Source organism: Urocitellus parryii, chromosome 5, assembly GCF_045843805.1.
Source record: "Urocitellus parryii isolate mUroPar1 chromosome 5, mUroPar1.hap1, whole genome shotgun sequence".
Classification (NCBI taxonomy): Eukaryota; Metazoa; Chordata; class Mammalia; order Rodentia; family Sciuridae; genus Urocitellus; species Urocitellus parryii.
Window position 1 is genome coordinate 67908314 of NC_135535.1, and position 142513 is coordinate 68050826.

At 46.2% G+C, this 142513-nt stretch overlaps 2 protein-coding genes across 7 annotated transcripts; one reads left to right on the forward strand and one right to left on the reverse strand.

Annotated features, from left to right (window-relative positions):
* Positions 1–42740: 42740 nt before the first annotated feature.
* Col2a1 (collagen type II alpha 1 chain) lies at positions 42741–72869 on the forward strand. Of its 2 annotated transcripts, XM_026400655.2 has the most exons (54): positions 42741–42825; positions 46899–47105; positions 48524–48540; positions 48817–48849; positions 48947–48979; positions 49083–49136; positions 49282–49383; positions 50404–50481; positions 51108–51152; positions 51263–51316; positions 51688–51741; positions 52483–52536; positions 52858–52911; positions 53028–53081; positions 53382–53426; positions 53946–53999; positions 56632–56676; positions 57102–57155; positions 58640–58738; positions 59027–59071; positions 59157–59255; positions 59424–59477; positions 59820–59927; positions 60284–60337; positions 60419–60517; positions 60654–60707; positions 61089–61187; positions 61596–61649; positions 62012–62065; positions 62408–62461; positions 62685–62738; positions 62959–63003; positions 63186–63284; positions 63530–63637; positions 63967–64020; positions 64291–64344; positions 64725–64778; positions 65183–65236; positions 65576–65683; positions 66208–66261; positions 66657–66710; positions 67631–67792; positions 67920–68027; positions 68227–68334; positions 68605–68658; positions 68829–68936; positions 69159–69212; positions 69368–69475; positions 69713–69766; positions 70215–70322; positions 70672–70960; positions 71412–71599; positions 71926–72168; positions 72723–72869. In XM_026400655.2, the coding sequence occupies exons 1-54, from the start codon at positions 42741–42743 to the stop codon at positions 72867–72869; spliced, it is 4464 nt and encodes a 1487-aa protein (XP_026256440.1). The 2 variants fall into 2 exon arrangements, with proteins under 2 accessions (XP_026256440.1, XP_026256441.1); XM_026400656.2 differs by lacking the exon at positions 46899–47105.
* A 5315-nt stretch (positions 72870–78184) lies between these two features.
* On the reverse strand, positions 78185–83218 carry Tmem106c (transmembrane protein 106C). 5 transcript variants are annotated; one of them, XM_026400665.2, is made up of 9 exons: positions 83134–83155; positions 82731–82897; positions 82356–82570; positions 81426–81489; positions 80786–80945; positions 80555–80695; positions 79648–79697; positions 79158–79211; positions 78185–78372 (listed from the first exon to the last, which is right to left on the reverse strand). In XM_026400665.2, the coding sequence occupies exons 3-9, from the start codon at positions 82540–82542 to the stop codon at positions 78276–78278; spliced, it is 753 nt and encodes a 250-aa protein (XP_026256450.1). In that variant the 5' UTR covers positions 82543–82570; positions 82731–82897; positions 83134–83155; the 3' UTR covers positions 78185–78275. The 5 variants fall into 5 exon arrangements, with proteins under 5 accessions (XP_026256450.1, XP_026256449.1, XP_077654759.1 ...); XM_026400664.2 differs by having other exon boundaries at positions 83059–83138; XM_077798633.1 differs by lacking the exon at positions 82731–82897 and having other exon boundaries at positions 83138–83218.
* Positions 83219–142513: the final 59295 nt, after the last annotated feature.

The window sequence follows — 142513 nt, forward strand, 5'->3', positions numbered from 1 at the left end:
TTGCCAAAGAGATTTTACAGTCAGTCCTTTCTAGATTGAGACTCCGGGGCTGTTTGGTCCTATAATGGCACTTACCTGGAACTTACAGGGCATCTGGTAGGCTGGGTGTTTTCCTAAGCATGTATTTAAGCACTGAGCTTGGGGATCCCTGAAATATGGAATTAAGAGATATTTGACCAAGGAAATAAAAGCACCTATACTCAGGGTCTCACAGTCTGTACAGCATAGTTTGGCTGATTTGGGAGGACAATAATTGGGCATACAAGTGATGCACCTTATGGAAAGGTCAGTCTCAAGACAGTGCAGCATGAATCTGGGAGTGGATGGTGGGGCAGAGGTGGAGATAAGTCAGGGATGATGTTGCCTTTATCTGCCCATCTATGTGTGACTCTCCCTAGTTTTTTAAAAGCTGTTTTATTTAAAAATAAATTCTGTGGATTTTGCCTCCTTGCTTTTGACTGGAAACTCCCTGGTAAGGACTTGATGTTTGTCTCTCTAAGACTCTGTCTCTGTGACTGTTTTTTCTGTCTCTGTCAATGTCTGTCTCCTGATCTGAGCTGGACTAGTGATTGGATCCTCAGTGTGGTCTGGATTTCTGAGTCCACCCCTTAACCAGGAGTCTGAATACTGTTCATTCATTCATTTCATTCCACATACCTGGAAGTGAAGCCCGGAACGCAAATAACATGCAAATCTGTGACTTTCTGGCACTTTTAAAAACCAAACCTGTCTGGAGCCTGCCAGAGAACCCTCCTGAGGCCAGCCATGCCAATCAGGACTTCCAGCCCCTGGCTGACTGCGTCCCTTGTCTCCTTTCTCCTCTCCTGCACCCCATTCCCCTCAACATATCACCAAAGTGCTTCCCACTGCCCTATCTGTAAAATTCACGCTCACAAGAGTGAAACAAATACCAACTTCTCAAATAACTACTGTGGTGGAGAAACGTTCTGTGTTGGGCTAAGGGAGTTTTTCTCCCTGGGATGTTTTTGATTTCTTTCTAACTTATTTTTAGGCATGATAAAGATTTTTTAGCCTTCTGACAGTGGTTGGAGTGAGGAGGGAAACCTTCAGGCCACCCTTTTGTTCTAATTTCTAAATGTAGTTGAAGGTAGCTGAAGATCACCTGGGTCTGCTCTGTCACCTAACAGAGAAAAGACTCTCTCAAAGCAGGGACATGCACCCAAGTGTGTCTTCTAGTTCTCCTCCACTACTCGGTGAGAGCTTGCTCCAATCTTGAACCTGCAGAAAGGTCCAAAGGAAAGGGGGGTACCTGTTTCTTAAGAAATATTCTCCTGACACTCTTCCTAAACACCAGGAAAAATGTTTTACTTCCTTGCCTACAGCTGCCCATTTCCCATCAGCCCATCACCAGCCAATGATCTATATCAATGATTGCCTGTCAGGCCCTTAACAGCCCACCACCTCTCCAGCAGTCACCCACTCCTCCTGATTGCTTCTCTGTCCTGTCCTCTGCTGTTGGTCTAACAAGCCCAGCTGCTTTTGTCTAACTAGGGTCAGTTTACTTACTGATTCCTTGGGATTCTGGTGGAAAATCAACCCACACTCCAATTTTCACACTTATCTAGCTCCCTTACATACGTTTTTTTCTCCATAATACTTATTAGCATCTGAGTGCATTATTTACTGTTTTGTTTCATCTGTCTCTTGTTAAAATGTCTTCATCCAAATACCTAGAACAGTGAAGGAGAGAGTAATTAAAGGAGCGAATGAATGATTAAAATGTGTGTTCATCCAAATACCTAAAACAGTGAAGGAGAGAGTAATTAAAGGAGTGAATGAATTACCATTATTTTTTTAGCATCTCTGAGCTGTGCTTCACTTTTTTGAAGTGAATAGCTTTCATCCTATTCCAAATTCTCACTTCCTCATGTCTGGTTTTTATAGTGCTTCCTATCTCAGGGTCTCTGGCTTCAAGTTCATGTTCCACTTTGCAGTTGTAGAGCCATCTTTCCCCAAGAGTATTCATAAGAACACTGAACATTTATTGAGGCCCTGTCCCCAGTCTTACAGTCTTATATACTAAACATATCGTATGCGTTATTTCTTTGATCCTCACTTAGTCTGCGATGTAGGTATCGGTATTCCAGTTTCACAGATAAGAAAATAATAGCAGTAAAGAGATTGGACAACCTGCCCCAAATCTCACTGATCAGTAGTTACAGAACAGGGTCTCCAAGTCAAAAGCACATGACTCCAAGCCCTTAAAAAGTACTAAGATCTGCTGCTTCCACATGACCACTATTTCATCCCCACAGAAAATGCCTGACAGATTTCATGGGGCTCTCCTAGAGTGAAACAAAATAAGAGACTCTTCCATGAAGCCCACTTGGCTATCTTCTCTTTTCTGTCATCAGTAGAATTGGAGTTCTTATTAATCTTTTCACCTTAGTTTGGAGGGCCAAACTAAGGAATAGTAGGGTCACTCTGCCTTTGGATTGATCTCTTGACTTCCCTAGACAGGAGGTAAAAGGAATTCTCTTTACCCCTCCCATGGCAACTTTCCCCAGCTGTCCTCTATCTTTCACCTCCCCCTTTCACCCTCAGCTCTTAGCAAAACTCTTTTCTTTCAAGGTCTCAGTCCTAACCTAGAAAGAAGAAGCCTGAGGATTGAGGGTGGTTAGGTAGGGAAACATCAAGCAGACCCTGCCCATCCTCACAAGGGGGCTCAAAATCAGGCTTGCAGGTGAGGTGTGTGCAGATAGGAGCCTCCACCACACTTGAGGACATTTCTAGTGGTCCATTCTCTCTTTTCACCTCTGTGTTTCACACTCAGTCTCCTTGGTGTGGTGTGGAGTTTCCTCTGCCATTCCTACTGGTTCGAGAATCTCAGGAATGCAAAGCCCAGTGCCCTCCCTCTGTGCTCCACCTCCTGCCCCGCTACAATGAACCCCTCTGCCCTGTAGAGGCGGAACTTAGCTCAGGCAAGGGGCTGAGGGGGAAAGAAAGACTGGGCACGCTCAGCCCTTCCTCCCACCCTCTTGCTTATTCCTTGCCTGAAATCAGCCTGCCACTTTCATCTTCCTCTCAAACAGATGGCCTTTCCCACCCTCACCCTCACTGGAGGCCTCTCTTGATGGTAATTACTCCTAATTGTTTTCCCTTGGCTCAGAAGCCTGTCCTAGCCTGCCTTGGGCCAACAGCTCTCCTGTGTCTGCTTAGCAAATGGGCTTAACTCAGAGTGAAAAAAGACACAAGTCTCTTTGGGCCTCAAACCCCTGGCTTTCTAGATCTAATTCAGAGGGAAGGCTCCCATTTGGACTCTCCCAAAGGATAATTGCTGCAGAGAATAGTGATCAAAGTTGAGGAGCAAGTCCCCCTGAGGACCTCTGAGATCTCAGCCACAGAGATCTCTGGGGTCTGGCTGGGGAAGGGACAGGACTTCTCAATGGAGCCTTCAAGCTCCATTACTCTGACCTTGGTGGTGAAGAGCTGCCTCTCATCAGCCTACCAGAGGACTATCCCTCACCCCTGCCCATCCCCAGTCCCACATGCCACTCTACTCCCCAGCTGATGAGGCAAGGAGGCCTTTGCTCAGAGCTTGAGACCATCACAACCTCCCCCACTTCTCTCTCATGCATACACACTCATGTACACACACAGGGTACCTTTGTGTTGCTGTCTCCTGGTACCCGCAGCTTCTGGATCAATGCCAGGGTGACTAGTGGTAGGCTGGGGATGGAGAGTAAGGTTGTAGGACCGTGGATAGTGCAGAATGAGGAGAGCCTGTAGGTGAGACACCTTTCTCCTTCCAAGGGCTGCTGATCCTGATTCATTCAACCCCAAGGAAAGGGCCCTCAAGAGTCTTATCTACCCCTTGAAAAAGGATTTGGGGATGTCAGCCAGAGATAAGAGGACATAAAAAATGTTTCATTCATTCATTCCATCGATAAATATTTACTGAATGCCTACTGTATGCCAGGCCCCTGTATTAGATACAAGAAACTACTTCCATGACCTGGTTCAAGCATGTAACAACCTTTTTATAGCCACAGCCTAAAGTGTCATGCCCAGTTCCATGGCCCCTGGCCCCTGGCTCCTGGCAGCCTGAGTTGCATCTTAGCTCATCTCCTACTCACTTGACCCCAACTCATTGCTGCTTCAGTCAGCTCCAGAGCAACTTTTGTGGAGGCACAGCAAGAGGGGGACCTGGGAAGTAGACATGAGGATATAGAAAATGCCAGTTTCACCCACCCCAGACCCCCCAGGGGAGTCTCAAAGACAAGCCCTAAAGGATGTGGCCTAGAAATTTCTCTTAGATTCAGGGACAGCATGGTTGCAGCTTCCTGACCTAGGGTTTTCCCATGTTTGGGTCAAGCTATCAGATTAAATTTTTATCAGAAAGTCCACATGGGTGTAAGAGTCTTCCCTTATTTACCTACCCACTACTCTACCTTTCTACCCATCTATCTACCAATTTCATTCATTTACTCACTATTTCCTTTCTTTTTTCCTTCGGTTTTTATTTTATTTTTTTCTTCAACCTGGGATTGAACCCAGGTATGCTTAACTACTGAGCCATATTTTAAATTTTGAGACAGGGTTTTGCTAAGTTGCTTAGGGCCTCACTAAATTGCTGAGGCTAGTTTTAAACTTGTGAGCCTCCTGCCTCAGCCTCGAGGGCCACGCTTTTTAGAATCTACTCTGTGCCAAACACTGCGGAGTGGATAAGATATGGTTTCTGTTGCCTGTGGTCTCCCAGGGAACCTCACTGAGCCTCAGATATTTCCTCAGAACCCAGATCTCCCTTCTCCCTCATGCAGGGGACCATACTCCAACCCAGGAGGCCTCCAGGTGGGTAACTAGGAGTCCTGAACCATAGGCCACTGGTAATTGGGGCCAGCCAGGAGAATGGAGGCCAGGATGGTGGTTGGAGGAAGGAGGAAGGTGTCCAGCCAGGCCACTGAGCCCATCACTGTGGTTTGGCTCTGCTGGTGAAAAAATACCAAGCTTGGACAACTGTCTCCCTGTATCCTGAGTTCTGGGTTGCTCCCAGACAGGAGTTACTCCATTAAACAAACCACAGCCAAGGGCAGCAGAGGCCCAGACCAAGAAAGGATTGGAAGGAGGAGTGGGAACATAGGGCCCAGGACAGGATTTGAGCCAGACTGTCCATCACAGGCACAATGGTGCAAGTATAGCCTGTTGGCTGGCTGGAGGTGTGAACGTGCACAGCAGAGGCAGCAGGTGAGGCAGGGGAGAGTTGCATCCAGACTCAATAGCACAGAGAAGGCAGACAAATATGGTGTGAACCTGATAAGGACACAAGCAAATAGGAGCTGCTTGCTGGACTGTCTTAGAATATTAGCTGAAGATTCTTCCCCCAAAGTGCCAGCTGGAGGTTGGCAATAGAGTTGAGAAGAGAAGGTAACGATGGGACACCAGACAGGTGGTGTATATGTGTATGCACTGGGTGCTCATGCTATTCTATACATGGGTTAGGGTCTGTGTGATGTCTTTCTTTTGCATCTATTACTTCATTCTAAAATCAGAAGGACTCTAAGAGGTCTGGGCTTCTCGGAGCTGCTCCTCCCCTTTCCACATGTGGCTGAGGGTGAGTTAATAGGACCAGCACACACAGGCTCACCCAGCCTTGGAGACAGAGGCCCATTCATTCCAGGAGCACTGGGCCCCTCTCTCAAGCTGGCCCGCAGTCCTGGTCCTGAACCACTAACCTGCACAAGTGAGCGACGTGCGCTCTTGCACAGGCAGCCTTGCTCTTGAGCACAAGCACACAAAGTCACACTCAAGTTCTTTTAACCCTTCACCACCACAGGCAGGGTGGCTCTTGGCTTGGGCTCTGGCTTTGCCTTTATTAGTCCCTTTTACCCAACTGTGTACCCACCAGAGCGAATCCTTAAACAACCTCTTCAGGACCCCAAGCAGCTCACCTTCGGTTTACAAAGCTTCCAGAGGTCTGGGAAGAGAACTAAACACAATCTCAGCCAAAGAATAGCATGGAGACATTACCTTCCAATGGAGAAAGACAGATTGACTCACTCTTTCTTTCTTTCTTTCTTTCTTTCTTTTCTTTTCTTTTCTTTTCTTTTCTTTTTTTCTTTTTCTTTTTTTTTTGTATCAGGATTGAACCCAGGGATGCTTAACTACTGAGCCATATCCCCAGCCCTTTTAATTTTTTATTTTGAGACAGGGCTTTGCTAAGTTGCTTAGGGCCTCACTAAGTTGCTGAGGCTGACTTTGAACTCGTGATCCTCCTGTCTCAGCCTCCTGAGCCCCTAGGATTATAGGCATACACCACAGTGCTCAGTGAGAGACAACTCTTATTGTCTGGTTTGAGTCACAGCTATGACACTGCATGCCATGAGACCACATGCAAGCTGTTTAACCCCTCTAGTTTGCACCTGTGAACTGTGAGACGAGAGAAGAGCTTGAGTGGGGGGGCTCCTGAGGGCCAATAGGTAAACTGAAATGATGTGCAACACATGTGGAATTCCACAATTTGCTGGAAGTGTTTTTATAAATTTTAGCCAGCATCTCACAGGTCCCGGGAGCCTCTCAGAACTTAAGAACCAGTGAACTTCCTGAATATTCTTAGGACTCTATGTGACTTAAATTATTTCTAAGTGATGCAAATGTGGCCATTATAGTCCACTCAGTTATCTAAGGCTAGTATCAACCGCACTCTGACCCTACCGACTGGAGTTCTCCCTCATGACCCCCATTCCTATAATCCCAGGCTGTGGAACCACACTCCCCCATCACTTCCACCAAGAGCCTATTAGGCTCAGACTGACACTCTCCCATCTAATGGACCCTTTTGTTGGATGGGGTAAAGCCCAGCAGGGGCCAATAGGAGATGGATATTAGAAACAATGACAATGATACTAATGTCAATTGTGTGTTTACTACATGCCAGGCTTGTGCCACTAACCAATAAAGTCATCCAGATGAGGAAGCTGGCTTGGGGTGATTGTCAGGCTCACTCATCCAGTAAGTGGTAGAAATTAATATTGACACAGGTCTGTGACTCCAACATCTTCACTCTTGGAAGAGAAGGAATGAGAGGACATTGAGGAGATGACCCCATTCCTGGTGATGTTGCAGATGAGTTGGGCACTGTGCTGCAGAATTTGGGGCCCATCACTGTATGAGGAGTCCCCTTTCGGGAGAAGAAGGTGGCGCCCACAGTCTGCCTGAGCCAGTCCCTAGGGGTTGAAGGCAGTGAAGAGGCGGGGCCATAGGCCCTGGCTTTTCCTAGTGCTTGCCAAGGCCTGGCTCAAAGCCCTCTTTGTTCACTGCTCAGGCTTCTATGAGGAGCTTTCCATTCCCTGGGTCCTCAGGCACCTTGGGCTGCACCACAAGTATATGAGGGTCTCTAGTCCCTCCACCCTCAGCTAGAGAACAGCCAGCCTCCATCATGCTACAGGTTTTCTGAAAGTGTAGGTGGCTCAGGGACAAAAAGCAGGATTGCTACGATTACTGGGTGGGAGGAGGGCTGTGCCAGGGAGAATTAGAAAGGTTCTGCAGGACTGGAGATGTGGCTCAAGCGGTAGCGCTCTAGCCTGGCATGCGTGCGGCCCGGTTCGATCCTCAGCACCACATACAAACAAAGATGTTGTGTCCGCCAAAAAAACTAAAAAATAAATACAATTCTAAAAAAAAAAAAAAAGAAAGGATCTGCAAACTCTTGTTCCCTCCAAAATCAAGCACAATTTACTTCCTTCAGAGACAGAGAATTAAAGTGTTATCAACTTTTATTTTTATATTACTTTAAAGAGTTTGTAGTGGGCATGATGGTACCTACTGGTAAATTCCAGCTACGAAGGTGGCTGAGGCAGGAGGATCTCAAACTCAAGACCCTGTTTCAAAAAATAAAAAGGGCTGGGCATGTAGCTCTGTGGTATAGTGCCCCTGGGTGCAATCCCTAGTACAGGGGAAAAAATAAGTTTTGAAAATTATTATTCATTTTAAATTATTAGCAAATATTAAATATTAATTGCTATTTTTAAATTTTATTTTGTTTTTTTTATTATTAGTTGTTCAAAACATTACAAAGCTCTTGACATATCATATATCATACATTTGATTCAAGGGGGTTATGAACTCCCATTTTTACCCTGTATACAGATTGCAGAATCACATCGGTTACACATCCACGTTTTTACATACTGCCATACTAGTGTCTGTTGTATTCTGCTGCCCTTTCCTATCCTCTACTATCTCCCCTCCCCTCCCCTCCCCTCCCATCTTCTCTCTCTACCCCATCTACTGTAATTCATTTCTCTCTCTTGTTTTTTTCCCTTTCCCCTCTCATCCTCTTATATGTAATTTTGTATAACAATGAGGGTCTCCTTCTATTTCCATGCAATTTCCCTTCTCTCTCCCTTTCCTTCCCACCTCTTGTGCATGTTTAATGGTAATCTTCTTCTCATGCTCTTCCTCCCTGCTCTGTTCTTAGTTGCCCTCCTTGGCATTTGTTTTTTAGGGATTGGCTAGCTTCACTTAGCATAATCTGCTCTAATGCCATCCATTTCCCTGCAAATGCCATGATTTTGTCATTTTTTAGTGCTGAGTAATACTCCTTTGTGTATAAATGCCACATTTTTTTTTTTATCCATTATTCTATTGAAGGGCATCTAGGTTGGTTCCACAGTCTAGCTATTGTGAATTGTGCTGCTATGAACCTCGATGTAGCTGTATCCCTATAGTACGCTCTTTTAAGGCCTTTGGGGAATAGTCCGAGAAGGGGAATAGCTGGGTCAAATGGTGGTTCCATTCCCAGATTTCAAAGGAATTTCCATACTGCTTTCCAAATTGGCTGCACCAATTTGCATTCCCACCAGCAATGTACAAGTGTACCCTTTTCCCCACATCCTCACCAGCACTTGTTGTTTGACTTCATAATGACTGCCATTCTTACTGGAGTGAGATGGTATCTTAGGGTGGTTTTAATTTGCACTTCTCTGACAATATTAATTGCTATTTTATTTGTCTATTTAATTGTTAATTATTATTAATTTTTTAAATTAGGATATCCCCAGTCCCTTTCTGATCCCCTTCCCCTCTCCTCTATTCCCTATAATTCCCCCATTCTCCCATTCCAACCTCTGCAGCATCAGAAAGAGTGAGGATGACTGGAAAATATGCCAACTGATGGACACCTCTGAATCTAACTCCAACACTACTCATCTCAGACTGGAACCTAAAAGGAACCAGAATGTGCAGGATGGAGCCCGTAGCCCCAAGGAGCTCTGAAGGATGAAGCCCAACTCCATCAGTGGGAAGGAAGTTGGGAAACTTCCAACTCCTTTGTTGGTTCTCCTGCTGGACACACCCCAAAACTCCATTCTTTTCTTATTCTTTTGTGCGTTGGCCCTTCTGGATTTGGGCTTTTTTTTTTTTTTTTTTTTTTTTTTTTTTTTTTTTTGCTACTGGGAATTGAACCCAGGGGCACCTAACCAACATCCCCAGCCCTTTTATATATCTTTGAGAGACAGGGTCTCTCCAAGTTGCTTAGGACCTTGCTAAATTGCTGAGGCTGGCTTTGAATTCGGCAGTCCTCCTGCCTCACCTTTCCAAGCTGCTAGGATTACAGGCGTGTACCCCGCCCATCTGAATTTGGGCTCTTCCTCCCTCCTGAGGGTAGGGATGGTAGTCATTGTTGAAGTTCCCAAGCCTGTGGGAAATTTATAACCCTTTGGGAGCCTTGCTTTCCTTGTCCCCTTCCCTGCTTTTGCAGGAGTGAGCATAGGGCTGCTTCCAGATAGGTGTGGTTCTGTCTGCTTACCTGGCCCCTCTCACCAAGTGCCTCTGAGGTGTCCTGGTGTCTGTTCCTGCTCCAGCACAACCTGTCTTCATTCCCTGGCATCCTGGCCCAGTTTTATGCACAATTCCAGAGACTCCCTTTCAGTGCAGAGTAGTGTAACTGAGGACCCTGGGGGCTTGTGATGGCAGGAAATTTGGGACTGGATGATCCAAAGGCAGGCTAGAAACTACTTAAGACACCAGGAAGGTAGGGGTGCTACGTGAAAAAATTGCTCTCTTTCAATATTTGATATTTTTAGCATCAAAATAATCATTGTTGCAAAAGTCAGAACTTTGGACTTCTTTACACTTTTCTCATTGCAATTGTTTTTATTTTGAATACCAATCTTTTAAAAGCTTGACACTTGTAAAGATTTAAATCACACACCAAGGACTCTTCATTGTCCCTAAATAAGAAAAGAAGCAGCTTGGAAAAGGGATTAAACCCAGGGTTGCTTAGCTACTGAGTCATATCCCCAACCTTTTAAAATTCTTTTATTTTGAGACAGTCTGGCTAAATTGCTTAGGGTCTCACTAAGTGCTGAAGCTGGCTTTGAACTCTTGATCTTCCCGCTTCAACCTCCCAAACTGCTGGGATTACCAGCATGGGCCACCATCCTTGGCTCTGTTACCTCCATTTTATCCTCTGAGATGGGCATAATAATATCCAGATTTCTTCTATCTACATGATATTATTATCAGGTTATTTTAGCAAATTGCAATGATGGCAAATGGGATGGCAGATGTCCAAGCACAATAAAAACAGCCTACCAACATTAGTCACCGTAAGAGCAAAAAAAAGAGGGCAAATCCTGGAGTGACCCTGGAAACATCTTGTCAACCTTTCAGCCTCCAGTCAGACCCAAAGATACCCAGGGCAAAAGGGCCTAGATGTCCTCACTCCAATTCTGGGCTCAGATCTTGGTGAAGGTGATATTCCCGTTGTTGAGAGGAACAGCTTTTGGTCACGTGACCAGTGATGCTTTAAATGTAATTCAAGGCAAGTTTCTACAAAGATTCCCGTAGCTTTACAAACATTAAGTAGGCCCGCAAGGGGAGTGGGGCCGCTTTAAGGAGCCCCTGCAATGTTGCAGGGCTGCTTGGTCAGTGTGGCGTTGATAAGAACTGTCACACACGACCACTGATCACCATCTTCTCTCTGGCGGAGGCAATATGAAGTCCAATGTGCTCCTCTTTGGGCACACCATGGTCGCAGCCTGTGAGTTGAAAATTGGCTCTCCTTGGATACCTCTCAGGCACTGCATTTTTTTTTTCAGTGACTCTCCCCAGCCCCACAGATGAATTTATCTTCTCTGCGTGCGCCGTTTGGCTGTTCCTGTTTCAGGGAACTGTGAGTTCAATAAGCTCCACTGTTCCTCCAGGCTGGCCAAACAGCGTGGCTCTGTGCTCCTGGCCAGCCCATGGGGCCTGGAGTCCTGCCAGGAATTCCAGAGAGTTAGAATGTTAGGGCTGGATAGGACATCAGCCCTCACCTGGCCCTGCCCCAACCACCCTGCACATGGGGAAACTGAGGTCTAGAGAGGGGGAGACTTAAGGAGCATGGAATATCAGGCTTTCTTTTGTTAGGTTCAGCATTGCCTTGTGTGGGCATCAGGTGTCTCCACAAGTGGTCTCCTGTGGTGTTGGCCTCAGCCTTGGAGAACTCGGACCCTCTCAGGCAGCTCACTCCATTGCTGGAGTAATAGGAATGTTCTTCCTAATGTTGTGCCCAATCAGTCTCCTGCCTTCCTTTATTGCTTATTTCTTTGTGCAGTTGCAATGAGAGATAGGATACAACCTCTTAGAGAATCAAGGCGCCCTCAAAGGGAGTGGCACAGATTGTTCTGAATCATTCCAGGAGAGCCTCTGCCCACCAGACTGGAGAGAAGGCCCCATACCCTCGGTCTCAGACTCTGAACATAGAGACCTGAATTCCAATCCAGCTCTATTGCTTAAGAGCTACCTGGTGTTAAGCACAGACTTTGTTTAAGTGATATTCCCACATCTGAAAAAACAGGGATACTGGTAGCTTCCACCTCCAAAGGTCAGGTAAGGGTGCAGTGAGATAAGCTGAAAAGTGATGAACTGGTTTATGGTCCACGTGTAGTCGATGTTGCCCTAAATAATGCTGTTGTAAGAGCTTAGGCTCTGGATTCATATTGCTCTGCTTTGAACCCCAGTTCCCTCTCCTTACACAATTTATTTAACTACCCTGGGACTCTTATTTATTTCATTTATTTATTTATTTTTGGTATTGGGCATTGAACTCAGAGGCACTAAATCACTGAGCCACATCCCCAGTCCTATTTTATATTTTATTTAGAGACAGGGTCTCACTGAGTTGCTTAGTGCCTTATAGTTGCTGAGGCTTGCTTTGAACTTTCGATTCTCCTGTCTCAGCCTCCCAAGCCTGTGGGATTACAGGTGTGCGACACCACGCCCGGCTGGACCTCTTATTCTCTGCCAATTTGAATAATTCAGTTTGAAGTTATAAAAAAATCCAACTCAATTGACTTAAACAATAATGGACTTTATTCACAAATCTGAAAATCTGAAGGTCTTCTGGGTGCAGAAGTGGTTTGATCAAACTTCAGCTTGTTCTCTGCAAATCTTTTGGCTCTGTCTTCTGATATGTTAATTCATCTCAATATGACTCACCTATAATCTGAAAATGGCCACAAAGCAGTTCCAGGTCTTACAGCTACATATATCACAGTCTTGCACAAAAAGACAAGATTTTCTCATATCATTACACCAGGTTTGTCCTATACTTCATATGGGAACACCTGAAGGAATTTCTGGACTATGAGCAATGGAATTAGCCTGATTGGCCCAGATCAACCAGGGCCTACCTGGGATCTGGGACTAAGGCTGACTTTATCCAGCTTGCTGCCCAATGAAGGTTGGAGTGTGACAGATGGAAACCACAGAATTATTTGCAGAAGACATTCATAAGGGCTACATGAGCTAAGGCATTCTACGTTTAGAGCAGTGCCTCATACACAGTGAGTGCTAACCATTTTTATTAACCAGTATTGCTACTGGTGTCCTGGGCACACACCATAAACTAGTTTTAACGTTTGCTGGAGGCCATTTTGAGTATATATATTTGTGCATATTTATGGGGTACAGTAGAATTACAATATGTACACAACATATAATGATCAAATCAGGATAATTAGCATTCCAGTTCCTCAAACATTTATAATTTGCATATAATGAGAAACTTTGGGTTCTTTTCTAGTTATTTTGAAATACATCAAATTGATACTACTATCAAAAATTCTACTGTGCTATATAGAACACAAAAACTAATTCTTTTAATTTAATTGTATCTTGGTACCTATTAGTTAATCTCTCTGTACCCTCCTTGCACTCCCTTCCTCATCTCTGGTGACCACTATTCTACTCTCTTTTCTACAAGATTGACATTTTTAGCTTCCACAAATGAGTGACAACATGGAGCATTTGTCTTTCTGAGTGAAAGGAAAGCAAAGAACTGGGAAGTGCAAGAAATGAAAGACAGGGACCAGGCAGAGATACACATGAGTTTATTTGTCAGAGCTGATGAATAAAGGCACATCTCTCCATAGACAGAGAGAGGCAAAACAGGCTTGGGGTTCGAGACTTTTATCCAGTAGACTCAGGGATTAGAGCTGGCGGGTCCTAATGCAGGTGGTTAAGGGTGGGGTTGGTATGAGGGAGTGGTGAGCCTTTCTCAGAAGGGCCCTTGGGTGAAAAAGATAAATTTTTCTTAAAATGGCAGCTGTCACTTAAAATGGCGGTCCAGATGCTAAGCAAGAACTTTACATTCCCCCCTTTTTTGTTTGTTATTGGGCCCCTTAAGAGACAGGGGAGTAGATCAATCTTCTGTAGCTTCTTCCTGCTGGGAAGGGGTGGCATCTGACCCTTGTTAGGTGTGTGTGGTGTATGAGGCAATGGTGATGGTCAGGAGGTGCTGGGCGATGCTGACTCCAGACAGCCCAATTTTGGTGAGGGGTTGGAAATCCTGTAACAGAAGCTGGTTCACAGTTTGGTTAGAGATCCTTTGAATCTGGTCTTGAATAAATCTAATGACGCAGGGGGCAAGCATTAGCAAAAGGCCTATGACAAGGAGAGAGGTTAGGAAGGGAAGTGCCCACTGGAGAAGGGGGTTACTTAGCTGCCCTCCTTCAGTTCCAATGGCAGTGGGAAGCTTTGAGGCCTGAAGGAGATGAAAGATAAAGGGGGCATTAGTAGTTGAATTTTCCTTGGTGGTAAGGAATCCTTGCTCCTTCCAAATAGCAGAGTGGGAAAGAAGTATGTGGAAAGCATATTTAGAGTCAGTGTAGACATTGAGAGAGGCTCCTTTGCCAAAGTAAAGGCTCTTATGAGAGCAACAAGTTCAGCCTGCTGATTGGATATAATTTTGGGGAAGTGAGCTACTTCCACAACCAAGGATGGAAAGACTATAGCATACCCTTCTCCACGAACTCCCTCCTGAAGTTAGGAGGAGCCATCTGTGAACCATGTGTATGTTGCCTGGAGCAAAGGGCCTTTCTGTATGTGGGAGAGATGTAAAAGAAACTCCTCTAGAGTTTTAGTGCATGAATGGGTAAGAGAAGAAGAGGTAGAAGAGTCCTGAGGAACAGGAAGGAGAGTAGCAGGATTCAAAGGTGAGCATGTGTGGAAATCTGGGATCTTCCATCAGGGGAAACCTGTAGAGATAAAAGGCAACAGGTGGGTAAGGAATGTAAACCCTTGTAAGTGAGGAGTTTCTTTATGTGATGGGGAGCCAGGGTGATGAGTGGGGTCCCAAAGGTGAGTTTCCTTGACTCCTTAATGAGTAGAGAGGCTATGGCCAATGTTCGTGGTCAGGGGGACCATCCCTGAACAGTAGGGTCAAGACCCTTTGATAGATAAGCCACAGGGGCAAAGGTTAGCCCCAGCATGTGTCTGAGGATCCCTAGAGCAAATCCCTGCTTTTCAGCTGCATAAAGGTGAAATGGGTGTGTGAGATCGGGAGATGGAGAGAGAGAAAGTTTTGAAGTCATGGAATGTAGCCAAGGGAAAAGTAAAATTAACACTTTTTTTTCTTTTTCCTTCGGCCTCTTATCGAGCCTGCTGAGTCTGTCCTTTGAACTCCAACGTTAGCTTCAGTGTGGCCTTGGCCAGGGAGATTGCTGCCTAGGGCTTTACAATGTAGGAGAGTTCTGGGTCCTTTGTTTGTCTAGAAGTAGGATCTCTGGAGGAATCCAGAGCTTTACTAGAAGCTGGGCAAGGGAGCAAGAAGAGCAAAGGGAAGGCTTAGAATGGAGAAAGGAGAAAACCTGCACAAACGGGATTTTCTTCCATTTTCCTGAGCCCTCGCAAAAGTTATATTGGAAGATTGAATTGGTCGATGGGCCTTTAGATCGGGAGCCAAATGGAGTGGGGCTAAATGGGTGAGGAGGCAGCCAAGAGGTGAGTCAGATGGGATTTGGAAGTTCCTCATGGCAAGTTGGAGTCTGGGACTGAGAGAAGGGAGTCACCCACTACTTCCCTAGTCCCAGGCAGCCCAGAGTCTTGGTTGCCTGGCCAGGGCTTTCGTGAGCTCTGCTGAGGAGCTGAGAACCAAGACCTGAGAGTGAACTCACCAAGGGGAAAGGATTGGGAGTTCCCCATGGAGAGTAGGAGTGAACTTGCCAAGGGGAAGGGATAGGTGGGGATCTTGGTGCTGGGCCAAGATCTAAGTTCTAGAGAGGAGACTTGTACCCAAATGAGGCCAGAGTGTGGATGAAGAAGAAGAGCACTGGGTAATGGAGGAAGGTGTGTGGTCATTATCCTGGGCCCTCAGGCCCAGGATCCCAAAGCAGCTCAAATCCCCAGAGGGGAGAGCAAAGCTGATGGGAGAACTTGATCGAGTCACTGGCATCAATGAAAGACAAGTGGCGCAGGACTAATCACACACACACCTGGGATAAGAAGTGGGTTTATTGTCAGGAGAGATAGCAGCAGCAGCAAGCAGGGACAGCTGGTATTGTGATTGGGCCAGAAAATGGAGGGGGTTTTGAGACGGATGTGAATGGGCTCGTAATGTGAGGTAATGGAAGGACGTGAAACATCCCAGACAGTAGGGGTCCACCTTAGAAGGGAGTGATGGGAAGGCACTGGCAGACAGAATAGGGGATGGTTCTAAGGTCAGGGTGAGGATCAGGGGAGCGGCAAGTGAGTCTGGATGGAAGCATTTATGAGGGGAAAAGGAAAGCATAGCCTCCAACTATGTCCCTTCCCATAAGGGGGTACAGGGCACTGTGGAATGACCAAAAAAGGAGTGGGTAAAAATTAGAGAGCCAAAAGTGCAAACAAGGCTAGGTGTCTGTAAGAATTGGTAGTAGGCCCCCAGAACTCCTTGAGAGCTGAACATGTAGCCCTGGTGTCTAGGAGGAAGGAGACAGACACCTGAAATATGCAGGGTTACCCTGGGTTCCCGTGGAGTGATGGTAGTGGTCAGGTGATGGGGACCTGGGCCCCATCAGTCCTCTGCAGCCAGTCCCAAGAGTTGGAAAGGGGAACCAGTAGGACTGGATGGCTGGGGGACACTATGGGCTCAGGGACACTCAACGGCCCAGTGTCCCTCCTGATGGCATTTAGGACAAGGGCCTGGAAGCTTGCAAGGCTTGGGACATGTAGGAGCCCAGTGACTCATCTGACCATATTTAAAACAGGGTCCAGGTGGTCCTGGGACCCTTCCATAGGCCAGGGACAGCTGCTGAGCCTGCATGGATGGCTTGAGCAAGCATCTGATATTTCTGCTTCTGGGACTTCTCATCCCTCCCATTATACACCTTAAAAGCCACTCCCAGAACCTCAGCTTGGGGAGTTAAGGGTCCCACCTTGAGACACCTTAGTTTGGCCTTAATAACAAAGAAACCCTGGGAGTTTTGGGTCATTAGTAGTTGTCTCAGGGTCCATATTAGTATATTGTCATAAAGCCTTGGTCAGGTGATCTAGAAATGCTGAAGGGTTTTCATTTTTATCTTGGATGACTTCCTGGAGTTTCCATAATTGATAGCCTTATGGGCTGCCTTTTTAAGTCCTGCCATGAGACAAGTAATGAATTGGTTTCTACTAGTTACTCCTCCAGGTGAGTTATAATCCCAGTTGGGGTTCCAATCAGGGACCACTTCAGTGCCAATTGGATAGGCAGAAGAGGACTGTTGTACCTCATCAGCATAATTTCTATCTTGCTCCCAAACTTGCCTGCACTCCTTGGGCAGGAGGGTGTTAGACAAGATCATATGGACATCAAGGAGGGTCAAATCATATGATTGGGTCAGATATTGAAACTCTTTGATATATGTGGTGGGGCTTGAAGTATAGGACCCAAGCCACTTTTCTATCTGTGAGAGATCTGATGAAGAGAAAGGCACATGAACCCAGATTATACCATCTACCCCAGCCACCTCACATAGAGGACACAGAGATGCAGGTTGGGCAGTGGCAACTTCTGAGCATGTAGCAGGAGGAGAGAAGGGTGGAGGGGCCAAGGGGACAGTTGCTGTGACGGCTTCATCAGAAAGAGAATTGTGGTGTGGCGGGGACTCATCTACTGGGTCAAAGGAGAAAAGGAGTCCTGGGAAGATTTTCTGTTCCTCTGAAAGAAGGCATAGGGGAGGTAAGAGCTGAGAGGATATGTTTGGGAGAGCAAGAGTTGCAGAGAGAGGGCTTAGAACATAGATGTATGGTATCTCTTTCCATTTTCCCAAACACTTACAATAGTTGAAAAGATCCCTGCCATCTAGAGTGCCATTAAGCGGCCATTTAGAGCCCAAAGAATATTGAGAGCAGATCTGATTGCCGGGGTGAGAGAGAGACATCTTAGGTTAGCCAGGAAGCAGCCTAGAGAATTTACCCTCAGTAGTTTTTCTCAAAACCCAGGACCCAGATAAAAGACCACCTATAGACCTGGTTGACAGTAGGGATCAGCTGTAGCTGTGAAAGCTGTGGCTGGGGGTGCTCCCGACCACATGGTAACCCTAGGCGTGCCGGATGATCAACAGTCACTTCCCAGGACCCATAGATTGTTTAAGTCGACCGGAGACAGGGGTCTTACCTGAAATGTCCAGTGGTGGGTGCAGAGAGGGTGTTTGGCAGAATGGAGGGCCTGGTCCCACAGTGGAATCTGGATTCGAGGCTCAGTGACCCTCAAAGATGGAAGCGGGTACACCCGGAACCCTATCCTGGGTTTTGGCACCAATGAAAGGAAAGTGAGAAACTGCAAGATGGGCAAGCAAGAAATGGAAGACGGAGACCAGGTAGAGATACACACGAGAGTTTATTTGACAGAGGCACATCTCTCCATAGACAGAGAGAGGCAAAACAGGCTTGGGGTTCTGGGACTTTTATGGGGCAGGCTCAGGTATTAGAGCCAGGCGGGTCCTAATGCAGGTGGTTAAGGGTGGGTGGGGTTGGTATGAGGGAGCGGTGAGCCTTTCTCAGAAAGAAATTTTTTAAAAAATGGAGGCTGTCGCTTAAGATGGCTGTCCAGATGCGAAGCAAGGACCTTACCCTGTGCTTCACTTATTTCAGTTAACATAATTCCTCTAGTTCCATCCACATTACTGTAAATGACCAGATGTTGTTCTTTTTCTGGTTGATTAATACTCCATTATGTGTACATACCACATTTTCTTCATCCCTTCATCCTCTTCTGGTCACCTTTCTATTTCATAGAAGCCCATTGTTGCAACTCCCTCCCTATTTCTTTCTCTTTTGGCCATCTGCACAGCCTCAGGCCATTGGAAACCCTTTAGGTCTGTGGCTCTACCAGCCCACTCTTTTTTTTTTTTTTTTTTTTTTGGAGGGGGCTATCAGGGATTGAACTCAGGGCCACTTGACTACTGAGCCACATCCCCAGCTGTATTTTGTATTTTATTTAGAGACAGGGTTTCACTGAGTTGCTTAGCCCCTCACTTTTGCTGAAGCTGGCTTTGAACTTGCAATCCCCCTTCATCAGCCTCCTGAGCCACTGGGCTTACAGGTGTGTACCATTGCTCCTGGCTCTACCAGCCTATTCTTGATCATGATTTCTGAAACCCCTAAGCCCTCTGCCATATTCGGTGGACAGTGGTGCTGCCTGTGTGTGTACCCTCAAAGTAGCTTCCTTTATAGTTTCTCAAAATTTTAATTTCTGCCTCCTAGAACTGCTTTAAGGCATCCCAAGCCCCAGCTCTGTTCTCTCCTTTAGTTTGTGTCACTGAGACCCAGCTCCAAGCCCCACCCTCTGCTGGTCCCACTGTCTCCCAGGGGGAGATTAACCTTTTCTAGACAGAAGTTTCAGGAGCATAGGGTACATGCCTTATCAACCTCTAATTCTATATGTCTCCCTCTCAAGTTTTGGAGGTGAAAAACTATGGAAGAGTTCTATAAGCAAAGAAGTCATGTACATAGTTAATGTTGAACCCACTCTTTTCCAGATGGTGATTCTGTGGCCTTCTCTTTGGTCTTCTTGTACATCAGAGTCAGCCTGTCCTGCAGCTTTCTGAGGGCACAAGTAGCACAGGTATCTTAAGCTTCTAGGCTGGCACAGCTTATTGCCAGCGTCTAGAGAAATACGGCAGAGTGGGGCAATCCCTCTTGTCTTGTTGGCACCGTACAACTTAGTCCATGTAGACCTTGACACAGATCTTCCCAGTGAGTAGGCAAGGAGTTATTATTTATAGTAACAGATAAGAAAAGCAGGCTGGAAAGCTTTGAGTGGTTTGTTCAAGATCACCCAACTAGGACGGCTGGTCGTTCAGTGGTGAACACATGCTTAGCATGTTCAAGTCCCTTGGTTCCATCCCCAGCATTGGAAAAAAAAAAAAAAAAGAACACCTAGAATTGGGACTCAAATCTAGGTCTTCTGGATCCAATGCTGTTGGGTCTGGTTCCTGGAAAGGAGAAACTTATGAAACCGAGTCAGTGGCATCTCATGCCTAGCCTTGGTCCTGGCCTGGTACTTGGGGATCTTTGTCTTTTCTGTCTGAGCCTGAGCTTTCGAAGAGCTGGGTGGTGCAGCAGAGCAGGAGCCCAGTGGGCAGTGGGAGCACCCTGCCCCTGCCTTGCCTTCTCCTCAGTGGCAGGGACTCAGCAGGGTTCCCAGAAATTGGATTAAATCCTTAGCCACACCTATCAACATGGCCTGAGTCTCTTTCTGATTCCTTGAGCACCATGTCTCTCCCTATCTCTGGGTGTACACATCTCAGGGTTTTCTTTCTCCTCTTCCTTCAGTCTCCCACCAACCCTCCCCATGTCTGTTCTTTCTGTTGAACTTGACTGTCTTTGCCTCCTGGCCTCTTTTGACATTCAGTGTCTGGGCTGTTATCTCTCTTTGGCTTCCCCTTTCTCTCTTCTTCTCCCTCCCTCAGTTCCTCCTTTGGACTCTCTAGATCTAAAGAGGGGCTTCTGTGCAGTCCTCCCCAGAGCTCCTCCCCCTCTGCAGCCCACTCCCTGGGCCTGCCTTCATCACCTTAGGCGCCCCTCCTTGATGCCTGGGGCTGAGGCAGGCACAGGGAGGCCGTCAGAGCCACTTCCCTGGATACAAAAGCTTCTTTCTCCCCCTCAGAGATGAGGTTTCCAGGCAGGTTATTTTTATAGCAGGGCTCAGGCAGGATCCTTCAGAGAAAATAAACAAAGTCACACACACCAGTCCTTCACACCCTTCAGCCCCTTCCCTGGAGAGGGGCCCAGCTGGACTGAGCCGACACAGGGACGCCCACCGCCCCAGAGGGGCCATGCGGGTTGCTGCTCCCAGAGGCCAGGAGGTCTAGGCTGGGGGAGGGGAGCCTGAGTGGGGAGTCTGTTTTCCCCTCGCAGGCTGGAAGAGACCCAGGACCTTGGACCTGGCGGGGGAGGGGGGGGCACCTCACAGTCTGGACCAAGTTCTGCCTCTGTAGGGGAGAGTCACATTCACATGCAATCTTAACCCAAATTTTCTAAATGCTGACCAAGGGCCAGGCACTGTAATAGCTTTCAAATACATATCATATATTCCTCATCCACTGACTTCAGTAGAATTCAGCTCTACAAATTGCTGTTTAGTAGTCACTGCTATGCTCCTCGCACGATTGTAGGTGCCAGAGACAAGAATCAACAAGACAGGGAGGGCTGTCCTCCGAGAGCTTCCCAACTTGTGGGAGAGCCCTTGACTCCATACAGCACTACAAGAAATAGAGGCAGGTGATTTTATCCTCATTTTATAGTTGAGAAAACTGAGACTTTAGGCTAAGTGACTTGTCCAGGGAAGCTCATGCCTGTGAAGCTAAGGAGTCTGGGATCAGAGATATCTTGAGTCAGGTTTCTTGGGGTAGGAATTTCAGCTGAGGGAATGGGGGATAGGAAGATGGAGAGGAGGATAGGGGAAAGAGCACAAACCCACGTGCAATTTTCTTGGGCTCTCCAGACATTGCAGACTTAGGTGGGGCCCACACAGTTCTCTCCCTAATCCTGAGCGTGGGCAGTCAGCAAAACCTCCTCTCAGAGTCTCAGAAAGGAAGGCCTTTCATAACTAACTTTACTGTAGTCTTCTCAAAGCTCCTTTATGAGGAAGCCTTGAGTTTAAAAAAAAAAAAATGCTTCATAAATTATGTGCATTCCCCGTCAGGCAGGACAAAAATACCCAGCCCCTGTGGGCCCTGCCCAGCGAAGGCAAACAGAGATCCCTGGAGCAACCTGGGAGTCCACACAGACTGGCCACTGTCCTCAGCCTCCCTCAGCCAGGCTTGTCCCCTCACTCCAGAGAGCCCTCCTCCCCTCGTCCTCGGCAGGACAAGGCATTCCAGATCCCAGACATTCACACTAATTGCCCTTCAATAGGAGCAAGTTTTAATGTGTGGCCTCCGTCCCAGCACACATTCGGCCTTTTTTATGACTAATCATGGAATGAAGGAATGTGTCCCTGCTTCAGAAATTCCAAGTATCATCATAGGTAGAGTTTCAGTGAATTCTCCAAGAGTCAATGGAGCCCCAAAATAACCTTCTGGTATCTACATTTCTTTATCTTTAAGATGGAGCTAATAATACATCTTTGAGCTACTAAGAGCTTAGAGATAGACAGTGCTAAGCACAGGGTCTGACCTGAGTGCTCAGCATGTCAGAACTATTGGCCTACCTCCCCGAGTCAATCCTCGTTCTTCAAGATTTGGGGGTGCCTATGCTGAATTTGGGCTGGGTGCTGGAGAGTCTCCTGGGCCTACACCATCCTCTGGAGTTTCCACCATGGAAGCTGGTCAGATCCTGCCTCCAGGACTGCCAGAATCAGGCAAGAGAAGCTGGCAGCCCCTCCCCACTCCTGAGAATCTGGATTCTTTCCTTCCCAGACCCGAGCAGGGGGCAACACCCCGTGTTAACTCTCCAGTTACCTTCCACCTTCTCCCAGGTCTCCGTTTATTATGTTTTGTTCTACTGGGAGCTGACCTTAGCTTTGCTTTAATGGCCTTTCCTCCTGCTGCCCCTCTTAGCTTTTGCATTGCCTCGCTGAGCTGCCTCCCCCGTTTCTGTCTCTGCTAATGAGGTTTCTAACAAAGCCATGTGTCACTGGAAGTCTGCTCACAGAGGAACTGCTGGACTGCAGCCTGGGGGACCTGGGCTCTGTGGGAGGAAGGGGATGTGGCAAGGGGGAAGGGAGGGACACAAAGTTTCTTTCAGAAAAGGCTGGGAGCTGGGTGGGGGAGGGAATGTATGTGGCAAGCCCTGCTCTCCCTCTGGCACGTTCCAGGGTGGCCACGGGTTGGTACCTGGAGAACTCATCCCAACCCCCACACTTTGTAGCCACCTGAGTAAAGGCTGAAGGAGCCAGGATCAAGCAGGGCCTGTCCTTGTGGAACATACCTAGCTCAGTGCCTGGCACAAGGAGATGCTGGGTAAGTATGTGCTGATAGCCTCTCTCTATTCTGTCCATGCAGGTGGCTTCAGAGCCCATGGCTCTGTGCATCCGCAGGTACCATCTCTGTCCCTCTGTACTGGGGAAGTTTCACATGCCACCTCCACCAGCCATGCCTGCTCCTGGGAAGACTCTGGCTATTAGGTTAAACTTGATGGAAGAAGCAGCTCCAGAAAGAGCCTTGAAGAACAAACATAGCTGTGCCCAGAAGACAGAAGACTGTGAGTGGCATGGAATAGATACTCTTCAAGTCTCCAAAGGGCCATTAGGCCCAGGAAATGGAGTTTGCTGTCAGGTTCCATGGAGCCTCTGACAAGAGAACATATGTAGAAAATGCATCACAATTCCACAAGCAGTCAACAAGTGTTTATCAAATACCTGCTCTCTGAAAAATGAGTTTTAAAAGGCTGCATTTGGCAAGAGCTAAACTCTAAGTTCAATGAAGGCACAACCTCCTCTGTTTGCCTGCTTTGGCTGTGTATTGGGTTCTATGCCAGGAGCATCATGTCATTCTGGTCTCTTAAGAAACCTGGGAGGAGGTAGATGTTGCTACCGTTACTCCTCATTACAGATGAGGCAACAGAGTAACGGAGAGGACACATGGCTGGCAAGCAGTAGCGCTAGGATCACACTCACAGATGGCTTTGAGCATGTGCTGTACTAGCTGTCCCACTTTCAGGGAGAAAGTCAAGGTGGAGTAGGAAAAGGCTGTTGGACAATTCACGCTAACAGAGCTATCTGAGCAGAGGACTCGCCAGAGGCAGGAGCGCCCTGTCCTGTGCAGGTCATGCCCTAGACCTAGTAGAAGGGCCAGCCTGGTCTGAGGAGTTGCCCTCTCTCCTGATAGCAATAAGCACAGTGTTTTAGGGAAGCAGAGCTGGCTGCTGCAGATAGGACAACCATGCAGAGCGAGGTAGGACAAATCACTGGAGTTCTTTAGAAGTTTAGCAGCCCTTCTCTCTGTGCAGCCCAGGGCAGTCCCTTCCTGTTTAGATCAAAACTGCATCTGTCCATCAGACTACCATGTCCAGGCATCTTCAACTGAGGGCTGAAACCAAGTGGGCCATGTTCCCAGATCCATCTGCCAGATCCAAGGACTACTTAGATTGCTCTTGACTTAGTAGTTTCCTTAAATTAACTTTCTTATTCACTTCTGCTTTACCATAACTATTAAAATGAGAAACTGCCATCCAGAATCCACTCCAAATCACCCAGGGACCTCTGTATTGAAAAGTTGCCTTGTGACTGGTCACTGGCTCTTTCAGTTGAAGTGACCTCATTTGAAGATTTCACTTTAGGAAAGGCAAGTTGCTCAGTGCAAGGGATTGGGGGAGGGGGGCAGGCACCGTGGGGTGGGGGCTAGTAAACAAGGTCCTGTGGGACCTGGGTGAGTGTGAACCTGAGAGGACAGGGAAGCTGAGAGTGTACTCTGGAGAAGTAAATGAGGCCCTATTGAGGCTGTGGCTTCCAGGCGGTATGCAGAGACGCACTGCAGATGTGAAGCTCCCCATAACTTTTATAGCTGGTTTCTTCATAAATATCAGAGCAGTCTGTCTGCACTGGGAGCTGTGTTGTCCCAGGCACCCAGAGGTGGAGTTGGACGAGGGGCTGCTGAGAGGCAGGGCTCCTTGCCTCCCCCCAGCATCCCCTCCTTTTTGCCCTCCCCTCCCTTTGTCCTTTCTTTTTATCATGATTAGAACAGCTTCCAGTTGCTGAGTGCTGACTGTGGGTTTGACACTATATTTAAAGTTTTTTTCTCTGTTTTAACTTAATCTTTACAAGCACTTCGAAAAAGTAGGAACAAAAGCAAACAAAGGAAAGAATCAAAAAAACAAGCAAATAAAAGACACAAACAAAAGGTAGATATGGGTTGAGCATTCCTAATCCAAAAATCCCAAATCAGCAATGCTTCCAAATCTGAAAAATTTTTGAGCTCCGAGCTGACGCCACATGTGAAAAATTTCACACCTGATCTCATGTGATAGGTAGCAGTCATAATTCAAGTGTGTTAAAAATAGAGTATAAGATCATCTTCAGGAGGTTAGGAGTGTGGCTCAGTGGTAGAGCATTTGCCTAGTATGTGCAAGGACCTGGGTTCAATTGCAAGCACTGAAAAAAAATTATCTATGCATATAGGTCTATATGAAACAATAAATTTCATGTTTAGACTTGAGTCTCAAGATGTCTCATTATGTATATGTAAATATTTCAAAATCTGAAAAATTTCAAAATCAAAAACACTTCAGCTCCCAAGAATTGTTTGAACAAGACATACTCAACCTGTATTAGTACTGTGTCACTTTTACACATCAGGAAACATGTAAACACATCCAATTGCACAGTAAAAAAGTAGAAGGGCCTCACTAGTCTCATGGACCCAGATCTGTGTGACTATGGAGCCCAAGCTCTGAGCTACTTGCACCCTGGCAACTCCTGCTATATTACACTCTCCCTCACCCTCCTCGGCACACCCCACTTCTTGTTCCTCTTCTGCATCTCTTTTCAAAGCTAACCTCAGCTAGTGCCTCTCCCTCTGAGAGCGCCTCTCCCCAGGCACCACCCTCCATGAGCAGCCCTACTCATGAATAGTGCAGGTTATTCTCATATCAGTTGACTGTCCTGTAATGAGACAGATTGATTAGTCTAATACAGCCATTGAAAGCCATTTGGATTATTGGCCTGGCTTCAGATAAACAGGATAAATAAATCTCAGCCAAAAAGGCAGTAGCTTCTGGGGTCTTTCATCAAAGCCAAGTTCTAGCTGGAAACATGAATTTCTCTGAAGCACTTTTAAACAGTGTTCCTTGCTTTGTTTGGTTGACCTATCACAAGGACTATATGTATTGATAATATTTTTTAAAAGAAGGGAAGACACTCAAAGATCTTCTTGGGTCTATACAAAGACAGAATGTTCTAGGAAAGGAAAAATGCTTCAAGGAGAAAGTTCTTCAGTGATTGAGAGACAGAAGTGGTAGCCTGGAGCATTCATTCTATCTGTGTAGCTCACAACGAGTCAATCAGCTCACTGCATTCAACCACCAGAACTAGCCATACTGACTTCAACTCCATATTTCTTAACTCTGGAGCTTTTTGTCAAGTTATGTTGGTCTATTGATATATAATTTGAAAACATCCAACCCAGAAGCAATCAATTGACACCTATGAACAAGTAATTCTCTGCCCATTAAAATTTCTTGAAACCCTGAATCACAGGTGCAGATATGTATGTCACTCAAACTCTGCCTTATGACGGCTCCTATGTTGGGTTTGCCCCCTGAGGGCAAAGATCATAAACCAGAACACCCTTTCAACAATAGGCTCCACTAGGTACTTGTCCATACTTCACATTCGGCTAGCAGTGCTGCTGGGCCTCTGAGTTGGGGGCACTCCAGTGTTTTGTTTTGTTTTTTAATTCTAACCCAATCAAGAAAGATAAAATAGAAGCTCTTAGGGAATCTCAGCAGCTGATAAACCCAGGCACAGGCCATCCACTGGATGGGGTGAAGACCTGGCTGAGAATCAGACCTAAAAATTGGTCCCGTTACTCCTATTGCCTTCTCTGTGGAGGCTGCTGGGAGGGAAAGCAGCTCTGACCCAGGCCCTCAAAGGCTTCACCAGGACAGACAGCGCTTGTTCCAAGCAATTCCTTCAGGGTTGAAATTCCGCTTCAGGTCTCAGCACCTACAGTCATTTTTCTTCCTTATTTATGTTTCCTGTGGAAAGTCTGAAGAAAAACCCATGGAGCATCTTCTGAGTTTGCATTTGGAAGGGAGAAAATATGCCTCTTCTCTGCTGGACAAACACTGAAGACATTGGGGCTTTCACAGCTCAAACACAAGTGGGTTTTCAAAGCCTCTGGCTCCGCAGCCCAGGCCTGGGAGCTGTTGGAGGGAAAGAGAGGGATGCAGCCACCTGGGCTGGGGAGGTTTGCTTTGGGAGCAGAGCTTGGAATTTGTGAATTTTCTACTCCAAGCACATTCGAAAGGTGCTGCCCTAGCCCCTTCTGCACAAACTCACCCAGGCAGTGGAGGTTCTGTGCCCTCACACAGTGCAAAGACCTCAGATGACCACTTCCCTGCCTCCAAGTAGCCCTGGAGTGGGCGTGATAGAGGTTTAACAAGAGAGGGTGCAGATGGTCAAAGATGGCCTCAGGGGCTCTGGTTCTTCTCTCTGGGTGATGCTGAGAATAGAACCATAGGGTGATAGTAAGGAAAGAATTTGCCTTTGCACCTGCAAATTTTCCACGATTTAGACACTAATCAGGGAGACCACTGGACAGTTGTTCCTATAAAGCCAGAACCAAGAAAATGGGAGATTCTTAAAGGCACAGGTTAGGGGTTTGGGTTGTGGCTCAGTGGTGGAGTGTTTGCCTGGCACATGTGAGGCACTGGGTTCAATCCTCAGCGCCACATAAAAATAAATAAATAAATAAAGGCATTGTGCCCATCTACAACTAAATGTATATATGTGTGTGTGTGTGTGTTGTGTGTGTATATATATATATATATATATATATATATATATATATACCTTCCTCCCTCTTTCTTCTTCCTTCCCTCTTTCCTCTGTCCCTCCATCTTATATTATTTTTTTTTAGGAGAAACTAATATAATGAACTCCCAAATACCCATGACTAGTTCAATAGAAGTCAACTCATGAACAATCCTATTCAATCTATAGTTGCACCCACCCCACCCACTCCCAGCCCCCACCTGGAATATTTGCAGCAAATCCCAGACATCATATCATTTAATCCACAGATATTGAGTTTTTGTTTCAGTGTTGAATTCATGAACACTAAGGAAACTCCCCCACTCTACATCTCTACATACTTAGAAAAAATGCCCCTCTAGACATAGTGCGCTCTCGCTCTCTCTATAGATATAGATATATAGATATAGATAGATATAGATAGATAGTTAGATAGATAATCTCCCCTGCTGGGGATTGAAACCAGGGTGTTTACCACTGTGCAACATCCTCAGACCTATTCAAATTTAAAAATTTTTTATTTAGGTCCTTGCTAAATTGTTGGCCTCAAACTTGAAATCCTCCTGCCTTAGCTTTTTCAGGCATGGGCCACCTCACCAACAGCCACCCCAGCTAGGCACCTGAGCCTAGCTATAAATTTTGCAAATCATTGGAGGGACTCAGGGAACCTCTGAAGTTCACCCACTGACTTGAGATTTAAAACTGCAAGCCCATAGGGAATCACTAGCTCTTGAGAAAAGCATTCCTTTCCATCTTTTAGAGCTGTTAGCTGTGCCTTTGAAGGAAATGTCTTTCTTATTTTAGTTGCAATCAGTATTTACTGACTGTGCAGTGACTGTCCTGGGCAATCCTGGGGAATGGTGAAAGCAGGTCAAGGCCAGCAGTGATCCCAATGCACTCACAGCCATCAGCCCACTGGGTGAGCACCAGGAAGGAGACCTCTTCCGTGGCAGCTCTCCTGGGTTTTCTATTGACCGGCTTTAGTGAGAGCTCTCAGCAGCTGCTAAGGTATTTGTTTAAGGTCCTCATAAAGTCTTTAAGACAAAGACGGTGGATTTACCCATGACCTTCAAGTGTGGTTGGGAGTGAGCGCAAGGAGCTGTTTGAGATGCCTTTTCAATAAGTGAACAAAGCCACAGCTCTGAGGCCTTCGAGGTCTTCATGGGTGGTGCCCAAGATGGACCAGGAAAGGAGAGGGATTCCCTCGAGCCTGGATAAAGGTCAGTTTTTTTTAACGAGGAAACAAACTTCTGGGTTTTGTTTTTCTTTTGAGACAATATATGGGAACAATGCTGTTTTAGAAGTGTGGGGTTCTTCCAAGATAGCAAAGCAGTGATCCCACCTGAATGCCCATTCCTTTGGCTATTCCCCATCGATGTCCTACCCCCAGAGCCTATAAACCTCATGCCTGAAGATTCAGGGACAAGTCCACATGGTGCCTAAAGAGAAAGAAAGTGTGGAGCTGGTGCAGGGACATGTGGGGCAATGCCACATGAGGAAATGCCATTGATGTGTATTGATATACTCCAAAATTGTCATAGAATGAAGAGCGCATCCGACAAAAAAAGAAAGAAACTTTCCAAAAAATCCCAGAACCACTGAATAAACATGGGGATGGATGGTGGTGGGGTGGTGTAAATTGATTCATCCCTCATGTCATAAAATAAAATCAATTGTATGTGGATCAAAGGTTGAAATGTAAAAATTAAACCCTTTAATTAAAAGAACCATGAGCATTTTTTCAGGCTCAGCAGTAGAGAACTTTCCTCACATGTGGGAGGTACTGGGTTCGGTCCTCAGCACTACAAAAATAAATAAATAAATAAATAAACAAAATAAAAGTATTTGTCCATCTACAACTAAAAAAAATGAGAATTTTCAAAATGTCTATGAATGAAACCACAAACAATAGAATAAAATGGTAAATATGACCATTTAAAGCAGAAAGCATTTGCACTGTACCCTCTCTGAAAACTGGGAGGATTGAACCAGCTTTGCCATGGAGAACCCATGAGGGGGAAAAAGAGAGAACATGGTCCGAAAGTTAAGGAGAGAGAGGGAAAATGCCAAAAAAGCAATGGGAAATCCACCAACAGGCCACTGGTAAATCATGGTTCATGAGGAAGGCCAGGCTGTGCGGCCATTACTTAGAAAAGGAGGGGATCTTTGTGATCTGTCGTTGACTGTTCTTCACCCTGTATATACTGTGCCCTGTGCCGTGAGCAGCAGGTGCGTAGAAGAAACACAAGTGTATAAATTTTGATCAAAGAAACAAAGCTCTTTGGAGGATGCTAACTGGGTTTGGCAGGAATAGAAGGGACTTCCTCGTTTCCAAAGTGGTGCTGGTGACAGAGGGTTCAGCTGGGAACTGGTCCACATTTTGGCATGTGTTCTAGGTCTCTTGTTAGCTTGCTAATTTATCATCAATGTCTTATTCAGGGAATAGATTTGCCCCTTATTGAATTTTTATACATAGTTGTTTCTGTGGCTGGGCAGTAACCATGCACGAGTGTTACCATTCCACCAGTTCAGAGCACTCCATTTACCTGGAGAAACAGGACTGCACTTGAAGCGGACAGAGAAAAAGAAAGTGAGGGCTGGGGATGTGGCTCAAGCGGTAGCGCGCTAGCCTGGCATGCGAGCGGCCCGGGTTCGATCCTCAGCACCTCATACCAACAAAGATGTTGTGTCCACCGATAACTAAAAAATAAATATTAAAATTCTCTCTCTCTCTCTCTCTTAAAAAAAGAAAGAAAGAAAGTGGACGAACTGGAAGGCCCCAGCTCTCCTTTATCTCTGACCCAAACTAGGTACTCCTTGGACAAGAATCCTGCCAGGGCAGGGTCCAGAGTGGAAACTTGAAGGGGCACCGAAAAGCTCAGAGATCAAGATTAAGAGGATTTTATTGTAACATTTCAAAGATAAAAACGAATGCATAAAATCCATGATGAACGAAATATCAACATTTTACACAAAGACAGGTCAGTGTTACTGATTTTTCCTTTTGCTTGGGCTCCAGTTTGGCTGGACATAGCACTTCTCCCCCCACTCCACCCCGCTCAAGCTCAACCCCATGTCTCATTTTCCCCATCTCTAAGTCAAGAGGATTAAGGCATTTGACCACTAAGGAGCCTGCTGGGCCCTGATGTTTATGGCTTGGTAATGAAGTGCCATTGAATAATGAGAGAGCATTTAACAAAGTGCTAATTGTGTAGCCCAGACAACAGTGCTGGTGGGGTGACAGAGCATCTTAGTGGAGACAAGGGACAGCAACAGGGTTGAGGCAGCTGGAGGAGATAAAGACATTTGGCCAGCTTTCTCTTGCTGTTTCCCACTGGGCACAGATCACCAGCAATGGGAGGGAGACGATTCGCTCTCCTTTCCTGACTCTGCTCTGGAGCTGGGCTTATATTCAGTCTAAACCCAGAGAAGGTTCATTCAGGTGTGGCTTGTGACTCAGGGCCTGTGGCTAACAAAGCTTTCCAAGCTTATCTGCAGGGTGCTTGTAACCTGCCCATGGAGGGGCAGCTGCAGAGGTAACTTGCTCTGATATCCTGAGACGCAACCAGTACTTGTCCACCCTCCTCCTTTGCCCAGGGATGACCAAAACATCATGGCTTACTCTCTCGTATCCTTCCTGACCTGAAGACACTGCTTTCTGTACTGAACCCTCTAAGTTTGGCATGACATGGACACATGAGAAGATCTGTGAGCACAAAGCTTACGAAATTCTATGGCTATGTCAAGACAAATCAGCTAATAATCACGTAGTTGGGGAATCCCATTTTCAAAGTGAATCACTTGCACCTCCACATCACCCAAGTCAAGATGAAGTTCTCAGTGAGACTCTGTAAATTGATGCTCCACCCATTGGGACAGCCTTGTTGCTCGTGGGACTCAATTTCCTTAGAGCCTATTTCAGATGTACACAGTTCCTGAACCTTCACAAGCTGAGAGATGAAGACTCATCTCTGCCATGTCATTCATCACATCACATTTGATGGTCCTGTTTAGAACAGCAAGAGTATCTAACTCTTCAGGAAAACCCACCTCTTCTCTTTGGCCCTAGTGTTTCTCAGCTGCTTGCTGAGCTGTATGTAGGAGGGGCAGCTAAAGACACATGGCATTGGAAAAAGCAGTGGCCTCCACCCTGGATGGGAAGAATAGCTCCCTTCATGGGGACTGCACTGGGAGCCAGGGTTCTGCAGGTCCCAGAGCGAGGAAGTGAATCAGCCCTTCCCTACCTTGAGCCATCCAGGCCCCTTCAGTCCCCTTTGGTGGTGTGGTATTTGGACATATTTTGTCAAAAACTAATGAACATCTCGCTTAGACGCTGGAAACAAACATAAGCTGCAGCCAATTCTTACACTTGCTAAGGGATGAATAAGTCCCTCTGGCTTCCCAACCAGCCAGGCCCAACAAGTGAAGTTAGAGACTGAGAAGTGAGTCCTTGGCCTTCACAGGGACTCATCCATCAGAGTGTGACCCTAGCTGGCTGCAGAAGCCCGAGAGTATCAGTTCTCCACCTTGGGCATATGTTGGATTCACCTGGGGGACATAAAAACTGTTGATACCTGAGTCCCCCCTCCCAGAAATCCTGATTTATTAGGTTTAGGGTGCAGTCACAGCATTGGGATTTTTTTAAAAGTTCTCCAAGTGATCCAAATATGCAGTCAACTTTGGGAACCACTACCCTAGATCCAAGTTTCTCAAACTTCAATGTACAAACAAATGATCTCAGGATCTTGTTAAAATGTAGATTATGATTCAGTAGGTCTGAGGAGGAACCAGAACTTGTGTATGTCTGACTAGCTCCAGGTGATGTAATGCAGCTGGTCTGCAGACAAAACTTTGAGTAGCAAGGACATGCTGCATAGTCCAATATGGTAGCTACCAACCATCTATAGCTACTTAATTAAAATTAAAAGCAATTAAATTTAAGTAAACTTTAAAAATTCATTTCCTCAACTGCCTTAGCCACACTTCAAGTGCTCACAGTCACATGTGGTTGAAGCCACAATATTTTGCAGCACACATAGAGAATATTTTCATCATTCCAGAAAGTTCTGTTAGACAGACCTTAGAGCAGCTGCTTGTCTCTGAACTTCTATTCAAGTTGCCACATCTTGGAATGTGAATGGAAGCTTTCTTAGTGGCAGGGAATATGAAACAGTTTTTTTTTTTTTGTACTGATCACATAGTGCCTGTACACTATACACATAATAGGTGCTCAGTTAATACTAGATCAGGTTAGGGCATTTATGTTTGACAGGAACTACTGTCAAAGTAAGCACTAGCTGATTAACTGATGTCTGTTTGGGTATCAGCATTCCCATGGAGTAGTATTCAGGAAAGCTCAATGGACCTGTTTTCTTGGCAGACAGCAGTTTTGAAGTTGACTGCATGTTAGATAACTATTATAAAGCAACACTGTAACTGCACCCCAAACCAGTAAGTGACTATGTTGCAATGGGAATGTTTCCCTTACACCTAGCTTGCCCAGGATTCAGGCAAGAATAAGGAGGGCTGCATGAGGTCTCCCCTACCAGATCATCTGCCCACCATTCATCATTTTATAGCCCTGGAAGTGGCTAAGTTGCCCAGGTTCAGCTTCATCTCTCAAGTCCAATTCAGAGGAGAAAAACTGAGACATTCCCTCTCTCCGTGTCTCTTGCGGCATTTTTCCTGGGCCTTGGGAAAGGGAAATGCCTGGAGAAGGCTTGCTTCCATTCCTGGGTAACTGTACTCTCTTCTTGGGCAACTGGACACAGATATATCTGGACAAGGATGCTGAGTCCCAGAAGCACAGGACCGTCTGTTGTAGTCATACTGGGTAGGAAAGTTACACCTTCAGCCAAGTGATCTCTCGTTTTAACTTCACAGTGGTTCAATCATGGATCATTGGTATAAAACTAAATTCTGCTAAGATCAGAGAAGTAGTAGAAAGGAAACTAGAGCTGGTTTCTCATCACATGCAGCCAACCCATTTTACTGATGACAAACTGGAGTCCACAGAAGAAAGCAATATGATCAAGATTACGCAGCAGGTTACTTATGAAATAGAGGTTTCCTGACCCCAGGGTCAGTGTTCTTTTCGCTACTCTATGCCCAAGAGATTTTCAAGAATGTATAAACACTCAAGTAGAATAGAAATAAAAATAGAATTTTATATAAATTTGTATTATATTTCACTGCATTATTGTCACTATGGCATAATTGTTGCACCCTGTTTTTTAGTCCAAAAATTGATTTATAACTTTTCATCAAGTCATTGTCACATGGTATGATTCTGTTCATCATGCCATTTAAAAGATAAACAGAGCAGCAGCAATGTGTTCACCAGTAGCATATAACACACATGATTTCTCATATACTGCAAGCCCCCAGCCCCAGAATTCTCAGCGTTGTCAGATTCTGAAAGCTGACTTGCATGATTTGTTTAGTGCTCTGCAGAACTAATGCAAACACATCTTGTATGCATGGTGCTGAGGACAGCATGCCAGATCAGGAAACCAGGTGGCAATACAGAATCTTCAGACACACAAGATTAAATTTTGCAAATCCATAGTTTTCAACAACGTAGTAAATCTTCTTAAGTGTAATATTTCAACTACAATGCATAAATCATTAACAACCAATATGTTAATATGTCAGATCAGAAAAATGTTCATGAAGAAATGACATGCCTTGATTTGGACTATTTAATTTTAGCATATATTCATGAGTATTTTGTGTATCTTTTTTTGGAGGGGAAGCAGTACTGGGGATTGAACTCAGGGGCACTCAACCACTGAGCCATATCCCCAGCCCTATTTTGTATTTTATTTAGAGACAGAGTCTCACTGCATTGCTTAGCACCTCACTTTGCTGAGGCTGGCTTTGAACTCATTATTCTCGTATCTCAGCCTCCTGAGATGCTAGGATTACAGGCATGCACCACTGTGCCCAGCTATTCTGTGCATTTTAATCTGACAACAAAGACTGTTAAGTAATATTTTTTTATTTTTAAAAAAGCTTTACATAATGGTCTCACCCCCCCCTTTGGAGTATCAGGTATTGAACTCAGGGTCACTCATCTCTAAGTCACATCCCCAGCCCTTTTTGTATTTCATTTAGAGATAGGGTATCACTGAGTTGCTTAACTAAGGTCTCCCTTGATTTTTGCTGTGGCTGGCTTTGAACTTGTGATCCTCCTGCCTCAGCCTTCTGAGCTCCTGGGATTATAGGAAGCTGAGACAGGAGAACTTCGAGTTTAAAGCCAGCCTCTGCAATGGCGAGGTGCTAAGCTAATTAGTGAGACCCTGTCTCTAAATAAAATAAAAAATAGGGGATGTGGCTCAGTGATCAAGTGCCTCTGAATTCAATTCCTGGTACCCATCCCACAAAAAAAGGCTTGCAGGTAGTTTTCTTTCAAATACTGGTCTTTCCATGATATAACCAACTTGTCCTTTGGTTTAAGCTGATAGTTATTGATAGCTATCTGTCTCCCTACCTAAGCTTCCTGATAAACTTAGGAGGTCCTGTTTTCCTAATTGGGGAAAAGTCATGCTGAAATATTGGGTCTATTTATCTTCAGTGCCAAGTTTCCTTCCCAGGTAATATTGAAAGTTTGTGAATCCAGAGTTTGTGTTACTGACTTCACAATAATTAAAACATCTTCAACTTCATACCTTAAATTCCAGGATATCCATCCATCAACCCAGAGCCTATCAGTTGTAATCCAAACTCATAAAACATAACTGTTCAGACAAAAAATTTAACAGGACCCAACTAAATTAAAAACAGAGAAGTGAGATTGTCGTGTGTGTGTGTGTGTGTGTGTGTGTGTGTGTCTGTGTGAGATTGTCTCCTTATATTATGGTAGGCATGTAGTAAATATATAGGGTGGAGACCCAGGAATGAGACACTAATGACAATAAACCTTTACTCTGAGCCTCCCAGGTAAAGCATTCTGCTGGCTTCACTCATGTTACTTCAATTACTGGTTCACAGGGTGCTCTGCACAGCGGAGCTAAAAGAATGCTGGCCGAGGAATGAGACAGGGAAGGGGACAGGAGGGAAGTGGGGGAGACAAAGAGAAGGAGTGAGGGTACTGGGTGGGTTGTGAGCTAAGGAGGTGGCCCGCAGGCTGGAGTCGGGGCATGGGGGTACAAAGGACAGCGATGATCTGGCTGCCCCACACAGGTGTCTCTGGTGGGGGCAGACAAGGTCCCTCACTGAGTTTGTGGCACACACTGTCCTTCTACTCCCTCTCCAGATTGTTTTTGGCAGCAGAGCCAACTAGAGACTTCTCACATGTTCCCTTGAGCTTTTCAGGGACTTCCTGGAGGGCAGGCCCACCCCACAGAGCAGGATAAACTTGGTTTCCAGGGGCCAGCTGGCTTTCTCTGAGTAGTGAATAACCTGCAAGAACCAAAGAAGATCCAGTCAACTCCATGCCTTCAATGATACTGCCCATTCAGGAGCACTCAACTCTCAGGAGTCCCTGAAGGGTACCACTTCACATTAATTAAGGCGGTAGTAGGAAGGAAGGAAAGGTAGCACATCCACTTCCCTCCCAGCTTTGCCTTGAAACTTCCCATGGAATCCAGATGTCACGTTCTAATTGTGGGCCAGTTTCTTCCTAGTATAATCCCATTTCCTAATGGAGAAACGAAATGTAGGAAAGTAACCTCCTACCCACTTCAGAAGGAGCCAATCTCCTGAGAGTTAACACATTCACACACACAGCAGCAGCAGCAGGCTTTTCCATTCCTCTCTGTCTTAGTCTGTTTTCTGGAGCTGTAACAAAATATCTGAGACTGGGTTATTTATAAGGAAAAAGTATATTTTGACTCATGGTTCTGGAGACTGGAAAGTCCAAGAGCATGGTGCTAGTGAGGGCATTATGTTGCTTCATCTCATGGTGGAAAAGGAAAAGGCAAGCAGGTGTATGTGGAAGAGAATGAACAGATGAGCCAGTCTTGATTTAAAGACAGAAGAAGAAGGAGGAGGAGGAGGAGGAGGAGGAGGAGGAGGAGGAGGAGGAGGAGGAGGAGAAGGAGAAGGAGAAGGAGAAGGAGAAGGAGAAGGAGAAGGAGAAGGAGAAGGAGAAGGAGGAGAAGGAGAAGACCCACTTGCAGAATGAACTCCTTTCTGCAAGAAAGACATTTAATCCACTTACTGACATAATCATCTCCTAAGTCTTCATCTCCCAACTCCTTTATATGGCAAATTTCAACATGAAATTTCAGGGGAGTCAGGGAAGCCATATTTAAAACATAGCACTCTCCCTAACTCCTATCACCCTTCTGCTACCTTAAACCCAGGCCCCCTGTTTGAGCTGCCTGCATCTAGGGCACATGAGCCCAAGCATCCTAACTGCTGGCCACACTCTTTCTATTTAAAGCTAGATATTATCTATTCATCCACCAGCAGTTAGATTTCTTGAATCTTTGTGTTTTGGTACCAGGGATTAAACCCAGGGGTGCTTTACCACTGAGCCATGTCCCCAGCCCTTTTTGTTTTTTATTTTGAGGCAGAGTCTCACTAAGTTGCTCAGGACCTCACTGACTTGCTGAAGCTGGCCTTGAACTTTTGATCCTTCTGTCTTAGCCTCCCAAAAGGCTGGGATTAGAGGTGTGTGCCATGATGCCTATGATTTCTCTAGTCTTAATGCACAGAAGAGCTATCTGGAAAACTTGGTAAAAGCTAATTCTGATTTAGTAGCTTCTGTTTTTCTAACCCAGGGTAGTTTGATGCTGCTAGTCCATGGTCCAAACTTGCATTTGAAGAATTTAGAGCACTCACTAGGTGACAGCACTGTGCAGATAGACTTTGTAGGGTAAATTTTGGTTTCTAAGTTATGGACCCTGCTCTCCAGGAGGTAATCAAATAGACTCACATGGGGTTTCTTACACATTTGAGGGATGGATGGATAGATGCATGAATGACTTAAGGCACAACTTCATGGTACTGGTTGTACACAAGTTCATTAAGAGAAAAAGCCAGACAGATAGGAGGTAGAAGCCACTCATCTTGCCATGTCTCACGAGTAATTGACCCCTCAAAGGTGTTCACTGTGCCATTGCTTGGTGCTCTCTGGCTCTTGGAAATGGCTGTAGTCTGATGTGGAACCCATTGCTTCATATGGAACTCTGCTGAGAGTGCTTGAACATCTCTGCATTGAGGCATTTATTTTCTTCCCTGAACTTCAGAACCATTAAGAGCTGACCCATTCCTTAAAGCCAGATACTATGAACTTCAAGAAAATGCAAAGATTTTGCCTGGAAAAAATTTTTTAATGAAATGGGGAGATCATTTATGGATAAAAATATAGCCAGTTTTCAAAAAGTAAATCTGACAAGCCCAGACATCATTATTCATAGCCCCCCAAAACCTACCTAATAGGAGATAAGTAAAAGGGAAAAGCAAGAAGTAAGGCAGGTCTGAGCCAGATGCAGTGACAACTAGCACCCTTCAAGGAGTCTTACATGTCTGGCCTTGATTTCATCCTTACTTCTGTGTCTTATTCCCAGGGGCCTTGAGGCTGACTCTGCACTGTTCTGGAACCCCTGCCATGTCTTCTTGTTCACTGGCACTTGTTTGGACTCCAACAGGACCTGTTTTACCCTCTCAATATATCTCTGCCTTTGCAAACCCCACTCATCCTTGGAGTCTCTCGCAGAAAACCTCCCTCAGCTTATTCTTCCCCTCCCCCTTCCTTCCTCCCTACTCCTCTTTTTCATCCCTCCTCTAGCCTCCTCTCCCCTCTGTTTCCTTTTCTTTAACCATCAATGCCTTCTCTCCTCTTCTCTTCTCCCTCTCTCTTACACAGAGTATCTTTCTTGCAATATTTTTCATCAACATTTTCCTCTTGTATCCTCTAGAGATTTGGAGGTAGCATCTGAATACTCTGTTTCCCCACTTCACACAGAAGTGGGTGTTTAGTACAAATGCTAAATGAATTTGTGTGGCACTGGGACAGGACTAAAGAGACTGGGTGGGATTCTTAATGCTGTTTGCATTTGAGAATACATAGTAACACATTTATGCTCCTATGGAATGGAATGTACGCCATAAATCTGGAAAAAACCTATCCTGGACAGTCCTGATCCTGTTACTCTGGCCCAAAAATGCCAAAGGAAAACATAAACACATCTTGAAAGGCTGTCTGAATCCAGCCCAACCAACAGAGTCTGGGTGTCAGAGAGGAGGCTGTGCCCACCCCCTCTCCTGGGCTGTCTGTGTGAAGTGTGTGCATTCACCACCTGCCATATTTGGGGTGGTTTTAACTCTTTGGAATGTGAATCCTTCCTCACTTTATCACTATTTTTAAATGGGGTTTATGTAGAGGAAGAGAAAGAGATCTTTTCTTTAGGGTCTGCCTACAAAAATCTTTCTCAATAAGACTGTGTCTACAAGAGTCTAAATTTAATATGCCTATAAAAGAGAGAGAAAATCATGAAATGGTTATTTTTGTCTACCCATCACAGAATTAGTGATTTAATCCATCTGTTTTGCTGAGTTTGTCTGATTTGACACTATCGTATCTGTTTAACTGCTAACTGTTGTACCTACTGTTATGCATGTTGGGCTTAGAGGTAAGTGAATGATCATGGTCATCTGGATCTTCTCCTCAGACATTCGTGTCCATTTTCTACCAAGCAGGGAAGACAGAGAGCTTTATTTTAAGTACAATAGCTCCAGAAATTGTGGCACTTCCTCAACTATCTGACCCTCGTATAAGGTTTTGCACATTAAATGAACGAACACTTATTTTCATTATGTTTTTAATTAACTTTTATTGGGGCATTATAATTATGCATAATAATGGGATTCACTGTGACAATTCTTATATGCATATATCATAATTGGGTCAATTTCAGTCCCCAGTACCTTCCCTTTTCCTCCTGCTTCTTCCTCTCATTCCCTTCCTCTACTCTACTGACCGCCCTTCTAATTTCATAATGTTTAAAATGGAATCATATTCCCCTGTCTCCTCTGAGAGACCATATTAAACCTAAATTAACACTTTACTGAACATTTAAGTTCATCATTATCAGCCACAGGGACTGTAGAAGATGCTGTAAATGAAGACAATAGGGCCTTTGACTCTGTGCCCTATTGACCCTAGGCTTCCATTTCTCATGTTCATCATGTCAACCTCATATTGCTCCTCTGTCTCCTCTCTTATGGTCCCTCCTTCCCATTTTTATTGCACTGTCTTCCCAAAACTGCTCTCTTATCTTTTGTCTATTGTCTGCCTCAAATCAGTGAGGTCAAATGATGCTACTTGTTAATACATTATGTGAACTATGGACTCACAGACACAGTAAAAGTTATTCTACTTATTCTATAAAATGCATAAGCATAAGCTTTAGTATGTAACATAAATTGTGGCTACTCAGAGGATTATTTCCCCCTTCTTTTAGATCTCATGGGAATGCACTGGATAATGAAATGGTTAGATAAAACATCTGCAAATCAGTAAATCAGTGATTTTTCATTTTTCTTTCTTTCTTTTCTTTTTTTCTTTTTTCTTTTTTCTTTCTTTTTTTTTGCTACACATAGGCTTAATTCTAGTTTGAATCACAAATTAGAGGTTTTAAAATTGTAGTTGCTTGAATTCATGGACAGATAACATTAATACTGATGTTTAGTCGGCTTTAGAATTTAAATAATTTCAATAGTTTATTTTGACTTTTTCAACTTATTTTATATTTTTTTTTGCTCTTGTCAATTCCCATCTCCAATGAATCTGGAATATAGGAGCTTAGGGTCAACAGGGTACAGAATTAATGATTTTATAGTCCCCAGGGTTCTCATCTTTCAATGAAGAAGTAGGAAACTAAACTTGACTTTTACAGATGGACTATGATTATTGGAAAGAATCCAGCGCACTTATATGTAGATACAGCCTATTGGCAAAGATGAATTACAGAGTTAAAGAAGGAAATTAAGAGCACATTAGTAATGCAAGTATGTATCACTCTGCTGCTCAATAACCTAAGTTGTTTGGGGGTAAATTTCCATTTTTTTCATATATTTTAGTGTTTTCTCCCAAATTCTTTTTTCTATTCCTGATGAATTTTTTTGACCATTTGTATTTAAGAACAATTGCTTGAATGTCTATATTTGAAGTTGCTTATTTATTTATTTATTTATATCAGAGATTGAATCTAGGGGCACTTAACCACTGAGCCACATCCCTGGCCCTTCTTTATATTTGTTTTTGTTTTTTAAGACAGGGCCTCACCAAGTTGCTGAGTATGGATTTGAACTTGCTGTTCTCCTGCCTCAGACTCCTGAGCTGCTGGGATTACAAGTGTGCACCATCACACCTGGCTTATAGTTGCTTATGTATTGGTTGTATCATAGGATAAATTCTACTTTGCATCTAAATTAATTAGCCCACAAGTTCTTACCTATGTGCTAACAAAACCAAAAGGTCTTAACTATGTGCTAAAATTGTGTTAGGTACAGTCCTGTCCCCAAGGAGCTTCCATGATCACTGGTGAGACAAGACCAGTGAAAATAAGAGGGGGGAATGAAAACCACACAAAAAATGTAGGTAGCTTAGAGTACAGGTGTGGATATAGGCTATAGATGCCAGAGGGAACCAGGAAGGAGGGAAACAAGGCATTCTACAGATAGATACTGGGAAAGCCTTCTCTTAACAAGTATGCAGAATTTGGTTATTCTACCTTCTAGGTGGAGAAGATGGGACCCATGGCCCCAAGAAGAACATGGGACCCTGCAGCTTGAGGTGAGCTTTCTTCTAGCAGAGGCTAGGACTGGGGAAGGGCCTAGAGCTGAATGCAAGACTTTGAAGATAGAAGGATTGGGAGACAAGGAAGGTTCATGACAGATAAAGGAGATGTTCTACAGTGGTCTAATCCTTCAACTTCTCCATCCAGACTGTACAAAACATAAAATCATCTTTTAAATAATAGAATTCTTTTTTCCTCTCTCCAGCCAGCATACTTGCACAGAAATTAAGTTGTCACACACTTGGAACTTCTGTTTCTAGTTTGAGAATCTTCAAAGGGTGAGGTGGGAAGCCCAAACCCTCCTGCAAATGTGAACCCGGTTGGTGATGTCTAGGAGTAAACCTCCACAGAACCCAGTTCCTCGGAGAGGAAAGGTCTGCTTTAGTAAGACCCTAAACTCTGAATTTCATATTTGCTTTAAGTTCTTTGGGCACCATCTCATTCATGAGGAAGAAGGTCTGTACGGGAAATGTTCCTCGTTGGTAGCAAAGGAGACTCCAAGGCCCAAAAGAGGAAATCAGCTGGGCTGGGGAGAAAGCTGTTTGGGCTAAGCTGCGGGAAGGCAGTCACTGGGGGGAGGCGAGGTGAAGTAGGAAACAGAGGGCCAAGGGACCAACTAGGAAATTCTGGCGCTTCTCCCCTAGCTCACAGAACTTGGTCCAGCTGGAGCGGCCTCCTGGCTCCCTGGCTTGGGCCGCACATTGACCAACTGCCCCTGGCCAGTCCTACTAGAAGTGCCCACTCCCCCGCGGGGACTCCCGGACCCCCGCCAGGAACAGTAGACACCACGTCTGAGCCTGGAAGTAGACAGTGCCCCCTCCTCCATCCGGGCAGCGTGCACCGTGCACCGTTTTGTCTCAGCTCCCTAGGTTCTTTGCGGCTCCTTCAGCCCCTTCCTAGGACCTGCCCCTGCCCCCACACCTCCACACAGGTCTCTCTGTGCAGGAACACACAGGCCCCTTTCCTGGCCGTCTGCTCAGGCCAACGTCTGCCTAGTCTCCAGAGGACACTCTTTCATCGCTTAGCTAGATGGGGGAGGGATTGGGGAGGGGGGCATCGCTCTGAATCTCCAGGTGGGAGTCCAGAGCCAGGTACACCCGGAAAGTGCTAGAAGATAGGTCGGGGCAATCTCCAAAAGTGGCTCTACCAACCGGTCTTCAAGATTTAGGACCCCGGACAATTCGTAGGCTCCCCTCCGCCACCACTTCCAAACGCCAACGCTGTGCCCCTCTCCCCCTACTGCTATTGCTTTCCTCTTTCCTGCCTGTCCTTTCGGTCCTGGTCTAGGGCTCGTGGCATGTGCCTCTGCAAACAACCCCCTCCCCTCCAACCCCGGTAGAACTCCGAGGGGAGGGCCGAGAGGCCCCCCCTTCCAGCCTGTGGATGGAGAGGGCAGTGTCACAGTCCCAGGTGGAGGGGGGGAGCTGGGGACCATCTCATCGCCCCGCCCGATCAGGCCACTGGGCACACAGAGGTGGGGGGCAAGAAGCCTGGCGGGCGCAGAGGGGGATCCGGCCCTGGCAGGTGCGGGCTCTGGCTGGGCCCGGGCGGGCTCCGGGGGCGGGGTCTCAGGTTACAGCCCCGCAGGGGGCCGGGGGGCGGCCCGCGGTTTGGGTGAATTTGCCAGCCTGGAGAGGGACCGGGTGCATATAACGGGCGCCGCTGCCGGGAGAAGACGCAGAGCGCTGCTGGGCTGCCGGGACTCCCGCCTTCTCCTTCTAAACCAAGGGCCTTCTGCATGAGGGCGCGGTAGAGACCCGGACCCGCGCCGCGCTCCTGCCGCCTCGCCGCTCTCCGCCCGGGCCCGGCTCTGCCAGGCCCCGCGGTGAGCCATGATCCGCCTCGGGGCTCCCCAGACGCTGGTACTGCTGACGCTGCTCGTTGCCGCTGTCCTTCGGTGTCAGGGCCAGGATGTCCGTAAGTAGCCCACAAGTCCCTGCCTGCTTCCCTTCAATGCGTCCTTTCTTATCCTCGTCCCCAGCCTGCTGTGGCTCCGGAGCGAAAGAGTCGGTGTTAGAAAGGCTCTCAGAGTGGTTGAGCCTCGAGATTTAGGCGCAGGATATGAGGGACTCACTAAGCCGAGTTCTGCAAGTGAAGGGCTCCGTTCCAGCGTCCTCAGTGCTGATCGCGGCTGGAGGCAATTGCAGGTCTCTATATTGAGCGAGAATATTGAACTTGTAAAGTGTCGGATTCGAGAAGTTTGTGCACCGATATAAACGTGCTCTTTTCCATCAGTTCTGATAGGTCCACAAGCATTCAGCTCGCCTTTCTAAGGCACTTCGAGTTCAGCAAAACAGATTATGGCCCATCGAATTTAGAAGAACTAGGAAAGAGATCGATCGAGGAAGCGAAAAGGATGACTTCGTAGCCTTCCAGGGGTTGGAGGTTAAGGGGTTCAAAGAGGAGTTAGACAAAGAGGACTAACTCTGACACTGGTGGGCTGAAATCTGAGGCCACAAAGAAAAGCTGCGGAGAGGCGCTAGGGGACCTCGGGCGCATATCTTGAGTTCCCTCCGCTCCCGGCTGGACCCAGAGTAAGGTGCAGCCCTCATCTCGGGTTCCTCCCTTCCCTCTTCTGGGTGAAGGCTACAGAAACTTTCCGTAGGAGAGGCCTTCTGAAAGGCGATAACATTAGAACCAGACCAGCTTTTCAAATGGCCCTGAAAATAGCACCCCAGAAGACTGAGGTCTTCTTCCCCTATTCCTTCCAGAGGTACTTCAATGAGATACTTTTCTAAGCTTTTGGAACTCACTGAGCCAGGCTGCTGGTGTGTGTGTGTGTGTGTGTGTGTGTGTGTGTGTGTGTGTGTGTGTAAGGGGACATGGCTGGTTGGTTGCTGTGATTGTTTCAGCGGAATATAGTTACAGATGGCAGTTTTACAGTTTGGTCTAAAGGCAGTTCGGACCGCACCTTTCCACTGCCCCCTTCAAAAAGTCCACTGTCTGGGATTATATTCAGGACAAACGAAGCCTGGAAAGTGTATTAGGTAAAGAGGATTTTTTTCCACGTGTTTGGGCACGTTTCCGATGGCTGGGATTCCAGCCCCGTCTTTGTATGTTACAGATTGTAAATCAATCGCAGGTGAAACTTTTTTTGGGGGAGGGGAGATCAAAGTCTCTCTGCCTTGTAGGCTTTGTGCGCTCTCGCCTGCCACCAGGCTGTCGCCAGAGATGATTTGGAAGGCGGCGGACCCAGGCGGACTTTCCGTTCATTAGAACTACTGATTCCGGCGGGGGCAGGGCTGGAGTCCGCGATGCAGCAGGAAGCCAGGGGCAGAAGGCTGGCTGCATCGCCCAGTAGTTTACTAAGCTGAGTCCCGCTCCGAATCATTTGGGGAATACGGCGTGTCTGGACGTCGTCTAGGCTCAGACTGACTGGTTTTTTTTTTTTTTTTTTTTTTTTTACAAAATTTGCAAGCACACATCCAACAAATCTGTCTTCTTGACTGATCTCGCTTTAGTGCCCAATGAGATTTAACAGGGTGACTAAAATAATTCCCCAAGTTTTCAATTGAGATCATCGGGACTCGGTTAAGCGGCAGAGCGTTCACTGCCGCATCTTTTCAGGCACAGAGTGAATTCCGTAGCTCTTTGGGTCCAAACCTTCCAGTCGCCGCTCCTTCTCCCAAGGGAAGTTATTCAGCATCTGAACCACTGATTTTACACACTGCCTCGTCCCGTTTACTCAGGGCGCACCCCCGACCTCGGCGACGCCTGGGGTCCGCAGATCCAAAGATGTGACGTGGGGGAAAAGCGCAGCCTGCGTGGACGTCAGGAATGTCAGAAACCTCGAATCTGCCACGCCCCTCCTCCCCATCTTTCCACGAGTTAGAGAAACTTCTTGGCGTCTACTTCTTTGACCCACATCTGCATTTCACAGCCCTCGCCTCTGAAAGTGCCCCTGGCTCAGGGGAGAGACCTCAATCCTCCTTTGTAAGGCTGTTTGAGTTAGGAGATTGGCAGCGATGGCTTCCAGATGGGGCTGAAACCCTGCCCGTATTTATTTAAACTGGTTCCTCGCGGAGACCTGTGAATTGGGCTCTGTATGCGCTCGAGAAAAGCCCCATTCATGAGAGGCTGGGTCCGGTGGGTTCCCCGGGACTCTCCGACCCCCTCTCCCACAATGCCCCCCTGTGCCAGCCCGCCGCCACCTCCCGGGCTCCAGCCCTGTGCGAAGAGGCGGCAAAGCAAACAGTTCCCCGAAAGAGGTAGCTTTTTAATTGGCCTGCCACAAAGAATCACTTATAGAGCGCTTGGGTAATGAAGGGAACCGGATCAGGCGCGCTGGGATGCTATCTGCAGCCGTTTTCGTGCAGCAATTATGGTAGCGCTGTTCTCCTCCGTCCACACCTAAGGGATCCAGTTACGGTGCTGGCTCCTTTCAGGGGCAGTCATTTAATCCCACTTTTTACTCTCCCAGTGTCTGCGGGCGAGCCGCGTCCAAAGCCTCAGCCACAAAGAGTCAACCAGTGGCTCTCACACCCAATGCTGCCCGGCCCCGCCCCTGCGCCCGCGCATCCCGCGGGCGGCTCTTCCTGGAGAAATCTGATCCGCTTTTTCAACGCACCCGCCTCTCCCGGCATCGCCCCCTTTCCTTCCCCAGCCCTCTAGGGTGGGAGTGGGCTCTTCCATAGTCTAGAATGGGCACCATTACCGACGCCCCCTCTCCTCTTTCACCTTGCTCATCTCCTTCATTTTAGCGGTGGGTGTGACCCAACAGCTTCGATGTTTCCTTTGGGATCCCCTCATCTTTCCGATGACTATCTTACCTAAAGGGTAAATGGATTTCTTCTAGTGAAAAAGAAAAGAGAAACATTTATCTTGAGATTTGCTCTCTCCTTCAAGAGCAGTGGGCGGGTCCGTAGCTCTCCACGCTTACTGGGTTTGTGGCTCTATCCTATTATTCATCCACTGCTGTTGCCTTTGCTTTGGGGATTTTGATGAGAAAAACAGCGCTGGGCGCTCCCTAGCACGTGGTGCGGGCTCTTCAGCCCTTGGCGCTCTAAGGACTGCTCTTGTCAGCACAGGTTTCATTTGCAGCATGAATTCCAGACGGCAGGGCACTGGTGGAGAGGGACCAGTCCGGTGCTATTCTTCATCTGCATTCTTGGAGGAGGCCAAGACCTGACGGGCCAATCTTAGCCCAGGCCGAGCATTTAAAGCCTCCTGTCCACAAATTGAGGTGCTGTCTGAAGATGGAGACAGGGCCTCTGGGGGGGGGGCACTCTAGAGGTCAGCACTGGGGTGGGGTGGGGTCCCTTCAGCCGGGCTTATCTTTCAAGTCATTTATTTGTCTGCCCTGGCCCCAAGTGTGTTATTCAAATGTGCCTGTTCTTCTTCCTAAATTGGTCCTAATGCTAACATGGTGTAAACAATGTGGCAATATTCTAATTCTAATAACCCCTCCTTTCCCTGACCCTTTTCCCTTATATACACATTTTGTGGAGCCTGGCTGTTCATAGATTCTAATTTTTGTGGATCGAATTTTCTACATTCTCACTAAATTTTAGCTGTCAGCTGCATTTAGCAAATTCCACATTCCTAAAGGAAGGTGAAAAAGAAGACCTCTCTGTACTTTGGCTTTGTGTTCTCACCATTTTCCAGTCTTCTCTACTTTTAAATTCCTTGGCTTACTGCTCAGAGTCCTCTTCCTGCACACCTTCCAAATCACCCTCATCACCAGATCTCCCCCATACTGGATGGATGAAAAGAATATAGTACATTGACCCCCCCCCCATCTTAATTGCTGGGTCAGAATTTTCACTGTGAATAAACAGCAGAGTACAAGGCACATACTAAATATTTGTGGAATACATGGAAGAATGAATGATATGTTTGAAAAAATAATTTATAAATTCTCTCTTAGTTGTGCTCCACATTCTTCAGCATTTGAGTGATGTCAAGTTGACTGCAACCTCTTTCTCTTTCTCTTCTGGCTCTCCACCCCACCTGCCCTTCGCTCTCTGCTTGCTCCACCCCACTTGGTGCAGAGGAGGCTGGCAGCTGTTTGCAGGATGGGCAGAGGTATAATGATAAGGATGTATGGAAGCCTGAGCCCTGCCGGATCTGTGTCTGTGACACTGGGACTGTCCTCTGCGATGACATAATCTGTGAAGACGTGAAAGACTGCCTCAGCCCTGAGATCCCCTTCGGAGAGTGCTGCCCCATCTGCCCAGCTGACCTCACCACTACCAGTGGTCGTAATTTATTTATTTATTGTTTAACATAAATAAATTACTTGCAGGCACAGCAAATACCACCACCCCCCCTGCCATGGATGTTGGTAACCTCTGCAAAGCAGAAGGGCTGGTTATCCATGGGACCCCAGCAGCAGAAAGGGGCAGAAAGGAAAGGCCACTTCTCATTTGCAGGTTGAAACCCAGTGAATCCGGGACACTAGAGGGGTCCTTCCTCACCCAACATCTCCAAAAACTATGCTTCTGACACATATGGAAATACAGATGTAATTCCACAAAAGTACCTTCTCTGAAATCATATCTGCAAATTACTAGGGCCACAATGGAGAGCAAATACTCTAGCCAAACCATGAGTTAATTCCTCCTCTGTCACCTACACCTTGTATCTCTATAGACCTCCACGCATATGGTCCTCTGTATGGAGAAACCTCTGCGGGTGAGTAGGGAGACAGAGGAGGGGGATTCTACTTTGAGGTATGGAACATTGGTGGTATTTCCTCTTTGCTTTTAACTCCCTTGAACTTGACCACCAATTAAAGTTAACAGGAAGAGGAGGGGCTGGGTTCTGGAGTTCAGTGGTAAAGAGTGAAGATGGATCCAGGGTAGAACCCCATGTCCCTGCACTCTGGTGGGTAGTTATTTACTCCCCGCTCAAACCAGTGCTGGTGGATGATGATATGTGCAGGGGACCCCTCCCTAGCACTCAAACAAATGTCCTGAGTGGTGATACATATCTAGGCTTCTTGGGTAGCCCTCACTGTTCCTTTCAGAAAGGACAGTTGAAAAGGGAGCGAGAAGTTGCCTTTCCTTAACACTTCCCTACCACAGGCTCTTTGTATGGTACAGACTTCCCATCATTTCTGAGGGGTCCAGGCCAGTGAAGTGTTGATTGCCCTAGGATTTTGCTGCTGTGGTGTGGGAGAGGGATTGGCTTGGGATTTGGGATGGCCCTGGCTGCAGTGCTTTTGGTAACTTCTGTGTCCTACTGTTTTTTTGTGCTTGCTTCAAGGAGACACGACTCTAATGTAAGACTTTCTAAGTCCCTAACTCTTCTTCTGGGAGGGTTTAGCATTGAGAAGGGCTTCTGGCCCTTTGGGGGAAAGAGAATTTTTCATACTTTCTTCCTTGGTGGCTGATTCCATCTTGGGCTCTTTCTTTTCTCTTTGCCCTGCTGGTTCTTTTGCATGCTGCCTGCTTTTTGAATAGCAAAGTCTGAGACACCTTTATTCTTCATGGGTTCTCAACAACCCTAGGGACACTGTGACCTTAACATTCCAATAGAAAGGTTCAGTGAAGTAACAAGAAGCAGCCTTTTTCCTTGGTTATGTCCTTTGATCCTCTAAAAAGAGTGTCTGAGTGACAAGAGCTTATCCATCTGAAGAATCTTACCATCTCCTCTATTTTTTTTTCCTTTGCAGGAAAACCAGGACCAAAGGTAAAGGCTTTTTTTATTTCCTTTTGTACTTCTTCAGAAGCCATGCTAGGCTGATCCAGTCTGAGATTATCTACTTACTTATTTATTTAATGATACTAGCCATCAAACCCAGGGTTTTGCTCTACTCCTGAGCTGCATCCCCAGTCCTGATTATTTCTTTAGACATCAGAAGATGTCTGTTTCAGAGGGCACCTCAATACTGGGACTGCTGGGCACGGTTTTAGATGGGGTTTAGTGGTTTACTCAGCTTAATCCTGTGAATGTTTGATGTTTCAGGGACAGAAAGGAGAACCAGGAGACATCAAGGATGTAAGTACAAATTATTCTCACATCATGAGCATCTGCTGCTCTAAGTGGTTGTTGCCTGTACACTCCTCTAACTGGCCATCCTGTGGGTCTTTCACAGATCGTAGGACCCAGAGGACCTCCTGGGCCTCAGGTAAGAAAGAAAGAAGTTTCTTCCCCCATCCCTCCCTAGCTGCATCTGGGTTACTGATCTGCAGGTTCCTGAACTTGTGGTCATCTATGTTCTTTACCTTCAGGGACCTGCAGGAGAACAAGGACCCAGAGGTGATCGTGGTGACAAAGGTGAAAAAGTGAGTAGAGAACAACACTGCTTGACCTCTGTAGACTCCCCATGTCGTCCAAGGCCTATGTGTGCCTGACTATGTCCTCAAGAGCTGCCTATAATCAGATGGCTCTTGAAGAGCTTTCCACTGATGCCTTTTTTTTTCTGCCAAGGGTGCTCCTGGACCTCGTGGCAGAGATGGAGAGCCTGGAACCCCTGGTAATCCTGGCCCCCCTGGTCCTCCTGGCCCTCCTGGTCCCTCTGGCCTCGGTGGAGTAAGTATCCTCATTTCCCCTTCCCTCAGGCTGTCCCTCCAGAAATGTGGCTTCTAAATTGCTACTTGCACTTACCTGGATGGCTCCCAGGGCTGCCAGTAGTGTGTACATAGCTTGTCCTTGGGCTTTGCCCCCAGCCCTATAATTGCATAGAATCACATATTAGGAATGAGACTGCGGTGCTACAGGCTGACACCCCCCCACACACACTGGGTTTCTGTAAAGAAAGTTTTCAGTTACCTGGCTTCCTGATGTCTGTGCCATGTGGTTGATTCTTGGAGGTGGGTTTAGGGGCTTAGGGAAAGGATGACTGGGCACTTGTATTTTTTTGGAAGAGGAGTGACCACTGTCCTTGGAAGACATTTATTCTTGGTCCTTGCCAAGTACATTCCAAGCAACTATTCATTCGCATGAAAGAGCCCCACTGAGTAAAGGTGTGTGGCTAAAGTCGTGCTTGGAATTAAACCAATCAACAAATTATATTATTGCCCAGTTTTTGCAGGTTTGCCATTTTGATGTTTGCTGTGTTTTAAATTCTCAAACTTAAACGGGCTCACAGACGCCTACTACATCCCTTACTGAAATATTTCAAGACTTTTGATTTTAGTCCTTTGCTGGGCATTAGAGAACAAAGACCACCTTTAAAAGTGATGTTTTAGCTATATTTCTCAATATATGTTAAATAATGTATGTAATGTTTTAGGGTATACAAATAATTCTATACAATGAAATACAAGGAACTGACACTCCTCCAAATACTTCTTCTTCTAGTGAAATGTTTTTGCCACTGTAATTTTTTTCAAGTGTAAAAAGAATAGGATTTAATGAAGTGTTGCCACTATCACTTAGTAACATTCCCAAAACTATTTCTCAGGTATCATTGGTAATTCTGATTAATGCCAGATTAGTCTCTAACAGGGATTATCCAAGTAGACTTCTTTATCTCTTGATACAGCTGCCCAGCAAGTGGGAAGAGCCTACTTCTTCTCAACCTCCTAATGTTGTTGGGTTGATTTGCAGAACTTTGCTGCCCAGATGGCTGGAGGATTTGATGAGAAGGCTGGTGGTGCCCAGATGGGAGTAATGCAAGGACCAATGGTAAGAAAAGACAATAGTTCTTTGCAGCCCAAATGGCAGGAGGTGGCCCTTAGCAGAGCCAGAGAGTCTGACAATCTCTGTTTTGTAGATAATTGCTTAGAGCAGCTCTTCTCCTTCAGTTATGTAACCGACCCTTTAGTTAGCCCAACATATTTGTTTTTTAATGGTGATGGATGCCAGTTTTAATGATGCACTGGAGTGACTAAGGAAAAGGAGGATGGAGAGATACATATAGTTGATGTGTTAGAAGGCCAGTCGCTATTGCTCTTGGAATGAGAACTGAAGAAGGCAGACAGCAGCCACTGTTCTCCAGCATCCACAAGACTTCCAGCAGGAAATATCAGCCCTGCAGTCCTGACTTGGCACATGCTAAATGAAACTCAGACTTTAGTAAACATGGCTCCTATCCAGGAGAAAGCAAGGCCAACTTCTCTATCCAAATGGTGCCTATAAATAAAAATGGATGGTTTTGTGAGGAGTGGGAAATAAGAGGGAGCAGCCACTGTAGGGCCCCTGCCCATAGAGTATCTTCTTTTGTCCAGGCGTTTGACTGGGAGAAGGTGGCATCTTGGAGGCCACCGGTGAAGTATATATAAGTAAACCTCTGATTTTCTGTTCTAATACAGGGCCCCATGGGACCTCGAGGACCTCCAGGTCCTGCTGGTGCTCCTGTAAGTATTGAGTTTTTTCCTCTTGGGGGTGTTGTAGGTGCCTGTCAAACTCTCTGGTATCTTAGCATGGTTTGTGGGGGTCAGCCTGATATCCTCATTTTCTTTTTTAGGGTCCTCAAGGATTTCAAGGCAACCCTGGTGAACCCGGTGAACCTGGCGTCTCTGTGAGTAGCAGCAGGGGCCCCACTGTACCCTGGAGAGCCTCTGATGATAGACCCCTCGGACCCTAGCTGCCATCCCCTTTTGGGTTCTGCCAGCTCTTTCCCACAGTGAGATGGCCCAGGAAAAATTAAGATGTCACTTCCTGGCTATGGAAGAACTCTGGAAGAGAACCAAATGTGGCTAGACCATCAGGAACTCTGACATGACAGTCCCCTAGCCTGCATTATCCATCACTTCCTGGACAATGATCTGTTCTGCACCTTGACTCTGATCTTTTCTTCTGTATAGGAGAATGGGTTTTCAAAACTACTATCCCTGAGTTTTGTTCACCATTAGGTGTCTCCCCCTCTAACCATCTTTACTTTGTTTGTAGGGTCCCATGGGTCCCCGTGGTCCTCCTGGCCCCCCTGGGAAACCTGGTGATGATGTGAGTATACCCGGGTAGTCAAATGGGAATTTGCCTCCTTTGAAAAGACCCCGACAGGGTGTGTTCTGGGGGGGTGATAGGGAGGTACTTGGGTGGAAGCATCTTGAGGAACAAGAGTCAGTCCAAAACTCTGATTCTACCTTCCTTGTGCATGCCCACTTGAGACTTAGCTTTCAAGTTTCCTGGAGACTGTTTGGATCCAATGAGAAAGGAAATAATGAAAACATCATTAGCCTCAGGAAGGGAAATTGAGAAGGGAGAGGAAAAACACAAGGCGGAAGGATGTTGAGAAGAACAAACAAAGAGAGAAATCATTCAACGCCCCAACATTATCTCAATTGTAAATGAGTTAGAAAAAGCTCAGCCTGAGTCAGGATGTCTACAAAGGATGCAAATAAAGTGAAGAGGCAAGAGTTGGTGCTTTCAAGCTGCTTTTATGAATAGCATTAGATAGTAACATCTCTTGAGGTTAGGGCATACTAGCCCAGCCAGCAGAGCCCAGCCAGGGGGAGAAAGAGAGCCAGCCAGGAGAAGGTGGAGGCTGACAAGGACCAAGGAGCTTGCAAAAGAATAAACTGTGACCATGAGAGGCATCTGAGGAATGGGAATCTGAGGAAAGTGGGTGACATGAATAGGTTGGTGGGCAAAGGCACGGAAGGCTAGGGAGAGATGCTGCTCTGGGGTAGGCCAGCTGTGCTAACATGTCTTCCAAGAAAAATGAAGTCCTCTCTCTTCATTCAGGGCGAAGCTGGAAAACCTGGAAAATCTGGTGAAAGAGGTCTTCCTGGCCCTCAGGTAAAGCCCCACCTCTCCTGGCCTCAAACACCTTTCCCGGAGTCTCCCTTCTTACACCATCTTTAATTTTTATCTCCAACTAAAATCAAGTACTGGTGGTGCCTGCCTGTGTCACACATTTATGCTTACAATCTTGTTTGTGTGAACACAGATGGGGAGGTAAGGGTGAGGGCTCAGGGTCTGGTTGAATGAGCCATCCAGATGCTGAGGTGCATGCGCCTCTTTGGTGGCTGGAATGGGCTGGCTTTGCAGGCTCTTAGCAGTCCAGGGTAGCCTTCACCCATTCTACTCTGTGCTGAGCATCTCTTCCTTGGATTGCAGGGTGCTCGAGGCTTCCCAGGAACTCCAGGCCTTCCTGGTGTCAAAGGTCACAGAGTAAGTATCATGGATGTGGGAGTTGCAAGAAAAGGGTTGCCTGGGAGAAAAGAATGTGCATTTCTTCCTGCCTGAGTTCCTGTAAGTGTGATTGAATGCTTTCTTTCATTCTTTAGGGTTACCCAGGCCTGGATGGTGCTAAGGGAGAAGCTGGTGCTCCGGGTGTAAAGGTAAGGGACTAGAAAGTACATAGCGAGGGATAGCCAAAACACAAAGCCTTTCTTTCCAGCCAAGGAGATGCTGCAGAATTTATGGAGCTAGAACATTAGAACAGTGTTGGTTGGGAATACCCAAGTTAGCTTCCTGGTGGATGAACAGTAGGCTCTCCGGCTTGCGAACTGTCCCTCAGAAGACTGAAGTTGTTACAGTATGTCAGTGCTAGCTGAGATGACCAGGCTTTTCAGTGGCTTTCTTGGGAGTTTTCTGGAAGCCGAGGCTCCAGACATTGACCCTGTGTGTCTTTTTTTCAGGGTGAGAGTGGTTCCCCTGGCGAGAATGGTTCTCCAGGTCCAATGGTGAGTATGAACGTCACTGGCAGGGAGGCCACCAGATATCCTCAGGGCCTTCCTAATACCTATCAGATGGCTTTACTTCAAACACCAGTTTTCTCTTTGTGTAAAGTAGATATCCCAGCTTTGTAGATTTGATCTGATTATGAGCAAAAAGCAACACGTACTAGATAGATGGCTTGTTCAAGGTTTCACCAGCATTTCCTTGTAATAGCACTGTGAATATACACTCAAATTATATTTCAATTTTTAAAATTCTGTTTATTCTCACCATTTTGGAAGCTCATCTATTCTAAGAAGAAGTGCCCATAACAAGGTTCTCTATAGATAGCAATAGGAGCACTCCTGAGTTCTATTTTATGGCAGAAAACCCTGTGGGTGCTCTGGGGAGTTGTGGGCTAGCCAGGAAGGGAGTGCCATCAGCAATTCCTCACCTTAGCCTCCTGGACGTGGGCAGGCGTTGCAGGCAGAAGTCATCACACAGAGCACTATTAAGCCAACTCCTACTTGGGCTATGTTTTCCAGGGTCCCCGCGGCCTGCCTGGTGAGAGAGGACGAACTGGCCCTGCTGGTGCTGCAGTAAGTAATCAACAAAGCCAAATGCCACCATATGCCAACACTTTAGGGTTTACATGCTTATTACACTTGACCCTCAAAACAACTTGGCAAGGTATAGGGAGTATTGTAATCCTAGAAGAATTCATCCTGATTGTGCCCATAAAAAAATCTCCAGGCTGGGCCTGCACAGTGGGAGGACAGGGAGGAATATAGGAGGGTTGGTTGGTGAGAGCAGGGTTCTCTCTTAATCAGTCTGGATTATTCAGGTAACCCCTCAGCATCCCCCACCCCTCCCCAATCATTCCAATTGGAATTTATGGAGAAACTTAACTAGCTCTGCTGTTCCTGGTTGCTCAGATGATGGTATCTTAGAAAAGAGTAACAAGAGTCCAGCTTTGACTCATGGGCATGTGCACTTGATAGTGCCACTAGTGATGCTATATGATACCGGTGGCCTCCCATCTTCTGGGCCCTTCTTATGTTTAATACCTTTTATGCTTTTCTTCATCTAATTTTCCCCCACATCCTGTGAGGTAGGTTCTATTCTTCTCCTTATTTTATTCAAGAGGAAACAGAAAGGTTAAATAGCTTAAGACAAATGGTGCTTTGCAGCCTCAGACTCTGCTGGCCTCTAGTTAATGTGGGAAATTACTAGCAAGGGGATTGGCAGTCAATGGAGGGCGCAGGTGCCAGATGGAGGCGGTTAGCTTGGATCCCTTCGCAATAGAGAGGCCTTGTAGGTGCTTGGTCAGGCGAGTGATGTGATGAAAGCCGTGTTTAGGAAAGATTAAGCTTTCTGTTGGTTCCTACCCCAGCCACCCAAGCTCAGAGGCCCCTCCTCCCAGGGCTAGCCAAAATACATGGCTTCACTCAGTGGTGCTGCTGCCCATACGATGTATTTATTTGGCAGAAACTTCCCTCAATTGCAGATGGGTGAAATAATAAGCCGTCTTGACCCCCACTGGTCAGTCAGAGGTGCTCAAGTGCCTCTCCCCAGGGTCACTTTGAGTAAGAAGATGAGAGGGTATCAGGCTTGCCAAGAAACCCTGTGGCTTAACAGACTAGCAGAATTCTGGCTGGGGGCTTTTAAGCAAGATTCTGAGCCACAGTGACTCAACCATGAGGGATAAAGACGACATCCCCTGATATTGTTCTCCCTCTTTGCTGGGTATAGTGGGCCTTGCGTCTCTCTTCTCCTTGCTGTTTCTGGTCCCCACAGTAGTCAGACTGGCAGTGAGTGTTTAAGATTTGGCTTAGAAGATTGATTACCATTATTTTTGAGCCCTTCCTTGCCCCACCTCCCACTGCCTATGCCTCCACTCTGAGGCATCCCAGTGGCTTTCTGAGCCTGGACTTCCAGAAGGTGGCATTCTGTCTCATGAGTTCCCTTCCTTGGGCCAGATGGTACCTTTTTTCTCAGCCCTGCTGCAAGGAAAGTTGGCAGGTTCTGGCCTAGCTTTGGCCTCTTAGGACAGTGAGGCAGCTCCTTTCTGCTAATGCCCTGGGCTCTGCTGGCTGACCCCTGGAGGAAGAGTGCCCCATGGCTTCCCCAGGAACACAGTTTTCCAAAGCAGCCAGGCAGTCCAAAGAGCTGCAGGAATCCTGAGGCTGTGTGTTCCTCTGATATCTCTTTGGTTAAGTCTTGTCTTGTTTTCCTGTTGACTGTCAGTCCAGAATCTCAGGCAGGAGAAATGGACCATAGTCAGGAGGAAGATTGAGTCTTATTTACAGCAGAGCTCCTCACAAAGCATCCTTCTCCTTTGGCTTCTGAAGAGAGACAGAGACTGGCAGGCAATGCTCAGCTAGGGCAAGGTCTCCTCCTGACCTGCTGGGGGCCCCTGCCAAGGACCAGGTCCCAGACCTGGCTCTGCCTAGTTAGATGGCTCCTGGAGTTAGGATCAAGTTCCCTGGACCCTATGGGGCCTTGACAGAGAGGATCTAGAAGGTGTTCATTACCTGGGAAACCCTCAAATTGCAAGTGCTGTAGAGAAGGAACTGGCAGCCTTGCCTTGCTCTGCAAAGCTGAGTCTTCCAAGGGCAGGAGCTCAGTGAGTCTGGTGCTCTGTCTCCATCATGGAGCTGCTGCTTCCTGGGCCACCAGGAGACAACCTTTGAGCTCCTTTTTTCTTAAGATCAGGTAATGTGGGGAGGGGCCAGAGCACAGCAGCAGCCTGGAGTTTACCAAGAGGAGACCTTAACCAAGACCTAAACATGCCTTAACCATGCCTAATCAAGCCTTGCAAGTGCTTCCTCTGTGCACAGGCAGCACAGACTGAGTCAAGGGCACTGCTGGGCTATTTCATTTCCCTTCTCCCAATTCACCAAGTGTGTTGTTGATAACTCAGACTTAAAGCTGGGGATATTTGGATTATAAACCGGTGATGAAGAAATGATGGGCTACTTGGGAAATCACCTAAGCTTCATTAACATGAGAATAAGCTCACAGCTGCCCTCTGACACCCTCAGGTGCAGATGACATAGAGGGGATCCCTCACAGGCTTCCTGTAGCTCATACCTAGCCTTCCTCATGCTCAGCCCTGTGATGCCCCTGCACTTGTCTGTCTCCCATGTTTTCTGTGAGGGTGGGCTGTGAGCGGAACAACTGGACCTACGGACACTTCTCACATGGCTGCCTCTTTCTCCTTACTTGCAGGGTGCCCGGGGCAATGATGGCCAGCCAGGTCCTGCTGGGCCTCCGGTAAGTCCATTTTGTCCTCATTAGGAGGCTGAGCCTGTTCAGTCCCATTGAGTAGCCCACAAAGACTGCAGGGTGCACATTGTCCTGGTGTATCACAGCAGCAGCTGACTATTGTAGGAAAGGAGGGAGAGGGAGTGCAGGGTGCCAAAGAAATGACTGCTTTCTCACCACGTATATACTCAGAAACTTGCTTTGCCTTCTGAAGATAAGCAAAGCAAGGCATCTCTGTGGAGTTCATAGGGGACATAGGCAGTGGGCATAATTTCTATCCAGGAACTTTCAGCCACAATGGACACAGAGCAAAATCAGTACAAATCGGGAAAGGAGTCTGAGGTGGGGTGTCTCCCTTTGGGGGCTGAAGAGATTCTGCCCAGATGAATTTGCATTCACCTCTCCTCCCCGCCTCTCCTGCTTCTTCTCTCCAGGGTCCCGTTGGTCCTGCTGGTGGTCCTGGATTCCCTGGTGCTCCTGGTGCCAAGGTATGTGCCCTGCTGGGAGTCTGGAGGGCTGAGAAACTCCCTTTCCCATTACCCGTGCAAGGAACCCCTTGACAATGCCCCTTCCCTTCTGAGAAGTCTCCCCCACCCCATCCACTGTGGCTCCCCACCAAAGCAAGGAAGAAGGCCCAGTATCTACCTAGTGACCCACTGGAAGAGAGAGGAAGATGGGGTGATGGAAGCTGGAGGTCCTGTCACAGCTTCAGAGTGGGGAAAGGCAGACAGGAGAGAAAGATGGGGGGACCCCAGAATCCCTGGAGGAAGAAGAACAGTAGGGAGAGAAGGGTGGAGGGGTCCAAAAGCTAGGCAGACCCAGGGGTTGCTGGAGGGAATTGGGCAGGGGAAGAGGGCACCAGCAAAGTAGACTGCTCCTTGCTGTCCTCTGGCCCCTCTTGTTTCTGCTTCTCTTGGGGTGCTGGGCTCTTCTAAGCCATGTCAATGGAGTTCTTCCAAAGATGAATAGAGGCCAGTGGGAGGCCAGCCAGTTCAGGGAAAGGCCCAGCAGCCCAGGAGGGATTCCAGTGTGAACCTCCCTGGGAATGAATAAGGAGCCTCCGTGTGTCACTGGCATCAGGTTGCTTTTCCCCTCCTGGGGGTTTCCATGGCAACCAGACAGTGTCTGAGGCCCCCGGGAGCCCGGTGAAGGAGACCCATTGTGAAGAGGGACAGCGGAAGGTGAGGGGGCCTGACCTTTAGAAAACAATAATTACAAAAGTGAAGCAAGAATGTTGAGAAGAAACCTGAGGCAGTTCTGACCTCTCTCCAGGTCAGCAGCCCTCCCCAGGGACTCCCCATCCAGACAGCCCAGATCTCAGCAAGTTGTAACTTTCAGGAAAAAAAAAAAAAAAGAAAAGAAAAACAGAGGCTATTTGCAGGGGAGGGGGCTGGGCTGCTGTTAGGGCTGGAAAAAGGCGAGTTGGGTCTCCTGTCTCAGCTTGCTTCTGCCCTGCCTTTCTGGTACTTCAAACAGGCTTGGGCCAGAATCTGGGCTGCACTGCTCCCCCAGCAGCCAGGTAGGAGGCAATAGCACTTTGAGCTAAGACGCTCAAGGAAGCAGAGGTCCAGGTGACTGGAAATTCACCTCCCTAAGACTCCTTTCCTTCATGGAATAGAAACTAGAAGGTGGTGGAAGACAGCAGTGCCTCTCCATCCAGACCCTCTGTCCATCATCCTCTGCTGCTAGAAGGCAGCTCCTCTAACCCAGGCTTCTCTGATGGGTGCAGACAGACCCAGCAAGCTGCCTTTTGCTGTAACCAAGCAGGCACTTGTGTGATTGTGACCATGTGGAGACAGGAGGTGGGAGGTCATCAAGTCATCAAGCTCAGTCAGGTGGGGACAAAAATGATAACCAAGCCCATATGTGAGCAGGTATGGACCTGTGTGCTCACACACAAGGGTGGGTACACACAGCTGGCCCTGATCTGCTGTGGTACCCTCTTCTCTTCATCCTCCTGCTCTCTTTCCAGGGTGAGGCCGGCCCAACCGGTGCCCGTGGTCCTGAAGGTGCTCAAGGCCCTCGAGGTGAACCTGGTACTCCTGGGTCCCCTGGGCCTGCTGGTGCTTCCGTAAGTGCAGCTCCTTGTTGGCCTGGAGGGTCCAGGGTCTATAGCCTTGTAAATCCTGACTCCATGGGGCCCTCTGAGTGGTGAGGACCCCAGTCACCAGACCTTTTTTCTAGCCTAATGCCTGCCCTCTGACCTCCAGACACGTCTGTGTCTTTAGTCTTTCCCTTGAAACAATGTACCCCTGAAGTGGACCTGTCCCAGACCCCCAAAGGGGACCTGGCGGGCTGGGAGGCATTTAGGGTTCATTCTCTGCTGCTTATTTCACAATGACACTATCTTCTTGTTCAGGGTAACCCTGGAACTGATGGCATTCCTGGAGCCAAAGGATCTGCTGTGAGTGCTGCCCTGGGGCTGCTTCTGGTGGGTTCAGTTCTTCCTCAGCCTTCCCCTGACTCGCCTCTTCTGCTCACGTTGACAGGGTGCTCCTGGGATTGCTGGTGCTCCTGGCTTCCCTGGACCCCGTGGTCCTCCTGGCCCTCAAGGTGCAACTGGTCCTCTTGGTCCAAAAGGTCAGACGGTAAGAACCTGAAGTAACCACCAAGTCCTACCTACCTTCCTGGAGTCAGACCCCGAGCCTGTCCTTCCTGTGCTTTCCAGGCCTGACCTTACCCCAGTGTCCGCTGGCAGGGTTCTGCAGGTGGGAGAGAATCCAGCGTGAGTACTTACCTCTCTCTCTTTCATTTAGGGTGAGCCTGGTATTGCTGGCTTCAAAGGTGAACAAGGCCCCAAGGGAGAACCTGTGAGTATATGTCCACAAGTTCTTGTCTTCCTTGCTACTGTCCTGGGGTGGGAGCATCCCCTCAGCCCTAGGTCCCTCCCCCAGAGCCCATCCCCCATCTAGGCCCTCTCCCATGTGCCTGGAGGAGTTAACAGGGCTTAGAGAACCCTGAAGAAGTTTCTGCTCCCAGTTTGAATTTTATACCATCTCTCTCCTGGGCCACTTTACCCTTCCTGTATGGCCCCACTTTCTCAGGTGCCCCAGCCCTAGAACATTTCCAGGGCCACTTCCTCCACTTGGGGGCCGGTACTTGCCCCAGCGTCAGTAAAGACTCACCCTGTTTCTCTTTGTGTTGGTTCTCAGGGTCCCGCTGGCCCTCAGGGAGCCCCTGGTCCTGCTGGTGAAGAAGGCAAAAGAGGTGCCCGTGGAGAGCCTGGTGGTGCTGGGCCCATTGGTCCCCCCGGAGAAAGAGTAAGTGGGCGAGAAGTCCCCATCTCAGACCTGGCCCTGTATTCTTACCAAGTCCCGTGACTTTTACTGAAAGCAAACTCCTCTTTACTCCCTTCACCACCAGAGTGACATGGATCCTTATCCGTGACATGGATCCTTATCCTATTTGTGCCCTGTACCCCAGGATGACACAAAATAGCTCCTTCCTCAAAAGGCAGGGGCAGGGTCAAGAAGTTGACCTTTCAGAATCTTGCTCCAAAGAAATTGTCTTGGTGGGTCGATGGGATGGACCCCCTGGAGCCTGGAGCGGGGCTCTCTCCAGGGACTGTTGTGTTAGGAATGTTCTCACTCACTGCCTCCTTCCTGCTTCTTTCCAGGGTGCTCCTGGCAACCGTGGTTTCCCAGGTCAGGATGGTCTAGCAGGTCCCAAGGTGAGTGGAGAAAGAAGGGTTGGGCTCTTCCTGCATCTCTGGTTACAAGACATCCTACTTACTCCATCTCCTCTGGTATAGGGAGCCCCTGGAGAGCGAGGGCCCAGTGGCCTTGCTGGTCCCAAGGGAGCCAACGGTGACCCTGGCCGTCCTGGAGAACCTGGTCTCCCTGGAGCTCGGGTAAGTAGGGGAACTTCTGTTGCCCTTGGCTTCAGACCCTGAACCTCACACTCTGCCTCCCTCCCTCCTGTGCTGCCAGGATTGGGAGGTCTTGGGCCTGTCCCTGACAATACCCTCTTCTCTCTCTTGAACATAGGGTCTCACTGGTCGCCCTGGTGATGCTGGTCCTCAAGGCAAAGTTGGTCCTTCAGTAAGTCCAATCAACCTGAGACTATTGGGAGAGTGGAGGGTATCTTTGGGGATGTAGTGGGAAGAGAGACATCAGTGTGGGTGAAGGAAGCCTGGAATACCCTGAAATTTGAGAATTGGGTCAGGGGATAGATGATAGGTTCAGGCATGTGTGGCCTGCGCAGTAACCATGAGCCTTGAAAATGCCACCCCTTTATGCATTTAGGTCTCTCCTGGGGGCATGAGACCATGTATATGGTGTGACCTGTTGGTTGCAGCCTTGGTCAATCCTGTATATGGCTGGTGCCTCATTCTGTGCCTGCCCATAGCAAGCGAGTGGTAGATATTGATGGATTTACAGGGTCAGAGGTCTGTGTTCTGAGAATGGCATTTCCTCTTTCAGGGAGCCCCTGGTGAAGATGGCCGTCCTGGACCTCCAGGTCCTCAGGGGGCCCGTGGACAGCCTGGTGTCATGGGTTTCCCTGGCCCCAAAGGTGCCAATGTAAGTAATAATTTGCTCTTCCATTTCCTTCCATGTGGTGTGGTCTCCCTCCTTGCCTCTTGGAGAAAGCACTAGAACCCAAACAAAGCTAACTTAAAGAAGTAATGAGTGGGATCTCTGTGCCATGGGCTGTTCTGGCCTCCACATCCTGCAGGAGAATGTGTGATATGGGGGAGACCCAGAGCCTCTTAGACCTCAGGATGTCAAGGCCATGACATTGTGCCCTGGGCAGTGCCCATGGCCTAGCTGTCTCCGAATACAAGGGAAGAGCTGATCCCTGATCTCATCCTCTGTTGTTCATCAGGATATGGCCCCAAGCCTCATTCTCCCCAGCCAGAGCTATCAAACCCTCTTGGCCACATTCTCTATAACACGCCACTTCATGGTTCTGTTCTCTTCTTTCTCCAGGGTGAGCCTGGCAAAGCTGGTGAAAAGGGTCTGCCTGGTGCTCCTGGTCTAAGAGTAAGTACCCCACCCTACCGCCTGTGCCTTTGTGTTGCTGGACACCTACTAGGTATGGGGGTGACTCCCCTAGGTGTAATCTTGGGATCCCATGTGGCTGAGCCCATGCTGGGATGGGCCTTTTGGGATCATGGCTGCTGTAGGTCAGCAGGCTGGGAAAATAGGGAAGACTTCTATGAGGAGACAGTAAAGAAAAGTGGGGGCCAGTGGGGAGGGACAGAAAGAGGTGGAAATGAGTTCAACTGGGAAATCATGGAGGTCTGGAAACTGTGGGTCAAAAAGTGCATCTGCCCAGTCCTGGGGGGGCTATGGAACTGAAGGAGATTGTAAGTCATTATTTCACCTTTTTTTCTGTCCTCTAGGGTCTTCCTGGCAAAGATGGTGAGACAGGCGCTGCAGGACCCCCTGGCCCTGCTGTAAGTACCTGCCAGCCTCTCTCAGTGGCCCTGTGGGCAGGGGCTTGTGGGGTGGAGCAGGGGATCCTCAGGCTCATCCACTAATGGAGCTGAAGGACTCAGATCTGGGTTAAACCAGGATACCAGACCCAGAAGCTGAGATGGGGTGTCCCAGGAGGCAGTTTGGACCCCACCCTGGTGCAGGGGAATAGGTAGTTGATGGGAATGAGTGCTCACATTGACGGGACCGTGCAGGGAGGCGTTGATCCTGTCCACCTTGCTAACCGCCCTAGGGCCCCGCCAGCCTCAGCTCTTGGGTTCTCAGGAGCACTAGCTTAGCCTATCTTTTCTTTTTCTCTGCAGGGACCTGCTGGTGAACGAGGCGAGCAGGGTGCTCCTGGGCCATCTGGTTTCCAGGTAGGTAGCTGTCCAGCTCCTTCCTACACCTTGGGCTCTCTGGGGTAGCAGTAGGCACCATGGATAGAGGACCTCCCCTGTCAAGGGGTGCCAGGGAACTGCAGCTTTGCTGATACCCTGGTTCTTGTTGCTTCTTCCTTTGGGTCTGCCCAGTGCTATGCCTCCTTGGAGGACAGAGGCAGAAAACTCACTCATTTGCTAACCCTGTCACTTTGACTTCTAGGGACTTCCTGGCCCTCCTGGTCCCCCAGGTGAAGGTGGAAAACCAGGAGAGCAGGTGAGTATGCAGCTTTCTGAGCCTATAACCTGTTCCTATAACCTGAGCCTATAAACTGATAACAAAAGACATGGGAATGTCCCAGATGCACATCCCAACTCTCCACAGACGACACATTCTGGGTTCAGCCCTCTTATGGGAGGGCTATCCCCAGGGGAGGGATGACCCAGGCTCTGGCTCATGCTGTCTTCATTCTTTCTCATCCTTCTTTGTTCTCCAGGGTGTTCCTGGTGAAGCTGGAGCCCCCGGCCTTGTGGGTCCCAGGGTGAGTATCCTGTTGGCCATTACTGGGGCCTCCTTGGGTCTACCCTCTCTGTACAGTTCTGCCAACGCTTCCCAGACCACATCCTGCTCTGGAGAGTCCTATGCCCCTTCCTGCATCCCTGCTTTGCCTTGGCCTCCTTCCCACCACTCTTGCCTGATGGCATCTTGGTGTCTTTCTCCCAGGGTGAACGAGGTTTCCCAGGTGAACGTGGCTCTCCCGGTGCCCAGGGACTCCAGGGTGCCCGTGGCCTCCCTGGCACTCCTGGCACTGATGGTCCCAAAGTAAGTGAGGCTGGTTCCTGCAAGGATCTTCTGGGAGCCTGGGGAAGGCCCACTGAGGGTGGAGAGGAAGGAGAGACACTCAGAGGGAATGCAGAGGAGCAGAGGCAAGTGGAAGATGGAACTAGAAAGGAGGTCTGGGCAGGAGGAAGGCAAGGAAACAGGACTTTGGGACACTGGTTCTCAGCTACACACTGAGGCCCTGGGGAAGTGCTGCCCACTACAGATTCCTCTTGCCTTCTTCCCAGGGTGCATCTGGCCCAGCTGGCCCCCCTGGGGCTCAGGGCCCTCCAGGTCTACAGGGAATGCCTGGTGAGAGGGGAGCAGCTGGTATTGCTGGGCCCAAGGGAGACAGGGTAAGTACCGGGTCCAAGTACCTCTCTCCAGAGCCATGACTCTGCCCCATTCCTGCCCCGCATACTCATTTCCCATTCCCTCTGGATGAGAGTCTTGGTTCCCTCTTCTTGAAGAACTTGGAGACGCCACTTCCAAAACTCTGCCTTTTAGGGCCACCCTCTCCCCATCTCTCCATCTTAGTCCTGTTACTCCCTGTCATGCACCCTGAGACCATAGCAAATCCCTCTTGGGCAGGAACTGAGCCCTGGAGCTCCAGCCAGGCTGGGACTAAGATGGCCAAGGGGTCCTGCAGTGCCCATCTGAGACAGCTGGTTTTCTCTTCCCCTAGGGTGATGTTGGTGAGAAAGGTCCCGAGGGAGCCCCTGGAAAGGACGGTGGACGAGTAAGTAAATGCTAGTTGTGAGACTTGAGAATCGGGGTGGGACAGATACAGGGGACCTCATAAGTCTCTGTCATAGAGGAGGGAAGAAGCTGGGACAGAGAACCCACAGAGACTTTCTGTCAAAGGCGGGGGACCAGACAGTGAGCGGGAACTCTGGGAACCTTGGGAGTCTACCAAGGCCCACTGGGGTGGGCCCCAGAGTCCCTGTGGGGCCCCCATGTGTCTGGCCCTGCCTTCCTGCCTCCTTAACCTTTGCTTCTTCTCTCCCAGGGTCTGACTGGTCCCATTGGCCCCCCTGGCCCGGCCGGTGCAAATGGTGAGAAGGTGAGTCGCGGCTGGCCTTCCTCGCTCTGCCTCCCCTCTCCCAGCAAGCCATCTTCTCATCTCCTGCCAGAGATGCTGTGTCTCCTCCTCACTCATCAACCAGCCACCAGGGCTGGAGGAGTGAAGGGTGGGGTTCTTCTCAGTAGGGAAGCCATTGGCTGTGTGCCCTGGGGGGGTAGAACAGTGGGACTGGGGGTAGAATGCCCTCGGTGAAGGCCCTGAAGAGGCTGTAGAGGTGCCTGAAATCACAGGGAGAAAATATGCTGGGTATACTAGGCCCCCAGAGTCCCCTTCCCAACATCAGGGCTTCCTGGATGTGCTTGGCTCTCAGAAGACCCCACTTTGGTTTCCCACCTCCTCATTCCTGGCTTCCCCCACAGGGAGAAGTTGGCCCTCCTGGCCCTGCGGGAAGTGCTGGTGCTCGAGGTGCCCCGGTGAGTATCTGCCCCTCAGAGCTGGGCCTGCAGCCTCCAGGAGCCTGGATGCCAGCTCCATCCCTCAGTCTCACCCTGCAGGCTGTCCAGGGCCAACTCCCTCCTGGCCCTTTGAGTTCAGGGGTGGGAGGAGAGATGGGAAGGGAAGGGAGAAGTGATATGGGAGAAGTGATATGGATGTGATCAGGGCACAGGGCCTTTGAGTCAACAGATCGTTTGGTCAAGAAAGGTTTTCTGCCCTGGGTCCATTTGTTTAGGATCAGACAACCTTCAGATGCCTTCTCTCAGGGGGTGACTGGACATGAAGTTGGGCTGGACAGGGCAGAGAGCTCTGCGCTCTTAGGAGGGAACAGAATCAGGCAAGCAGTGGGGACTGATCTTCCCTGGGCCCGCTCTTTTCACAGGGTGAACGTGGAGAGACTGGGCCCCCTGGACCTGCTGGATTCGCTGGACCTCCTGTGAGAATCTCTGTCTACCCCACTCTCAGCCCCCTGCATGCAGGCCAGCTCCCCATCCAGCACTCAATGGCATCTTTTAGCCTTTTGGGGAGAGAGGGAGACAGAGAGTTTATGGAAGAGGGAAATGTTCTCTCTCCTTCTCTCTGTTCACACTTCCTTGTGACTATAGCAATCCTGGCTTAGACCCTTTTTCAGGTTCAGAGTGGACACACACACCTACACACAAACACACACAGGCACACAGGCACACTCACATACTCCCAGAGTCTCTGGCCCTTTTGGCAGAACCTCAAGTGTTTGGCTTGCCCTTCCTTTATTCACCCCCTTCTCCCATTCCAGGGTGCTGATGGCCAACCAGGTGCCAAGGGTGAGCAAGGAGAGGCTGGACAGAAAGGCGATGCTGGTGCCCCTGGTCCCCAGGGACCCTCTGGAGCTCCTGGGCCTCAGGTAGGTAAAGCTGAGCTCCCCAAGAACTGTCTCTGAGAGGCAGGGTTGCTGGGTGCAGGGGAGAGGTCCTGTAGATTGGACAGGCAGAGAATGGCTAGGAGTCTGTCTGTTATTGGAAGGGATTTTCACTGTCTTCGGTGTGGTGGGTGAAGTACTTGGGTGGGGGTCTTCGGGGACCTGCACAAAGTACAGACTGTATCTCCACTGGCCACAGACAGCCAGGACCAAGCAGCTGGTCTCTTGAGGAGAGGGGTGAGAGGGCAGGAAGGGCTTCCTGGGAGGTGAGACCTGGGACTAACTCCACAGGTGCCTGGAGGCTTCTCCTAGAGTCTGGTGTCTCTGGCCCTTTTGGCAGAACCTCAAGTGTTTGGCCTGCCTGTTACAGCTTTTTCAGGATGGGATCATATTGGCAGGAAGCTGTGCTTTGAAAACCGAGCCCTCAGGAGTCTGATGTTGGGGCTCAGGTAGAAGCCTACTGTTCTCCCCGGTCCACAGGCCTCATTGTTTCCTTCTTTCCTTCTCAGGGTCCTACTGGAGTGACTGGTCCTAAAGGAGCCCGAGGTGCCCAAGGTCCCCCGGTGAGTGAGGTCTCCTCTCCCCTGAATTACAAAGAAGGCTAGGCCCTAGGCTCCTGGGGCAGCCAGTGTCCCAGAGTCCCCACCTCTTCCTTTCTGCTTATGCCACAGCCTAAGACCATCCCCCACTCAGGTGGGAGAGAGGGTGCCCTAGGCTCACTGAAGCACTGAATGGCCCTCATGGGCAGGAGACCAAGGAGCCACACCTACCTGATTCCATGGCCAGACCCAGTGGGGCCCTTTCTCCCTCTAATCCCTTCTTGATGTTTTGTGACCCCTCACCCATTGCCCACCCCCAGTTCTGAGACACCCCCTATCTACCCTGCCAGTTTGACTCTTGACCTTCCTGAGGACTGAGGTATTCAGGGGCTTTCCTCTCTTCTTCTCTCCTCACATAGGGAGCCACTGGATTCCCTGGAGCCGCTGGCCGTGTTGGACCCCCAGGCTCCAATGTGAGTGTCACTCCTGGCAGGCATCTACCCCACTCCTAGCCCAGGAGGCCCAGGCAGGGGTGGAGTTGTCTGAATCAAGAGATCTCCAGGCTGGTTCCCATTTCTCTTTGCTCATTCCCATTCTTCTGAGAAGGAGCTCATTGACCATGAGAGTCTGTCCCCATAAACAGCTGGAAGCAGGGTTGGGACCATACATCTTCCACACAGGCCTGGTCTCACCCCTCTCACCCCTCAAATATTTGGTTCAGTGGGCAGGAAAGTTGGCATGACTGCCTTCAATCTGGACACATTTCTTGAGCAAGTTCTGTGCACCTGGCTCCAGGCTTTATAAGGAAGCCAGCAGATCCCAAATCTGACACGTAGGGGCTGCGGGGAGACATCAGTTACAAGGTAGAGTCAGTCAGTGCACCAATGCCAAGTGCAGAAGAAGTGGGGCTCAGCGGATGTTTTCTCTGATAGTGGGGTAGGGAGAGGGAGCATTGGAGGAATAGACGAACTCTAGATAGGGCAGAGGAGTGGGAAGGGAAGGGAGGGGGCATGGGGTTAGCAAGGATGGTGGAATGTGATAGTCATCATTATCCAAAGTACATGTATGGAGACATGAATTGATGTCAACATACTTTGTATACAACCAGAAAAAAAAAATAGAATAAGAAGTGGGGCTTGGTCAAGCAGAAGACATGGGGTCCAAGGAGCAAGGTTGAGGCTGTTTCTTTAGAAATGGGGAACTGAGGATGAAGGACAAAGCAGGAGGGATTCCATGGGGAAAAAAAGAGGTATTAAGCTTCCCTTAGTGTGTATGGAGTTGGGGAACAGGGAAGCCCCTCAAAGGAGCCGCTGTCTCTGAGACTGCAGTAGCTTTGGCAGCCTGGATGAGAAGGGTGAGGTAAATTCTCACTTTCTGCATTTGTTCCTCCTAGGGCAATCCTGGACCCCCTGGTCCCCCTGGTCCTTCTGGAAAAGATGGTCCCAAAGGTGTTCGAGGAGACATTGGTCCACCTGGCAGAGCTGGTGATCCTGGCCTCCAAGGTCCTGCAGGACCCCCTGGCGAGAAGGGAGAGCCCGGCGATGATGGTCCTGCTGTAAGTCCCTCACCAGGCCTGTGCCAAGGTCCCCAAGCACAGGAGTGTAAGAAGCTCCTGTGGGCAGAAAAAATCATGGCCAGGTGGAGCCACTGGGTCAGTTCTCATTTCCCACCTCTCCTCTCAGGGTGTCGACGGTCCTCCAGGTCCCCAGGGTCTGGCTGGCCAGAGGGGCATCGTTGGTCTACCTGGACAGCGTGGTGAGAGAGGATTCCCTGGCCTGCCTGGCCCATCGGTGAGTGAGAGAGGCTTTTCACTCCAGCCTAGCTAGGCCCTGCCTGGCTCAGGGTGAGTGTGGGTTACCGTCCTAGGCTTACACCCACTCAGCACTCTCAGAATTGTCCCTGAGTCATGGCTATCCCCTAAAATGAGCGGTGGGTCCCTGGGCAGGGATGCTTAGCATGTACACTCATGGTCTTTGTCCGTCCCTGCAGGGTGAGCCCGGCAAGCAGGGTGCGCCTGGTGCATCTGGAGATCGAGGTCCTCCTGGTCCTGTGGGGCCTCCTGGCCTGACTGGTCCTGCAGGTGAACCTGGACGGGAGGTAAGTGGGGAATCTCCCTGGGGTGGTCCTGACCAGGGAATGGGGTTGGTGCATCTCTTTCCAGTCCAGCCAAGTCCTGGGGCGCTGGAGAAGTGAGTGGCAGGATAGACTGATGGGTCCAAGAGCCTGGTGCAGTTGTGTGTGTGTATGTGGTGGGCAGAGGGACAGCACAGAGACTATGAGATGGACAAGCAGAGAAGGGGGAAGGTGAGAGGGCCAAGGGGAGATGTCAGAGAGAGCTCTGAGCACATTCTTTTTCCCTTTGCCCAGGGAAGCCCAGGTGCTGATGGTCCACCTGGCAGAGATGGTGCAGCTGGAGTCAAGGTGAGTATCTGGTGTCTTCTGATTGGGCTGGGTGGAAAGGACATTGACTTAGTCTGATAGGTTGGTCTGGTTGGCAGGCTAGAATCAGCTTTGTCTCAATCTGAAAGGAGCTTCTGTCCCTACCTCTTCTGGAATGTTCTTCTCTGAGTCTGAGCCCTCTCTCCTGACAGGGTGATCGTGGTGAGACTGGTGCCGTGGGTGCTCCTGGAGCACCTGGACCCCCTGGTTCTCCTGGCCCAGCTGGCCCAACTGGCAAGCAGGGAGACAGAGGAGAAGCTGTGAGTATCCTTCATTCAGCAGAACTGGTAGTGAGCTGAGTGATCAGGGAGTGTTTCCATGATGGCCTTCCCTCATGCCACGGGACTGGAGGAACTCCCTGCATCCAGGGGTCTCTGGACCATGGGGGCAGCAGCCTTGGTGCCCAACCCAGTGGTAAATGTCGAGGAGGGAAGTCCCTGTCCTGGCTTTTCCTTGACTCTGCTCTCATTCTTTCCTCACAGGGTGCACAAGGCCCCATGGGACCTTCAGGACCGGCTGGAGCCCGGGGAATCCAAGTGAGTATTAGAACCTCCTGTGCTAGGTCCCTGACAGGGGTGGGCTGGAAGAAAACAGGGACACTGTTGTTCCTGAGACTTCTTGGCTCAGGTGGAACAAACATAGGGCTCTGCTGGCCCTGACCTGGCCTAATCTATGTCTATCTTGTTCCTAGGGCCCTCAAGGTCCCCGAGGTGACAAAGGAGAATCTGGAGAGCCTGGCGAGAGGGGATTGAAGGGACACCGTGGCTTCACTGGTCTGCAAGGCCTTCCCGGTCCTCCTGTGAGTGTCACTGTCTGCAAAAGTCTGCTCAAAGCCTCCTGCTGCTCAGAGGCCTAAGCAGCAGGGCTTCCCTTGCTGCTGTCATAGCTTGGGGTCATCCTCAGAAATTCCCTGGGCAAACTCAGGGTGACTGAGGAGGTAGAAAGGGAATATGTGCATGTGTGTGTGTGTGTGTGTGTGTGTGTGTGTGTGTGTTTGTGTGCTGACCTCTGCCCTTTGCCACTTCCTTCCACACAGGGTCCTTCTGGAGACCAAGGTGCTTCTGGTCCTGCTGGTCCTTCTGGCCCTAGAGTAAGTGAGATGGAGTTGGGGGATGGAGAGAGCCTTTCTGGAGGGGTGGGCCATTGTACTGACCAGGGTTTCCAATGGTTGGTGGAGGAGCCTTGGGCTTAGGGGTCCTCACTCAGGAGGTACCCTGAGGGAGGTAGGACCAGTTTGGCATCACTATGGCCACAAAAACACTTGTGATGATGATCACAAGAGCAGCTCACATCTGTCAGACTCTTAAGCATCGGCTTTAAAACAAGAGTTAAGGAGGATAAAAGAGCCATGGTATTAATCTGCTGGTCCTTGGCCAAACAGAGGCCAATGTAGGGTGATACGGCTGAGCAATGTGAAGAATTAGGGGCTGAATGGCTGGTGCCATCATGATGGCCACCTAACTCGCTACAGCTACTCTTCAGCCTTCTCTATGAAGTCCATTCCTTTCTCACCACTTCTTCTCTCTCCTGGCCTGCAGGGTCCACCTGGCCCTGTTGGTCCCTCTGGCAAAGACGGTGCTAACGGAATCCCTGGCCCCATTGGGCCTCCTGGTCCCCGTGGACGTTCAGGCGAAACTGGTCCTGCTGTAAGTGTCTTGACTCCTTCCTTATGGTCTGAGGTATTCCCAGCATCTCTTTGGTGCTCAGAGTCTCTTTGGGGGCATTAGCCTGTAGGTAGTGGTGAAGTCATCCTTTATTCAGAGTTTCCTGAGGGGCTCAAGGAACCAATGGTGGGTGCTGGGAAACAAAAGAGAGGGGCTAAGGAAAAAATGGGGAAGAGGCTAGAAGAGGCTACAGTTTTCTTGGTCCTGGGCTTCTTCCCTTACCCCTGCCACGGGACTGGGAAGAAGACTCTCCAGTCTACTTTTGCAAATAGAGACAGACACGAAACTCCTCCCCTGGGTTCCTGGCTGATCTTTCTGTTCCCTACTGCAGGGTCCTCCTGGAAATCCTGGACCCCCTGGCCCTCCAGGTCCCCCTGGCCCTGGCATCGACATGTCTGCCTTTGCTGGCCTAGGCCAGAGAGAGAAGGGCCCTGACCCCCTGCAGTACATGCGGGCTGACCAGGCAGCTGGAACCTTAAGACAGCATGATGCCGAGGTGGATGCCACACTCAAGTCCCTCAACAACCAGATTGAGAGCATCCGCAGCCCCGAGGGTTCCCGCAAGAACCCTGCTCGTACCTGCCGGGACCTGAAACTCTGCCACCCTGAATGGAAGAGCGGTGAGCCTGGAGGACAGGGTCCCCTGCCCCAGAGAGTGAAGGGTCAGCCCATTGGGCATGGCCACCTTCAGTGGCAAGGCAGAGTCATCCCTTGGTGCAAGGTAGAACCAGGCCTGGAAGGTTCTGGGAGATGGTTGCTCTCTCATTTCACAGCAGAGAAGCTACAGCCCTGGCACCTGTCCTACCATGGCAGAAGTGACTTCAGGGTGGACTCCATCCTGCTCTGGTCTTGACCTTTATGCCTATAAACTTCTTTACTATTAGATGGCCCATCCCAATCTCCTTGCCTCACATGTTCTTCTGTCTCCCCTCCTTTTAGGCTACACACAAGCCTCCCCACCAACTCCCGATTTCCCTGTAGGCCCTCTGTCTCTCCCAGTCAGTCTGGCCCTCCTGGGCTTTTGAGTCAGAGTCTGCCTAGCCTGATGGGGTGCTGCCTCCTCTCTTGTAGGAGACTACTGGATTGACCCCAATCAGGGCTGCACCTTGGACGCCATGAAGGTTTTCTGCAACATGGAGACAGGCGAGACCTGCGTCTACCCCAACCCAGCAAACGTACCCAAGAAGAACTGGTGGAGCAGCAAGAGCAAGGACAAGAAGCACATCTGGTTTGGAGAAACCATCAATGGTGGCTTCCATGTGAGTATCTGGGTGCTCCAGGCCTGAGCTGGCTCCTTGGTCTTTCTTTTTCCCTGGATGTTGTCAGCACCTTCCCCACATTCATCAGTTTTTCTCTGGGCTTGAGGGAAAGGAGAGAGGAGGAAGAATATTTTTTCCCCATTTGGAGTTGAAAATAGATCCTCTGAGCTTGCTCCATTCCCTGGAAGCAGAAATGTCCTCTCAGCTTCCCACCACCCAACATCCCCCTCAGCTCCTCTGATCCCTGAATAGTTAACACCTCTGAAGCCCCTGACCCCAGTAAATGCCAGATCACAGGCCTCATACCCTGGCTCTCTGCCCCACAGTTCAGCTATGGAGATGACAACCTGGCTCCCAACACCGCCAGCGTCCAGATGACCTTCCTACGTCTCCTGTCAACTGAGGGCTCCCAGAACATCACCTACCACTGCAAGAACAGCATCGCCTACCTGGACGAAACAGCTGGCAACCTCAAGAAGGCCTTGCTCATCCAGGGCTCCAATGATGTGGAGATCCGGGCTGAGGGCAACAGCAGGTTCACGTACACTGTCCTGAAGGATGGCTGCACGGTGAGTGGGGCTGACTGGACCTGCCAGAGAGAAGAGCTACCCAGAACCTGGAAGTTGCCTGTGTGGGATGGAGGGAGGGTTGGCCTATAACAAGTGTCCTAGTCTTAAAGTGACAGATTATCAGAAATGTGAGTTTGAGGGGTTATACTGAGAAGACAAATTGAGTGACAGGTGAGGGAAAGGTACATATTGTTCTATCAGCTTGTCTACTTCCTGGCTTAGGAGAAATAAGGCCCTACCTGGCTTGCTCAGTGACTTTTGCAGAAGTGCTCATGTAATGTGTATAGGCATCCCTACAAGAGCAAGTAAAGAGGGAATCACAGGTGGGGAATCCACTGTGGTATGGGGAAGGAAGGGACAGGACAGGAAGGTGGAGGAGATCTCTGTTGCTAAGGATAGGAGTTGAAGCAGAGAGGGCTTGAGCAAGCCAAGAACAGGTCTAGGGAGCCTCATGAGTGTCTTTCACACTGTACTTGTTCAGTTTTGGGTTCCTAGGAAGTTATCACTGGATTGCAAAACATCTACTGAATAGCATCTCTTCTCTTTCCTTCTAGAAACACACCGGTAAGTGGGGCCAGACTGTCATCGAGTACCGGTCACAGAAGACTTCACGCCTCCCCATCATTGACATTGCACCCATGGACATAGGAGGGCCTGAACAAGAATTTGGTGTGGACATAGGGCCTGTCTGCTTCTTGTAAAAACCCAAACCCAGAAACAACACAATCCATTGCAAACCCAAAGGACCCAAGTACTTTCCAATCCCAGTCACTCTAGGATTCTGCACTGAATGGCTGACCTGACCTGATGTCCATTCATTTCCCCCTCTCACAGTTTGGACTGTTCTCCCCTCTCTAAGAGACCTGAACTGGGCAGACTGCAAAATAAAATCTCATGTTCTATTTATTTATTGTCTTCCTGTAAGACCTTTGGGTCAAGGCAGAGACAGGAAACTAACTGGTGTGAGTCAAATGCCCCCTGAGTGACTGCCCCCAGCCCAGACAAAAAGATCCCCTGAAGGTGCCGGGCGCAGGAACTGTGTGTGTCCTACACAATGGTGCTATTCTGTGTCAAACACCTCTGTATTTTTTAAAACATCAATTGATATTAAAAATTAAAAAATTATTGGAAAGTACACATTGCCTTGTGCTTTGTTCTTTAGTTTGTTTTCCATTAGTCCTTGATTCTTTTTTGCATGCCCAAATGTGGTCCTGGGGCTGCCTTCTGTGGACTTTTCAACTGAGAGCAAGGTTGAAGCCACACTACCTGGTTTAGCGACCTCCCATATGCCTCTTTTGTCAACTTGGCACTGTATGGAACCCAGTGGTAAACCAGGATCAAAGACTAAGTCTGTTAGTCAGCTTTTTGTTACTACAATGAAAACACCAGACACAGGCTATTTATGAAGTAAAGTGAGGCTTATTTTGGCTCATAGTTCTGGAGGTTCAAATCCAAGATCAGGCAGCCCTATTGGTCTGGGCATCTGGTAAGGGCAGCACATCAAGGCAGTGTCTCAGAGTGAGTTCCCACATTATGAGCCAGGAATCAGAGTGAGAGGAAGACGGCCCACAGTCCCTTCTGAGTGCACACCCCAATGATCTGAGGATCTCTCACGAGGCCCCACCTCTCCAAGCTTCCACCCCCCCCCTAGTAGTGTTAGTTTGGAGACCAAGCCTTTAACACGTGGAACTTTGAAGGCCACTGTACATATTCAAACCTAGCATGACAGTTTGGGAAGGGAGACACCCCAGAGGGATTGCCTTGCTCTTGTAAAGCAAGAGGCATGGTGCACCATGAACCTAGAGAGCAAGGCCGTGTGTGAGCCATACTGCTGAGTGGGAGAGAAGGTGGGGTGAAAAATCAGGAAGGAGGGCAAGAAGGGACCCCTGACAAGTGCACATGAGTAATCAGGGTGGCTATTTGCACCTTTCAGTATGAATTTTAGGTCAAGGAGAAGTGGGTTATTAATCTCCACCCCTCCTGCTCCTCCTTATTCCTCTTTCCCACCCCTCCTTCTGGCCCCCATTCTTCACTTCCTGGACCTGCACTTAAAGCTTCCACTCATCTCCTCTGAACACCAGATGTAAGATTGTGACCTCCATCTTACATGGACAGCATTCCCTTTCTCACTATTACCAGGTGTCCCTTGCTTTCCAGTGCCTCAGTGTAGAGGTGAGCAAGTTGTTCTTTTCTCCACTAGAGGGCCCCAGTAGTGGTGATGTGTGAAGTGGACAGCAGAGGAAACCAATCAGAATCCATGACAATTTTTTTTCTTTCTTTTTCTTGTAGTACTGGAGGGCACTCTATTGCTGAGCTATATCCCCTACCCTTATTTTTACTTCTTATTAATTTTTAAATTTTTGAGACAGGGTTTCACTAAGTTGCCCAGGCTGGCCTCGAACTTGTGATCCTCTTGCCTCAACCCCCAAGTCCCTGGGATGATTTTTATAAAACCAATTTTAAAAGATCTGGCATGGCTAACAAACCAGAGAGCCAAGGCTTTCTCTATCCGCTTCTAACATCCCTGCCCACTTCCTCTAGATTAAGGTCGACAACTTTTCAATAAATACTACAAATAAATAAAAGACACTTTTGCTGGATTTATTGATATTTATACTTAACTTATGAAGTAAACTTAGTTGAATAAAGTATATCTTACCGGGGTTAGCTCATGGAAAAATAGAGTAAAATTATAACATGTTAATTAAAAATACAGAATAGTTATCATAAGTACAAGTAACCCTTCCACCTATCTTACCTAGTGAGAGCAAGGAGAGCAGGTGAGATATATGTATACAGAGAAAAATGTTCCTTAGACAATAGGTGGAGTTGAAGAGTTGAGTTCAGTTCTAGCCTGTCAATCCAACTGCAGCCCATACTGCCTCCTTGCTCACTCCATTCACGGCAACAGCAGCAGAGCTTCTTATTCGGTAGATTGTGACCTCCATCTTAGATTTCTGCAAAAGAAGTCCCAAGGTATCCAGGTGACTCCTCACAACCCACCCACTGCCTCGGTGCTTAGTAAAACCTGGAAATAATAACAGCTGCTCTACAAAGAATGGAGAGACTCAGCCAGAGGACACAAGGATGTGGAACAGAAACCCTTGAAATGCAAGCCTCACCAGGGCATGGATGAGTGTTGTGTCACCCACAGCTGCTCTCCCCAGAGAGCAAAGTGAGAGTAGCCAAGTAACTGGAATCATTGCTAATTTCTCAGATCCCTGATGCCTCAGGAAAGGTAGGTCTCTATGAAATAATAACATGTAAGGCAAGTTCCTGAGCAAGCAGAACAGAGCAGGCTCACTGGTTATGAGGGCTGAGCCAGGTTACTTTTCCTTTGTTTAACTTCCTCTTCTCTATGAAAGTGTCTGGCACTAAAAGCCTTTGAACTAGGAGCCAGTGCCTGAGCTCCAGCTAAAACTTACTTTTTAATTTTTTTTTAAGAGAGGGAATGTTTTTAATATTTATTTATTTATTTATTTATTTATTAGTTTTCAGTGAACACAACAACTTTATTTTATTTTTATGTGGTGCTGAGGTTCCAACCCAGCGCCCCGCGCATGCCAGGTGAGTGCGCTACTGCTTGAGCCACACCCCCAGCCCTAAAACTTACTCTTAAGTCCCTTGAATCCTGGATAAATCACAGAACAACTTCTGAAATTAGGTCCACTTCTAAACAAGTGAAGGAACACAGCATATTAAAGGAATGCTGACAAGGTGATGACAAATTTTACTTATGAAGGAAAACATTATTCTGCTCAGTAGTTTGGGGTGGGGGACACATCTGGGACCCTATTTCATGTACAGCTTTAAAAAAAAATAGGCTGATTCTACCTCACCCTCCCAGCACTGAGGATTGAACCCAGCGGCATTCTATCACTGAGTTACATTTCTAGTCCTTTTTATTTTTTGAGACAAGGTCTCACTAAGTTTCCCAGGCTGGCCTCAAACTTGTGACTCCCCTGACTCAGTCTCTGAAATCACTAGGATTACAGATATGTACCACCAGGCCCAGCTGATTCTTTTAATAACTGTTCCATACTTTGGGCTATATACCCTAGGATAGTTGACCCAGAGATCATGGGGTCTTGCTGTGGGGTATCTAGGGCTACAGAATAGTTAGTGGAGGTAAACTGTGGTCTACATGGGCCTGATAAAGATTAAAAGCTTGTGTAGACTTCCAGCTATATCACTCAAAAAAAAAAAAAAAAAGCAACAAAAATTGCAATCTTTGGCATACAGCAAGTGTTCAATGCTTTTTCTGGAATGAATAAATTACAAATAAATGGAGATTTCTGTAGATAGCAACTCTTCAACTAAGTGACATGATATATAGTTAGAGATCTACAGGTCACAGTATAGGCCAAGAGGAAGCTACAGAGAAATGATCTCCAGCAAGCCTCATCTCTAAGAAATAATCTTTGCAAATTCCAATCCACTGGAAACAATGGTGATGATAATGACATCTTAGCCAACAACTTCCCATAATTTTGGATTGCTGAGAGAAAAATTCTGGGTATTTGGTCCAAGAATGGACAGACACCACAATAAAATTATGCAGGGCATCCCAAAGTGCAGTATGAGATGCTAAGAATAAAATTAGGTATGAGAGCTCATAACACCAAGACCAGACTCATTGCTCTGTCTAGAAAATTTAACTGCTCTCACTTAAATATTATTAACTGGATTTTAAGTTAATATCAAGAAGCAAGAAATGTTTCTGAGGCACAAGGTCACAAAAAATAAATTACTCAAAACTGAAGTACCAATATGAGTAGCTTTTCCAAAATCATTAAGAAAATATGCTACAGAGGCTATTTGGAAAATGGAAAAACTAAAGAGATGATACAGAAGAGTGAACATCATCAGGAGTTCAGGCATGTTCTGATTAGGGCAACATTTTCAGAAATGACTTGCTCCTGTCCAAGTAGTGATATTCCTTCACTAAGATCTATCACTGTCACCACTAATATGTACATCCTTCATACCACCTGGTTATTACTGAAACTCCAGTGTTCAACCCTTGATGATGGTCAGTCTCAGCCAGTCATGAAATTTAGCCATAACTTGATAGATCCTCTGCAGCCCATCCTCTGGTGGTTCAGAGGGTGGACACAGTTGAGGAAACTTCCAACCTCAAACCAATTCCTCTTAGTAAAGACAAAAGCCACATTGGGGTTACCCCTCCAGGAAGCAGTTTCTCACTCTCTGGCATATCTGACTTTTTCAGCCTCCAGGGGGCGCTGTGTGCTTTATTCTGGAAGAGTAATAGGGCAGTCAGTTGCCTGGAGAGGCAGATGAAGTGAGGCTGTTTGCTGTGACAACACTCATGGGGACAGCAAGTTGTCTGGGCTCCTTTTACTTCCTTCCCATAGTGGACCCTGTGCTGACTCACTTACTATTCTATGGTTTCCTCAGGGTTACCTACAAAGGCATCTAGACAATTAGAGACACAAAGGAATCAAAAACAGAGTTTATTTATTTTTTTAATCAAACCCCCAATCCATGTTCCAGCCAATGGATGAAGGGTAAACCAAGCCCCACATAGACTTTGGGTAGAAACAAGTGTGAATTTCTACAGGAAAAAAAAAAAAGAAAGAAAATCTTTCTTTTAAAAGCTTCTAGGCATTTGGAAACAGATCAAACAAATGCACACATTGAGTGGTTCCATGCCCTCTTCTTTCAGGTATTTCAAGGGTACCCTGATGCCACTCTGTGCAGATGAGGCACTGATATATCTGCAGATGCACTAACAGTCCTATCTTCATGCCACTCTGTGGTTTGATAACCTAGAAGCATGGTATAGATTCAGCTTATAATGCCTCAAGAACAGCTAAAAAGATCTAAATTAAATTCTTCAAACTTTATTGAGTGCCAACTATTTGCTGGGCACAGGCTAGGCACTGGGCAGTGATTCTGCTGGTTCTGAGAAACATACATGGTGCTATAGGAAGGAGGTTCCCCCTAAGGGGTAGGAGGGTGGTTTGCTGTGGGCTAAGAAAAAAAATTTGTCCTCTTCTTATACCACCTGGGATCAGTATGGAACTCAGGAACAGATGCTGGGCTCTCTTCTACAGGTATTGCCACTGGAGAACCATGAGCAGATGCTAAACAGCCGTGGAGTTTGCTCCACAATCTACATAGTGATGTGTTTCCAAGGAGCTCTGGGTCATGTGACCAATATATAGAATCTTCACTGAAGTTCTAGGAAAAAGAAAACCAAGAAGAAATGAAATAAGCAAAGAAATTTGCCCATGTAGTTTCTTGCAAATTCAAGCAACAATACCCCCGAGACACATATCTTCATTGTTATGTAACCAGGAGGTCAGAGGATCTTTCTATACCCGAAGATACTGTGTCATGAGGTGATCTTCTAAATAAGTGGTTCTGAACCAGGGATGATTTTCCCCTGTGGACACTATGGCAATGTTGGAGACATTTTGGGTTGTTTCAACCAAGTATGGGGCTGAGTGTACCAGTAGCTAGTTGGTAGAGACCAGGGATGCTGTTAAACAGTCTACAAAAACAAAAATTGTTTCTGGCACAAAATATCACCAGTGCCACGCTGAGAACCCTTGCTCTAATCCTCACATTTCAGATATCAGTAGCAGAACCTGTCACCTGCAAATGTGACAGTCACGGGTTCATGAATAATCCTGATGTTTCATGACACATGATAATTTGTGTGGCTAGAGAGTAAGTCTGGTCAAATACCTAGTACTTATACCTTGAGAAAGCTTTTCTGTTCTTTACTGGTCTCATTAGGATTCTAAAGAATTCTTAGTTAAACTAGATCCCACTTCATAGAGAAAATGACATATTCAACAGTTCACTGTGAACCTGGTGACTTGTGTAGGGGATCTGAGCTCCACATCTAGAGAACACCAAGGGGCTTTGAGATCTCTCTGGCTATGTGTCTCTGAGTAAGGGCAGTAAGCTCACAGGGTCCAATAGTTCAAGCCATCAGGGTAAGGAAGCAAGGGACATACCGCATGAAGATCACTATGTTGTGCACCAGGATGTCAGGTAATGTACAGAAGAAGCTACCAAGCAGCAATACAGAGTCAGGCAGTTTGATTTAAAACAGGAAAAAAAAAATAGAAGAATCAATAGAAGAATATTAAATTATTTAGGGTGATTCCCAACACCCACCCTTCTGACCCAAATGCTGCTAAGGCCCACCAGTTCTGAGCCACCAACAAGGGTCATTCTCATCTTTCCCCATTGTGATCCTTTTCTGTTTTTCCAAAGTGCTGGAGCTTGGTAATGTTTTTTGGTAATGTTTCTTTTAGAAGTTCCAGCACTTCAGTCACATATAAAACAATATCTCTTCCAAATAAAACATAAGATAGCCAAAGCTAGGAAGCCTACAGGGCAAAGGCTAGGACTTAAGGCAGAACCTGGCACCAGACAACTGAGTACGGCTCTGAATTCCTTTCCTCTGATAAAGACCACACATATAAAGAGCATTGTCCTTACTACACATAAGAAAATGGTCCTCCCATCTCCGCCTTCACCGTAAAATTCACCTGAAAACAAGATACTTGGAGTCAGTCAGTGGTCAAGGACAGCACTATTATCAGAAACCCTCAGACCCTGGACCATGGTTCCATCACATATAAAATATGTCCCTGAGACTGTCCCTGATATAGCCTATGAGCCTCTAATTACTACTCTGACCTCTTCCCCTTTGAGAGGTCAATGGATTTCAGATTATAATACCACCTCTTCTTGATATGTAGCAAGTCTTTCTCTTACAAATTCTTTTGCTCCTCAAATTCTTAAATGCTAACTATTTTCTCCCTCCTTCTCCACAATTGTTCATAATTACAGAGCCCATTAGATCTTTCTCATCAATCAGTGCCTATGTGTGGAAACCAGGAGAAGAAAAGAAATGCAGCTGTGTTATGGTTTAGATGTGGTATTCCCCAAAAGCTCACCTGTGAGACAATGCAAGAAGGTTTGGAGGAGAAATGGTTGGGTTATAGCCTTAACCAAATCAGCCAGTCAATCCCTTATGGGATTAACTGAAGTGGTAAGGTGTGGCTGAAGAGGTGGGAATTGGGGCATGGCTTGGGTGTATATATTTTGTATCTGGAGAGTAGAATCTTTCTTTGCTTTTTGATCACCATGATGTGAGCTGCTTCCCTCCACCACTCTCTCCTGCCATGATGTTCAGTCTCACCTCTAGTCCTGAGGAATGGAGCTGCCTTTTATGGACTAAGACTTCTGAAACCATGAGCTCTCAGATAGACTTCTCTGTAGTTGTTCTGGTCAGATCCTTTAGACACAGCAGTGGAAAAGCTGACTAAAACAAGCTGTGTGTCCTCACAGCACTTACTTTGCTCCCACACTATGGGACAGGGACTCCCCAAAAACAGCTTACCAGTTGCTCACTCCTCGGTGGAATGGGGGAGATGTTAGTGGTCACATATGTGCCAACCACTGTGTTCATGTACTGAACCTGGCTGGACAGTCTGGTCACTGTCACAGGATAGAAGTTGGAGTTTCTGATTTTCAGGGTGGCCTGCATCAGGGCAAATGAGGAAACAAGTGTAAGCATCCTGGTCCAAGACCAGCAGATGCACAATCCAGGCAGTGAAGCCCTAAGCCTTACCGTGATAGCGAGAATTACAAGTGAGTCCTGCTTATTAAATGTGACTTTCACCACTTTGATGCCATCATCACCCACGAGGACTGAATGTGGAAACAGGAAGAAAACCACCAAACCAGATGCCAGGAGACAGAGTAGGACCGACAGAAGGACATACTGCTTACTGCAAATGACATAACAAATGCCCCAATGGGCAGTCAGATCAAGGTGCAACTGACAGAGATTGAATGTAAAAATGGGGGAGCAAAGGTGAGAGTGAAAGGAGAATACAAATAGCCAGGAACCAGAAACCAAGCAAGAAGGGATGGAGCAGAAGAAGCCTTTTAAAACCAGTTTGGACACTGTTAAGTGAAGCTTGGAGGAGCTATGTGGACAAAGAATTTCCTCACTCCTAGGACACCCTACTTCTCCAATTCCTTTCAATCTCACCCCTTCACTTGGCTCTCAAGAACATTTGTAGCTTCAAGTTTCTTTCCCCAGATTGTGATGGGGCAGAAATATCCTTCTTGAGCAAATTATAATAAAGGAAATGGGTCATTTACAAGAACAGATGTAGTTTTCACAGAATTAACTTACAGTCATAACATATAAAAAGAAATAGGGACAGGAGTAGGTATTAGCAGGTGGGAGGCAATTAACTCACGTTCTCTGAGGGCGCAATCTCTGATCACTATGTGGGATCAAAGCCACCAATTCATTGACTTGCTCTGGAAAAGAATGAAACACATATTTTGTAAATCCCACCTACTTGGCAATGCTTTTCTTAGCACTTCACTGCAGCCTGCCACAGCAAATATTTTCCTGGGATTAGATATTTAAAAAGTACTAATTTCATATGGTAGGTTTAATGAACAAGAATAAATAAATTAATAAAGAATATTATAAATTACAAAACACCTGTAAGTACTTTCAGGTCAGAGGCATAAAGTTGAGAAACCTGGGATCTTATTCTGTTTTAATGCATGGCTAACTTGGCAAAGTCATCAACCTCTCAGAGCCACTGTTTACTCACCTTTAATATGAAGGGTTAGAGTAAATGTTTTTTAAGCTCTTTGTGACTCTCCATCTAAACTCTAAAAGACTCTCTGAGGGCTTACTTAATAATAGATAATCCTGAAGGTAGCCCAGGCTCCTCTTCTGAACATTTGTTTACTTCTCCTCACCTGATACATTTTGCTGACCTTGGGCTATTAATTCACTAACTGCTTCTTTATTAAGAAGTTTCCAAGATGGTCCACCTACAAAGCTGTGCCAGTCCTTATGAGCAAGAACAATAAGACATGTACTAAACAACCCCATAACATAGAATGAGAAGAATATTCCAAACCACAGTAGAGGTGGTGAGCATGGGGATAAAAGAATGGAAGTAAAGAAAAGAAAGGGTTTCAAATATAAAGAGACCAAGAGAAGTTGTGGAATCTGCCCAAGTGTATCAAGTCAGCTGAGCTGGTTTCAAATCAGGGCACTCTGGGACTATAAAAGTACTAATGCCTCAGAGATAAGCTGTTAGGGCAGACATAAGAACCCCTGCCTTAACCAGGAATCAGTCCTTCCCTGATCACCAGATTCAAACCTGTTGGGATATAGCCTGTTCCTTGGCACGTGAGACAGGTGATGCTATCTCTCCCTGTGAACTCCACATATGGGAACTGAGCAATGGCTTCTTCCTGTTCTAGATCAGTCAGCAAAGCCTCCCTGTCATCTTCTTTCTTTCGCTTGCAGGAGGGAGCATGTGCAAAGGCAGAATGCTGAGATCCCATGGCCGTGATGTGCCACGCGTGTCATGTCCTAGATAAAAAGAGGCAAGTGAGTGCAAGCTAGAGTCCACACTGGGCCACGACAGAAGACATTGCTTCTTTCTGTAAGAAAAGTGAATACACACACAAATTAGGGGTTGCCATCCTGAGTGTGAGACCAACAACCTCACAATGTCTACCGGGACACTCACTTTGTAGCACTGCTCTCCCCTTTACATACAGCGGGGGTAATGGGGCCTGCCTTCTGCCAATCTGTCCAGCTCCTCACCGCCCTGGGACTTGCCCCAGCCACCTGGTCCAGTTCGCCCCTGACTCTCCACTATCTGCAGACTCTGTATCTTCCTCGAGAAAAACCTTCCTGAACAAACAGGTGAACCAAATTAATAACAGGCCTTAGCGAACCCCCTCCTCCTCCACTCCCAGCCCCAAGAAGTGGGCTCAGGTCACGCCCCCCTGCAAAAGCAATGTTTCGATCTCATCAGAGTCACCCAGGCGGAGCGAACGCCGACATCCCCGAACCTGCAGGGCTCGAACCCCGGAAGCTACTTCCCGGGCGGCTCCCTCAGCCACCTAATCGCTTCAGCGGGTTTATACCTGCCTCTTCAGTCCTTGCAGCTGGCAGTCGGTGCGCAGGCGCAGAACGGCTAGGAGGCGCGGGGGACGGCAGCGTGCACTCGCGTCTGCGCCCTCGAAACTCAGGCACTTCCTTTCTACCATGCCGCTGTCGCGCTCCTGCTCACCGGTAGACGGCAGCACAGAGCAGAGGAGGATGGTGACCCTGGAGGCTGGGGAGGGCCTACCCCAGCGAGAGGGCGGTGCTTCCCTGCTCCCTGAAACACTGCGAGAGACTTAAGGTTTTGGAACTGGGCTACTTTGTTGCCGGAGGAAGAAGGCACCACCGGTGACCAAGGCCGTTCGCATTGCCCGGGGCCTTGTAGACATTGAGGTTGTAAAGCCAAACACCCAGAGCCTGCCCTCGGTCGGGTACAGACTCCAGACACTCTGGTGTTGTAGATAACAGTGCGGCAGGAGGACTCACAAATAGGAGAGTCCCCTAGCACAGCATAGGGAAGCTTCCAGGGAGCTTCCTGTCAGCTTCTTTCCGAAACAAACCCGAGCGCTCAGCTCTCAAAGTTGTATGCGCTGGGATGTAGACTGACTCTGCTTCAGGACCTCGCCGTCCCAGCCTTCCACAACACAGGCGTGCACGTAAAAGACCGGAGGGTTCTTTTCTAACAGATGGAGTTGTACATGCTTCCAGGCTGAGCTTAGCCCGCAGCAAAAGGAAGTGAGGCTCACTTATAAGCAGCTTAAGTGAGGAGAGGAGATTGTATGAACGAGGGACCCACTTGGCAATGAAGAGCGAGGTTGGGCACCTGATTTCTGCTACTTCCGTGTTCTGTTTTTGCCTGCTGCTGTCCAGGCACCTGCCATCTGCTGGCCGCCATCAGCCCACTGAGCCATTGCTCCCCTTCTTCCACCCCTAAGCTACACCTTCTCTTTCCTGAAATCTGTTTTTTTTTTTTTTTTTTTTTTTTTATCCTTCTCCTTGTAGTTTACAGTTCTTATTTAAACAAATCTATGTTGTTGGGGGAAAGCAGATGCTCATTCACTTAAGACACATTCCCCATAAAACTAAAGCTTTCCAATCGCCATATTAAATTGGTAAAGTAAAAGTAAGCAAGTCCAAGTTAAATGAAACCATAAAATACCTTTATTAAGACCACGTAAAAACTAGAGTTATTCTATTTATTTAACTTTTTTTCTATAAGAACATAAATATCAGATAAGTTGAATATTCCCTATTTTGGTAAATAATTTTTTGGGAAAAAATAGCTGATAAAAATGTTTGTGACCCTAGGTGCCCATTAACATATATACAATGTGTTACTTGGTGCTGTTGTATGTTACTTGTTTCCCAAAGGTTCAAGTACTGGATGCTCAGTCTCTGGAGAGATGATGTGAGAAGTGGTGGAACCCTTACCACATCAGGCTTAGTGCAAGGTCATTGGGGGCACTGCCCTAAGAATAGATTAATATAATTTTGGGGGGAAACCTGGTTCATTCTTCCAGAAGTGGGTTGTCATAAAAAGAAGACATACCTGTACCCTCTTTCCAGCTTCCTGCCTTACCATGAGATCTCTTCTTCTCACATGCACTCCCACCATGATGCCATCCACCATGTTGTGAAACAATCTTCACCAGAGGCCAATCTTGGACTTTCAGCCTCCAAAAACTGTAAGGTTCTCTGAAGTTTTGCCCTTGGTGGCTTTTCTCCTTATGGGCCCCCACACTTATGGTAGTGTAGCAGTTGTTAATTTTCAGTGTATGGCTCCTGGTTGATGGAGAGACTGCACTGCAGTTTCTTGTGGTCATTCTCCCTCACCTCCATACCAGAGGCTACCTTGGGAAATTCTGCAGAAATAATTTTCATATATTAGAATTTATATGGACAGGGAATAAATAATTAATGGAAAATAAAGTCATCAAACACCTAAAAAACAAAAACAAAAAACATTCCCCAGCTTCTTTTGCAGATAGAAGTGGCCATGTGACATTGTTTTGGCCAATGAGGTGACAGAAGTTGTATGGAACTTTTGGGAAAGCACTTTAAAAGGAAAGGAGACCCAAGTGGTCTTTTGATCTTCTTTTTCCTATTTGGAATTTGAACTTGATGTTGGAGACAGGGAAGCCACCTTTGACCATGAGGCAGGAAGTGCATGCTAAGGAAGGCTAGGTATCAGGATAAAAGTCCATGATCAGGTCCTGGACTGATTGTCTTCCGAGTTCTCATTATGTGAGAAAAATAACTGTAAGTCAGTTTTGGGGGTGTCTTTTCATAGTGGAATTCGATCCTAACAAATATAGACACAGAGCTACTTAAGGGAAAACACAAGCAGGCAGCCTTTTATATATATATATATATATATATATATATATATATATATATATATATATACACACACACACATACACACACATATTTAGATGTATGAACCTTTATTTTATTCATTTACTTATTTGTGGTGCTAAGAATCGAACCTGGTGCCTCACACATGCTAGGCAAGTGCTCTACCACTGAGCCACAGCCTCAGCCCCCTGACAGCCTATTTTAACCACATGCCACGTAGGCCACACTTAGGTTTCCATCCTCTCCCAAGTCTAGCCCTCAAGATTCTCACCCTTTGAAAGAGGAAGACACCAGTCTTCCAAGTTAGTCTTTCCTGTCTGAGGACTTGCCTCCTTCAGGTGTTTCACTTGGAGAATGACCTCTACTGAGACCCCATCCTCTCTTACTGCATGGGTGTCACTTCAGTTCATGACCTCTGCTGGACACCCTGCCCAGGACAGGATGCAATAAACCTAACATCTGCATTATGGATGGACATTACAGAGGAATTTCAGACTATACCAGAAGTAGTAGAAATGAGTCAGCTGCCTGATCCATATCAACTGAGGAGGAAGGGGAGGCCAGAAGAAGGTAGGGAGCTTGGGATGCTTTCTAAAGGGAGGGAAACAATCTAAGGGCTTGGAGCCTGTGGTCAGGGAAAGAGAGGCCTTGGGGTTGATGGGAGATTGGAAATGAGTCCGGGGCATCACCAGCACAACCCGAAGCTCTCTGACAGTCTGCTTCCAAAAGTGTGTCTTGGGACAGATAGACTGTACTTTTTAGTGTTACTTTTATTGCTCTTTTTCTCCCTGACACCCAGCTTGATGTCTGATGCATAGTAGGCCCTCAATAAGTGCTTGCAGAACCACACAGCCTGGAGGTTGGCCAAGATGGCCTGCGGAGTAGTCCCAACATCCTCTGGAGCCATATAGGAGACAGTTTTAATTGGGCAGTACATTCCTAAGGAGACAGCCATCACTTCTCACTTGTGCATGGCTTCCAGGTTTGTCTCACCATCCTGGTTATGAGCAGTGAAGTTACTGCAGACATGAGCTCACTGGGGCTCTCCGGGTGGGCCAGGGCAGAGTAGGGCCAATTGGGCATCCCTATCCTTCCAACCTCCTCTATGGCCATTATGTACTAGGGCCCCATAGGATGAAGGCAGGAGAGCCCTGATAGAGCTGCTGATCCTAAAAGACCCTGAGGAGGAACAGGAGGTCAGGGATGAGCTCTGCTCAACTCTGTCCTCCCTTTGTCAGCTGAGATTTACACTTGGAAGTCTTCATTCTGCCCCCTCTATTTATTCTGTAGATGAGAAAACTGCTTGAGATTAAATGGCACCCAATAAGTGGAAACACCAATACCAGAACCAAGTACTCTGTCTCCTTCTTTGGTATACTTTATGGAAGGACCTGATGACCTGCTAAGTCCCTTTGCTGCAGCCCACTGTGGCACACAGGTAGGTTTAAGGGGCACAAAAAACCTTTTTATTTAATGGAGTCTGTGTTTATTCTCTCGTGAATCAGGGATCCCAGAGCCCAAAGCTCTGGCCTATGGGTTTCTACTACAAGGAAGTTTCAGGTTCAGTTCTCCAAGGGAAGAAAAGTCTAAAGAAAGAAGGGGGAAAGAAAGTTCTCTTGCATTTAAGAACAGCACACAGCCACAAAGTATTCTACCACTTGTGTAGCACTTCTTTGATGAGAAGAAGCTGTTATTCCTGTTTTATTGGTAGAGAAACTGAGACAGGAAAGCTGATTTGCCCCAGCTTTGGTGGGCGGGTCCAACTAGATATTGTGGGTTTTCTGCTCCCAAGTTTTCTCTCTTTTCACTTTTTCTGTGCTAGTTCCTATGAAAAATGGTCAAAGGCAGAGAGTTCACAGACCTTTTCTGGGAAGAGGGGACCCAGAGGGTGCTTAGAGAAAAAAAGAGGTCCAGGCAGAGGCTGCACCCGCAGGCTGCCATGACAGCAGCCACACCAGGGAGCTCTGCTTAGAGAGGCTAAACCCAGAAGGGCCCAAGGCCTTATGACATCAAGAAACTGACAACCCACCATCCCATATAAAGTGGGCCCAAGGCCACAGTTGGCCAAGTCAGTCTGCAAAGCCAGGCTCCCCCCAGCTCCTTCCCAGAGTGGCATCAATGAGCTGACGAGGGAGTAGGGAGGGAGGATCTCTCCTGCACTGTGTTCACATTGACCTGAATCAGGGATGCTTCTATAATAGTCCCGGCTTCAGTAGAAGGTGTAACCCTTCCTCCCCAAAGCCAGGTAGGAGAAAAAGATTTTATTTTTTAAAAAATTATAAGCCCACCTAAATCAAACTCAGAGTCCCCTCCTGATTGACTGGCAGGGAATTTAATCTCCATGGTTGCTGATGCCACCTTTACCTAAGACTTTGCTTTCCTAGAGCTTGGGAGGACCTGTCATTAATAGTGTGTGTCATGCTGAGCCCTTCATTCAGAGCTTCTCACAGGCCTCTGTTGCCCTGGGGTTGGAGGATTTGGGGCCAGGTAGGCAGAGCTGATGCTCCCGGCCTGGCCTACTCAGAGCTCAGTGAAGCCACCCCGCTGGAGGAGTGATTTCAAGGCTACTAGGGTCTCCAGCCCTCCCAGGTCCTGCTAGCAAGCTCACCTTCCGATCCCCTAGCCCTTGCATTCAGTCTTGCCCTGCTGTCCCACAGTTTTCCTTTTGCTCAATAGAATCTCAGGAATACCTAATAAATAACATCTCTTCAGGAAGCTCAGGCATTCACAGAAGTCAATTCCAGGGGCTGTTTTTAGGCGATTAAAAAAGAAAAATTTTCCACCCCATAGAAATCAAAGAAATCTAAAGGTCTAAGTTGTTTCCTTGGAACAAGGGACAGAGACGGCATTCCCCAAATACAAACTAACATCTTAAAATTCACATCTGAACCAGACTTTAAGGGACCTACAGACCAAAGAGACTAACTGCTGGCCCTTGAACACTATTAACAAATGTCCACAGAGTGAGTAAGGCATTAAGAGGGTGTCAACGTCACATAGTGGCTTTGAGGGCTTAGTCCTTAACAATTACCTAAGTCTCTTTACTACTGGCAACCTGAGGAACAGGTGCTCCAAGGAGTAGTAGTGAGTGAGCTACAGGTGTACCTTAAACTGTCCCCACCATTCACCCTTCTACCGATGCAATGGGCACGTGCTAAGAGCCGACACCCCAGGAGCAGGTGTGGGAGGAAAGTTGCCTGGGCTGGGGAAATTGGAGACCTGTGCCTGAGGGTGGATTTGCTAGATTTTTACTCTCCACTGAGTGAGTGATGAAATCCAGTCAATTTATTTTTTTTGTAATTATAACTATTGTTTATTAGATAATACAACAGAAGTTTCATAGGTTATTTTTTAACTGTACAATTCCCTTTTTATACCATTCTTTGTTTTTTGTTTGTTCTAATAATGACATTAGAATGCATTTTGACACATCATGCATAAATGGAGTATAACTTCTCATTCTTCTGCTTGTACATGATGTAGAACCACCAGTTGTGTAGTCATGTATGCACATAGGATAATAATGTCTGATTCATTCTACTATCCTTCCTACCCTACTCCCCCTTTCCTCCTTTCACTCCCCTCTGTCTAATCCAAAGTACCTCTATTCTTTCTTAGCTCCCCCTTTATTGTGAATTACCATCCACATACCAGAGAAAACATTCAGCCTTTGGTTTTGGGGGATTGGCTCATCTCGCTTAGCATGATATTCTCCAGCTCTGTCTATTTACTGGCAAATGCCACAATTTCATTCTTCTTTAAGGCTGAATAATATTTCATTGTGTGTATACACCACATTTTCTTTACCCATTCATCTGTTGAAGGGCACCTAGGTTGGTTCCACCAAAAAAACCAAATAACCCAATTAATAAATGGTCTAAGGAACTAAACAGACACTTCAAAGAAGAATAAATCTGAAAGATCAAAGAAATATATGAAAAAAATGTTCAACATCTCTAGCAGTTACAGAAATGCAAATCAAAACGATGCTAAGATTTCATCTCACTCCAGTCAGAATGGCAATTATCAAAAATACAAGCAACAATAAATATTGGCTAGGATGTAGGGAGAAAGGTACACTCATACATTGCTGGTAGGACTACAAATTGGTGCACCTGCTATGGAAAGCAGTATGGAGATTCCTCAGAAAACTTGGAATGAAACCACCTTTTGACCCAGCTATCCTGCTCCTCGGTTTATACCCAAAGGACTTAAAATCAGCATACTACAGGGATACAGCCATATCAGTGTTTTTAGCAGCTGAAATCCAGGCAATCTTCATGGTCAACTTCCCCAACACATCCTTTCTCACTGCCTTCGCCAACTTCAGGGATAAATCTGGTGGCTGAACAGAACCACGTTTGATTGTCATCTGATACCTCCATTAAACACCTGTCTATGCTGACTGCTGCATTGGTGTCATACCTAGAGGCTCAGCCCTTGCCTGATGCCCAAGCAGCTCTGCCTGAGATGTAGGAATCCTGAACTAGTGTACATCCTGTAAAGTGCAGCAATGAGGAACCCAGGAGGGGGGTGAGATCTTAGTCAGGGTAACCCCCAGGGGGGCAAGAGGCAAAACTGTACTTTGAGAAGTTTTTAGAAAGGCCCAACCCCATCCCCAAAGTCAGATGTGTGAAACAGCTCCGTGTCCTCTTCCCCTCTCCCTCCATGTCAATGGTTGCATTTAGGCCCTTCCCATTTTAAAAAAATATTTCTAGTTGTAGTTGGACACGATACCTTTATTTTGTTTATTTATTTTTATGTGGTGTTGAGGCTCAAACCCAGTGCCTCATACATGAGGGCAAGCGCTCTGTCACTGAGCCATAACCCCAGCCCTGCCTTCCCACCTTTTGCATAGGCAATTACAATTGCTTTCCTGGTTGACTTTCTAATTTAATTAAATATTATAATTTCCTAATATGTGTCAGGCACAGTAGTAGATGGTTCCTGAACATTATTCCATTTAATCTTTCTAACTCTACAGGCTTAATACCATCATCCCCATTTGACAGATGAGGTGTCTGTGACTCACAGAAATGACGTGGCTTGCCCAGCATTACACCGCTGGGTTACAAGCACACAGCAGCTCTGGCCTCTCACCCTCCCAGTCCTTCCTCCATCCATGGATCCAGTGGCCTAGTCTAATGGCCCTTTTCTAAAATGCAAATATGGGTATCTCATTCTGCTTCTTAAAGCCTCCATGGCTCCTTTCAGCCCCAGGGTAAGACTCCCCCACCCCAACTCGTCAGGCTTTTTCCTCTCTCCTGCTGCCTTCCTGCTAAACACACACTTGAGCCACAGAAGACTATTTGTAGCTTCCTAAACATGCCTGTACTGCATGTGCTTGTTTGTTCCAGCCTCTCTGGCTAGGATGTTCTTTTCTCTCTGCCCCACCCCACTCCACACCCCATTTCCTACACTCAGACAGACCCTACACAGCTATCCAAGCCCAGCCCAGATGTTGCTTCAACATTTTTTTGCAAACCCACGTTCTGTCCCACCCCACATGCATGTACACACGCACACATGTCGCGTTCCTCATGACTAAAACATTCAGGGTCACTCCAGGTGAACTGGGCTGCACGAAATAATCACACAAGAGACAGAGATACCTTTTTCTTTGGGGTCCTGTGATGGCTCCTCTGACCTAAAGGGTCCACAGAAAGAGAAAGAGAGAGCACACGCTGAACCCTTTTATTGAGAAGTCATTCAAATGAAGCAAAGGGTCAGGTTTCAGGGAGTTGAATGTAGCTTTGTGATGTCTGCTGTCAGCAGGTTGACTGACATCTAGGAAGGCCACACCCAAAGTCAGAGCAAGAGAAGGGGACACACAAAGGGCGTTTCCATGGAACATTCAATCCCAAACAGGGCAAAGGGGTAACATCACAAAGGAACAGGCGAGTGTAACTCAATCCATGGGGAGACAAGTCTGAAGATGCATCCTCAGACTTCTGGGATGGGGCAATGTCCAGGTCACTACGAGATGTAGTCAAAGCCTCTCCACTCTGGGATGGAGAATGTGAATCATTCAGACTGGCTGCCCACACACATACACAGATGCATAGTAACAGGCGCATACACACAGACACCCGCAGACACACGCATGAACAGACAGTCCCCCTTAACCCCCTCTCTTGACACCCCCTCCCCCTACTCCCCTGACCCCACACACTCATTCTACTCTTCTACTGCCACTGCTCCATTTAGGGCCTCTGTTGTGGTTATCTGGTGGGGTCCCTCTAGCACCTAAGTCTTCCCTATCATATAGCCACTGTTTTTCCACCAGGCTGTATGTCCTGTTAGTCTGTGAACTCTGTGGGGGCTTTGAGAAAAGCCTGACAGACAGTAGGAGCTCCTTAAATATTTGTTGAATGAATGAGTTGAGTGAATGATTGGAAAGTATCTTGGAGCCGGTACAGCATCAATCTTCTGTGACCCTGTCGTGTGGCATGTGCCCATCACCTAGTGGACAAGAATTCAGTTAGGATGAATGAATAAAGACAAGAGGAAGAGAAGGGAACTTAGGGGAGGAGGCTGGGGAGGCATGCAGGCTTGGGACTTCTGTGCAGGGAAGATGCATCTCTCTTCCTTCCACCAGGGGGCGCAGGAGACCAGCAGCCAGCCTCCAGACTCAAAGGCCCTCTTAAAACCCATAGAAGCTTTGGGGTTGTTTGTTCCCTTTTGCAGAAGGGTTCAGGAGGCAGCTGAGATCAGAGAAGGAGCCCACCCAAAGCTGGTTCACCTGCAGCAGCAGGCCCTGGATGGCCTGGCCTGATCTTGTTTGCTGGGACAGGAAGGGATCTGGATGCCCCCAGGCCAGGTTCACCTTGGAACAGGTAGATTCTCTCAACCGGAGGCTGTGACTAGAGCTGAGTTAGTTCAGAGCCAGAAAAGGGCTTAAATTCCTTCAGCCATTACATCACGAGCACGAAGGGAGGTCGTTTGCACAAATTCCTGGACACTGGCAACACTTGAGAATTCACATCCTGTCCCCCTTCCAGTCAAGGCCAACCCAATTTGCCAGGAGCCTTGGCTTTAGTTCCAGGTACCACCTGTGCCAGGCCTGATATTGGGCTCCATGGCACAGTGATGGGCAGTACATGGTCCTTGCCCTCCAGCTACTTCCCTCTGATGGAGACAGCCAGCACCCTGCATGTGGTTAAGAGAGCGGGCTCTGGAGCCTGGAGGCCTGGGTATGAGTCCTGGCTCAGCCCTTCACTGGCTGTGTGACTTGGGCATAGTCCTTAACTTTTCCCTGACTCAGTTTCCTCATTGGTGGGTTTTTTAAAAAAAAAACATAAATAAGTTGATCTATGAAAGCCTTTAGCTGAGTTTTAGAGTAGTGTCAGTCAAGAAATGGACATTCAGTACATGTCAGCTGTGACCACGATGCTGATTCTCTACCAGCAGCAGGTCTCTAGAACCTTGCATCAGAGAGCACATATGAGACCGGCTGAACTAGTGTCCTGGCACTCCTGATACCATTTTTTGGTTAGTCTTGGGCATCCAGCTCATTGTGGCAAAAGAGTACTGAGTGCCCTGACCTTTTAGGACTGAAAGGGAACAAAGAAAGCCAACCAGGGAGTACAGGCCCAGAGGTGCCAAATGCCTGGAAAAGGTCACAGAGGAGAGGAGACACAGTCAGGGAGAGGAAGAGTCCAGTTCCCCAACCTACCTCTTGTCTCCTGGGGTCCTAGGGCTCAAGGCTGTGAGACCACCCGGCTAGACCCACCCATTCCAAACAAGATAGTTTGGAGGTTTCTGTCAATTTAGAGGCCACAAACATTTTTATAATCTTAATTTTTTGGAGCACTGGGCTTTTGTCTTCCCTTCTGTGAACAGGGTTGCAAGGGGACCTGGATAAACAGTGAGGGAGAGAACTGAGCAGGTAGGAAGGTGCCAGGGAGATGAGAAGCAGGCCAGGACACTGGAGAGAGGGAACATGAATGTAAATCACTGTGCCACCATGGCTGGGTCCTGTCCCCTGTGGGTACTCTGAAATGGTGGGTACCACATGTTGGAAGCTGGCCTCTTGGGTCCTGTCTCTGCTCTGCTTTATCTTTCTTTGCTATATGGCTTTTGTCCCTGCCCTGAGTAGAGGCTCAGAAGCCTTCCAGATGCAGCTCTGTGACTTCTCCATGATGATCCTGGAGGAATTCTGACTCTCTACTGGGGACAATCTCTCTCTGAATTCTCCCATTGTTTACACATTTGGTTTTCAGTTTCTGCTGGGGATTGGTTCCAGGACTCCTGCAGATACAAGACTCAAGAAAGCCCAAATTCCTTATATGAAATGGCATAGTAATTGCATGTAACCTACGTACATCCTTATGTATACTTCAAGCCATCTCTAGGTTAATTATACTACCTAATGCAGTGTAAGTGCTATGCAAATAATTGTTATACTGTATTGTTTGGGGAATGGTAATAAGGAAAAGAGTCTGCACACATTCATTACAGACACAGTTTTTTTTTTTCTCCAGATACAGTTGGCCCTCAGTATCCGTGGGTTCTGTGTCTGAGAATTCAACCCACTGCAGACCAAAAATATTTTCTAAAAAAATTTTCATCGATTCTGAATTCATGCAGACTTTTCTGCTTGTCATTATTTCCTAGACAATACAGCATGACAACTCTACACAGCATTTACCTCATAGTAGGTATAAGTAATCTAAAGAATATCTGAAGTATCCAGGTTATATATGTAAGTACTAAAGGACTTGAGCATCCTTGGGTTTTAGTCTTCTTACAGTGGAGAGTCCTAAAATCCTCCCTTTTGGATATGGAAGGCCAGGGCTGGCTGCATTTCTGTCCTGGAGCTTGTGTCTCACCCTGCCTGAGTGCTCAGAGGTAGAACAGCCCAGCCACCAAGGTGGATACTGCACTAACTCCTTGGGCTCAGCCCCCAACTCCACTGCTTCCTTGGTGTATGGTGGTGTGAGAGTTCCTTACCTTCTGTGTGCCTCAATTTCTTCCTCTATAAGATAGGGGTAATAATAGTAGTACCTTTCTTGCAGGGGTTTGAAACAGGTCACTGAATAGAAAGCGCCAGCATTTAAACATTCCATATTGTCTGCTGTTGTAGTCATGAGAGAGTTTGCGCCTGGGTCATACCCTAACGCCATTTGTGTCCCACATAGTCCCAGTGCAGGGTCCTACTGACCATTTGTGGAACAAGCATGGGATTCTTGTGTCCTCTCCCCTGGTCTTCGTGCCCCTGCAGGCCCCTGCAGAGCGGCCTGTCTCCGTGGCTGAGGCTCTTCCTCCCACAGCCCCGCCTGCGCCCCAGCAATTTTCCCTGGCAGCTCCCACGTTCTGGACTAACTTTAGGGTTGGTTTCCAGCTGTGGTTGGATTTTTCTGTTTGAAAAATATTTTAAGCAGCTGGTGGGGAAGGGGTGGAGAGGTGGGAAAAGAATAACAAATAAGCTTGTGAAAGGAAGATTGTCTATATGGCCTGAAGCTACTACTGCCCACAGCTTGGTCTCATGACAAGGGCTATCAGGTGGTTGGGGGTAGGAAGCCACCCTCCGGTGGCTTCACAGGTTAAGGAGAGAGACTCTGTGCCTGTCACAAATACCCCTTGTGCTTTCTTTCACTTTGTGCCCTTCTTGAATTCTGAGAATAAAAGAAATAAACACATGGGATAGAGCTGGGTGTGCAGCAGGCAGGATTGAAGTTAGACACTGGAAAGAGCTTCCTAATACAGAACCCATCCCTGCAATCCACCTTTATTTCACCCGAGACTCTGCCTCGGAGGTTCTTACCCAACATCTCACTTCCCACTAGCCTCTTCCACTCCGCCATCCTCCTGCACAGTTTCCTCTTTTTCTTCCCTCAGCCCTGCTCTACCACTGCAGCCCTCAGGCTTTGGAGCTTTCTGAGGACTCTTCCCCTCAGCCTGAGCAGACAGCTCCAGGGTTGGCAGCAGGACAGGCGACAGCCAGGACCGGAGGCCCCCCAGACACCCCACACGCAGAAGGAAGATTCATGTTGTCCTGTGTGGCTGAGGCAGATTGTAAAGACAGAGAGTCACAGAAAACTCAGGACAGGAGAGAAGCTAAATCACAGAATCCAACAAAAGCCAAGTCAGAGAGAGACAGGGAGAAAGTCAGACTTGGAGGGAGGGAGCAGACGGTCACCAGCAGTGCCCTGGCCAGGCCCACATGGACATTCCTGTGGCTTCTGATGGCAGGGTGGGCTCAGCCCTGAGGGCTCCCTGGTGCCAGCGTTGGGGGGGCCCAGCATGGGGTCTTGGGCCTGGGCGGCAGGGAGGGCCTGACCTCCATGTCCTGGCTTCTCCTGGGGGTTCCCTCCTCTGCACTGTGGGGAGACTGTGGAGCCACAGCAAGGAGGGATGTCAGTGGGACAGAAAGGTGCTGGACTGAGGACCAGGAAGGGGTCACGCTGTTGGAGCCTACAAAGTGGTGGGCAGGTGTGGCCACGAGGCCTTCCGGGGTCCAGGCAGCTTGGCAGGGTGGAGGATGATACCAGTCAGGAAGTCAGGGAGGGAAGATGGGCCTGCTGCTCTCAGACGTCTATGGGCAGGGGTGGGGGTTGGGAGACCTGGGGAAGGCAAAGCTCTTCTGAGTGGATTGACAGCCTTCTTCAGAAATTTCCCTAAGTGGGCCTGGGGGTATAACTCAGTGTTAGAGCACTTGCCTAGCATGCTCAAGGCCCAGGATTCCAACCCTGGCACCACACACACAAAAAAAAAAAAAAAAAAAAAAAAAAAAATTCCCCAAGTGATCTGCACCCCTTAGGCACCTCTGCTCTGTTAGGCATCCCCCAGCAAGGAAAATGACATTTGTCTGAATTTTTGACTGAAATCTGTACTTAGCAGATCCTTGCCGCCTTGCTAATTCACACTACAGCCCTGCTGCTCTCCACCCTTTTCCATTCCCCAGGGAAACCAGGCAAATTGGAGAGCCTCAGAGGGTGCAAAAATGGGATTCTGCACTTCCCGATACCATTTTACTTTGTACTGAGCATGAAAATTTCCAAAGTATGTACCTTTTTTCCTCTTACTGTGAAACAGATCGTATGTGTATTAAATACATATGGACAGTTTAATAAACAAGTGCAAATCAAACACCTGTGTTTCTACTGTGAGGTCAAAGTAGAGTACTTCCAGCACCCCAGACGTCCTCTGGTTCCAGCCCCATCCCTTACCCCAGAAAGAACTGGTATCCTGACTCCCATAATCGTCATTTCCTTGTTTATCTTCCGAAGCATTTAGAGTTCCTTAGATATTATCAGCTTTGAGTTTTACAATGGCCTTATTATTCCCATCTTACAGATGAGGGAACTGAGGCTTAGAAAGGTTAAAATAACTAGTCCAAGGCCAGCCTCCAAGTAAATGGTGGAAGCAGGGTCATAGTTTGGATTGGCTGATGTCCTGGGGTGGTCCCTTGCTCAAATAAGAATCCACAGGAAACCCTGGGCCATCCATAGCAGTGGAGACAGGAACCCCAGTGCCCTAGAAAGGAGGAGACCATCTTCATGGCCAGGCTGGTGCCTCCCTTCAGCATTGTTGATTTTCTAGACTCCCAAGGGTACTGCTTTGTGAGTACCTGATTAGGAATAGAGGAAGCACAGGACAATAAATGGGAGGTTGGGAAGCACAGGGGCTGGGGCTGATCTGGGATGGGATCTATGCCTAGAGAGAACCTTGGGCCTGGGCTGGCGTAAGCCAAGGGAACCCAGGACTATGGGTATGTGCCTGAGCCAGGTGTTTCCCATGTTTTGCCAGATTTACCAGGTGTGCTCTCCTTGTCGGGCAGGTGTGCTTGGTGTGTGTGTGCAGATGCCTGGCTCAGGCTACAGACTCGCATTGTTCTGAACCATCTCACCCACCCTCACCTCTTTATCTTTTTAATTATAAAACTGTACGAGCTTATTATAAAAAGTTCAAATATCAAAGTCTCTCCTGATTCAAACCCAAATCTCAGCTATAATTTCTTTTTCTAATTTAGCACTTATCCTTATATTCTTCTTTCTAAGCACATTGAAATATATAGTTACATTATTTAGACATATATATCCAAATGTAGTGGAATTGAGCCTATTTTTAACAACGATTTCAGGATCTACAGCCTTTTTCACCATTCCCACCCCTCATTTAGTATACTTTCTTCTTCTTCACCATCAGTATGAGTGGATTTCTTTCACTTTTAACAGCTAAAGAGCATTCCATTCAATGAGTGTATGTATGCTTAACTGGGTGGGTTCACCTTCCTGTGTCTGAGCTCCCCTAGTCTTCCAGAAGCTGAGACAGTAGGGGTGCCAAGGGAATGGGGGAGGACCAGAAGACTGGTTCCAGACTGTCAGCCCCACCCTTGAGCCAGCTGCCTTTTGACCTCCTACAAATAGATTTCAGGTCTCTGCCCCTCTCACCACCCCTACAGCTCCACCCACCCAAAGTCCACATTTCCTCTACCTGTCCTATGTCTTCAGTCCCCCTGCCCTTCTCCTCCTCACTGTGACTTCTTCAGAGTGCTGAGGGTCTGGGGTCTTCGGGGTGAGCTCCTTGCCTCCCAGCACCTGGCCTCTGAGGCTGTCTGATCTCAGAGTTGGGAGGAATTAGGCCTTAAGGGACCCTGAGCATAGGAGGCTCTGGCCTGGCAGTGAGCACGCCTCCTGCCCAGGCTGACCCAAGGGAGGTGTCATGCTAACTGGCACTGCCCATGCCCAGATGGCAGTTTCCTGCTTCCCAGAGGGCATTGGGGATGGGGACTGTGCCAGATAGGCATGGTGCCCCCGCCCCGTACCAATGTCATGGAAAATCTGAGACCTTGATCTTTGTTCTTGATTGTTCCTTCTGGATTTTTATAACTGGAAACTCTCAGAGTCTTTGTTCCCATCAGCTTGAGAGGGAGGTGTTGAGGGTGGGGAGAAGGGAGGTGGCTGAGTCAGCAGCAGTTGGAACTTCCTTAGACTAGCGGTGACCCCTTCTCTCTCTCCACTCACGGTTACCTATCAGCAATGTGAGCTTCCGACTGGGAGGCCCTGAAAGCAGGGCCTTCCTGAGCATGCCATCCCCTCTCATCTTGCCCCAATTCCCTTTGCTCCAGACACCTCCAATTTCTCTTATGCCCAGGTGGCATGCGGTTCCCAGCCCTTCTCCTTCCTCACGGCAGGTCTAGTATGTCTGTTTACTGTGGGATACAATTAGAAGTTTATGGTAAGGAAACCACTTTGTGAGGTTTCTCCCTCCTCCTGAACAAGCCCAGCCTCCTAGTGACCCCTCCCCTCCTCTCTCCCTCATGGCCAGAGTTCATGGAAACTTCTTGGGTCAATGACTATCCTTCCTTTCCTGCTCAGGAGAGCAGGCCCAACCCCCCTCCACTGGCCTGGCTGTCCTCCCTGTGGGGGAGGAAGGCCTGCCTAGGGATGAACCCAAAGTAGGGCCTCACTGCCTTCTGTCATCACCTGCTGTTGAAGGAGGTGTTCCTCTGTTCCCTGTGACTTGACAGGTAAACCTGGGGGCAGAAGGAGAAGCAGAAAGGGAAGCAGGAGCCCCAGCTCCAGGTAAGGAAAGTTGGTGGTGCTGAAGCCCAAAGCCAGAAGGCCCCAATCCTTGCCCACCAGCTTTTACACTCAAAACTAACCACTTACTCAATGGATGCAAAGATGCTGTTACAAAACTAGCATCGTCAAGTGTGGTGGTGCACACCTGTAATCCCAGCGACTCTGGAGGCTGAGGTAGCAGGATCCTAAATTCAAAGCCAGCCTCAGCAATTTAGTGAGGCCCTAAGCAACATACTGAGACCCAGCCTCAAAATAAAAAAATTTAAAAAAATTTTTTAAAGGGCTGGGGATGTGGTTCGATGGTAAAGTGTCCCTGGGTTCAACCCCTGGTTAAAAAAAAAAAAAAAAAAGAAGAAGAAGAAGAAGAAAAAAAAAAAAAAACCCAGCACCCCCGTGAGAAACTTGTAATCTGGTATGTGGAGTTGTGTGTTTTCGGGGCAGATATGGTTCATGTTTGGACCTCAGGAGAGGGACACCTGAGAGGCTGGTTTCCACCAAGGCCTACTTCCTGGGGATGGGAAGAAAGCTGAGGCTGACCTGCAGGGGTCATCAGAGAGGAAGAAGGAAGGAGGATTGAGGAGCAGGGGAGCTGCCTCTGGATTCCCATGAATAGGCCTCCTCTGTGTGGCAGGGGCTCAGAGGGGCCCTGTTGGTCTGTCAGAGCAGTGGACTCGACCACTGGAGCAGGTGGCTATGGGGCAGAGGAATGGACCTTGCCAGCCTGAGCACTGAACCCATGACTTCTTCTTGGTGATGCTCTATTAGGAACCATTGCTCCCAGCCAGTGGAAGGGTAAGACTGAGGAGAGCCATTCTGGGCCCTGTAGGTCAGGACACTGCACCCCCCACATCCGATTCACTGCCCAAGCGGAACAGATTATTTTTGTTTCTTCAGACCCGGCCAGTGCCTTTGCCCCCCTCTCCAGGAGTTACTCAGTTACCAACTTAGGTTTTCTATTTCCAGAGCCAAGGCGGGTCCTCCCTGCAGGGCTTCCTCCACCTGAGGGCCTGGCACTTCCCCTCCATCCAGCCTAGGGAGGGGCTGGGGCCCAGGGCCAGGTCCAGGTCCAAGGTAGAGAGGACAGGGGCATCTGAGGAGAGGGCTAACCCTGCTCTCCTTCCCATCTGCACTTTTCAGTGATCTCCCAGGCCATTCCCAGAAGCACACAGCATGCTCTACCTCTCACCTTTCAAAGTGTCCCTCTCCAAGATCCATGCCCTCTGCCAGCCAGCCTCATTGCTCTGATCCTTTCACAACTGCCCTCCTCACAAGAGAGGAGACACTGGCTGTTTCTGCTTCCCAACCCCCAGCCATTTTCTCCTTTACCCTCCAGTCTGGCTTCTGCCCCCTACACCAACACTGTACTGCGACTGTTCATATTCAATCTGTCAAATCTCAGGAACACTTCTTTGCTGTGTCTGCCCCTCTCAGCAGCCCAGCTTGGCTGCCTTCCATCTGAGGCCCTCTGTGACCTGGGTTCCCCATGGTGTTCTCCTTGCGGGCTTCTTTCCTCCTTAATACCAGGTCCTCCTCAGACTTCTTGGCAGGTTCCTCCTCAGAGTGACTCTAATACCAGTGCTCCTTGGAATTGGTTCTGGGTTTTCCTGGCTCTAGACACTACCCATAAGCTAGAAGCCCCATGTTTCTTATGCAGCCCATCCCTCCAGAAAAAGTTCCTACTGGACTTTCTACTTGAAGTCTCCCAGACATCACCCATGATAGCTGTACTTTCACACACATGCAAAGATGTGCTGTCCACAAAAGCAGGAACTTAACAGCCAGAGGTGACTTGAAGAAAGTCTAATGCCATTCTCATCCCAAACATCCCTAGAGATATTTAGAGGAATCACTCTGGGGATGAATGTGAAAATCCATATGATCTCATCTCTACAAATCTGAGTTACATGTACATGCACATATTAAAACATGTTCACTTACATTTCTTTCCCCTTCATAGAACATGAATGAGGCAGTCATTGGGCAAGTATCAGGTTAACTTCATGAATGAAGACAGCCAAACCAGAATATTTAGATACAAAAATCTCCCACTGGCTTGAATTGTCTGGTTTGGCCATCTATACCTAGCAAATTAACCAGAAAATTGCCAAAGCCCTGAACTTGTGCTGGATAGGCACACTTTTCCAGTGGCCTGGATCCTTGCAGATACATAGTGCTCTACACCTTGTTATTAAATATATCTCTCCACATATTATTACATCTAATACATATTTATTACCAACTCAATGATTGTCCCAGATTATCTAGATTAATCTTTCATACCAGGCTGGTTTTCTGCAGCTCCCTATCATGTGAGTGAACCACAGGGATAAAAGTGTTCAGAAGATGCAGTGATATTTACTATTAGTCTAAATTGTAATAATTGGCAGAGAAAGCCTGATTTTCAACAGAATCCCAGGTAAAAACATCAAATATCAATATGAAAACAAAAAGCAAGAGGGCAAGTATAAGGTAGTCAAAAGGAGATATATATATATATATATATATATATATATATATATATATATATATATAATTTTCCCCCCTCAATTGCCTTAGGGATATGCTTTCAACATTTGTCCCTGCTCCCATTGTACTGTGATGGGGTAGGCCTATGTACTCTTTTTCTGTATTTGGTACTAGGGATTCAACCCAGGGGTGCTTAACTACTGAGCCATATCCCAGCCCTTTTTGAGACAGGGTCTTGCTAAGTTGCTGAGGCTGGCCTCAAACTTGCACTCCTCCTGTCTCAGACTCCCAAATCATGGGACTATAGGTGTGCATGACTGCACACCTGTACTCTTGAGAGGTTCTTTCCAGTCTATAATACTTAGACCCTCCAAGAGTGTATCACTTAAGCAATTCTTTAGGTGCTGATGAGTGGTGGTCTGATGTGGTAGAAATAGTGCTTTTTAAATTTTAATGTCCATATAAAATGTGAATTGCAAGGAATCTTGGTAAAACGCAGACACTAGTTCACTAGGTCTGTGTTTGAAATTCTATATTTCTAACAAGCTCCCAGGGTAGTCTCATCTTGCTGGTCCATAGGCCACACTTTCAGAAGCAAGGTATAAAACATACTGGGCCTGGAGTTAGAAGTCCAAGGTCTGTTCATAGTTTCTTATCTCTGCTGACCCTCAGTTTCTTCTTTTGCAAAAGAAAAATAATATTGAGTACAGACTTCCTAGAGGGTGTTGTGAGGCTTTTAGGAGATAACATATCTGAAAACCCTCTTTATACTGTGAAGTGCCTTGCACATGTTTGTTAGTATTGTTTTGGGGTTGCCTGGCTTTGCCTTCAAAGACTCTGGGACAGGCATTGCTGACCTAGCAGGCAGGACTGATGGAATGATAGCAGCTTGCATTCAATGGAACATTCACGTGAAGCAGTTTCCCTGGAAGCTGTTATTTGCAGAGCTAGATGCTCTGTATCTCTCCCTCCACCCTCAGATTACTAGTCTGCATGTGCTCCTGACCCTGACTCAGAGAGGCCACATGGCTCCCAGCTGTTCTGGGGCATCCGGGATGCCTTTTTCGCTCTCCCAGCTTGTGGGCTCTCCCATTAGCTAACCACACATATGAAAACAAAAAGCAAGAGGGCAAGTATAAGGTAGTCAAAAGGAGATATATATATATATATATATATATATATATATATATAATTTTCCCCCCTCAATTGCCTTAGGGATATGCTTTCAACATTTGTCCCTGCTCCCATTGTACTGTGATGGAGTAGGCCTATGTACTCTTTTTCTGTATTTGGTACTAGGGATTCAACCCAGGGCCCAACCCTGCACTGGGCACTTTTCCTTCTTCATTTCCCCCCTCAAGCAGCCAGTGTCCTTATGCCCTCATGCTCACCACCCTTCAATCCCATGCCCTCAGTCTGCTCAACTCTCCCCTCTTAAAAGCATTTGATATACAAATCAGAATAAGTTAGCAATAACTCATAAGACTTAGCGGTGATCTCCTTTATGAACACAGTCAAGATGGGAGTCAGAACCACACAATTTCAAGCCCTGGAGCCTTGGAAAGGCAGTGTTTTGGAAATCCTAGACTTCAGTGTCCTGCTCTGTATGCCTTCTCATTTTCCATTCTCAGTAGGCAAACCTTGCCGTGTTCCTGATTTGCTTCTGACCCACTTGGGTATGTTTGTGAAACCGGAGACCATCTCCTGTGATTTCATAGGCTGATCAGTCTATGTGAAAATCAGGCAGGTCTGGCCTATTGGCCACACAGAAGCTTGGGCAGAGCCATCATTATCATCCAAAGGATCTCAGCCTGCTTCCTGCCTGCAGTGACCATGGCAGGTAATTCTCATGTGTGGGACACGGCGTCCTTGGTGTGCCCTGGGCAATGAACACTCCTGTCTCAGCTATAACTAACCTTTTCTCTCTTATTCAAGTAAGTCTCATCCAAGTTAAATGAGAAAACTACTGTTATAAGGATGACCTTGATTTTCTTGATTTTATTATTTTTTAAGGGTTCCAAAACTTGGTTCTTTACTTATAATCAGTAATAAATAGCAACATATAATGCTGGTTGAAGATTTCTGTCCACACATTCTCTGTTTGCTCCAGTGCTGGTGCCACAGACTGCATGCTCAACTAGGGGATTTGGTTTTATAAACAAACCACTGAATATCTATTATGTATCAGGCTGCCAGCCTTGGAAAATACAAAGATAAATAAGACATTAGCCTGTGTTTCCTACTGGAAAGAGGAGGGAGACTGGTTTCCTGAGAACAGTATATTTTCTCAGGCTTTTATCATATCAACACCTTTCAGGCTTTCTGCCTCCTCTTTTATTTCCTTTTTCTATCTAGATGAATGCTGCTCTTTCTTTTAAAACCTCATCAGTCTTACTAATCTTATCAAAAACTGGCTTTTATGTTTATTGACCATTATTTGCTTCTTGATTGATTAATTTTTGCTTTCATTTTTGTTTCTACTTTTTTTAATATTCTCTTATTATTTTTTAATGTTTACTCTTATTTTCTAACCAATATATTCAAAATTGTACATTTTCCAATAAAAGTTGTGTTCGCTGAATTCACAACTCTTGAGGTACATTGTTTTTATTATTATTTGGTTGTAACTATTTCTCAAGCAGAGTTATTTTTCTTTGACCTGTAAATACTTTAGTGAGAGCACTTGAAGTTTTCCCATTAAATATTTCATTTATCTTCTTGTAATTATATTTTTATTCTACTTCATTATGGTCACAGGATATATAATTTTTTAAATCATTTTGTGACCTACTATATGATTACTTTTATGAAGATATTGTCATTTATTCTTTTTTGAAAAAATATTTTTTTTAGTTGTAGATGGATACGTTTATTTATTTATTTATTTATTTATTTTTCTATAGTCCAAAGGATTGAACCCAGTGCCTCACACATGCCAGATGAATGCATTACCACTGAGCCACAACCCCAGCCCCTTGTCATTTATTCTTAAAAAAATATTTGCCTTTTATAGTAAGGGGTAAAATTTTCATACATCCATCAGATAGAACTTAATTATACATTTTTGTAAGAAAATTTATATTCTTATTCAGTTTTTGACTTTTTAAATTTTGTGTTTCTAAAAAAGATGACTGGAAAGCTTCCGCTCTGATTATATGTTCATTAATTTCTTTCTGTAATTTTGTTAATTTTTGCTTTCTATATTTCAAAACTATATTGCTAAATTCATGAATATTTAGTATTATTATGTCTTTATGGTATATCTTTTTTAAAAATATTTTTCTAGTTGTAGTTGGACAAAATACCTTTATTTTTTAATTTATTTTTTATGTGGTGCTGAGGATTGAACCCAGGGCCTCACACATGCTAGACGAGCACTCTACCACTGAGCCCCAACCCCAGCCCTTCATGGTATATCTTTAATCCTTTTTATCTCTATAATGCTTGTGGGATTTTTGTCAATTTTTGTTTTTGTGTTAAACTCTATTTCATCTGATATGAACGTTGCTATCCTAACTTGTAAAATAGTGCTTCACTTTTAGCATTTTGGTGTTATTACAAATTATTAACAAAATATAGATGGACTTTTAAAAAAATCCAGTCTGAAAATTTCAGTCCTTTAGTAGATACATTATATCCATTAGCATCATACACATTTACTTTTTTAGTATCCCTGGGTTTTGAGCAGGAGGTATTAGAGAGACTGAGGGCACCATTGTCATTCCCAGGAGAATGAACTTGAATTATTCGCCTACAATTCTCTGGAGCTCTGGCCATGAACTTGTTTTATCCTGCTCTTACCATGCAATCATCCCTCTGCATGTGAGCCCTGGATGGGTCCTATGTACCTCTGTTCCCCATCGCCCAATCCACAGGAGGGTATTTAACTTGGCATCCATTTCCTTCAGCAGATAGGATGGATGCGCACAAGTTCAGCCACATGGAGCCCCACTGGCATCCACGTGTCTGAGCCAAACCCTTTGTTCTCATCTGCATTTTCCTCCCTCTTCTTCTCCCCATGTTGCTGTGGTCTCTCCTGTCCCATGGATCCCTCTCCCACTCTCCTACCTTGTACTCATAGGCAGACACCCACTACCCCTCACACATGTGCGTACACACACACACACACACACACACACACCCCTACAGATTTCTATGTTGGTTCCAGGATAAGCTGGATAAGGAGAAATTTTCTCTTGAAGAGTTACATTGGCAGGAATGTCTCTGCATTTCTTTGAAGTCATCAAAGTAGATGTTTTTGGAGGGGTAGGTGGCTACATCAATCAGGTGGCCAAATGGTGTCACTGGAAAAGACTTAAGAAGCATCTGTAGTCACTCAGTTGTGAGTCTGTTGCCTGCACATGACAGGGTTAATTTTGGAGACTCCATTCTCTCTCCCCATCCAGCCTGAGGTTACACTTCACAAGGGCTTGAACAGAGGAGGCTGTATACTTTCTGAAATTTCCAGCCTAGTTGGTTGGGGGTTGGAAACTGTGGGGGATGTGCTCTGGAAACTGAGAGGTAACATCCTGGAAGGTAGGAGGCAAGCATCCTAATGTGCCTGTGCACCTAGGAGTCTGAGAAATGCAACATGAGTCATCAAGGGAGGTTATGAGTAATAGGACATACAGTCTGTTCCCTATGCTACGCTACCTTCTAGCCCAGCAAGAGAGAGTTCTCTTAGGACCTGATCAGGTGCCAGGTAGAGTGCAGGGACCCAGGGAGACATCGGTGATAGAGCCTGAGGGTGGGAATGATTTGAGGAGTGTAATGACACTGTGACATTGTGAGTGTGGTTAAGTCCATCTCTACCATTCCAGCCTTCGATAAATGACAGTCTCTGAAGGCCAGCTCATCAGAGACCCTCCTCAAGGGCAGTGATGGCTTCATGGCTTATAAGCCTTCCTACTGGTGGGAAGTGATAGGAGGGACCAGATTTTCTCGGTAACAAGAGAGTTCTCAGAAACTATAAGTTATGCTCAAACAACCCCATTAAAAATATATTTCCATGCAAATCACTGACCAAAAATGATGCATTGAAACAATTTCTACAGTATCCTGTGGCCAATCCTATTAGCTTTCGATATAAATGATTAGGATGAAAGGCAGTAGCTAAGGAGGTGGGCACATCTGTACAACACCTTCTACTGCTTAAGCTAAGAGGTCAAAGCTAAGAAATCCATATATGCTGATGCCTGAAGTGTGGGCTTTTTAGCCCCTGCATCTGACAAAGCAACCAGGTGATCTTCTCTCTTGGAAACTTTCTCCTTTACTTTGGTTCATCCCCAAGCATGTCCAGATATAATCAACCCAGGTAGCATTAGCAGGTCAAGTCTGGCCCAGATGAACAGAGCTGGGTGTGAACAGCACTCAGCCTTGGGAGCAGGGCAGTAGGAACACAAAGTTGGGGGTGGCAGTCCATAGTATAGGGGGGCATGAGCCTGAATTCCAGGACCCTTTGACATCCCCCTCCCCTGATTCAGGCTTTCTTCCAGCAGTTTAGGACAGAAAGCAAACCTTTAAACAAACTCTGCACTATCACCCAGGTCACACGCGAGAACAGACTTGAGGCTCATCTGTAGCACCAGGAGATGTGGAGGTACTCTCTGCCCACCTTGACTTGCCTCAGCTCTATCTCCTCAGGTGGGGAGTCATTGGAGTAGTGGGTGTACTGAGGTCCCTGAGGGCACCCTGGAAGCAGTGCACTCAAGATAGGCAAATAGCTCTGGATTAAGTCTCCCAGTAGCACTGTGTGGGTGGGTCCCTTCCTCCCCAGCACCGGCAGTTAGAGTAATTGTCTCAATTTCTGATTACCACCATGGCAGGTGAGCTGTGTAATTGCACTTGGCGAGGAGAATAGGGGGGAGACCTGAATCTTAACAAAGCAAGTTTATGGAATTGAAAGCTGGCTTGTTGACAGGAAGCCTTCCTGCACCTGGTGCCTCAGGAAGAAAGAATCTATTCCCGGGGCACCTTGGGGTCTGGGGTTGGGCATTAGAGCAAGGATGGAGTACTGACATTGGGCAGATATTCCCAACTGTGGGTCACCTGCTTACAGTGGGTTTTTCTGGCTGACAGGGACACTAATAATCTCTAAGTCAGATCTTGAGTTTGTCTTTAGACATCAAATCAGGGAGGGCCTGATGTTGGCAACAGATCCTCATTTGAGCCCCTGCCTCCAGCTATCTCTCCAGCATGCATGAATGGTTTCAAAGGTCTTGCTGAGGGCTTCAGGCCAGGCTTATGAGCTTCTGGAGCCATGGAGGACCGTATGGCCTGGGCTGTGACGCCCATGTGTGTCTCGCCTGTAGGCTGCAGGGCAGCATGGACTTTGGGTTCAGTTCCCCCTCTGCACTGGCCATGTTGACCTGGATCTCCTACCCAATCTTGGCCTGGTCTCTTTTGTCTGGGGACCAGACAATCAGGGTAGAGGACCTGATTGTGCAATTTGGGGCCAGACCTCTGTTGTGGGGGTTTGCTCTGGGCTTGAGAGGGAGTTTGGGCCATGGGCTAAACAAACTGAGTCTCTGGGAAGAACTGCCCTGACCAGCTGCTTGAGGTTAAAGGAGAAGCCCCAGTGTCCAGGGCCAAGCCACACAGAATCATCTGGAAGAAGAAGACAGCTTAGCAAAATGATGTTTCCCTGGACACTTTGTCTGGGGCTTCAGTCTACCTTATTTTTACTAACAATCAGTTACCTGGTCCTTAAATTTCCATAGAAATAGAGAAGCTTTACTCTAGCATTCCCAGGGCTGGGCCAGCTGTGGGATTGGGCCAGAGGTGAGAAATAATACTTAACTTTCTTGAATGAAAAGGTTGATAAGAAGTAAAGAGTAGACAAAGAAGCCTCATGAGGCATGTTGTGGGATTTAGGTCACTCTGGGGCCTCATTATTCCTAATAGCACTAACTCCAGCTCTTCCCCAGAAACTAACTTCGAAGTGTTTCGTTGTTCTAAAGCTTTCCTAGGATCATTCTAAGACTAAAGAGGATATTTTGGAGAAAGAATGTCCTTATTTAAAGCTAAAAAAACCCAGAGTGATTCTTGCTGTTCTAGTAAATTTATCGATTCCCTATAATTTTCTTGACCCAAAAGATAACAAGCTGAGCTCTTAAATAAGGGCTCAACCACATCCTTCCCCTGTGTGTGATCTCTTTGCTCCTCCTTTCCCTCCAAACCCAACCTCACAGCCCTGGCAGAAGTGGTCAGTCAGCCACAATTCCAGGCATGGTTTCCCACCACTCTGATATATAGACCCTAAATAGTTCAGGCTCCAGTCTCTGGGAAGCCCCTAATGTCCCTGGGCTAGATGCTCCCACAAAGACATATGATATGCCTAATGATATGATATTCCTCCAAGCCCTCTGCAGTCATGGGAAGTGACTGTATTCATGGAGGGTCTCTGAACTGGGGAGCCAGGAGGTGAGCTTTGCTTTCATGGAAAGATTTCCCTCTTGGAATTGTTCTCTCTATAGTCCCCACCAGCAGAGGAATAGTCATGGCAAAGGTCTCAGGGTTAAACATCATCCTGGTTGAGTCCATACATGACCTAGGTCATGGCAAGGTCAACATCGTGACAAGGTGAATGAGTCTCCTGGGGTTTCCTTATAAATGGGTTATTCTCTGAACCTTACTCCTACCTTCACACCTCCAGACCCATTCTCTACCTTTCGGTGCCCTGTTCCATGTCACAGGAAGCTCTTGCTTCTGGACTCATCTCCCTGTGCTCCCTTGCTGAATGACTTCTAATTGGGTCCAGCAGAGGAGACATGTTCACGGGATCTGAGGGCCAAGGGAGGGAGAGTTTTCAATATTCCTCCTGGCCTTTCTCTGCTGCTGTGACTACAGTTCCTGGGAGGTGCCCTGCTTTCCATGGTTCCAGCTGTCATTGGGTTAGGTTACTACTTCTTCCTTTATCCCTCAGGCCACCCAGGTGAAGGTGGTAGGGATTCACTGTCATTCCCACACTCCCTCTTTATGACCTTATCCTTGCCAACACTTCTGTCAACTGATCTTTCTTCAAAATCTCTTCATGTGAATCCTCTGGGATGAATTATATTTTCTTTAGGGCCCCGACTAATACATATCACCTCCTTCATTTCCCAGATAGTGCTTCTGTGACCAAGGGGATCCTTGGGCAGGTTCTCAAAACTTCATTTGAAGCTTCATTCAAAGCCTAATAAGAGGCTGCAGCTCCGGCCCACTGTGTTCTCCTACTTAGAAAAGCTGATCCCACTCTCTCTCACCCTTGGTCAGTCCATCTTAAGGACCTGGTGGTGGGTGTTGATAGACTTGGGCAGGAGGACATTATCGAGGCCATGGACACAGAACTGTCTCCACCACAACTTTGTTCTGGCACAACATCAAGACTCCTGGGCATCCTCCTACCTTAAGGGGAACAGTTCTAAGAAAGAAGAGCAGGAATCATATTAAGCACCAAGAAGAGAAGAGAAAAGAAAGGCAAGTGCATTAAAAACTACTCCCAGCTGGGCACAGTGGCGCATGCCTGTAATCCCAGTGGCTTGGGAGGTTGAGATGGGAGGATCACAAGTTCAAAGCCAGCCTCAGTAAAGGCGAGGTGCTAAGCAACTCAGTGAGACCCTGTCTCTAAATAAAATACAAAATAGGGCTGGGGATGGGGATCAAAGGTTTAGTGCCCCTGAGTTCAATCCCCAGTACTACCCCCCCCGAAAAACTACTTCCAAATATTAATCAAATAAGAGAAATATTCCCGTGCTGGCCAGAAGATGTCTGAGGTACTAGTGGGGAAAAGGATGTAGAACATGGTCCTCAAGGATAAAGGCTATATTCCTTGACAAGTATGAAAATCAATGACTTTCCCAATCTGGCTGAAACTCAATTTTGCAGACTTTCTGTGCCATCCCTTCTCACTTGTGCCCTCCAAGTTGCTGAGCTACTTGCTCTCCCCCCAAAGCTTCTGAGTACTTCCCTTCATCACACTCGCACTCCCTCTGAAGAGAAAACCCTTCTGCACTGGTTTTCCAGGGCTGTGCAATATGTACCACACATGGAATGGCTTTGAACAACACCCACCTGCTGTCTCACTGCTCTATATAGGTCAGAAGTCCAGGCAGGTCCACAAGATTTTCTGCTTAGCATCTCATAGGCCAAAGTCAATGTGTTGGCCATGTGGTTTATTATCTGAAGTTTCTGGGACAGAATCTGCTTCTGAACTCATTAGGTTATCGGAATTCAGGGACTGAAATCCCTATGTTTCTTGCTGGCTGTCAGCTGGGTCTGTCATAGGTCCTCAAGATAATCTGTGTATTGGGCTGGGGTTGTGGCTCAGAAGTAGAGCGCTCGCCTAGCATGCATGAGGCATGCTACTCACTATACCTTCTCTGCTACAACCATCACTACCACTGTAAAACCTTCTCAGTCTCATCATTCAGAATTAACTCTTCTCTGAAGTTGTATCATGTTTTCTTAGTCCATCTGGGTTGCTATAGCACAATACCTTACACTGAGGCATTAAAAAAAAAAAAGAATTAACTCTTCTCTGGCTGAAACTCAATTTTGCAGACTTTCTGTGCATCCCTTCACACTCATGCCCTCCAAATTGCTGAGCTACTTGCTCCCTCCCAAGGCTGCTGAGTACTCCCCTGTCGTTAGCTCTTCTCTGACCCTTGATTGGATTTCTTATGCTACAGTGTTCAAGAGCTCTTTGAGAACAAAAACTCATCTTTGTGTCTTCTATTGTACCAATGCCTTTCACTTAGTAAGTACTCAATAAACATTTGTCAAATGACAGGAAGGAAAGAAAGAAGGGAGGAAGCAGGGGTAGAAGGGAGAAGTTAAAGATTTAATGACAAGCACCTGAAGTCACCTGGTTGGAAGGATCGCATTTCCATAAAAAATGGAGAGTGTAGGATCACTAAATGTTTTAGTTTCTTTCTCCTTCTCTTCTTCCTTCTCTTCCTCCTCTATTCTATTTCTTCTTCAAATTATATCTGGAAAACTTTCAGGTTCAGCATTTGCTTATTACCCCAGAGGCAAAAGGTAACATTTTATACCTTTGTTTCCTAGCAAAAAGCATGGTCTATTCATTGAAGAACCAAAGTAGGTGCCTACCATTATTAAATGTTTAAATGTTTAAAGCAACTGAGGAGTTGATGATGACTAGATGATCCCATCTCGTCCTTCTCTTTCTTTAGGAATAAGTCGTGGTTAGCCATTCACCTCAGGTAAGGCAAGTGCTCCCAGCCTAGTGGCTCCCCCAGGCCCCACAACCTCTCTTGCAGGAGTTCTGGGCTGGCCCCCTCTCTGTCATCTCCCATGTTTTTCATTTCTTCTCTTCCTAACCCAGAACCAGTACTAAAATGGAGACTGGTGACCCAAGAAAGGAAATGCAGATAATGGGGTACATTAACATTTTTTTTTGTACTGGAGATTGAACTGAGGAGCACTCGACCACTGAGCCACATCCCAGCCCTATTTTGTATTTTATTTAGAGATAGGGTCTCACTGAGTTGCTTAGCACCTTGCTTTTGTTGGGGCTGAGCTTTGAACTTGTAATCCTCAGCCTCAGCCTCCCTCCCCCGGCACTGGGATTACAGTTGTGCGCCACCATGCCGGGCACATTTTTAAAAGTAAGATGTGTATATGGTAAAACCCCAAGCAAAAAAGAAAGAAGAAAAGTGAAAATCTCCTTCCACACATCCCTCACCCAACCCAAGCTCTTTCTCCAAAGACTTACTCTTAACAGTTTCTTACCTCTCCTTCAGAAAAAAAGTTTCCTGAAGCCTGCATTCTAAGCTCAATCATACTTCTGCAGCTAGTACACAGTTTAAGTGACGCCTTATTTCTGTAAAGATAATTTTTCTTTCTTCTGAACTATTAAGCCAATTTAGAAGCATTTAGCAAAACTATTTGCCAAGCAAACTAAAGTATTGAACTTGTTTGCAGTTCATCCAAGACAAAGATATTATTTTAATTCCCCCACATAACAGCCGCCTCTTCTCCCCGACTCCATTCCCTAATCACTTCCCACCTCATCTTCTCTTTCCCAGATGAAAGCAGTCAAAAAGTTCAGGAAGACAGTTGCAAAGACCTACCAATATTTCCTCCAGGAAGTAAATGAGTGGACAAAACCACCTCCTTCCTGCTCCGCCAGCCTACCCTGGCTTCAGCCCTTCATGGATGCAGCACAAGGCAATGACTGAGACATGCAAACAGGGAACAGCCAGAAGGTCCCGGCACAGGAATCCTTGCTAGCTACAAAATAACATCCTTGTTAGTTACGTTCTAATTAACCTGTTAGGATGTAATTTGGATGTAATACACTTATTGAAGTTGTATATGTTTTGTGTGCCTGTGTATTTATTGAGGGTGCTAATTTTTCTGTTTATAAAGAAAGCCAAAGGAGTCCAATGCTAGGGACAACTGGACTAAGACCTTAATTTAAAAAACACCTTAAGAGACCTGTCTCCTAGATTTTGGGACAACCTTGGGCAAAGGTCTCCATCTTCTCACTACCACTTACTTCCAGGATCATTTCCATCCCCACTTCTATTATTTATACACCTTCTACTTAAAGCCTGGGAGATCCTCCTGACTCTCCAATTTGCTACAGAACTTTCAAACAATCTAAAACTCAACTGAGTATGAAGCCGTTTATAAAACCTAGAGCAATGTCTCCAAAAGTATGAACAATTTTAAGAAATTTCCACTGTATGCTTGAAGGAATACTTTTAATAGATTTTTAAAAACCCTGCATGCTGTTCTTTGGTTCAAAGAATTCCAATACAGATTCACACATGAAAGGCCCTGAGAAGTCCTGTATTGAAGAAATCTATTTGATGTTGATTCTTTCATTCATTCAAATATTCAAGTTCCTACCATATGACATGTTATTCATGTTTTTGAATCATAAAACATGCCCTCGTGGTCATAAGTTATTTTAAAACTTTAAAATTTTATTCATGTAGATTATTGTTTTGTAATTTTTAAATATTTTATTGCCAATTGTTTCTCGACTGTTGGCTTTACCGGAGCTTTAGCAATGAGTAGGATAAATATGGCTTTTAATTTTAATCTGAAGAGCAGTTAATATACAAATGAAACTTAAAATTTCAAACAGTTCTAAAAATGGTCATAAAGAGTGATGTGGTGAGGGTATGTACTTTAGATGAGGTAGACAGAGAAGTCCCTCTCTAGGACAAGACATTTGATCTGAGACTTAAATGACAAAAAGAAGCCAGCCATGTGAAGGTATGCGGAAGGGTGCTGCAGGCAGAGGGACTAGCAGATGCTGATCCTAAGGTTGGAGTGAACCTCTCATGTTTGGTGAGATCTGATAGGTATGAAGGAGCTATGTCATTCAGGACCCTATTGGTTATAGCAAGGTATTTACTTTATTCAGCATTTGCCAAACATAGTTGGTCATAAAACTTTTTTTTTTCCCAGTGTGAAAGTATCTATTAACATCCCATAGAATTAGTATGCTGTGGAACACAGTTTGCAACACCCAGATCTCAAGTGTTACCCCCTCAAAGTGTTGACATCCTCTTGGAGGAATTTGCTTTCTGACAGGGGTTAAACAGAATGGAACACCAATGTAGAATTGTAGGCTTCAGCTAGCAGATGGGAGAGGATGATCATCCTTCCTTTCCTCTTTTGATTTTTATTTTGAATCATAAAACATGCCCTCATGGTCATAAGTTATTTTAAAAACTTTAAAAGTTTATTTGTGTAGATTATTGTTTTTGTAAGTTTTAAATATTTTATTGCCAATCTGTTTCTCGACTGTAGGCTTTTTTATTACATCCTAAAAAAGTTTCGAAATCAGCAGGATTGAATGACAGAAAGAAGGGAAGGGCAAACAAGTTTAAGATACTTCTGTGGGGAAAAGAGAAGAGCAAGGGGTATGAGTATCTTTGGGCCACTATTATGGAGTTAAAGATACAGGTCACTTAGTTATTTCTTATCCTCTCTGGAGAGTGTAAGCAAATGGGCATGAGCCTGGTAAGAGGAATTGAAATCAGAAATCAGGAAGAACCTCAAGACTGGAGAAAAATGTAAGACTGCAAAGAGTTACTGAGAAGTGGTATGAAATCTTCAGGAACCTTTTAGAACATGGACAAACTCATCTGCCTGGAGAGATTTTAGGTTAACTTCCTGGAATCTCATTTTGATTCAAGGCAGTGGAAGTGAAAATAGGAGGGTTAGGAAATTAGTCAGAGTCTAGGAAAGTTAACAAGAAATGGTTTTGTCATGTGAAGTCAGCTTCCAAATAATTAATAATAGCTAAGATTTTTAAAAAAGGGATAAAAAATGACATTTATTGAATGCTTCCTACATTTCAGACGACCTACTAGGTGCTTTCTGTGCATTATTTAATCTTCACAACACCTCTGTGAGGTAAAAAACAAATGATCTCTATTATGTAAAATGAAGAAGCTGGGGACTTGAGTGGTTAAATAACTAACTCAAAGTCACGCAGATTAAAGGACAGACCTGAGATTCAAACTCAGGTCAGTTTTAATCCGGAGGCATAGCACTTAGACCTTACTCTATATTGCCAAAATATGGAGGCAAAACATTGATCACTAACTTGTTGAATTTGAAGATATTGAGGGGGAAAGGACTCTTTTTTTATCCTAAGTCTGGATACAAAGTTGTTAACTGGATTTTTTTTTTTTTTTTGAGATAAAAAGAACAGAAGCTGGGCGCAGTAGCACACATCTATAATCCCAGCAGCTCAGGAGGCAGAGGCAGGAAGATCATGAGTTCAAAGCCAGCCTCAGCAATTTAGTGAGGCCCTTATAAGTAACTCAATGAGACCCTGTCTCTAAATAAAGTACAGAAAAGGGCTGGGGTGTAGCTCAGTGGGTAAGCATGCCTGGATTTGATTCCCAATACCAAAAAAAAAAAAAAAAAAAAAAAAAACAGAACAGAGATAGCACAACAAGAAGATTGGAATGCCTGTGAGTGGGCAAGATTTCACAGCGCTCTTTCAGTCCTGGATAACAGGACAGATTTGTAAAGCAGAGCCCAGGGCCTGGGAACCTGGAGAAAGGTACAGGTATTGGCAAAGGTACTCCCTATAGAGACAGAGAAGAGCAGATATGATCATGCAGGCTCTGGAGGAAGCACGTGCATGGCAGGGAAGGCCAGAGGATGACAGACGAGAAGCCCACACTGACAACTACCTGAAATGACTAAATGAAAAATGAAAACAAGAAATTGGGTGTGGTACAGTGGCAGCTCTGGAGGCTGAGGTAGGAGGATCACGAGTTCAAAACAGCCTCAGCAATTTAATGAGGCCCTAAGCAACTCAGCGAGACCCTGTCTCTGAATAAAATATTAAAAAAAAAAAAAAAAGGAAACAAAGGGCTGGGGATGTGGCTCAGTGGTTAAGTGCCCCAGGTTCAAACCCCAGTACCTACCCCACCCCACTGAGAGATTGGGTGAACTGGTCACTGAAATCCACCTTAGCAAGGAGAAGTGGGAAGAGGTTTTTACCTACTGAGTTCCCAGCTCACATCCACCATCAGCTATCTGTCTCTATATAGCTCACCTATCAATACCTCCTTTATTTACCATGTTAGTTTTTATTGATTATTGAGGCACAGATATGATATGCAAAGGTTTTACTGTGGTTACCCACACATAAATATTACACTGCAAAAAATACCCAATAACCTAGATTAAGAAAGGCAATATTATCCCCTCCCAGTTCATCATTCTCCCAAACTTCATGTTAGATCATTCCCTTTTATCATCTGTGTGATTATATCTAAACATTAGATTACTTAATTTTACAGGTTTTGAACATTAAATAAATGAAACTATCCTGTATACATTCTGTCACTTGCCTCCTTACCTTAGTTTCCTGTTTTTGAAATGTACCATGTGGATGAACATTGTCATAATTCCTTCATTTTTCACTGCCATGTAGCATCCCATGTTTTGGAACATGCCACAGTTTACCTATTCGTGATTCCATTGAAGGATAGTCATTTTTTCCCAGAGGTTCTTTTTGTTATTTCAAATAATTTTAAGGGAATATTTAGTACTCATCTCTTGGTGCCCACGAACAAGCTTCTCTGGAGTGCATATCTAGGAGTGGAATTGCTGGGTGATGAGGTCAGAGCATGTTAAACTTCACTAGGAAGTAATAAGCCATTCTTTATGGTGGCTCCAATTTGCCCTACCTTCAGCAATGTGAGTAGTACTTCCAAATGCTCCACATCTTTGCTAGAACTCACAGTGACTTTTGAATGTTGGAGGTGTGAAATAGTGGTTTCAATTTGTATTTGTCTACTAATCAGGTTGGACATTTTCCCCTATATGTTTATGGACCATTTCTGTATCTTCTGTGAAATGCCTGTTCAGATCTTCTGCTCATCTTTTATGTGATAGCTTCTATTTCTCTAGTTGACTCAGAGCTGTTTTTGACCTCTGATGCTAGTCTTTGTTGGTTACCTGTGTGGCAAATATCTTGCTCTTCTCCTGGTCTTGTTCTAGTATTTGGTTGCTGTCTTTTTATAGCAGAAATTCTTCATTGCACTACAGTCAAATGTGTTCATCACTTCCTTTAAGTTTACCCCCTTATCTTTCTTAAGAAAATCTTCCTTTTTGAACATTCAATAAATCTTTTATTTTAGGATAGTTTTAGGTTTATAGAAAAGTTGTAAGAGCATTACAGGGTTTTTCCTCCACACCCAGTTTCCCTACATTCAACACACTAATAAATAAAAATATTGCTAAATACTGTTATCTAAATATAAAATGTAAAAAATCATTCAGATTTGTTTAGTTTGCCTGCTCCTGGATTCCATCTAGGATGTCACACTGTCTCTTCAAACTTCCTTATTTTGGGTGCTCTTACAGTTTTTGAGGAGAACTGGTCAGATATTTTGTAGAATCTTCTTTAATTTGTTTTTGTTGTTATTGTAGTTGTTTTGTTTTTGGTACTGGGATTGAACCCAGGGGTGCTTAACCATTGAGCCACATCCCCAACCCTTTTTATGTTTTATTTTGAGACAGGGTCTTGCTAAGCTGCTTGGGGCCTCACTAAGTTGCTGAGGCTGGCTTTGAACTTGCAACCATCCTGCCTCAGCCTCTTGAGGTGCTGGGATTACAGGCATGTGCCACCACACCTGGCAATGTCCTTCAATTTAAATTTCTCTCTTCTTCTTTTCAGAAATTATGGGTTTTAGGGAAGAACACTACAAAGGTAAATCCCATTTTCATCCAATCATATCAAAGGTATATACCATTAATAATTATTTACCACTGATATTGTTAAGTTTGCTCACCTGGCTAAGGTAAGACTGTCAGGTGTCTCCACTGTGGAGTTAAGTTTCCCATCCCTTTCCAAACTGTGCATGTTAGAAGGAAATCTCAAGGTACATGCTGCACTGATGAGTAAGGAGTCATGCATCATCTCCTTGAGTGGGTGGTATCTGTGCAAATTATTTAGAATTCTTCTTATAGGAAATTTGTCTACTCTTCTCTGCTTATTTACTTATTCTACTTATTCTATTCTGTTTATCATGAGTTTTTATTTATCATATGTGGAAATTGTGTTATTAGCTTTTTATTGCTGAGACCAAAATATCCAACAAGAACAACTCAGAGGAAGAAAGATTTATTTTGGCTCATGGTTTCAGAGGATTCAGTCCATGACTGGTTGACTCCAAGACAGAAACGTCATGGTGGACGGATGTGGTAGAGTAAAGATGCTCATCTCATGGTAGCCAAGAAGCAGAGAATAGTCTAGGGAGAGATAAACCCACCCCAGGGATGCCTCCAATGACCTACTTCTTCCAATTAGGTCCCACTTCCTGCTAGTGCATTTAGCTAGCAATGGATTAATCCACTGATAAGGTCAGAACTTTCATGATCAAATCATTACCTAAGAATCCCACCTGGGAATCTTGCTGCATTGGGAACCATGCTGTCCCTGATGTTCTTTGGGGCTACATTCCAGATCCAAACCATAACAAAGGGTGTAAGTCAAGTTTCTCCCTGTTATAAGGGTATGTTACAGATGAACAAGGGAGGAGGCTGGAATGAACTTTGTGGCTTTAAAAGAGAATTGATGACTTTAATATGAACTCATGTTTAGCTTAATAAAGATCCCGATGAATAGGTACAGAAATAATTATAGGTATGTATACACACACATATATAGTACACATACACACATATTTCCTAGCTTGGTTTGCTGAGAGGGTCTAGAAGCAAGATACCCCATAGCAATAGCATGCCTGGTGCACAGATCTCAATTCCTAATACAATTCTTCAGTAAAAGGAACCAAAGCTCTTTGGAGAAATGGCTGATTCTAGGGACAAACAGGGAGCATTTCGTAATGCCAGCAACTAAGAAGTTAATCAGAAATACACACACACACACACACACACAAACACACAAAATGATGGGGGTGGGATAGCATCAAAGGGATACAGGAGTCAAATAAAAGAGGTCTTTATGGCCAAAGTTGGAATAATTTGAGCCCCCAATAAATGATGGAGTATTGGATTATAACCTAAAATATAAAAAAATTCCTTTTTCAGTATTCTACGCTATCTTCTAAGAGTTTTTCTTAATTTTGAATTTCCCCTTTTAAGTCTCTTGTCAAACTACAGGTAGTTTGTGTGTACTGTTTGGAGTAAGATCCAGTTTCATCTCCTTCCATATGATAACTAGCCTCTCTCCCCTCTCCCCTCTCCCCCCACTAATATGCGGATACCTATTCTGTTACAAATAAATATCCACATGCACGTGGGTCTGTGTTTCAATTCTGATTTATTGGTCTATTGCCTTTCTGTGTTTTGGTATTTCATAAATTATTATAATTTTATACTATGACTTGGTATTGGGCAGAGGAATTACCCACCTTGTACTTCTTCTCTTTTCAAATCAGGAGTATTTTGTCTGTATTTGACCCTTAATTTTCCCAAACAATCTTAGAAATAGCACTTTCAAGAAAAATTGTTAGAATTTTTATTGTAATTGCATTTAATTCACAATTCAATTTTGTGGTACTAGAGATTGAACACAGGGGCCCTTTACCATTGAGCTAAATCCCCAACCCTTTTTATTTTCTATTTTGAGACATGATCTCACTAATAGACAAGGCTGGACTTGAATTTGTGATCCTTCTGCCTTAGCCTCCTAAGTCTCAGAAATTATAGGTGTATGTACCTATAGGTATGAGCCTGGCACATAATTCAATTTTGTAAATAAATGGCATTTTTATTACATGTGTCTCCTTAGCCAAGAACACAATGTATCTCTTCATTTATTTGATCTCTCTAATATGTTACACAACTCTAATAGAGTTGTGTAATTTTCTCCATGAAGAACTTGAACACCTTTTCTTATACTTTATTTCCAGTAATTTAATTTCCATTCTCTTTATTTTTCCTTTTCTTACTGTTTTTTGAACTCATATGCTTTTTCCCTATCCTCTAACTTCTTTTTTTTTTTAAATATCTTTACTTCATTTATTTATTTTTCTGTGGTGCTGAGGGTCAAACCCAGTGCCTCGCATGTGCCAGGTGAGCCACAACCCCAGCCCTCCCCTGACTTCTTAAATAGAATACTTAGCACATTAATTTTGAACATAGAAGTATTTTACTGCACCAGGTGTGGTGACATACACACCTGTAACCCCAGCTACTCAGGAGGCTGAGGCAGGAGGATCACAAATTCAAGGCCTTTCTGGGCAATGTTGGGAGACCCTCTCTGAAAATTTTTAAAAATGAAAATGGCTGGGGATGTAACCCAGTAGTAGAGCACCCCTGGGTTCAATCTCCAGTACTGAAAAAAAAGTGCAACCATGTGCAGCTATAACACATGGGCTCCACCATCAGATGCCTGGGCCTACTTCCTGCCTCTGCTATTACTGGTTGTGCCATGTCATTAGCCTCTTTGAGCTTCAACTTGTTCATTTATACCTGTCTGAAAGTTGTTATGAAAATTAAATGAGTAAGATATACATATTGTTGACATACTTTGGTTTACTGCTACCACTTTATTAAGCACTTTGTCCTGATTTTGTATCTGTTTCTTGTGCATAAAACAACACCTGCCACAAGGTACAGTCTAGGTAAATATTAGTATTATACTTTTTCTGTGTAAGTATTATTTTAGCTTCATCCATAAATTTCAATATATAGTATTGCTATTAAGTTCTAGGTATTTCCTCTTTTACATAATAGTTTATTTTCAGATACATGTTTTAGAATTACCTATTGTTAAGGGCTTTTCTTGGACTCTTTGTTATTGACACTGTGGTATTCTTTAATATTTCTAGTTACCCTCCTTTCCTGGACCTGGGGGAAGGTTGTCCTTCACTGACTCCTGAAGTCGTGGTCACATCATTTTTCTCTGGCCAGTGAAATGCAGTGAAGGTATTTATGAAAGCAGCATTCTACACTCTTTCTCTTTCCCAAGGACTGGGAAAACACGGGTGAAGATGCACTAGATCAGAGTAGTCTAGAACACAGAACCACACAGAGAGCAGCTACTCTGGAGGGTTATCTACACCTTGAGCAAATAATAATAATAAAAGTAATAATAAATTTTTGTCATATCAGGTTACTCAAGGCTTTTGTTGTTGTTGTTTGCTTGCTTCTCACACTAGGGATTGAACCAGAGCACTCTACCACTGAGCCCTTTTATCTTTTATTTTGAGGTTAAATTGCCTAGGTTGGCCTTCAGTTTTTAATCCTCCTCTCTAGCTTCCCTAGTCACTGGGATTACAGGTCTATGCCACTATGCTAGACCTGCTATTCGAGTTTTGATGTTGTTACCACAGCATAACTTACCCTTTCCTATTTGATAGAACTTCTTTTTAGTTGAATTGTGGTCAAATATTCCTATTGGTATAAAAGCAGTCCTTTAAACCTGTCAAGGCTAGCTTAAGGGATAATGTGTGGACAATTTTCATAAACATCCCATGTAGTGCTCAATAATACTTATTCTGGGGTTCAGTGAATTAGACAAAGGGGAATGAAGGGAAGGAAGAGAGGATGGGAATAGGAAAGGCAGTAGAATGAGTGTGACGTAACTTTTCTATGTTCATATATGAATATACCACCAGTGATACTTCACATCATGTACAACCCCAAAAATGAGATCCTAATTAGAATAAGTCATACTCTGTGTATGTATGATATGTCAAAATGCTGTCAATGTATGTCTAAAAAGAACAAATAAAAACATTTTTAAAAGTACTTATTCTCTACTAAGTGGAATATTCTGCATATGAATATTAAATCAAACTCATTAATTGTCTTTTTTATCACTTATGTTTTTGTTCACTTAATCTGTCACTTCCCTAGTGTCATGTTGAAATTTCTCACTGTGATAGTGAAAAACTTATCATCCTATCATTTTACTACATTTTTTTTGAGGCTATGTGGTTGGATGCATACAAGTTTAGAATTATTTCAGCTGCCTTAAAGACTATTAGCATATATCTGGCATTTTAAAAATCCAATCTGACTGTTTTCATCACTTACCTATTTAATTACAATTTATTGTGGTTTTGACATACTTTGGTTTACTGCTTCCACTTTATTTTTTTAATATTTTTTTTTTTAGAGAGAGAGAGAGAGAGAGAGAATTTTAATATTTATTTTTTAGTTCTCGGCGGACACAACATCTTTGTTGGTACGTGGTGCTGAGGATCGAACCCGGGCCGCACGCATGCCAGGTGAGTGCGCTACTGCTTGAGCCACATCCCCAGCCCACTGCTTCCACTTTATTAAGGACTTTTTCCTGATTTTGTATCTGTTTCTTATTGCTCTTGAGAATCCAGTTATACATCTAGCCACAGTTCCATGGTAGGGGAACTTTCTCCTTGGAAGCTTGACATAATCTCTTCTTTTTCCTTTGATGGCAAGTTTCCCATGATATTCCTAGATGTGATTTTTTAAAAATATTATCTTTTTGACATTCACTAGTTAAAGATTCATATTTTCCACAGTTCTGGAAACATCTCAGTCATTGTCTTTTTGAAGACATTTTCTCTTTCTTATTCTTCTATTTCCTTCTAGAGCCCTAATTAAACACAGTTCAGTTTTCTTACTCTCTTTTTTTTTTATCCCCTAGCCTTTCATATTTTTATGTCTTTATCTTTTTCATCTACATTCTTTGTAATTTTTTCAACTCTAACTTCCAGTTTATTAATGCTTTCCTCAGCTATGTCTAATCTACTATTTAATCTGTCCACTGAACGTTAAGCCTCAAGTAATTATTTTTAAAGCTAGAAAATTTTTTAATTCTTTCCCAAGTCTTCTTAATTATTCATAATCACTTGTTATCTGTGTTTTTTTAGCTTCCTTTTTCTTTTTTCTTTTTTAGTTATCAATGGACCTTTATTTTGTTTATACGTGGTGCTGAGAATCGAACCCAGTGCCTCACACATCCTAGGCAAGCGCTCTGCCACTGAGCCACAACCCCAGCCTCCCCCGTTTTTAAAAATTTCTTTAAGCCTATTAAACTTAACTATTTTATGTCTCAGAATTTTAACATCTGAAGCCTTTGGGAAACTTTCTGCTAATTCTCTCTCAATGTGTTTTATTTCCAGGTGTACTTTTTGAGCTACAAATCTCCCTGGCATTTCATCTTTGACATATCTTTGGGGCTAAGATGAGGTTGGGGGTTCCTGTGGAGAGGAGTTATGTTTGATTTTGCTCAGTTACCTGAGTAGTACCAACCTGGAATCACTTTGAATTTTATGCTTGAGAGTTTTGTTTGTTTTGGGTTTTTGTTGTGTTTTTTTTTTGATTACATAGTATATGAATTTGGACTACAAACTCAGAGTCACATTGACTTGTGGTTGTAAATTCTAAAGGGATATTTATTATTTTTCCTACCATCTAGAATGACTCAGCCAGTTTCCCTGCTGTTAGCCTTTACATGGAGGTTTATTTCTCATTCACCTTACACAAAGAGTCTTGGCAAATACCTTTTGAGGGTCCAGCTTTATGTAAGATGATTCCTTGGCTTTACCTCCTGTCCCTACACCCTGTGAAGCCATCAAAGTGAAAGCTCAGGGTTCCCAGAGTTCTATAGAAACTCTGAGAGTGAAGGTGACTATTGGTTCTGGCTTACCAATCTGTGTTCTTACTTGCACTTTGAATTCTGCAGATTTCTTTCTTTACTGACAGTTTGATGATAGATTTAAGATTTTAGAAAATTGTTGTTTTAAGTGGGAGTCTCATTTATGATATCTAATCCATTGTACTGTTGCAAAGGACATTTTTTTTTCAAAACCATGATTAAGAGGAAGGTAATGCAATGTTGACACATACCATTCTTTGTCAGTTGTTCTGTTCTAACACCACCTGCCCCCAGATGCCCTCTACTTACATACAGGGTGTGTGCAACTTGGGAGAAAGAAACATGGCAATAAATCCTTGATTACTGAGGATCAAATGTTAATTGATCATCTAACGCAGTAAAATAACAAGTGATTAGAAGGGAGACATTATTAACCACAAAGCAGGTTTTGTGTCTCCTCACATTTGGAGCTTTGATAAGGAAATAAACTGGCAGTGGGCACCAAAAGGAGCCTTTCTACTGGACTGGAGTGCACTGGTACAACCTATAGGGTTTACTATGTCAGTTCAAAGTTTAAGACTCTGGGAATCAGGGAGAAGGTGAGGGGAAGCTAAGAATGTAGAGACATTTGATTCTGTAAAGTTTGAGCTCCCAACATGGTGGAAATGGTGGACTCACTTCAGTTATCTCTAGGAAGTGAAAGTAGAGTTTTGACATTTACCTCTAGTATTCACTTCTAATTCCCATCCAGATCAAGTGTCAGGTTCCTGGGAAGAAAGAAAAGGAAAAAAAAAAGAGAAAAAGGTGGGAAAGACAAAAATAACAAGATTTCTATAGAAAAAAAATTATCTGTGGAGTTGTTCTTGGTCCATCATCCTTCTCAGAACCTCCATTACATCCCTGTGAGGTATTGACAGCCTGTGTTTTCATGTCTGAGAACCTGAACTACTTGCTTAAATGTTCTTTGTCACCCCTCTTCAACCATGTTTTAGATTTCACTGCAGGGAAAGGAAGGAGAATGGGTAGACAATATTGGCAACTGACATATTTTTCTCCTACCTGTTCTAGTCAGTCTTAGACTCACTGACCACATGCTCTGGATGGCCCTCAAGCTGCCCACCATGGGACAGATGAGGAGCCTGTTAATGGAAGAACAGAGGAACATGAGGTAAACTAGGAACAGAGGGGCAGAAGGGGGAGCTCTAAGGAGTACCTGGCTTGTCTTTATAGAGCAGAAGCATGGGGGAAGGGAAGCTTACCAGGAAAAAGTTTGAGTAGAGTGAGGTCCTGAAAGAAGGATTGGAAACCCCTCATGGTATGGGCCTCCTCATCACATTCTTTTTGGACTTGGTAGCTGCTACTCAGAGGTCAGCCAAGCTGGACCCTCCTCCTTTTGAGGGGTTTCAGGAACCCTAATTAAGTGACAGCTGTCTTTGAGAATGTTGGTTGAAAGAAGGTTCTTGGCAGTGGCCAAGCTAAGAACGAATAGGCTACTCTCCTGCTCCTGACTACCTTTAAGTAGCTACCACACCCTCTTCAGATAGCCACTTTCAGGAGAGCCTGTCCTCTGGTATAATCTGGACGGGGATCTGCGGCATTAGAGATTTGGTAGCTGTCATCCCAGAAGCAAACCATAGTTTGACTTTTACCTGAATCCTTCTGTAGGTTCAACTTAAATAAGCCAAGCAGGTTCAAGTGATTTAGCTCCCTCAGGTGTCTTAAAGAGAATCTGTCTTGACCTCCAAGTCATTTCTGGAGACTTTGCAATACACACACACACACACACACACACACACAAACACACACACACACACACACACACACACATACTTGTTATGTATACTGCCTTAGGCAATGGAACATACAAAGATGTGGTGTTTGCCCTAGGGGAGCTTCTGATCCAGCTGTCAATATGCCAATAATATGACCAACACCATGGAAGCCCCCGTGTGCCTCTCTTAAGTCATGCCATCATCTCCAGCCTCCTTCCCAAAGGTATCCCTGTTCTGACTTCTAACCCTAGAGATTTGCAGACTAGCTTTTAAACTGAACCTGAAGGTTAACTTCAGCTGGTATGTGCCACATACAGCAAAATCAAAGGACACCATTTTTCTAATTTGGTGAGATCTCCTTTACAGATCCAAAATCTATGTTTCTGGGGGTATATTTCAAGCATTTTCCCCAAAAGTGAGAGGTCTAACACATGGTGAGACAGTCTGGATCTGTGGTGTCATGGATATAAACATCCTGCCTCCCATTAAAATCCATGAATGCCACCTGAATCTACTCACCACCCTAGGACATCAGCAGGGGCTCCACATGTCCCTGATGGGTCCCTTAGCTTGCAGCCTAGAACTGCTTAAAGATTCAGTGTACATATTTGTGGGACTGAGCAATAGAAGCATAAGGGTCTTCACCATGACAGGTCCAGGACATAGCAAACTGACCCTGATTCCAAAGAGGACTCCTTTTGCTTGAGAGGAGCCATCTTGACAAGATGCTAACTTTGGATACTAACTGCTCAGAATCACAGCCTCAGCATGTGACTTAAAGTCCTAACAGATACTTGCAAACTGTTTTTAAAAAGTATCATAAAGCCAGGCACGATGTCACATGCCTGTAATCTCAACGACTCAGGAGCCAGAAGCAGGAAGATCTCAAGTTCAAGGCCAGCCTCAGCAACATATGAGGCCCTAAGCAACTTAGTGAGGCCCTGTGTTGAAATAAAAAATAAAAAGGGTTGGGAATGTAGCTCAGGGGTACCCTTGGGTCCGGTCTCCAGTAACAAAACAAAACAAAAAAAAGATAGAAATGCAATCTGAATTCTTCAGTGAGTTGGAAGAAACACCATTTTTCTGCAGCACAATCCACATTTCATAAGTTAAGACCCTGAGGTCTTAACTTTCATCTTCACCTGCAAAAAGGAGACTATAAATGTCATTCACTTCTGGAAACCAAGAAATTAGTTCCCTCAAAGGGATGGGTCCTTTCTATATAAGGAGTACAACTAGCACAAAAGTATTATCATCTTAATTGTTTTACTCTAAAAATCCCAAATATTCCTTTCCAGCTCTGGCCTGGAAAGCCCTGGCACAAACAGCTCCCATTCTTAGGTTTGAATTTTGTGCCTCAAACAGCAATGGCAGCCCAGATCTTAGAGGGTAGGCCTCCAGACCTCCTGAGATGCACATTAGCTACAATCTGGGCAATTCTTTCCAGGTGATTCTCTTCTTGGTCTAGTGAGGTAGATTAAATTCCCTTTCCTCCCAGCTCTCAAAGAGGAAGTGGCCTCTTAGAGGCAATCGAGCAAGGCTTTATAATATTAATACCCCACAAAACCCCACAGTCTGGAGCCTACTGCTTCTCTCATTGGATCAAAATTTTCCACTTCCAGTCAAGATCTCAAGAAATTAGCTCAACTCTAAAATATATTGGGCAAAAGGAAAAAAAATAAATTAGTTATGTGTATCTGGGGGTTTAATATACTTTTAATGGTGTTATGTGCCATCATTTTAAGAATAGATAGCAATACTGCTGATAGACCTACAGATTTATTTTTTAATCACAGTAAAGTTCAGTGCTCCTTTTCTTTTTCCCTTTCATACTTCCTTTCTTTCTTCCCTCCCTTCAATCGTCCTTTTCTTCCTAATCAGTGAGATAAGAATTAAAGAGCAAGGAAAAGGGAAATACCCTGTTGAGACTCCAGAGGCTATGACAATTTTAAGGGGATTTGCAAAATGATTACAAAGAACTGACATCAGCTATTAAGTTAATATTCATCTAATGTTTATTATGTGCCTGGCACATAATTACCAACCCTATGAAGTCAACAACCCTGTGAGTATTACTTTCCCCATTCTGCTGATGGCAAAACCATCAGTAAGATGGTTCAGAAAGATTAAGTACTTTTCCCCAAGTCACTTAGACACTAAGAAACAGTGCAAGCCCAAATGCTTTACCTCCCCATTCTCCCTCCAGTATCAATCCCTGGAACCTTGTAGAAATGTGTCAGGGACCTTACTAGGCACATGGAGATCACTAATCCAAATTCTTTCATATTTCAAAGGAAAGTCTAAAAAAAAAAAAGGTAACTCTATTTGGGGTATAGAGATCCAGACTAAAGATAAGTCCACTCACCAGACTATTCTAAATATGGGAGCTATAGCTCCCAGGGAAGAACTTCCAAAGAGGAAGAGTATAGAGTGTGGTAGCTCTCAGGCAGCCTTTCTAGCTACCTTCCCTAAGGTGAGTGTTGCCATTTCTCCAGAAGGCAGAGGAAGGGCAGGGTAATGAGAAGAGCAAGAACCCTGTTTCAAGGCAGGAGACAGCCTCTAAGTCCCTGCTTGGTGGCTCACTGACCATAAACTTGGATGGGTTGCCTAAACTTGCTGAATCTTTCTGTTCTCTAGAGCAGTGGCCTCCAAGAGGGGATACACTGTAGGATTCCTTGAGCAAGAGAAGGCAATATTGTGACTTCCTTTTTTTGGCGGGGTAGGAGGGTGAGCTGTTACCAGGGATTGAACTTAGGGCCCTCAACCACTGAGCCACATCCCCAGCCCTATTTTATATTTTATTAGAGACAAGGTCTCACTGAGTTGCTTAGTGTCCCACTGTTTCTGAGGTTGGCTTTGAACTCGTGATCCTCCTGCCTCAGCTTCCGGAGCCAGTTGGATTACAGGTGTGCATCACCACCCCCGAGATGACTTCCTTTTTTATTTGTTTTTTATCTTTGAAAATTTGAGCTTTAGCTTTGGTTAACAGAGGTTAACCAGCATCACCAGCAAAGATGGCCATATGTCAAGCATGTTGGGTGAAGTATCTGAATGCAAAGAAGTAATGTCAGAGAAGTCAGTAAAATGTTCCAAAAAGTATCAAGGATGTCATTTGAAATTAGAAGTAATGGTTATTACTGTTAATGATAACTCTCACCTAGAAAATGTAATGTGACTTGAGATATTAGCCAATGACGGTACTTTAAAAATAATATTCACATATGCAGATGACAACTTTCCATTTTGAAAATAGGGTTTTACATCACAAATATTTTGAGACCACTTCTCAGCTGAAGGACATGTGGATGATACAAAGCATCATCACACCACTATTTCAGTCCAGGGTGACTCTCATTGCAAGAGGAGATGGAGGCCAGAAACAACAATATTAACAATGGCAACATTTTTAATGGCACAGAACAATGAGGCAAATGCAACAGAAAGGGGAAGCCATGCTTTGTAGTGTTTGTCCCAGGCCAGAGGCCAAAGACAAAGGAGATGAGCTGTCAACAGCCACATCTTTCTGGAGTTGGGGCCCCAGGGGAGAGATGCTTAACACATTCCTGGGCTGCTTACGGAATGTCCTTCCTGTTCTGGAGAAACAAGCAGGCGTGCCCAGGATGAGGCTTGCAGAGCTTTTGCTTATTGGTAAGAAGAAAAGGAGCTCATTGCCCAATCATGCTCCCTGGAGACTTTCCTCCGTAGAGGGAGGGCTTCTTTTGTCAGTAGCTTTTCCCTACTGACCTTTTGAGTAGCAATGTAACACTTAACTCTACTCTCACCTGTTCCTGAGGTGCTTAATCTCATGCCACAGAGCCTCTCCACTTTATCACTAGGCTCTTCCACAAGACACCCTTCCCTAGAGAAGCGAAACAGGAATTCCCCAAAGGTAATGGGATGTTGTTCTCTTGTCTCCTGCAAGAGTGATCATGGTCCTTGCAAAACCCATAATCCTAAACAGCCACAAATGGGAAAGGACTCCAAGCCTCTAGTTTATTCCATTGGTCTCAATGGTTGGGGTTGGGGCTTGGAGAGAAGTCATCACTGTCTGCTGGGGTTTGGACAGAAGCCCAGCAAATACCTGGGAGCCTGGGAGAGCTCTGAGCTGCCAATGCTTGGAGGTGCAGGTGGGAGTCTGCACCTTCCTTCGTCCAGCCCCCAGGCTCTGCATTACCATGCCAGCACACACTGTGTGTGGGCCAGCAGTCTGGCAACCTGGGGCTCTAGGATATGGAAGCAGGTGGGAAAGACTAGTGCCAAAAGCCCCAAGGATGGAGACATGAGCTGGGCTACTGGGAATGAAGCCCTGGAGCCGGATGGATTTGGAGTGAATATCTGGCAGTGCCCAACTCTTTCTAGGGCAAGCTGAGTCTGCAGGCCGTCACTTCTCATGGCATGGCATGCAACTCCCCAGAACTAAAGAAGATCTAGTTCTAGAGAAGTCAGGATTTCTGAGATGCCATAAAGCTTCCCAAGGCTGAAAAAACCTCCACAAACTGGAATATGCAAGAGGCTGATAAGATCACAACAGAATTAAGGCCACAAAAGCCAACAGTGAGTGGATACAGTGACATTGGGTCACTTCCTCAGTGACCTTGCTCTGACTGTATGACTTTGGAGGGAGGATCCTTGAAAGGCCTGAAGCCACCATGGAACCACTTAGGGTTCTAAGGTTGCTCCTTATAAGCATGCTGGTCTCTCAAATGCCTTTCTGTCAATCTTATTTCAGGTTCTAACTAAGGGAATCCCATGGTGACATGGACTTGTGCAGGTGATTCAGAAAGGCGAGATTCAATCGAATGCCTGGATAGACCCTTCTATCTATTGGTTAGTCAAACAATAAGTTCAGCATAGCCCATGATCTAGTGAAGGATTTTAAAAACTCTGGGTCACAACCCATGAATGATGATCTGTGAAATCAGTTTGCTGGACCCCAAACTGAAAGGAGGGGAGGAAGGAAAAAAAGGAAGGAAGGAGAAGGGAGGGAACGGGGGGAGGAAGGGGAAAAAATAGAAAACATTGTAGGGAAACTCTCATTTCTTGAACTTTATCTATATGCATTAGTATACTAAGTTATGATAAAAACTCATTTGTTACTATGGGTTGAGTTAAAATTTCAAAAAACACTGTCCTGGAAAGACCTTTTGTTTGGTTTGTCTTCATTGCTTACAGCTTCTTCCATTTATTCATTTCATTTTCACCATCTGGAACATAAACAGAGAGAACAGTTCCAGATCCTTTTTGTCCTGAAAGATAAATTAGCTAACCTTTCTGGACTTAATTTTTTAAAAATATAAAACAATGGGCTGGGGTTGTGGCTCTGGTAGAGTGCTCGCCTAGCATGCATGAGGCACTGGGTTAGATCCTCAGCACCACATAAAAATAAAATAAAGATATTGTGCCCACCTAAAACTGAAATAAAATTTATATATTTATATAAATATTTATATAAATATATATATATGATGGGGCTGGGTTTGTGGCTCAGTATCAGAGCACTTGCCTTGCACATGTGAGGCACTGGGTTCGATCCTCAGCACCACATAAAAATAAATCAACAAAATAAAGATTAAAAAATTTATATATATATATATATATATATATATATATATATAAAGAGAACTAAATGAGAAGCCTTGTCCCTATGTCTCTATGACTCCATAACTGTGTCTGTCTCTCCCAATGTTCTTTGAGTTTACTGACAGTCTTCTCTTCAGTCCTCCCATGCCCATAACCATAAAATATTTAAGGGGAAAAGGGGGCCCTAAAAAAGGCAAAAGCAAACAGTCAGATGGGACTGTTCTACAGAGAGCTCAAAGGGCGTACTTTTACCTGGTGAGCAGCTTCTGGACAACTTAAACCCTCTGTCCATGGAGACAGGGTCCCTGTGAACCTTAAAGGGACAAGGTGATCCATTCAAAGTCTTGGCATCATGGCAAGAGGTTCAGAGAGTGTCCATCAGCCTTGAAGGCAGTATCCAGGCTACAGAAAAGAGGAGCCCATCAGCTGAGTATAGGCTGCAGCCCTGTACCCTGACTACAGCCCCACCTGTCTGGGCACCTGCAGGCTCCCAGAGCCTGTCAGAGAGGTTTAAGAGGCCAGGTTCTGCTTTCCCCTGGATTCTGTAGAATAAAGCCCACAAGGGTGGCCTCACCTCACAAGGGTGGCTATGCACCTGGCAGGGCTCTTTTGTTTTGATACACATCTTTGAGTCTCTAGCACTGGAGTGTGGCATCTCAAACTTAGTAAATATCCCCTGTTGCAATTGATTAGAGATAGGTACTGACCAAAACCAATCTGAACATTCCCCTAGTAACCACCACTATCCCTCCTAAGGACAAGTGAAAATACAAGAAATGTTAACTTTAGAGGGGAAAGGGGGAAAATTCATGTTTTCTGTAGAGGATCTGGTAAATGGTCTACATAGCAGTCTAACTAAAGGAATTCTAACCTACTAAATCTGCAGGGGTTTTGTTTGTTTTTGAGTTGCTGGGGATTGAACCTGGGGCTTCATAAACACTATACAATAAGTGTTCTAACACTGGGCTACTGCCCCAACCCAAATCTATACTGCAGAAATGTCACCTGTCATCAGGCTTTGAGAGAAGGGGACTCTCTTTCTCTCTAGCCTTTCTGGTACCTGGCTAGAGAAAAGCAGGATCAGGAGACAATTAGTGATTACAACCGAACAGGGAAAAGTGCAACTCATGTATTCTCGCTTTTTTATTTTTGCAAAATAACCTTTGTCATAAGAATAAAGCTGAGGTGAAAAAAAATCCATTTGTTTTCAATGTAGATATAAGAGGCTTGTTATCAGGTGACAAACTATGCAATACAGCAATTCATAATAGAAAGACTAGAGAAATGATGGGTCATTTTGGCCTGGAGATGTTGCAAAAGATCTGATGGAACATACAGGATCTGGGCTGGGGATGTGGCTCAAGCGGTAGTGCGCTCGCCTGGCATGCATGCGGCCCGGGTTCGATCCTCAGCACCACATACAAACAAAGATGTTGTGTCCGCCAAAAACTAAAAAATAAATATTAAAAAATTCTCAAAAAAAAAAACCCATACAGGATCTAAAGGACAGGTCTGGAGAGACAGATGAGAGTCATTCAGGTATGGGGAGGTTGATAAGAAAATGGTTAGGGACATAGTGATATGACTATGATAGAATATATGTTAACACAGTGACAATATTTATAATCTTATAATCTCGGAGAAGGCTGGTTTAGCTAGACAACTGGTGAAAAGTACATGGGAATTTTTTTTATTTTTTGAGAGGCAGCATGGAACAGTAAGGATGTTCAGAGAGAAGACCTGTGTTCAAGTGGCTCTATCATTTCCTAGCTGTAAAAATATAGACAATTCTGCACATCTGTTGTACAATAGGGAGAGTATTTTCTAATCTGCCTGTACCAAAAAGTTATAATAAAGGCTGAATAAAATATTTCAACTGGGTGTGGTGGTACATGCCTTCAATCCCAGCGAGATTAAAGATAGAGAGCAGGTGGGTTGCAAGTTCGAAGGCAGCTTCAACATCTAAGCAAGACTCTGAGCAACTTAGCAAGTAAAAGGACTGGGGATATAGCTGAGTGTTAAAGAATTCCATCTCCAGTACCAAAAAAAAGAAAAGAAAAGATATTCCAAAGAATCCTTTTATACTCTAAAATGTTGTATACATGTTAAATACTAGTTTCACTGCTTCAACCAAAAGCTGTGAAAAAAGACTCATAGTCAACAACTATGGAATTCTTATTACTCATCTTTCATTACCTTTTTTTAAGGTTTATTTGCAAGATGCTATGACCTTTAAACACCACAAAAGTGACTTCTGAGTGATCAACCTCTTCCAGAGGCTCATGGGACTTCCTCAGGTGTTGGCTGTTAGAGATATCTCTTATACTTTTCTTCCCATGAGAATCACTGCTAGCTTTCTCAGGATGCTTTGAGCAAGGGAGGTATTTCTTTACTTTTCTTAAAATAGAGAATCTATCCATTAGATAGGTAGAACCTTCAAAGGGACACTTCCATCTATCTGTTTCTTGGGGGAACTGATGATCTATTCCCAAGCTAAACAATGGGTATCTCTCTCCCTTTCCCTCCCTGCCTCCTTTTAAGCCTTGCCAGAGAAAGTGCCTTAATTAACTGCTTCAGGCTTCACCTCACAACTTCACCATTTGAACTTCCTTCTGTTTAGCTTCAGTCCATTTCTTGGGATCATATTGTTGAGATCTGGGAAAGGCTGGTTATCAGTCTGGAATAGCTGTCTCCAAACTGGTTCATTGCACCAGCAAACTTGCTGGGCTCTGGTACTAGTCCTTCGCTGCATTGCTGCAATGCTGGGTCACGAAGGGCAAATAACTTACCCTTTCTATGCCTCAATTTCTTGCCTATTGCACTTGTTCCCTCAGGCGCAGGCTTTCTCCTCTGCAAGAGGCAAACAGCAATATCTTCCCTACCTAAAGGAGGTCACCATCTGCTGGATGACTTTGTGGGTATCTCTATTCTGGAACATGCTGTTGCGATTTTGTTATGATTACTATATATATTTAGACATTCTCCTACTGGACAGTTCCCCTCTAAGGGGGCGGGGGACCCCGTCTTTTGCACCTCTCTTCTAGTATTGAGTGCTTATATTGGTAAGCAGAGCGAAGTTAATTTTTAGCCAAAAATTTATGTGGCGAATTTTCCACAATCATCCACTAATCCTGGACTCAGGATGCACTTTTTACCCTTTTTATCTCCTCCCTTCCCTTACAGCAACGTCACGGTGGGAAGCGGGGCTGGGGAGCAGGGGGGACAGGGGATCAGAGCAGCTAAGACTAAGCGCGCGGGAATGAGATTAGCGATGGGCCAGGAACGTGCTTGGGGCTGTCGCTGCCAAGGGGACGTCGGTGGTAGCAATGATGCAACTCCAGGCTCCACTTCGACAGGAATAGGGTTGAGGTTCCTGGCGTTCTGCAGAAGTAACACGGCTGTAAGCGGCGCTCGGGATTCCCCACGAATGCGGAGAGAATGGCTCTGGTTCGGCAGGCGCCCCCCAGCGACCTGCGGGCGACAAGGCCCGGGCCGGGTCAGCCTAGGTGGGGGTGACGCACCTGGCTGAGGCGTCCGCAGCAGGCTGGGTAGAACCACGGCAGCAGGGGTAGCGGGAGGCATCCTCTATTATCGCAGGCAGAAGCGTGGATCTGCACATACGAAATCATCGAAAACTCCGTCCCACACGGGGCAGGGTATGCCTAACTCTATGGAGGCAGCCGTGAGAGGTTTCACCAGGCAAGGACTCCAAGGCGGCCGTGCAGTGGTTGATTCCAAGTCAAGATGGTTGCAGCGCCGAGGGAGCGCTTGGCAACAAGGGACAGAGGCTGTGGGCGGGACCAGTGGGAGGGGCGGGGCCAGGGGCGGGTCCCGTCGGAGGCGGGGCCAGGTGCTGGGCAGTCTGTGCTTGTCAAAAGGCAGCAGCGGAGTCGGGAGCGCCAGGCTGCGTGTTCACCCGCCGGACCAGGTGCGGACCTGGGAGCTGCGGGGAAGGGGGTTCTAGGATAGGGACTGAATCCTGGCTCGGGGCTTCGGAGGTCCGGAGATCTGAGTGCCCGTGTGCAAGCACTTGAGTGTAAGTCTCAGGAACAAAACTTGGCGACTGAGATCCGGGCTGTTGTGCCATGAGGTTGGGACACTGAGGGGGCACTGAGGTTTGAAAAAGTTGAAGTTTGTGCCAAGCTGGCGAGGGGGCAGCCACCTCCTCGATGTTCATTCAGGCAATTCAGCGTAGAAAGTGCTCAGCTAGGACAGGGCTTAGCACTTGGGTTACTAGACCCATTTGTTTCTTCCTCCATCGGGCGCCTTGGCATGGAGGGGAAGAATAAGGAAGGGTGCGATTGGCTGTCGATGGTACTAAGGACTTCTGGGGGTGGAGTGTGTGTAGCTTTATTTATTATCCTGTAGAGCCCTGGTATGGCCACCTGTGATGGTGAAGTTGGATCTTTTACGTAGAGTATTTTTCTTTTCTCTTCTTGACTTTAGCCACCAATTATTTGAGACGTAATTGACTGGTGCAGTGGATTAACTTTTCAGGAGAGCCAATCCATAGATGTCCAGAGGAACACAGGGCAAGTATATAAGGCCGGTGGGGGCCTGAGGAGCTGTTTCTGCTTGCAGAGTGAGGGGCCCCGAATTTGTTGGTGGTGGGAGAGAATTCAAAGGAAATATCTAGGAAGGAATTTTGTGTGGTGGCCAGGGTCAGCAGACAGCTGTGCCCTCTCCCAAGGACCAGAGGCTAAGACAGTCTGCTTGGGCTAGGGGGACCTTGAATCTCTGAACCTAGGCCCTTCTCTTCTTCTTCTTCTTCCTCCTCCTCCTCCTCCTCCTCCTCCTCCTCCTCCTCCTCCTCCTCCTCCTCCTTGTGGTGAGTGAGTCAGCCTCCTGTCTGGGCTCAGTTGCAGCCAGAGGGGCCAGAGCCCAGGCAAGCAGTTGGGCAGGCATTTTCTGAGCATTGCAGAAGTTCTCCTGGGCAGAGTTCAGCTCTGCTGTGGCTCCTTTCTGGAAGGCAGTCTTCCCATGGCCATTGGGCAGTGGGCAGGGGTTCAGACACCCAACACAGCAGTAGTTATTTGATGGCTATGGGATGATTCTAGAAAGAGTTGACTGTGAAGGGATTGTGGCTTTGTGGTAAGTCCACATCTCTTATCCTTCTCTAGGACTGAGAGGTACACCCCAGCACTGCAGAATTTTCCAGCTTCTCATCCCATTTGTTCTCTGTGGTCTTGTAGCTGCCCATCTCTGCTACTGAGGTAGGCATGAAGAAGAAATTGGGAGGATTCTGGAACCACAAAATGCAAATTACGCTTTAACCCAGTCTAGAGAGTTGGGGGTGGTTTGCTGAGGTGGGGATGGGTTGTCTGCACACAGGAGCCTCAATGCTATGAACTGAGAATGTTGTGTATTGGGGGCCCTTCCTCTGTCCCCTTGCCATTAGAGTGCTGGAGGGAATTGTGGGTCACTCTGGAGTAGTTTCAGGTCAGGCATGTAGCCAGACCAGGAGGTAGTAAAAGTGAAAATTTCTCCCTGGCTTTTGTTTTGGGTGCTAAAGATCCATGAGCAGAAATAGGTGCCCCAGAGCCCATGGCCCCCCACTCAGTAGCCTCTCTAGACCTGTTTGAGAGGAATTCAGGGAGGCCAACAAGGCTGCTGGGCTGACTCAAACTGCAAAAAGCTGGGGAATTCATGGCTGGGTCCCATGTCTTTGGGTTTGGCTGGTCCTGATTAGCTATGACTTGGTCCCTTACCAAGACTGAAAATAGAGTAAGAAAGGAGGGAAAGGAAGACAGTGAGGAAGCTTTCTTGACCCCTCACTCTTCTAAGACCATCAGACTTTGTTTGTACATTGTGGTTGGTCCAGGTGCTGTTTGGGTGCTTTGGCTATTTGGTTTTATGGTTCTCCAGTCTTCTTCCTCTCTTTGGTCTCAGAACTGATACCTTTTGGGACTGAGTTGTAGAGGAAGCTCCAATCCATCTCCTGGGCCTCTACCCTCTACCCAGCACATAAAGAAGGTGCAGCCTGATGGGCTAGACCAACTTGTTATCCAAGACATGAGAAAGAGTTCTGGTTTTTCACTTCTTTGCCCCATATCCTAAGGAAACCATGAACATCCTGGTTGAGATCAGCTTCTGGAACCTCTGCTAGAAACCTGCTGTTGCCTATGCAGCAATGGGGTTCTCCTGGCTACAGAGTAGGACCAGGAAGTACCTGAATAACATTCAGATTTATTCTGGATAGGGACGTATTTGGCTCCAGCTTCCATTAGCTTTTGCTGCAGGTCCGTTTGGAAGGCAGGTAGAGGGAAGTAAGGAAATGATTGATGAAGAGCCTCTGTGTGCCCAGCGTGGTGCCAGGCCATCTGAGGAATGAAAGGAAGCAGATCCCAGCAGACCAGGCTCCTGCCGCCAAGACAATCAGAGCCTCAGGAGGGGCAGCAGCCCTCTGTCTCTCCCTTCACTACTTTCCAGTTCTGGAGGGATCCAGCTGGACTGAAGCCATCTTGGCTGTTGCTCTAAACCATGAGGGCTTCATTTCTAATTAGGCTCCTCTCTGATTTCATCATCGCTTTCCCTGGTGTCAGTGTCCCACTGAAGATGCTAGAGTGGTTGTATAATTTATCGTTCAAACTAGGATATTTTGGGGAGTGACTGGGATGTTCTGCATGATTTTTGCCAGGGTAATGCACATAAACCAAGACCGTCCAGGGCAAACGAGAAATTTTAATCATCCTAGTAAATGCCATTCCAAACCCAGCAGAGGTCACACACAGTGATGAGGGGACAATGGAGGCTTACTGTTGAGGGGAAGATGGGGGTAGTTTAATTTTAATAAACACCCCAGTCTGCTCCCTGGGATTCCCAAAGGTAGCACTGCTCCCAGTCACCTTCTCTCAGGACCCAACCCACCACCTATGTAACTTCCCTTCACCCTTGGCTTATGATTGGCCTCACCTTAGGTTTTCCTGCCCCACCCCTACCTCAGACAGGGATAGGAAGACCTGCCAACTCCTCTTCCGCTTCCCCTGGGGGAACTGGGAATTATAGTAGGGCCAAGACTCACTGGGCTCCATGCTTCCTCTCCCCTCTTTTCCCCTTCTGCCATCTCTTCATTTTGTCCTTCTAGCTTCCCAGACCTCTGAGGACCATACCACCCCACAGGAAAGTCCAGCTCTCAGTGGGTAAACAACCAGGAAGGAAAGGGTAGTCAACCTTGTCTGTATAGATAAAGAATGCAAGTCACTTGTAATTGTGATCCAGGGAAATGACAACCAAGATGGAGACTAAAACCTGAGAGAAGCTGCTTAGCAGGAGATGGAGTCAGTCCCCTTGAACACTAGAGTTTGATTCCCCAGTCAGGACTGTTGAGAGTCCTGACTGTTGGGGAAATGGTCCAGGGTGGGGACAGATAGTTCTTGCTCAACCCAAGCTTTAGGCGTTGGTGGCAGCAACAGCATCCTGTGGTGGTGACATGAGGAAGATAAACTGCCCTCGCTTCAGAGTCCTTGCACTTTGTGGTCCAGATGCTTGGGGAAGGCTCCTTGGAGAGTCCCCAGAGGTCTAGCATCTGAGTGATTAGGGCATAAGGCATGGCGGGAGCCGAGTCTCCTCTGTGACTGTGTAGTGACTCCTGTGCTGTGGCAGGAAGGAAGTCGTTCTCATTGTAACACACGAAAGGGCAAGTGAAGTCCTCTTGGGAAATCCCACCTGGGAAGCAATTTGTGGAGAGGGGAAGGTGACAGAACTTTGGACTGGTGAGGGAGGGCTGGGGTGACTAGTGGGTAAGTGGCAGGAATGAGAAGCAGAATCAGTAGGCGCTCTGTGAGTCTGAGTGTGTGTCATGCCTTTGCAAACCTGCCCTGCAGGTCCCATGCCAAGGAATAGACTAAGCAGTGTTCCCAGAACCAAATGCCACACAAAGTCCTCATTCTGCACAGGGGAGAGTCCTGGTCCTGCACAGGGTGTGGACAGCTGCACCAGCGGGAAAGTGGAGTTGGGGCAGGACCCAAGGCCAGTTCCTGGGAAGCTGCTGCCTCTTGCTGGCCTTTTGATGACAAGCTTTGAGGTGTTATGCAAGGTGTGACATTCCAGACACTATGGAGCACCAAGGAAGCTCAAGGGTTTACTAGTAGCATATCCAGTGTGTGCCACCTGCTGGCACCAGAGTTATAGCTCTAGGAACAGTGGCTTACTGGGCACTCATTTGGTGGCAGTTGCAATGCTAAGAACATTGCAAGCGCAGCCTCCCAGACCCGTGAGCCGTGGTTCCAGTGAGTCAGGAATCGCTGCTATGTTCACCTTACAAATGAGGAAACTGAGGCTGGAGAGGTTAAGCAATTGCCAAAGTGACATAACGTGTAAGAAGGAGAGTCAGGACTCACATGCAGGTCTGCAGGCTGCCAAAGCCTCCACAGAACTCTACCACCTCTGCATTCACAAGACAGCCACAGGGCACTCGGTGCCATGTCATGCCTATTACAGGCCTGCAATAAATATTTGTGAGCAGCAGAGTTAGATTTACTAACTAGTTTGAACAAGTTGACCTGAGAGCAAGCTCAGTTGGCCCAAAGGTTACTCTGGGGATGGTGGCATCTCAGAAGGCTACCTCTGCCAGCACCTTTAGACGTGAGTGTCTCTCTGGCCGTCTTAGGCATAGTCCTCGGATTAATATGAGGCATAAAAAAGAATCCAAGAGACGTAACATGGGCTGGGGATGTGGCTCAAGTGGTAGCGCTCTGGCATGGCATGCAAGCGGCCCGGGTTCGATTCTCAGCACCACATACAAACAAAGATGTTGTGTCCGCTGATAACTAAAAACTAAATATTAAAAAATTCTCTCTCTCTCTCTCTCTCTCTCTCTCTCTCTCTTTAAAAAAAAAAAGAGACGTAACATTGTACAGAGAGGTTAATGTTGAGGAATCAAATAAGACTTGAATGACATGGGAGGGAAATGTGAAACTCTTCCCATTTCAAACAAAGCACTCTACTGATAGCCTCCTATGTGCTAAGTGCAACAGGGAAAAAGCCCGTCATCCCACCCATCAACAGGGAGCTATACTCCACTTGCCCACCTTTTCTCCCCTCCTGGTTGTTCCTAAAGGGCTCCCAAACCTAGTTCTCCTGGAAGGAGAAATGGTCTCTAACTTCTTATGACAGCCTCCTGCCAGGTCCTGTGCTGATCTCTATTCTCTTTTAATCTACATAGCTTTGTTTGGGGGTATTATAATCTCTCTCTCTCTCTCTCTCTCTCTCTCTCTCTCTCTCTCTCTCTCTCTCTCTCTCTCTCTCTCTCTCTCTCTCCCCCCCCCTCCTCTCTCCTATCATTCTCTTTAGTGTATAGTTTGGGGAGATTTTAGGTAATGCTGCTAGAAGCTGTGCCAGCAGTCTGGCAGAATAGGAGAAGTACAGAGTCTAAGTTCAACTCTTGGGTTCAAATCTTGGCTCTGTCACTTTCTAGCTGGCAAACGTGGGCAAATTTCTTAATCTCTCCAAAATCTTAGTTTTCTTATCTGTAAATAGGGGATAATAATAGCTCCCTTGTTGGATTTGTGAAGATTAGATAAAATAAGTCAGTTTCTTGGCATAAACTGGGCCCTTGAAAGCGTGTGCAGTTATTCAACAGATGTGGGCTGAAGTCCTACTATGTGTCAGCACTATTCAAGATACTTGGAATTTAATGGTAGGGGGCAGGGGGCTCTTGCGAATGTTTTTAAATCTATTATCCCCTAAACCTGTCATTGTGAGAAGCCCCACATGGACTCAGGAATGGTGTCCTGGTACCTGGCTAAACTCAGATTCAATAAATTGATTTCTCCTTCTGCCATTTGTTAGATGATAAGCTTGAAAAGGTTACTTGTCTTCTCTGGGACTTGGTTCTTCAATTCTTTTTGTTTATTGTTTTTTTTAAACTGTGAAATAAATACATCTGACATACAAGAGAATATAATATGCTTATAGATGGATTTTAGTATAATATCATATAGTGCTATACTCACCACTAAGTTAGTAATGAAACATTTACAATATCTTAAAAGCCCCTTTCCCTCTTCCCATTTGCGTCCCCCTTCCTGGTTTCCCCACCCCAAGGTGAATTTTGGTTAATTATTTCCTGGCTTTTCTTTGTAAGTACCATCTCTGTATGTTTTACAGAACAACATGTTTGTTTTGTTATACATGGATTTGAAGTTTACACACATGTACTCTCTGTGATGCTCTTCTTTCATTGAGTATTGTATTTCTTTCTAGAACTTGGGATTGAACCCAGGGGCACTTTACCACTGAACTACATCCCCAGCCCTTTTAATTTTTTATTTTGAGACAGGGTCTTACTAAGTTGCCAAGGCTGGCTTTGAACTTGCAATTCTCCTGCCTCAGCCTCCTGAGTTTCTGGGATTACAGGCGGGCCCCCCTATGCCCAACCTCGGTGTTATATTTCTGAGGTTTGTTCATATGATGCACATTGGTGCAGTGCATTCATTTGCACTGCTGTGTAGTATTCTGTCGTATGAATACCACAACTTCTATGTGCTCCCTCTTTTTAATGGACATTTGGGTCATTTCCAGTTCGGGGCTATTATGATGTGACAATACTGTGAGTGAGGAACATGGTATGCTTTTCTCCTGAGGCACATGTAAGAATCTCTGTAAGGTACATACCTAGGAATGCAATTGCTGGCTTCATGGAATTCTGTGTTTGGCATTACTAAACAATGCCAAATTGTTCTCCACAGTAGTTATACCAAAAAGCACTCCTTTGAGTAGTGGATGAAAGGTCACATTTTTTTCCATCATCCTTTTTCATGTTTGCCATAGACTTCATTTCTAAAATGAAAAAGTTGTATTAGATGAGTTTCTGTAGCCCCTTTTAGCTGTAATAGAATTGCCAAGGGGTGGGATATAGCTCAGTTGGTAGAGTGTTTGCCTTGAATGCATAAAGCCCTGGGTTCAATCCCCAGAAACACATACACAAAAAAGAATTGTCCATGGATCCAGTACCTGGTGTCTGGCTGATACGTTGTGCAAAAGTAACCCCCTTCATGCCTCAACCTGACTCTCAGAGCTCTGTGCCTCCAGATGCAGCTGAAGCTTTTCCTCTCTGGGCTTTCATCAGTAGTGAATGAGGAATCCCATGACATTTGGTGGCTTCTTCAGTTGGGTTAAGAGTGTCAGGTGTCAGTGCTGAGCTCATACTAGATACTCAATTAATACCTAATGAATTGTTTCTTGTCAAGTGGATTGGAAGGGAGATAAATTTTCCTTGGGCATCAGTGTTGAGAAAAGGACATGAAGTATCAGAATCACATATGTGCTAGCTAAATCAAAGTACATGGAGCTGGATATGTGAGGGGATTCCCATCCATCCAGGGCTTTTGTATGTGTGTGGTGTTGGTGACTGAACCCAAGAGCACTTTAGCACTGAGATGCATCCCAAGTCCTTATTGTTTTGTATTTGAGACAGGGTCTCCCTAAATTGTTGAGATTGGCATTTAACTTGTTATCCTCCTGCCTCAGCCTCCCAAGTTCTGGGGATTATAGGTGTGTGCCACCATGACTTGCCTGTCCAGAGCTTTTTGATCATTTAAGGGCTAGACTGAAGGTAAAGTAGACTGAAATTTAATAGTTTCCACTAGCCAACTATTGAGAGTCCAGCCTTGTTCTCTGGTGTTCTGTCTTGTCCCAGCTGAGAAGCTGGAGGGTTGAGATGAGGGAACAA

Bases quoted from the DNA above. Each gene is read 5' to 3' on its own strand.
- Tmem106c (XM_077798633.1), bottom strand. From the start codon at position 82,542: ATGGGATCTCAGCATTCTGCCTTTGCACATGCTCCCTCCTGCAAGCGA. The intron at 80,696-80,785 runs GTAAGGCTTAGG...GCCCTGATGCAG, and splicing joins TTGTAATTCTCGCTATCACG to GCCACCCTGAAAATCAGAAA. The intron at 79,698-80,554 runs GTAAGCTGTTTT...TCTTGTTTTCAG, and splicing joins CACCGAGGAGTGAGCAACTG to GTGAATTTTACGGTGAAGGC.
- Col2a1 (XM_026400655.2), top strand. From the start codon at position 42,741: ATGATCCGCCTCGGGGCTCCCCAGACGCTGGTACTGCTGACGCTGCTC. The intron at 60,338-60,418 runs GTGAGTGGAGAA...CCTCTGGTATAG, and splicing joins ATGGTCTAGCAGGTCCCAAG to GGAGCCCCTGGAGAGCGAGG. The intron at 72,169-72,722 runs GTGAGTGGGGCT...CTTTCCTTCTAG, and splicing joins TCCTGAAGGATGGCTGCACG to AAACACACCGGTAAGTGGGG.